The sequence below is a fragment of the Diadema setosum genome, chromosome 18 (genome assembly GCF_964275005.1).
Source record: "Diadema setosum chromosome 18, eeDiaSeto1, whole genome shotgun sequence".
Classification (NCBI taxonomy): Eukaryota; Metazoa; Echinodermata; class Echinoidea; order Diadematoida; family Diadematidae; genus Diadema; species Diadema setosum.
In genome coordinates this window covers 36,928,257-37,032,896 of record NC_092702.1, presented here as the reverse complement: position 1 = coordinate 37,032,896, position 104,640 = coordinate 36,928,257, and the positions used below count along the sequence as shown (strand labels likewise).

The window sequence follows — 104,640 nt, the reverse complement described above, 5'->3', positions numbered from 1 at the left end:
CATGTAGATAGCTTTTGCATATAGCTGACTATCCTATCCTTCCTTATCTCCGCCGTCTTTCTAATCCTGGTTCTTACAAATTTTACACTCACTTTGATTCGGTGACAGTAATACCTGGTGATGACACTTATCCGTAGCTGTGACGGAGATCTATCAAATCGTGTTTATCGCCATACGACAGACTTAATTCTTCCGTGAACAACTCACTCACGCACACACTTCAATGACCTCCATAACGATATTCTTTGTATATTGAAGACAAAAGCTATAAATCCCACGTAAGCTCTCCGAATACGTGTATCGTTATTTTGTATTTGAACTTCCAAAAAGGAAAGAGAGTTGTTCTTGTTCCCCTGCCATCACATTCTTATTTTAATGTAAGCCATATATAATCAAATAGTGCATCTGGCCTTCCTTGTCTATGTTCACAGATTTAGTTTCTCTTCGTTTACCTGTCAGTAAAATATCGGATATTGTTTGAGTGAAACGATTATTCGAGACAACTCAATTTGTCATGTCACCAATAATCACTTTATTATTTTTTGTCACCTGTTTCTTCTTCTCAACTTATTAATGTTGAAGGCTTCACTGTGCAACCCTGTATTTACTGTGACGTGTTCAACACAGACGTCTAACACACCTACGTCACAATGTTTTTATGTTGTCGGTGTTATTGTTTTTTCATCCATCAACGTATTAAAACTCCATCCTTACTAAGTACGACGAGGAAGTTTACCATCAGCTTCATTGCATTATTAGTGTTAAAGCACTCACAATCTATGACTCGATAGCGATTGAGTCTCATTTCAGTGGGATGAAAGAACTCCCACGTTTGTAGATTTATTTTGATCTCCTGTTAGCGCGCAAACCAATCAAGTTTTGATTTCATTTCCTATCGCATAAAGATTCATTTTGTGTGTTTTCTAGGAAAAATAATTATTAGACTTATTCATAAACATAGTGCATAAAGACACATATCAACGTATTATACAGTATTGATACTTAATCGGTCTGAATTCAACATTTGCGACATGTGCGATGGCGATATAAATCGCTTTTGCTCCCCGTGTTTGTTCTGTTAAGTTAATATGTCAGTATTGTTTATGTTTCTGTATTTGTATATATATATATATATATATATATATATATATATATATATATATATATATATATATATACATATATATATATAGGCCTATGTGTGTGTGTGTGTGTGTGAGTTTGGAAGTAAAATTAAACTGCAGATTTGCGTGCAAACCAAAGGGAGACGTTTGTGAGTTGATACCACCGTCACCTCGTCGAAGTTGAAGATTTATTGATATAGCACTGTTCTATTTCGAACACGAACATCTGGGTCTGACGGAAAATCGAACAGTCACAATATGCTGTTTGTTAAATGGTTATAATATGCTTCTTCAATATACAGAAATAATTATATTGGTCTACTTGTTTGTGATTATTTTGCCCATCACATGATGTATCACGTTCTTATACGATTTGTGAAAGGAGCTGAGGGGTTATTGATGTAATTGCTTATGATATAAAACAGTACTGTTGAAAATGTCCTCTTTCAGCTGTAACTTCAACTACATGTATAAGGAAAACTTCAGTAGTCACAAGAATGGAGTGCAAACATATCGTGTTAGACCAAAGGAAGGATATTGATGGTAGAGAATATCATACTGCATGAGCTTCAGATTCAATGGTGACAATAGGTGTTACGTCTTGATGTTGAAAGACGGAGAGATGTCTCGAGTCAGCGAGAGATATCTTACTCACTTTTCCTGCATCGCTCTAAGATTAGAGTAATACCGAAAGGAGGCATCATGGTCTCCGTCAACGTCATAGAGTCAGATAACGATGCTAACCATAGTGTGTGTCTGAAAGCAGGCGAAAGACATTCACTTACTGTAGCCTTTGACGACACTATATTTATCCCGTGAACTTCAGGTTAAATGAAGTGAGATGAAAGAAATCATTATTATACCTGATCTTTGGTTCAAACCCACAACAATTAGAGCGAGATGTCGCTGGCCAAACCTGTAAAGAAGTACGAATCTCGCTATCTTTGATCCTATTGTTTGATCACGACCAGCCTTTGTTATCAGAAAGCACAGTGTAAAACTTGATGGCAGAAGGTCTTAAGAGAGAGAGAGAAAAAAAAAGCACTACAGATCTCTTCCAGTATCAATTCACTCTGTTCACTCTTACACACTTAACTTCCAGATCGCTTGTTGTGCCATACGTTTGTATATGACATGATGTCGGCATGAGGTGCGGATACGTTATTGTGGATTGTTACTACATTTACTTGGATATGTTATGAATAATCTAGTTATGGTACATTAAAATTTCATACACCAATATGTCATGTCTAATTTTCTATTTGCGCTTTCCGCTGACGCCGGTTGCGTTTTGATTAAAAAAGTATTGAAGGGTCACATGTTTAGTTTGATACAGCATGATAATACCGAGACTATTTTCATCTGATTAAAAAAAAGGTTAGTCTCTAACACCAGGACCGGATTGTGTATGATACAGTTCAACTAATAATTCATTTTCATCGTTGTGGTTCATAGATGTATTGGTGAAATGAGACATATCAAAAAAGAAGAAATATGAATCTTCGTCGATTATAAACAATTAATCGGTAATGAATTAGAACACAAGATCCTAAGAACAGTAAAATAAAATGGAACAAGGTCATCATGGGTAGCGGTTTGATCCGACATGCAGCAACACATGTATATCTCTTAGTATTTGTATTTATTTGTTTGTTTTTCACTGTCAGTATCTCTGAAAAATCGTGACACGTAACCGCGTAGGCCTATGTATATAACTGCCATCACCAATGATATAAAGGGCCACATTCTACATGTATTGTCTTTTTAGTGGGTCTCTCCATTTTTCGATGTTTTGCGTATCATTATATCGTCTTTATCATTTCAGTCAGTCAATTTTCATTACAACATATTTGTTACCCCAAGGTTCCACAATTATATTTGTCTCAATTTACTTTGTTTTGATTATGCGACCTAGCTTATTCTCTGTTTTCAAAGAAAGTGAAATGTTTATGTTCTTTTCAAAAAATGAAATAAAGTTTGAATTGAATTGAATTGAAAATAGAGTCGCGTAATACCGGGAGATTGTTTGTCTCTAGGCGTTGCCATTAAAAAACAATAACAAAGCACTACCCCCTGTGAATAAACCATAATGCTTGATACTGAAGGCTTTTTGCTATCAGCTTGAAACCCTTGAGTGGCCTTCCGAAGAGGTATATACACAACGTTGTATAGTGAAGGTAGCCGACATCGCATCGGCAGTTCTGACAATTTAAATGGTAATCTCATTAAGAGATGACCTTGATTCCACGTGAATTAGTGAATGGATCACGTTCTATCCAAGTTTAAAAGGATCATGTACATGACTCATCTGAAAATGATTGTATCGGCTCAAATTTTTGGCGAAGGAGAATTGTATCTTTTTTTTTTTAGATAAATTCATTTTCATCTAAAGATGTTCCGACGTTTGACTATGAAACGCATTTTGAGAATACATTTTTGCATTGTGAATGATTGTCAATTATTCTATACAGAAGGCCAGGATTTTCTCTGCGATATATTGATCAATGAGGCAAGCTGCTTCATCCAATCAGAAAGGAAGTGCCCATTCCAGCTGTCATGACTGTGGGCAAATCAGGTGATCCGTACAAGGGAACGACCTTTGAAATTGATCAAAATTACCATTGTCAACAGTCTTGTTTGTTTGTTTGTTTGTTTGTTGTATTTTTAGCCTACAGGCGTGCGATGAGACAGCCAAACGTCTGATCTCGATTTAAGATCTACCCATTTCATTTGAGTTGAGCACGCATGTGTACAAAAACCATTGGAGTATGTGTTGGAGAAGTATTTTTCTATCTGATTACACTGGCTGTATCTGAATTCACTTATCAATTTGCCGAAGCGAACGAATTGCTCCGTTTACACTTTCATTCCACATGTTTACGCAGCAAAGTTGCCATCGAAATCTCAATGAAGGATCTGAGGACTATGCAATCCATCTTGTTGAGATAAGCTCCTGTATGTGCACTTCAGTTGTTTGATAATAGTTGGAAGTACTCTTGTGTTGTTGTTTTTTTGTACGTGGATGTGTATGGGTTAAGCTATGAACATTTCACATGTTCAGGACATTAACACAGATCTGAGATGAATCAAGAAATTGTATTGATACGATGAGCTAATGTCTGAAGAACATTAGGTCTTTGCTAGTACAAACAACTACTCGACAGTTTGGGATTGCATTAACTCCACGCTTCATATCTTTTGTGATACCAAGATTCTAAGTGAAATTGCTACTCATCGAGATGCAATAATCCGTATTAAAAAAAGAAAAAGAGTATCTTAATGTCAGAAAATGCTCTCTAAAATTTTGATTGTCTCAAGAAATCTATGAAAGACGAACACCCTAAAATATGGCTGCAAATGATATATTGATTATGTTTTGTTCTTTTTTTTTTTGCAAACATGTTATGAAAATAGGTTAACGCATGCAGTCCCCGACGGTAGAACGAACTTGAACTCACTGTCTTTTGTTTGAATCCGTAATCAAATCTAATATCAATATAAAACTGGCGGATTTTCGGTGTTTATCTATTTTTCTCTTGCACTATATTTCGAAATTCATCTCAAATACCTACTACTAACTACAATTGAGGATAGTAGGAATATCAAATTATTTCATTGTGAATATTATCACATATAGCTGTTTTCTCCAACATGTTATCTATTGTTAATAAGTTAACATGCACATCCCTGGAGCGATGGCGCAACGTGGTTTTCAGCTACTACTATGCCCACAATGCACTGGTGGTGCATCGTAAGGTAAGTCACTGACCGACACGTTCAGTTGCAGTGCCCCACTCCTCTCCGCACGCACCAACACCCTGTTTAAATGGGAAAAAAAAAAACCTGAGCTGTGCAGTTATTCCCTACGTCGGACAAATCGCACGCACGACGAGAATCTGAACGGAGCTCCAGACAGCCTGCTCACTTGGTAGCCCCAGGGCAGACATAGATGTATCCTAGCCTGGCTAACTTTGTCATCAGCAAGAAGTAATGACAGCCGAATGATGGAGTGATTGTTTTCTGTAAAAGAGCAAATCGAACCTTCCAGTAACTAGCGCTGGGTTCGTTCTTTTACTTAGTGATCCAAGTCGTAGCAGACGATTTAGTCGCGATGTCGAAAACATGGACAACGTCTCACGAGCAACAACAGGCTAGTCCGGTGGGAAAATGCCATTTTTCCGGTCTTTCGTCACGGTGAACTTGTCGGCTTCTCATGCCAGAGATTCACATAACGCAGTGAGCTGCATGATATAAACCTTACAGGACGCTCCAAAGAATGGTCGATGGGGAACATCGCATGAAAACAGGGTACGAGATGAGAATGTTTGCGGAAATGGAATGGATTTGTATCTCAATGTCGCGCCAACTTTACAAGACGGCAGTAACGATAAACGGAATATCATTGGAAGAGACTTTACATCCCGATGGTTGAAATCATGACTGCCGTACGATATTTTGAATTATTTCTCACCACTCATCTTTCAATATGCATCATTGTCAATCACATCGGAGTGTAGTTGGAAGTTTTTGTCAACTCTTCAACTGGTTGTGTTCTGGAGGGACGTATGTCGTGTTTATCTATTTGATATTTCTTGTGCAATTTTCATCTGGTTATAATTTTACTCTAGGCCTTATGTTACCATGGAATTCATCAGATTCGGAAGCTTATCCCTTTTTAGGTGTACGTTCCATTGGAGCTGCGGTACTTGCCAAACAAGACATAGATCTGTCGGGACTTGTCGGTGAAAACACGATCGACTTCATGATGGAAAACACAGACTGTCGGTCCATCGATGCCAGTGGTCAGGCGGTCGAATTAAAACTGACTCAGAAAGTCGATGCCTTTATCGGACCTCCATGTCCTATCCCCTGTCTTAATGTGGCTCATCTCACGAGCTACTGGCAGGCACCCATGACATCATGGTTCTGTGCGACTATTACCGACGGCGAGAACGAGAACCTCGACGACATCCACGGCACTCTTTCGCGAACCTACCCTACAATCTTCCAGATGGCAAGAGCGATGCTGGCTACCATGGATGGATTCAAGTGGGACGTTTTCTCTCTTATTGCCCCTGCTGATGGTATATACCATGAACTGTCTCGCAAAGTCGAGTTACTGATGGACAAGCGTGGAAAGTCCGTGACGAGTGTGGAAGTTTACCATCGGCCTCTGACTCTAGACAATGCCACAAGCATCCTGCGACGGATCAAAGAAGTCTCGAGAAGTGAGTAGAACGATAAGTAGACCTCTGAAATACACAGAATGTAAAATGTCGCTGAATTATTGCCTACTCTTACTCTTAGTGCTAGCGTGTTCACATGTAAACATACATAAAATAACATACTTGTTCCACTCTTGCCTGTAATGGACGCATGGCAAGCTTTAATTGAATCTCCAAAAAGGATAAACATATCTAAATTATGTTTGCGTTTATTTTTGCCATTTTTTTGTGGTGTCAATTTGATAAACATACAAATGTAAGTTATACGTTAGAAAGAAAACAAATTCATTACCATAATCTTACAATAATGGTAATCATGTCAACATCATGTGGTAATCCAGAAGAAAAAAAAAAACAAAACAAAAACAAAAACAAAAAACAGATTGCAAGAGAAACATAATGGAATCTACATAAAAATAAAGATCTGTATAATCCAAGATATCCAAAATTCTTAAACTTAAATATCGTTTAAAGTTTAAATATCGGTTGAAAGAGTGAACATTATGTATGTATGTATTATGTATGAATGTATATATATTTTTTTCTGTCTATCTATATGTCTGCCTGCTGTCTGTCAGCATGCATGTATGTACGCATTTGTATGGACCCATCCTTGTGTGTTGTGTTTGAATTCTCAAAGAAATTGACTTATCAAACTTGCGATTTATGTCATCGTAAGTTTCTCTTTTCGAAAAGAAATATCTATATAATGATTACCACAGGCAAAATATTTGTTTTTTGTTGTTGTAATTGCTCTTGAAAAAGTAGAGAAAGGACCATCTCAAAGCTGTTGTGATGTTCAAATTGTCATTTGTTTCCTTGTTTTGTGTTTGTCCAAAGTGAGCACTTGTTAGTTCTACGCATTTACGCCTTGCTTACACCAGCTTGGCAAATGTATCTAGCGGGATTTTGAGTTCACATGTAAACACTGACATGGCTGTTGGTGTTTCCACTTGAGGCATCGGAATTTACTTGATTAGTTTTATTACGAATGTGCTTTACCCTAATTCCAGTGGTCTGTTAATGCATACTAAAGCCCATGAAGTTTACGTCACCCGAGTTTTTGATAGCTAGCCTTATACCACAAAGTCACCAACTGCAACTAGTATGTCAGTACTTCGGTAATCTGGTCCTATATGGGGTGACCTAATAGCCAAGTCATTGTGTTGTATCTACCCTTACGTCAAACTCGTTATAGAAATATTTCTTGATCACAGTGAAAAAAAAAATGTCTCTTTTCATGCCATTAGCTTTCGTAGGCAACATCTTATCTCGTGTCATAGGACTTTTTACAAGTTCAAAAGCTAACTTACTTTAGTTGTGTTTTTGCTGTACATGTAATATCTAAACATGGTTATCAGTTTTGTCATCTTCAATGTAACCAAAGTTTGAATTTTCCTTTTAAACCTCACATCTTTTTTAAAGATGTAAGAAATTAGAATGACGTCATTGCTTCTGTCGACTCTCGGGAATTAAGCTGGGGCACATTTTGAATCAGAATTGGATCTTGAAGTATTTTTTGTAATTTCCATTTGGAATTATATTTCTAGATTTTGGCAAGTAATGCCAAAAGTTTTATCGATATCGATTGTATGTATTTGTGTGTGTAGTCATGTACTTCATATTTAGACAATATGACACAGAGAAATTACGCCAATTCATGTTTCCTTGAGATCACTTCATATTTTGGCTTGACTGCGGAGATTGCCGTTCTCATACCCGTTAACGGTGTAGCCTACCGGTACTGTCCCATCGTCATGTTTTTGAGCATTCGCTTTAAAAACTGTCACGGAAGAAGCTTGTTGCCAAGAGTGAACATTTTGTTTAGATGTATCAACTCTCACGACTACCTTAAAATAGCAAATGGCTTGAACTTTAGCGGAAATGCCTAAAATTTGACAATCAGTTGACAGCATGCAAAAAACATGTTATGAGGAGCATGCACGATTGCTAATATTATGGAAAGATGTCTGTTTTTGTTGCTTTCTGTCTTCTTGGACCCGAAAAGATTCTCCTTTGAGAATACTCGAGCTAAAAACGCATGTGCCTGAGATTGCCTTGTAGTGCATGGACCATGGGTTGGTTGTGAGGAAACACTGCCGGAAAAATCAAAGCAAAAGACTTCAAGAAAAAGAAGTCGTCCAGTGGTTTTTCTCAATGCTCCACATTTTTCTTCTCTCCCTTTCTCTCCTTTCTTTTAAACCATTTAACCATTGTCTTTCTCTTTATTTGTATCTCTGTAGGTCTATAACTTCGATTCAGCTGTCTATTGACCTCAGTGTTCCTCATTGCCAACTATCTATCCATCTATTTATCTATATGTCTGTACTTCTATTTCTCTCTCTCCCTCTCTCTACGTATATATATATATATATATATACATATATATATATTATATATATACATATGTGTGTGTGTGTGTGTGTGTGTTTGTGCGTGTGTATGTCTAGAAGTCTTAGAGTGTATTTGCAGGTGGGTTTATGTTTGAACCTGTAAGTGAACGCGAGTAAGGAGTGAAAACGAAGTAGCGCTCGCTGTTTCTATCAATGTTGTTACACAGGGGATTGGATAATTTTATCACCGTTTTTGACTGCCGAGCATGTGTGGATAATCGTGCCTTTCATGCACACTTTTGCTTTCATATCACAGACTCAGGGAAGTAGAAATAAGAGGTCTCCCTGGCAACCTAGGAGATAAAAAGAAAGAGTATGCAGTCTGGGAATCATGGATTTCTTTCCGAACGATTTATCAGATAAGGAAGAAAAAAGGAAACAAACGAATTTTGTCTCCTTGTGTGTCTCGTTACAAACCATAAAAGATCGTTGGAATACACTCTTAGATGTCTCACCACGGAGGCTTTTATGTGTCGGTAAATTGTTGCGTTAGTCATGATTTAATATAGCATGACACAAGGAGTCGATGGCGTTATCTATTTTCATTATTTTGCTGAAGGTAGTGAGTTTTGATTTGAGAGGATGGGAAAATACAATATCAACCTTTTTTCGATCAAAATAGCCACAGTGGCATACAGCATCTCTCACAGAAGGGAACATACTATCTTCTCTCTTTGACATTTTATATTTCAGAACGGTAATTCATCGCCATCCAGTTGATGTCGACTTTTACTCAAAGTTTGTTATTTGTATATTAAGTGTATACAAAGGCGCAGTTGATGGCGACAAAAACATTATTTATTACGTCATATCGTACAGCCATCGTTTCCACGTGTCTCGGAAGCCATAGAGGAAACAACCATGATAATATTGAATCAACATGTTAAAAGAGGTGCGACAAAACGTGCGTTTCATAACAAATAAAATGATATTCAATAGAATGATTATGCAGTCTGTTTAGCATGAAACTGACCAAAGATGACATAATGTTATATAATAATTATAGAACTTTATTGTGCTTTTACTCAATGCAACAATAGACAATTTTATATAGGCATTAATTTTCACAAGATGTATTATATAAAAGATATAACCCCTCGCCATCGTTTCCACGTGTTCCCGAAGCCATATAAACGGTGATAAATGACGATAGTAAGAACGTTACTACTACAACAAACATTAACTATCACCACTATTATACATTTTAATGTACTATCCTGCTGCTGTCGCCCCTTTTATAAACAACAGTAACACCACAACCATTTCTCTTACCTTCCAACATTCCTCGCTCTGCTATAGTACTACTACTACCATTACTATTACTACTACTATAACTACAGATATTGCTATAATACTTTTACTGCGACTTCTAATACTATATAACTATTACCACTACTAATACTAATACTAATACTAATAATACTAATACTACTGGTATTGAATTTCATTCGTTGTTCAATTCAATTCATTCATTTTACACCAAGTAAGTAAAGAACATACTGCTAAACATTAAGATATTTATAACTTACACCATACAAAACACAATAAATATACCAAAAGTGGAGGAATCAACAATAGACTTAAAGGCCTTTCAAAGTTGATCCCTAATCAGATTACTTACTAGTAAGTAACAATTATTAAGAAAGATTACATAATAAAACATTACAGAATACGTTTTGACAATATAGATGACAGAACATACGATAAACAAGTGATTGGGCAAAACAATATCCTTAACTCATTCACCATGTTCATGCCTGTATTACTGATTCAATAGAAACGGTTTATACCACATTTTAAAGGACGAAAGACTAACTGTATGATATTATCCTGTAAGTCATTCCATAAAAGAGGGCCAAATTCAATTGAATTCTGAATTATTTTCGAAAGATCTACGTTAAACACGACAGGGTAATGAATGCGAACATTTAAAAAACAAGCAAAAATTTCTCGTCTTGTTTTCTCTGACCAATAAATTCCACTAGAACACTATAACTGGGTAAAGTGGTTATGGTTCATGAATTATATCCGAGTTGTTTTTCGTGGGGGTAAACACTTCTTTTCTCAGATAGAAATCTTATGATTGAGTTTGTTTAGTCGGAACAAAACAGAGTTTTTGTGAGAAACCAAAAGACGGTTTCAGATGGGTTCAATTTGGCTTCATGGTTACCATGCATAGTGACAGACATTCTTCATATCACAGGATTTCGACATATAGCACAGCAATACACTTCTCCTCAGAAACAGACGCAAGTCGACTTATGCGTGAACTTGGGGTGTTTCATAAAGCTGTTCGTAAAGTTACAAACGACTTAAGAACGACTGGTGATCAGTTCTTGTGCTGAATTTTTGAAATTCTGGTAAGTATAGCGCATCAGAACTGATCACCAGTCGTTCTTAAGTCGTTCGTAACTTTACAAACAGCTTTATGAAACAGGGCCCTGATATGTAAAGTGGAAATGACTGCATTGTTACTTCGGCAAAAGCCTTCACTTCTTTTTCTTCTTTTTTTTTTGTGGGGTGGGGGTCAGGAATGAACCCCTTGGTTTTGATAAGTCTTGTCTCGTACAACATACATCGGAGACATGCAGTGCGATGAGTTACGATGCAATGCAGTATTCATCCGCGTCAATCAATCCGTGAAACAAAGAACTGCACAAAATAAAGACCAAAATTGTTAATCCCTGTGTTTAGGCATCATAATCATTTTCGGCTTTTCGGAATTACAAACGTCTGCTTCTGGTAGGATAATGGTTTCTATACTTTCCATTTCCTTGCATTTAACTCGCCTTGTAATGATTGATAGACTGATTGAATGTGGACACATTGGGGAAATTAGGAGAATTAGGACAGAAGGTGAAGGATGAGTATAGCATCAGGAACAGAAAAAGCGAAGATGTCAAAACGAAATAAAGAACAAAAAGACAAAAAGATAGAGATGACTGAAAAACAGGACAAATTAGAAGCGGACAAGAAAGAAATTGAGAGAAGGAATAGGAGGAGGAATACAAGGAGGAAAACGGAAAAGAGAGACGGGATGGAACGAAATGAGAAGGTGGAGGAGGAAGGGACAGAAAGTAAGTTGGAAGGGAGGCTTGTTTTTCTTGTCGGAAGAGCTCAGCGAGAGCAGCGCAATCCCCAGTCTTTCGACGGTGCCGTCATTTAGCCAGCATCGCGGACAGAAAATCATAACGCATCCCGAATGTCCAAACAATTAACACCCTTTACCAGACATGCTAGTTCCCTGATGCCCAATTAGACGAAAACACACTAAGTCATGACAGCTCGTTTGTCTTCGTGGCACCCTGCCTGTCACAAACTGAGGAAACGACACCCTTGGTGTAAAGGGAGAGCATGAACATTAGCCATTTCCAGCCTTCAACTATGCGCGTTAATTGCCTTCATACACTCATGTATTTTTTTTTTATAAACATACATACATACATGCATACATACGCCTACATTATGCATAAAGATACGTATATACTTAAAGACACAAACAGGTATACTTTACAAACGTCCACATATGATTATATAAGACATAGCATAATTAGTGATGTATACTCTATTTTGCCTGTCTCAGTTTTTTTTTTTTAAAGATAAAAGAAGGCATACATAGGACTAAATGATATTCATAGGGAGTGTAGTGTGAATCTAACCACTGATGATGAAAATGGCATAGTGGATGTAGAATAATGATGTCTCTCTATACTGATTTTTTTTTTTTATTGAAATCTTCGACCCGTTGCGATTAGTAGTTATATTGACCAGAATGAAATACTAGCACAACCGGCAAAAATCCGCCACCCAACCTGCAAGTCGAACAACTAACACTAGGCACTGGGCGACGTCACCAAGGCTAGACAGGAACCGAACGATGGAATTATGTACCGTCTTTCAACTCATTTGCAAAATAGATAATCTTGAAAAACTCATGGTTTAAGATTTTAACATATTTCTGTTATTAAGAAGGAACTTTCGTCATGAAATAGAGAGACAAGAGATTCACCAAGAAAGGAGAACGTCACTCCTCTAGGTCCTTCTCCTCAATGGCATCTTAACGAGTTTAGGGAGAGGATATTACAAATCTTTGAAAGAAATAGAAGAAATATTTCCGGCACTTTAAAGGATCTTTCCTCAACTACTTCCTAGCACAATTCGTGCTCATTCCACAAACAAGACAGTTTCCAAAAGTCCAGGGATTAGCACTATTGTCAATGACGGCTTTCCAAATATTTCAAGAAGAACACAAATGAGCTGCTAAGGTCAAGCAAAAATGATGTAACTCAAAGCAAATGTAGAATCCAATGTCAGCCTATGTTTTTAAAACTGCCGACAAGGCACTCATATATTTGCAATGCTGAAACCTTGCTATAGAACTATTTTGCCCTTAAATGTATGTCAAAGTAATGAAAATTACATTGGAAAGAGATATATTACACAAAATTTTTACTGTGCATCCCATATGACATTCAAACATGCGTGTTTTATCTTGTACGTACGTGTGATTTTCATGTGTCGATTGTACACACCTTTTGATTTACTCACTGCGTTTTGTTTACGCATGCACAAACAGCTTCTAAGCTAACAAAGCTTTGAACTCGCCTGGACTAACCGTGATGTTTGAACGCTGCAAGTTTTCACAAATACCCAAAGGTACATGTGCAGCTCCGTTCAATACCAAGACATTACTTCTCTCACTACCAAAGGCGCGTGGCCTTGACAACACTGGCAAAGACTTTTACTTCTGGTCATTTGAATAGCATCTCTAGAAGAAAGGCAAACAGATATTTTTACATTTTGATATTGGTACGACTGAATTCATCCCGTAATACATTGAGGTTAAACGTCAATGCCAGTTAGAAATCAGACCGCCTTCACGAGCAGAGGTAAAGTGCATATGGCTATTGTTCTCTTCACCAACGCCTTCCAGGTGTGAATATGCCTTGAATGTTAGTGAGACTCAATAGTATCTTGCATTTTCGACTACAAAAGGACGGGGTAGTCTAAAAGGCTCCTCAAATTCAGGAAATAACCCGACGGTATCGTTAATTAATAAAGTACATTTATAATGCGCCGTGTCTATCCTTACCAATGCTCTCGGCGCATGGGAGGTTGTAAGATGCAACACATGCTGTGTACATAGCTAATAGTACAACCATGTACTAGTAAATCCAATCCATATCCAATATTACGTAAAAATTAACCAAAACTACAACTGAACAAATACAATTTGAGGAGAGTCTTCTCAGAGAAGATGAATCAAATCTGGGTGTACTGTGTAGAGCTCTCAAACAAGCTGCCGCATTTTACGTACCTTGATCTTGTTGATAAGTTAACATGGTTAAGATAATGGTTGGAGTTGTGCACGAACTTGTATGACTTCGTGGCAGAGAAAGGTGTAGACTTTCTCATTCAGCATTGGTGCATACAATTCATGTGGTAACAAACTGCAATAGAAACATAAGCACGTCGTCCTTCTTTTGATTAGGTTATAATTATCATAACAATGGGCAAAAATATCAAAATAGTGTCATTTTGAATTACATTTGTTAGAAAATTCACTTATCATTCAAGGGGAGCTTTTGACTTTCATGATCTACTCTTTTTACCTTAATACTCATTTTGTTATCATGATTACTATCGTATATATAAATGGCACTATGTTTACTGCAGATAACATTGTCTATGAGAATATTTGTGTTGTGAGCAGTTACGTGTAGTAGTTCAGGTTGAAATTTTGTTGCTGACGCGCTTTTAAGGAGGAATTTGCAATTCTGCTTTCGTTTCTATCGAAGCACTGACATTTTGCATTGCTGTGGGTTAGTGTGTGACGGCTTCACAGAAAATTCTTTGAGACATTTGAATACATTATGCATGCAATAACATTGGGCAATGTTCGAAAACTGTCATTTTATGACCTTTTGATTCTCGATTCTGTTCTTTTTCAACAGCTTGACCACAGGCTATGATTATTTTCAAACCCCGTGCGCTTTCAAGTGACTTTATTCAACTCAGTGTACATGATGATAGAAATAAAAAATGTCCGCAGTAACCGTTGTACAATGATAGATGATATCCACAATGGGGAGTTTGGAAGCCCGTTTATCCCTGAACAATAAGATGCTTCCGGGGATGTTGGTACGCATTGTACTTCATCTTGTGTTCACATGGGAAAGAAAGGCGAAGAAAAGTTAGCATTGGATATATTGAAAATGTCCTAAAGTGTATACATGGACACACACGTCATGGCTTTTCATGTGGCTCTTTGCACGAATACATGCAGAGCTTTCTTGAAAATGTAACTTTTCCTTTACTTGTACGTCATCGAGCGTATTCATTACATTTGAAATAGTGCCAAAATTGTTGAAAATATAATAATAGTGTCTGTCGCTGTATTAAAAAAAAAAGAATGTCATCGAAAGAATGACAGATTTCGATTTAATATTAAACGACCACTTGACTAAACTTTTCACGTTCAAAGAAGTTGTCATGTAGGGAAAGAAAAAGTTTGTATCTAATCCAAAGAAACGCCACACACAGCGCCCTTACCACATTAATCAGCGAACATGTGAGAAGACTATCAGTTTTTTTGTTTTTTTTTACCTTTTAGAAACCAATAGTTATCACTCGTCCTGTAAGATTCATTTACGCAAGTTCGTTTGTTGTTGTTGTTGGAGAGGTTGCTATACCCCCGATGTGAATGACCGAATGAATACCTTGCACAACAATAGATCTCAAAGGTATTGGAGACAACACTAAAATGGTCAAAAAGAATTTTTTTCCTTCACAGGACAATAATTTCACTACATTTTATGATTTCCTCCTGTGTGCAAAGCAAGTCACAAGGACTGAGCTAAAATTCAACCCGTCCAATCTTATTATTTGCCTTCCCTTTGCACGGGGAACACTTAATTAAATTTTGTCATACATACCCAGGCGCATTAGGGACATCCATGGGAATGCAAAGATTTGATAGGAAGAATTCAATATAAAGGAAGACAAAGGAATGCTTTGAAAGTCTTCAAATTCCAAAGCTTCAGTGGGAAATGTTGTTTGTCAGGCAGTGGTTCGTTTTGTCTTTGATCCAATTTTGTAATATGTTTTGATAGGGAAAAATGATATAAGGGTTTTGCGAATTTCATATTGTATTCTGATAGAAATTACAAATCATTCACATATATTATATATGTATGTGTGTATATATATATATATCTATATATATATATATATATATATATATATATATATATATACACCTCTTTTTAATCTTCCCACCATCAAACCCATGACATATTGCTCAGCAGAATCAAACATATGCTCGCTAACGTCATAGCATAGTACTGTTTTCATTATTTATGGGCGTTTCCGTCAAATTTCAAACATGGTACTATAAAACTCTTACCCATCTTTCTCGTTTCTCGCTGTTTTACCATTGGATGGGCTAATGTGAGATGCTGATTTCATTTAATTGTGCTTCGTCGACTGTGCATGATGTAATCTTTAGGTTGTAAGGTAGTCGCCTACGATGCGTCATGGGAGACGCAACAAAGGGGAAAATTTAATTCAGTCAGTCTGAAGTGAGATTTTTGCGTGGAAAAAGATATGATAAAATTTGTATTTCTTGGTATGTCTTACATGTTTAAGCTCCAGTGAAAAACAGTGATAGAAAGTTCATATTTGATAGGAACTTGTTCAGTCCTTTCTTTCCTGGTGGAATTTGAAATAACTTTCTGGGATTAATGCACCTGAGTGTGCGGGTCAGGTTCAATCGATGTTAACACATTATATATCATCTTTCTGTATTCTTCGTTTCTTCCTCATATGTTTCTCCTTAGTCCCTGGCATAGAACAATGTGTCTGGTTGATATACTACCTCAACACTAATCTACAATGGACGGTATCATTCTATATATATATATATATATATATATATATATATATATATATATATATACAGTATAGTAACTTTTGTTTGATATTGTGTGAATGCATTTGTAAAAGTAAGTTGTTGCTTGTATCTAAATGGATAGACGTTTTGAAATCACTTTGTACTCATACTCTAGATGCAGCATGTATGAGCAGGGCTCACTTTGGATGTTAAAGGAAGAAATAATCAAGCGCATAAACGACCTAGGATTAGTTTCAAGTTCTTCAGAACTGTCAACAATATCATGATGAATGTCTGAGTTTTAGAGAAGTACAGATAAGAGGCAGTGATTCGACAGGTAGGAAAGGTAAACTAACATCCACAGGAAAGTACATGACGCCTTTCTGGGTATCCATGGCCGTTTGGGATAGATTCGGCGAAGATGTGATTCTTGGTAATGGGGAAGATGATCCTAAAGAAACAATTTACAGGCTCAATTCCGAATTCCATGAGTCAGAGTTACCAACTTTGACATGAAATAAAATCTCGATGGGGACATATCGACTGATATCTATGCAGTCACTATTTCAGCAAAGGTTACGCGTATCACTAATTGTCATCCCCGAAGAGTAATTAGCTGAAAGTATTTGAAAGACCTGTACATCACATGTCACGCAGACAGATAAATAGACAATATTCAAGATAAACCATGGGTTGAATAACAGATACATGTTTGAATAGATTTTTTAAGGTAAGAGAGAATAATTATGAAAAAATTCTGAGTGAAAAATGTTTACTCCTCTGTTTCTTCATTCCTCTTTTCCTACTCCTTTATTTTATCACCTGAGTTTGTTTAACGATTGCTTTTGTCGGAATGTTTTAATGTTTGTAAAGAATCATTTCCAAAAAGTTTTGTGATTTCTATGTTCCCATCATTTAAGGCGTTTTGCATCAAGCTGACAAAGGTACTTTGAATTTGTAGATACTATCATGCCTTGACATGGAAATGAATGAATGAATGAATGAATGAATGAATGAATGAATGAATGAATGAATGAATGAATGAATGAATGAATTTAATTAATTAGTCAATCAATCAATGAATGGATGAGTGAATGAATGAATGAATGAATGAATGAATGAATGAATGAATTAATGGATGGATGGACGAATGGATGAATGGATGAATAAATGAATGAATGAAAAATATGAAGATTAATAGATTCATAAAATAAAGAGAATAAAGGGGGAGACAAAGAATGCAGATGGACAGATAATTGACATTTAGGTGAGGAAAATGAAAAACAAAGTAGAAAGAGATTTAAAAAAAATAATGAGTATAAGAGGAGAAGAGACAGACAGAGAGAAAGAGAGAGGGTGGGTAGGGGAGAATGAGTGAGAGAGAGAGAGGGAGGGGAGGAAAACGGAAGGAGAAAGAGAAATGAAATGCCCCTGATAAACTACTCTCATTAATTAGTAGGTCGGAGGCGCACCGACGTGCTGTTGGGTGGAGACGTGGTCCTTCCATGGAAGATTGAATTTGCGCCGACTTGTGTGTGTTATGAATGAGGATTAAATTTGCACTACGAATGGCCTTGTCGATTGCCAGAATACACTGTGCAGTAAGCATACACTCTTAATAAGGACAGACTTATTAAATCTCTTATTTGTCTCTGGTATGAGTGAGGCATCAGAGATATCCACACTCATTACTATTCTTCTTCTTTTATTCGAGATATTTCCATTGCTTTTTAAATGGAAATGATGGGTGAATTAGCTGAATTATAAAAATGTTAATTTTCAGATTTTCTATAGTAGCAGTGATTATATCGTGTTTAATATCAACTACAGTAATGAAGCGTTTGAACTGCTGTCTTCACTGGTGACTATAGTGTTTCGTATTTCAGAAGAAAATCCTTCTATAGAGCGGAAAAAAAAAATTCACTCATTTTCAAATAAGTTCCATTCAACGGCGTAGCCAGGATTTCATCTTAGGGGGGGCGGTTAGTCTGCGAGGGAGCGAAGCGACCGAGCCCGAGCGAGCGGAGCGAGCGAGGGGGGGAGGGTGTGGGAGGGGGGTGTCCCCCCTCCCACGGTAAGAACTTTTTTGCATTTGGATGTTGTAAATGGTGCAATTTGATGCATGTTTTTGCGCGTTTTATCGACGTGAAACAGTCCCACTTGTTTATGGTAGCAGTTTATTTTGATGTAGATTATTATTGAACAATTTGCCTATAAAAGGGTATAATTTAGATACACTTCTTGTATTAATTCTTTTCACTGAATATCATGAACGCGACTGAACCCGAGCGAGCGGAGCGAGCGAGGGGGGAGGGGAGGGTGTGGGAGGGGGGTGTCCCCCCTCCCACGATAAGAACTTTTTGCATTTTGATGTTGCAAATGGTGCAATTTGATGCATGTTTTTGCGCGTTTTATCGACGTGAAACAGTCCCACTTGTTTAAGATAGCAGTATATTTTAGTGTAGATTATTATTGAACAATTTGCCTATAAAATGGCATAATTCAAATATTCTTTTCACTGAATATCATGAACGCGACTGAACCCGAGCGAGCGGAGCGAGCGAGGGGGTAGGGGAGGGTGTGGGAGGGGGGTTTCCCCCCTCCCACGGTGAGAACTTTTTACATTTTGATTTTGCAAATGGTGCAATTTGATGCATGTATTTGCGTGTTTTAACGACGTGAAACAGTCCCACTTGTTTAAGATTGCAGTATATTTTAGAGTAGATTATCATTGAACAATTTGCCTATAAAATGGTATAATTCCAATACACTTCTTGTATTAATTCTTTTCACTGAATATCATGAACGCGACTGAACCCGAGCAAGCGGAGCGAGCGAGGGGGTAGGGGAGGGTGTGGGAGGGGGTTTCCCCCCTCCCACGGTGAGAACTTTTTACATTTTGATTTTGCAAATGGTGCAATTTGATGCATGTTTTAACGACGTGAAACAGTCCCACTTGTTTAAGATTGCAGTATATTTTATATCATGAACACGACTGAACCCGAGCGAGCGGAGCGAGCGAGGGGGAGGGGAGGGTGTGGGAGGGGGGTGTCCCCCCTCCCACGATAAGAACTTTTTGCATTTTGATGTTGCAAATGGTGCAATTTGATGCATGTTTTTGCGCGTTTTATTGACGTGAAACAGTCCCTCTTGTTTAAGGTAGCAGTATATTTTAGTGTAGATTATTATTGAACAATTTGCCTATAAAATGGTATAATTCAAATACACTTCTTGTATTAATTCTTTTCACTGAATATCATGAACGCGACTGAACCCGAGCGAGCGGAGCGAGCGGAGCGAGCGAGGGGGTAGGGGAGGGTGAGAGGGGAACCCCCCTCCCACGGTGAGAACTTTTTACATTTTGATTTTGCAAATGGAGCAATTTGATGCATGTATTTGCGTGTTTTAACGACGTGAAACAGTCCCACTTGTTTAAGATTGCAGTATATTTTAGAGTAGATTATCATTGAACAATTTGCCTATAAAATGGTATAATTCCAATACACTTCTTGTATTAATTCTTTTCACTGAATATCATGAACGCGACTGAACCCGAGCAAGCGGAGCGAGCGAGGGGGTAGGGGAGGGTGTGGGAGGGGGTTTCCCCCCTCCCACGGTGAGAACTTTTTACATTTTGATTTTGCAAATGGTGCAATTTGATGCATGTTTTAACGACGTGAAACAGTCCCACTTGTTTAAGATTGCAGTATATTTTATATCATGAACACGACTGAACCCGAGCGAGCGGAGCGAGCGAGGGGGAGGGGAGGGTGTGGGAGGGGGGTGTCCCCCCTCCCACGATAAGAACTTTTTGCATTTTGATGTTGCAAATGGTGCAATTTGATGCATGTTTTTGCGCGTTTTATTGACGTGAAACAGTCCCTCTTGTTTAAGGTAGCAGTATATTTTAGTGTAGATTATTATTGAACAATTTGCCTATAAAATGGTACAATTCAAATACACTTCTTGTATTAATTCTTTTCACTGAATATCATGAACGCGACTGAACCCGAGCGAGCGGAGCGAGCGGAGCGAGCGAGGGGGTAGGGGAGGGTGAGAGGGGAACCCCCCTCCCACGGTGAGAACTTTTTACAGTTTGATTTTGCAAATGGGGCAATTTGATGCATGTATTTGCGTGTTTTAACGACGTGAAATAGTCCCACTTGTTTAAGATTGCAGTATATTTTAGTGTAGATTATTATTGAACAATTTGCCTATAAAATGGTATAATTCCAATACACTTCTTGTATTAATTCTTTTCACTGAATATCATGAACGCGACTGAACCCGAGCGAGCGGAGCGAGCGAGGGGGTAGGGGAGGGTGTGGGAGGGGGGTTTCCCCCCTCCCACGGTGAGAAGTTTTTACATTTTGATTTTGCAAATGGTGCAATTTGATGCATGTTTTTGCCCGTTTTATCGACGTGAAACAGTCCCACTTGTTTAAGGTAGCAGTATATTTTAGTGTAGATTATTATTGAACAATTTGCCTATAAAATGGTATAATTCCAATACACTTCTTGTATTAATTCTTTTCACTGTATATCACGAACTCGACTGAACCCGAGCGAGCGGAGCGAGCGAGGGGGTAGGGGAGGGTGTGGGAGGGGGTGTCCCCCCTCCTACGGTGAGAACTTTTTGCATTTTGATGTTGCAAATGGTGCAATTTGATGCATGTTTTTGCGTGTTTTAACGAGTTGAAACAGTCCCACTTGTTTAAGGTTGCCGTATACTTTATTGTAGATTATTATTGAACAATTTGCCTATAAAACAGTATAATTCAAACACACTAGTCTTCTTGTATTAATTCTTACACTGAATATCATGAACGCTGTCTGTTCAGCAATCAAACAGAAAAAGCATGCACACGAGGGTGTAGATAGGGGCATATCCCCTCCCACACGAAGGTGATTTTGCGTTTTCAGACCTGAAATTCAGCGATCTGGTGCAAATTTTTGGTGCAACACTTTTTCATCGAAGTGTTAAAATCACGGAATTTAGCTCTTATTCCGAATGTGCACCGTCTGTGCGTATGTATAAAGTCTAGTGAGGTAGAACTTAGGGGAAGGGGGATTCCCCCTCCCGCTCGCGGAGCTTTTGCGTTTTTAGAATTGAAATAAAGCGATCTTGGTATAGCCACAGTCTACTTCTTTGCATGGCGGGGGGGGGGGGGGGACAGGAAGAAGGCGTTGGCGAGTGTTATCTCCACTCTTCCCTTCCGATGGAGCTTGTATCTTTTTAAGGCTGAAATTGAGATATCTCGTATACGCATAATAAGCATATTTGATGGAATCAACATTTGGGTAATCAAAAAAAAAAAAAAATGATGGGGGGGGGGGCTGAGGGAGGAAAGGGTCGATTAAAAGGGGAAATTCCCCTTATACATGAGGGAACCTTCAGTTTTCGGAATATTAGTGAAAAGTCTTGTGCACTCAGAATTATTCAGAATTTTTTTTTAATCTAAAAAGTGTACTTAGCTAGGGAAAGCGGCAAAGAGGGGGAGGGTTTGGGAGGGGGTATCCCCCTCCCAAGCACGAGAGATTTTGCATATTTTGAATTGAAATTCAACGATCTGGTGCACACTTTGAGTGAAATATTCAAAAAAATATATCTTATTTGATGAAAGGTTGCAAAGGAGACCCGCTTCATGTGCATGCATACAGTATACACGCATTTTTTTTTCCGCCTCCCAACTCCTCGGTCCAAATCTTAGGGGGGGCGACCGCCCCCATCGCCCCCCCCTGGCTACGCCAGTGGTTCCATTGCAACATGTTTGAGATCATTCTTTCTTATGTATGAAGGAAATTTTTACTGTGTTTTTTTTTTTCTTTTGTTAGAAACAAGCCAGCCGATGGCACAACAATTTTCAACTCATCTAAGAATATATACAATACAAGCCTCGCTGCAAACAGTGTACATCTTCTCCTGGTTTTAGAACAATGGAATGATCGTGAATGGTGAACCCCCTCCCCCAATACTAGTAATATGATATTTATTGCTGAAAGGAAAAGGAAGAGTTTGGATATGAATTTGAAATTTAATGGACAGTACCCTGAGAGTAATTCTGATAGACAGTTTAGACTGGTCAGTGCACATTCGACGTGTCATTAAAAAAGACAGCCATACATCACCTTGCATTAAACGCATTGGTTCTTGTGTTGCCATGAAAATGGCTGTGCGACTATATTTTTCGTTGGTATTGCCAAACATCGAGTACTGTTGTACTGACTAGAGTACATGAAGTAAGAACCGGGAAGTAAGAAGCGAAACAACTGACATTCTTGCGGCAGTTTTCTCCAATTCATGAAATGTGATATATACTGTACTTTCGTATAGAATAATAGTATGAAACGTTTCCCTGGCAACGTAAGGTCGTTTTTTCGTTTGTTGCTTTTTTTTCTGTTCACTGTAGTTAAAATAACCGTTAAATCTTCCATTGTGCCGCAAGCTGTCTGCTCAAAACATACGTAATGTATGACTATGTGTAACTTTCAGAAAACCTTACGTCACTTTGTCTTCTCTAAAAACGCACACGCACACACCCTCACACACACTTCGTAACACAAATGCTATCTGTTGATCGGATAATGATTGATCGACTAATTACTTTTGGTAAAAGATAAAATCTCTGCACAGACTAGCAGCTTCACTGCCATCACGAACCATATGCATTTATATAAGAGTAGAAAGACGAGCCACGTGTAAGCTGTATGTGAGCGGTGCGAATATCGGGGCATTTTCATTCAATTTCAGTAAAGAACTTGCTGAATATTTCAGTACGTGCCCTCCTTTTTGCATCATACCGTGTTTATCCTCGTGGTTGTCCACTTGTTCATTTAGAGTGGTAAAGACAAAACACTTAGGGAAATGAGGTTACCGAAGCAATTTTTGTAATGAAGACTTGTCACAGTGCAGTGAACCGATGATAATTATGCTCTCTACGACAAAACCCTGACAAAAAAAGAGAGAAAAAAGGACATATCTGTTGCATTGTTGATGTGTATTTCCCAAGTCTCATTCTGCTAAAAGGGTATGACGACGATGTGTCAACAATGTAAGATTATGTTCAATCCTTTTTCCTCCCCATCCTGATATAGCCTGCATGGTTGCAAACACCACTCTGCTGTTTCACAGTGTGTCATTGTATTGAAAGTGTAACGCCCACAAATGATCACGTTTTAACCCATGCAGTGTTTATTACGTGTCACTTTATACACCATTCCATTTCGTCTGATATTTCCACGTCACCATGGCAGCATATTGCTACATGAATACTTCTATGACACTGATAGTATATACACTTTAGAAGCACTTTGTTCTTCTCGTTTCCTTGCCCTTTCTACATGATACGTTTGCCACGACGAGTTTCTTTCTCTCACACATTATACAGGAATATGAAAAAAAAAATCGAATAAATAAATAGATGAAAAATGATAGGGATAGAGTCTCGCAATCAGCCCCTGAGGAAAAGTTGGTGTTTCCGAGATATCCATCGGGTGGCATGAGGTGTCAGGAACGACAAATAAACAGTCTGGGAGACACGTCGTCTGAAGTTGACGGCAACCTGTCGTTTGGTCGCGCCATACCATCGAGGTATTATATCTCCACACGCCATACTCACTGAACGTCAGACCGGGACGTCCAGTGGGCAGTGATGTGGTCTTTACTCGCTTGGGCACGGTAAACGGTACCTCACCCATATTCAAAAACATGAAGACCTTTCTAAGATAGACAGAGATGTTTATACTTGCTATAAATGACAAAAGTTTAGACAAGCCATTATTTCACTCTTCGCGGGAAAGTTTGAACGGAATTTCCAGGCGAAAATTTTATAAGAATTATCACTTTATTGCTGCTAAATCTAATGCTGACAAAAAAAAAAAATGATTTTCGAAGGTTTTGAAGACTAACATAAACGATATTTTCAGTTTCATAGCTCCTCCTCCAGTCAGGAGGAAAAATGAGGAGAAAAATCGTAAAACGATGATTAGTTTTCACCTTCCGGGTACAGCAGCTGACACCTCTCCCTTAATTACGCTTTATTCATGGTTCCAAACAGCCATTAGCGACACTATACGAGTCCTTCTATCAGAAGTAGTATTGACGCTGACCTTGATTGGTCTTGAAGCCTTCGAGGTAAATCATTACGAACGAGAAAATATGGCATTTTCATGTAAAAGGTCCCTTGATGTGCCACAAACATTTAAAGAGTCAGTTATAAGAAAGTAAAAGTGTCCATCGTAGTCGTTAGCGATCATGACCGCGGCTCACTTGTCTAAATTGCGTGATAATGAAGTGTGCTCAGCCTCTACTGGGCTAGAAGAACAAGCACCGCTTAGGCACCAGACAGCAGAAAATGTCACTTATATTAGTTGTAATGTTTACCTAAAAAAAAAAAAAAAAAAATCTCAATTTGAATCTAAGCATTTTCATTTGCAATGGTGAGTCGCGAATACGCATCAGTATGATCCAAGGATTTGATCAGGCTCTTCAAGCAGCAGGCTCACGGTTAGCACAGAAAAAACGAAATGGAGTGTGCAGCTCTACTCGCATGAGTTAATACGACCAATTGATCAGCGAATGTTTGAAAAATCCCATAAAATGATACGTATTGTTTTAAAAAAAAATCACGAAAAATGAGCATGTAACAAGTTGTGCTTTCTTCTGAAGAATCAAATGCAGTCCCAAGCAAAAAACGTCAACAACAAATAATTGTTCAAATTCATGAAATTCTTCCGTCGAGATGTTTTCATTGCAACTGATTGACAAATTGCCCCACATCGACGTAAATAAGCACTGAATTGATCAGTGTTTTAGTAGTAGCCATGATAAAAAATCATGGGCGTACATACTCGAGCAGGATTCGAACCTACGACCTCCTGATCACCGGACAGGCGTCATCTCCACTAGACCACCGAGCTTTCGCCCGACAGCAAGTGTTGGTTCTAATCCTTATAGCATGCAGCGGGTACTGCTTTGTTATTCAAATTCATGAAATTCTTCCGTCGAGATGTTTTCATTGCAACTGATTGACAAATTGCCCCACATCGACGTAAATAAGCACTGAATTGATCAGTGTTTTAGTAGTAGCCATGATAAAAAATCATGGGCGTACATACTCGAGCAGGATTCGAACCTACGACCTCCTGATCACCGGACAGGCGTCATCTCCACTAGACCACCGAGCTTTCGCCCGACAGCAAGTGTTGGTTCTAATCCTTATAGCATGCAGCGGGTACTGCTTTGTTATTCAAATTCATGAAATTCTTCCGTCGAGATGTTTTCATTGCAACTGATTGACAAATTGCCCCACATCGACGTAAATAAGCACTGAATTGATCAGTGTTTTAGTAGTAGCCATGATAAAAAATCATGGGCGTACATACTCGAGCAGGATTCGAACCTACGACCTCCTGATCACCGGACAGGCGTCATCTCCACTAGACCACCGAGCTTTCGCCCGACAGCAAGTGTTGGTTCTAATCCTTATAGCATGCAGCGGGTACTGCTTTGTTATTCAAATTCATGAAATTCTTCCGTCGAGATGTTTTCATTGCAACTGATTGACAAATTGCCCCACATCGACGTAAATAAGCACTGAATTGATCAGTGTTTTAGTAGTAGCCATGATAAAAAATCATGGGCGTACATACTCGAGCAGGATTCGAACCTACGACCTCCTGATCACCGGACAGGCGTCATCTCCACTAGACCACCGAGCTTTCGCCCGACAGCAAGTGTTGGTTCTAATCCTTATAGCATGCAGCGGGTACTGCTTTGTTATTCAAATTCATGAAATTCTTCCGTCGAGATGTTTTCATTGCAACTGATTGACAAATTGCCCCACATCGACGTAAATAAGCACTGAATTGATCAGTGTTTTAGTAGTAGCCATGATAAAAAATCATGGGCGTACATACTCGAGCAGGATTCGAACCTACGACCTCCTGATCACCGGACAGGCGTCATCTCCACTAGACCACCGAGCTTTCGCCCGACAGCAAGTGTTGGTTCTAATCCTTATAGCATGCAGCGGGTACTGCTTTGTTATTCAAATTCATGAAATTCTTCCGTCGAGATGTTTTCATTGCAACTGATTGACAAATTGCCCCACATCGACGTAAATAAGCACTGAATTGATCAGTGTTTTAGTAGTAGCCATGATAAAAAATCATGGGCGTACATACTCGAGCAGGATTCGAACCTACGACCTCCTGATCACCGGACAGGCGTCATCTCCACTAGACCACCGAGCTTTCGCCCGACAGCAAGTGTTGGTTCTAATCCTTATAGCATGCAGCGGGTACTGCTTTGTTATTCAAATTCATGAAATTCTTCCGTCGAGATGTTTTCATTGCAACTGATTGACAAATTGCCCCACATCGACGTAAATAAGCACTGAATTGATCAGTGTTTTAGTAGTAGCCATGATAAAAAATCATGGGCGTACATACTCGAGCAGGATTCGAACCTACGACCTCCTGATCACCGGACAGGCGTCATCTCCACTAGACCACCGAGCTTTCGCCCGACAGCAAGTGTTGGTTCTAATCCTTATAGCATGCAGCGGGTACTGCTTTGTTATTCAAATTCATGAAATTCTTCCGTCGAGATGTTTTCATTGCAACTGATTGACAAATTGCCCCACATCGACGTAAATAAGCACTGAATTGATCAGTGTTTTAGTAGTAGCCATGATAAAAAATCATGGGCGTACATACTCGAGCAGGATTCGAACCTACGACCTCCTGATCACCGGACAGGCGTCATCTCCACTAGACCACCGAGCTTTCGCCCGACAGCAAGTGTTGGTTCTAATCCTTATAGCATGCAGCGGGTACTGCTTTGTTATTCAAATTCATGAAATTCTTCCGTCGAGATGTTTTCATTGCAACTGATTGACAAATTGCCCCACATCGACGTAAATAAGCACTGAATTGATCAGTGTTTTAGTAGTAGCCATGATAAAAAATCATGGGCGTACATACTCGAGCAGGATTCGAACCTACGACCTCCTGATCACCGGACAGGCGTCATCTCCACTAGACCACCGAGCTTTCGCCCGACAGCAAGTGTTGGTTCTAATCCTTATAGCATGCAGCGGGTACTGCTTTGTTATTCAAATTCATGAAATTCTTCCGTCGAGATGTTTTCATTGCAACTGATTGACAAATTGCCCCACATCGACGTAAATAAGCACTGAATTGATCAGTGTTTTAGTAGTAGCCATGATAAAAAATCATGGGCGTACATACTCGAGCAGGATTCGAACCTACGACCTCCTGATCACCGGACAGGCGTCATCTCCACTAGACCACCGAGCTTTCGCCCGACAGCAAGTGTTGGTTCTAATCCTTATAGCATGCAGCGGGTACTGCTTTGTTATTCAAATTCATGAAATTCTTCCGTCGAGATGTTTTCATTGCAACTGATTGACAAATTGCCCCACATCGACGTAAATAAGCACTGAATTGATCAGTGTTTTAGTAGTAGCCATGATAAAAAATCATGGGCGTACATACTCGAGCAGGATTCGAACCTACGACCTCCTGATCACCGGACAGGCGTCATCTCCACTAGACCACCGAGCTTTCGCCCGACAGCAAGTGTTGGTTCTAATCCTTATAGCATGCAGCGGGTACTGCTTTGTTATTCAAATTCATGAAATTCTTCCGTCGAGATGTTTTCATTGCAACTGATTGACAAATTGCCCCACATCGACGTAAATAAGCACTGAATTGATCAGTGTTTTAGTAGTAGCCATGATAAAAAATCATGGGCGTACATACTCGAGCAGGATTCGAACCTACGACCTCCTGATCACCGGACAGGCGTCATCTCCACTAGACCACCGAGCTTTCGCCCGACAGCAAGTGTTGGTTCTAATCCTTATAGCATGCAGCGGGTACTGCTTTGTTATTCAAATTCATGAAATTCTTCCGTCGAGATGTTTTCATTGCAACTGATTGACAAATTGCCCCACATCGACGTAAATAAGCACTGAATTGATCAGTGTTTTAGTAGTAGCCATGATAAAAAATCATGGGCGTACATACTCGAGCAGGATTCGAACCTACGACCTCCTGATCACCGGACAGGCGTCATCTCCACTAGACCACCGAGCTTTCGCCCGACAGCAAGTGTTGGTTCTAATCCTTATAGCATGCAGCGGGTACTGCTTTGTTATTCAAATTCATGAAATTCTTCCGTCGAGATGTTTTCATTGCAACTGATTGACAAATTGCCCCACATCGACGTAAATAAGCACTGAATTGATCAGTGTTTTAGTAGTAGCCATGATAAAAAATCATGGGCGTACATACTCGAGCAGGATTCGAACCTACGACCTCCTGATCACCGGACAGGCGTCATCTCCACTAGACCACCGAGCTTTCGCCCGACAGCAAGTGTTGGTTCTAATCCTTATAGCATGCAGCGGGTACTGCTTTGTTATTCAAATTCATGAAATTCTTCCGTCGAGATGTTTTCATTGCAACTGATTGACAAATTGCCCCACATCGACGTAAATAAGCACTGAATTGATCAGTGTTTTAGTAGTAGCCATGATAAAAAATCATGGGCGTACATACTCGAGCAGGATTCGAACCTACGACCTCCTGATCACCGGACAGGCGTCATCTCCACTAGACCACCGAGCTTTCGCCCGACAGCAAGTGTTGGTTCTAATCCTTATAGCATGCAGCGGGTACTGCTTTGTTATTCAAATTCATGAAATTCTTCCGTCGAGATGTTTTCATTGCAACTGATTGACAAATTGCCCCACATCGACGTAAATAAGCACTGAATTGATCAGTGTTTTAGTAGTAGCCATGATAAAAAATCATGGGCGTACATACTCGAGCAGGATTCGAACCTACGACCTCCTGATCACCGGACAGGCGTCATCTCCACTAGACCACCGAGCTTTCGCCCGACAGCAAGTGTTGGTTCTAATCCTTATAGCATGCAGCGGGTACTGCTTTGTTATTCAAATTCATGAAATTCTTCCGTCGAGATGTTTTCATTGCAACTGATTGACAAATTGCCCCACATCGACGTAAATAAGCACTGAATTGATCAGTGTTTTAGTAGTAGCCATGATAAAAAATCATGGGCGTACATACTCGAGCAGGATTCGAACCTACGACCTCCTGATCACCGGACAGGCGTCATCTCCACTAGACCACCGAGCTTTCGCCCGACAGCAAGTGTTGGTTCTAATCCTTATAGCATGCAGCGGGTACTGCTTTGTTATTCAAATTCATGAAATTCTTCCGTCGAGATGTTTTCATTGCAACTGATTGACAAATTGCCCCACATCGACGTAAATAAGCACTGAATTGATCAGTGTTTTAGTAGTAGCCATGATAAAAAATCATGGGCGTACATACTCGAGCAGGATTCGAACCTACGACCTCCTGATCACCGGACAGGCGTCATCTCCACTAGACCACCGAGCTTTCGCCCGACAGCAAGTGTTGGTTCTAATCCTTATAGCATGCAGCGGGTACTGCTTTGTTATTCAAATTCATGAAATTCTTCCGTCGAGATGTTTTCATTGCAACTGATTGACAAATTGCCCCACATCGACGTAAATAAGCACTGAATTGATCAGTGTTTTAGTAGTAGCCATGATAAAAAATCATGGGCGTACATACTCGAGCAGGATTCGAACCTACGACCTCCTGATCACCGGACAGGCGTCATCTCCACTAGACCACCGAGCTTTCGCCCGACAGCAAGTGTTGGTTCTAATCCTTATAGCATGCAGCGGGTACTGCTTTGTTATTCAAATTCATGAAATTCTTCCGTCGAGATGTTTTCATTGCAACTGATTGACAAATTGCCCCACATCGACGTAAATAAGCACTGAATTGATCAGTGTTTTAGTAGTAGCCATGATAAAAAATCATGGGCGTACATACTCGAGCAGGATTCGAACCTACGACCTCCTGATCACCGGACAGGCGTCATCTCCACTAGACCACCGAGCTTTCGCCCGACAGCAAGTGTTGGTTCTAATCCTTATAGCATGCAGCGGGTACTGCTTTGTTATTCAAATTCATGAAATTCTTCCGTCGAGATGTTTTCATTGCAACTGATTGACAAATTGCCCCACATCGACGTAAATAAGCACTGAATTGATCAGTGTTTTAGTAGTAGCCATGATAAAAAATCATGGGCGTACATACTCGAGCAGGATTCGAACCTACGACCTCCTGATCACCGGACAGGCGTCATCTCCACTAGACCACCGAGCTTTCGCCCGACAGCAAGTGTTGGTTCTAATCCTTATAGCATGCAGCGGGTACTGCTTTGTTATTCAAATTCATGAAATTCTTCCGTCGAGATGTTTTCATTGCAACTGATTGACAAATTGCCCCACATCGACGTAAATAAGCACTGAATTGATCAGTGTTTTAGTAGTAGCCATGATAAAAAATCATGGGCGTACATACTCGAGCAGGATTCGAACCTACGACCTCCTGATCACCGGACAGGCGTCATCTCCACTAGACCACCGAGCTTTCGCCCGACAGCAAGTGTTGGTTCTAATCCTTATAGCATGCAGCGGGTACTGCTTTGTTATTCAAATTCATGAAATTCTTCCGTCGAGATGTTTTCATTGCAACTGATTGACAAATTGCCCCACATCGACGTAAATAAGCACTGAATTGATCAGTGTTTTAGTAGTAGCCATGATAAAAAATCATGGGCGTACATACTCGAGCAGGATTCGAACCTACGACCTCCTGATCACCGGACAGGCGTCATCTCCACTAGACCACCGAGCTTTCGCCCGACAGCAAGTGTTGGTTCTAATCCTTATAGCATGCAGCGGGTACTGCTTTGTTATTCAAATTCATGAAATTCTTCCGTCGAGATGTTTTCATTGCAACTGATTGACAAATTGCCCCACATCGACGTAAATAAGCACTGAATTGATCAGTGTTTTAGTAGTAGCCATGATAAAAAATCATGGGCGTACATACTCGAGCAGGATTCGAACCTACGACCTCCTGATCACCGGACAGGCGTCATCTCCACTAGACCACCGAGCTTTCGCCCGACAGCAAGTGTTGGTTCTAATCCTTATAGCATGCAGCGGGTACTGCTTTGTTATTCAAATTCATGAAATTCTTCCGTCGAGATGTTTTCATTGCAACTGATTGACAAATTGCCCCACATCGACGTAAATAAGCACTGAATTGATCAGTGTTTTAGTAGTAGCCATGATAAAAAATCATGGGCGTACATACTCGAGCAGGATTCGAACCTACGACCTCCTGATCACCGGACAGGCGTCATCTCCACTAGACCACCGAGCTTTCGCCCGACAGCAAGTGTTGGTTCTAATCCTTATAGCATGCAGCGGGTACTGCTTTGTTATTCAAATTCATGAAATTCTTCCGTCGAGATGTTTTCATTGCAACTGATTGACAAATTGCCCCACATCGACGTAAATAAGCACTGAATTGATCAGTGTTTTAGTAGTAGCCATGATAAAAAATCATGGGCGTACATACTCGAGCAGGATTCGAACCTACGACCTCCTGATCACCGGACAGGCGTCATCTCCACTAGACCACCGAGCTTTCGCCCGACAGCAAGTGTTGGTTCTAATCCTTATAGCATGCAGCGGGTACTGCTTTGTTATTCAAATTCATGAAATTCTTCCGTCGAGATGTTTTCATTGCAACTGATTGACAAATTGCCCCACATCGACGTAAATAAGCACTGAATTGATCAGTGTTTTAGTAGTAGCCATGATAAAAAATCATGGGCGTACATACTCGAGCAGGATTCGAACCTACGACCTCCTGATCACCGGACAGGCGTCATCTCCACTAGACCACCGAGCTTTCGCCCGACAGCAAGTGTTGGTTCTAATCCTTATAGCATGCAGCGGGTACTGCTTTGTTATTCAAATTCATGAAATTCTTCCGTCGAGATGTTTTCATTGCAACTGATTGACAAATTGCCCCACATCGACGTAAATAAGCACTGAATTGATCAGTGTTTTAGTAGTAGCCATGATAAAAAATCATGGGCGTACATACTCGAGCAGGATTCGAACCTACGACCTCCTGATCACCGGACAGGCGTCATCTCCACTAGACCACCGAGCTTTCGCCCGACAGCAAGTGTTGGTTCTAATCCTTATAGCATGCAGCGGGTACTGCTTTGTTATTCAAATTCATGAAATTCTTCCGTCGAGATGTTTTCATTGCAACTGATTGACAAATTGCCCCACATCGACGTAAATAAGCACTGAATTGATCACTTGCTGTCGGGCGAAAGCTCGGTGGTCTAGTGGAGATGACGCCTGTCCGGTGATCAGGAGGTCGTAGGTTCGAATCCTGCTCGAGTATGTACGCCCATGATTTTTTATCATGGCTACTACTAAAACACTGATCAATTCAGTGCTTATTTACGTCGATGTGGGGCAATTTGTCAATCAGTTGCAATGAAAACATCTCGACGGAAGAATTTCATGAATTTGAATAACAAAGCAGTACCCGCTGCATGCTATAAGGATTAGAACCAACACTTGCTGTCGGGCGAAAGCTCGGTGGTCTAGTGGAGATGACGCCTGTCCGGTGATCAGGAGGTCGTAGGTTCGAATCCTGCTCGAGTATGTACGCCCATGATTTTTTATCATGGCTACTACTAAAACACTGATCAATTCAGTGCTTATTTACGTCGATGTGGGGCAATTTGTCAATCAGTTGCAATGAAAACATCTCGACGGAAGAATTTCATGAATTTGAATAACAAAGCAGTACCCGCTGCATGCTATAAGGATTAGAACCAACACTTGCTGTCGGGCGAAAGCTCGGTGGTCTAGTGGAGATGACGCCTGTCCGGTGATCAGGAGGTCGTAGGTTCGAATCCTGCTCGAGTATGTACGCCCATGATTTTTTATCATGGCTACTACTAAAACACTGATCAATTCAGTGCTTATTTACGTCGATGTGGGGCAATTTGTCAATCAGTTGCAATGAAAACATCTCGACGGAAGAATTTCATGAATTTGAATAACAAAGCAGTACCCGCTGCATGCTATAAGGATTAGAACCAACACTTGCTGTCGGGCGAAAGCTCGGTGGTCTAGTGGAGATGACGCCTGTCCGGTGATCAGGAGGTCGTAGGTTCGAATCCTGCTCGAGTATGTACGCCCATGATTTTTTATCATGGCTACTACTAAAACACTGATCAATTCAGTGCTTATTTACGTCGATGTGGGGCAATTTGTCAATCAGTTGCAATGAAAACATCTCGACGGAAGAATTTCATGAATTTGAATAACAAAGCAGTACCCGCTGCATGCTATAAGGATTAGAACCAACACTTGCTGTCGGGCGAAAGCTCGGTGGTCTAGTGGAGATGACGCCTGTCCGGTGATCAGGAGGTCGTAGGTTCGAATCCTGCTCGAGTATGTACGCCCATGATTTTTTATCATGGCTACTACTAAAACACTGATCAATTCAGTGCTTATTTACGTCGATGTGGGGCAATTTGTCAATCAGTTGCAATGAAAACATCTCGACGGAAGAATTTCATGAATTTGAATAACAAAGCAGTACCCGCTGCATGCTATAAGGATTAGAACCAACACTTGCTGTCGGGCGAAAGCTCGGTGGTCTAGTGGAGATGACGCCTGTCCGGTGATCAGGAGGTCGTAGGTTCGAATCCTGCTCGAGTATGTACGCCCATGATTTTTTATCATGGCTACTACTAAAACACTGATCAATTCAGTGCTTATTTACGTCGATGTGGGGCAATTTGTCAATCAGTTGCAATGAAAACATCTCGACGGAAGAATTTCATGAATTTGAATAACAAAGCAGTACCCGCTGCATGCTATAAGGATTAGAACCAACACTTGCTGTCGGGCGAAAGCTCGGTGGTCTAGTGGAGATGACGCCTGTCCGGTGATCAGGAGGTCGTAGGTTCGAATCCTGCTCGAGTATGTACGCCCATGATTTTTTATCATGGCTACTACTAAAACACTGATCAATTCAGTGCTTATTTACGTCGATGTGGGGCAATTTGTCAATCAGTTGCAATGAAAACATCTCGACGGAAGAATTTCATGAATTTGAATAACAAAGCAGTACCCGCTGCATGCTATAAGGATTAGAACCAACACTTGCTGTCGGGCGAAAGCTCGGTGGTCTAGTGGAGATGACGCCTGTCCGGTGATCAGGAGGTCGTAGGTTCGAATCCTGCTCGAGTATGTACGCCCATGATTTTTTATCATGGCTACTACTAAAACACTGATCAATTCAGTGCTTATTTACGTCGATGTGGGGCAATTTGTCAATCAGTTGCAATGAAAACATCTCGACGGAAGAATTTCATGAATTTGAATAACAAAGCAGTACCCGCTGCATGCTATAAGGATTAGAACCAACACTTGCTGTCGGGCGAAAGCTCGGTGGTCTAGTGGAGATGACGCCTGTCCGGTGATCAGGAGGTCGTAGGTTCGAATCCTGCTCGAGTATGTACGCCCATGATTTTTTATCATGGCTACTACTAAAACACTGATCAATTCAGTGCTTATTTACGTCGATGTGGGGCAATTTGTCAATCAGTTGCAATGAAAACATCTCGACGGAAGAATTTCATGAATTTGAATAACAAAGCAGTACCCGCTGCATGCTATAAGGATTAGAACCAACACTTGCTGTCGGGCGAAAGCTCGGTGGTCTAGTGGAGATGACGCCTGTCCGGTGATCAGGAGGTCGTAGGTTCGAATCCTGCTCGAGTATGTACGCCCATGATTTTTTATCATGGCTACTACTAAAACACTGATCAATTCAGTGCTTATTTACGTCGATGTGGGGCAATTTGTCAATCAGTTGCAATGAAAACATCTCGACGGAAGAATTTCATGAATTTGAATAACAAAGCAGTACCCGCTGCATGCTATAAGGATTAGAACCAACACTTGCTGTCGGGCGAAAGCTCGGTGGTCTAGTGGAGATGACGCCTGTCCGGTGATCAGGAGGTCGTAGGTTCGAATCCTGCTCGAGTATGTACGCCCATGATTTTTTATCATGGCTACTACTAAAACACTGATCAATTCAGTGCTTATTTACGTCGATGTGGGGCAATTTGTCAATCAGTTGCAATGAAAACATCTCGACGGAAGAATTTCATGAATTTGAATAACAAAGCAGTACCCGCTGCATGCTATAAGGATTAGAACCAACACTTGCTGTCGGGCGAAAGCTCGGTGGTCTAGTGGAGATGACGCCTGTCCGGTGATCAGGAGGTCGTAGGTTCGAATCCTGCTCGAGTATGTACGCCCATGATTTTTTATCATGGCTACTACTAAAACACTGATCAATTCAGTGCTTATTTACGTCGATGTGGGGCAATTTGTCAATCAGTTGCAATGAAAACATCTCGACGGAAGAATTTCATGAATTTGAATAACAAAGCAGTACCCGCTGCATGCTATAAGGATTAGAACCAACACTTGCTGTCGGGCGAAAGCTCGGTGGTCTAGTGGAGATGACGCCTGTCCGGTGATCAGGAGGTCGTAGGTTCGAATCCTGCTCGAGTATGTACGCCCATGATTTTTTATCATGGCTACTACTAAAACACTGATCAATTCAGTGCTTATTTACGTCGATGTGGGGCAATTTGTCAATCAGTTGCAATGAAAACATCTCGACGGAAGAATTTCATGAATTTGAATAACAAAGCAGTACCCGCTGCATGCTATAAGGATTAGAACCAACACTTGCTGTCGGGCGAAAGCTCGGTGGTCTAGTGGAGATGACGCCTGTCCGGTGATCAGGAGGTCGTAGGTTCGAATCCTGCTCGAGTATGTACGCCCATGATTTTTTATCATGGCTACTACTAAAACACTGATCAATTCAGTGCTTATTTACGTCGATGTGGGGCAATTTGTCAATCAGTTGCAATGAAAACATCTCGACGGAAGAATTTCATGAATTTGAATAACAAAGCAGTACCCGCTGCATGCTATAAGGATTAGAACCAACACTTGCTGTCGGGCGAAAGCTCGGTGGTCTAGTGGAGATGACGCCTGTCCGGTGATCAGGAGGTCGTAGGTTCGAATCCTGCTCGAGTATGTACGCCCATGATTTTTTATCATGGCTACTACTAAAACACTGATCAATTCAGTGCTTATTTACGTCGATGTGGGGCAATTTGTCAATCAGTTGCAATGAAAACATCTCGACGGAAGAATTTCATGAATTTGAATAACAAAGCAGTACCCGCTGCATGCTATAAGGATTAGAACCAACACTTGCTGTCGGGCGAAAGCTCGGTGGTCTAGTGGAGATGACGCCTGTCCGGTGATCAGGAGGTCGTAGGTTCGAATCCTGCTCGAGTATGTACGCCCATGATTTTTTATCATGGCTACTACTAAAACACTGATCAATTCAGTGCTTATTTACGTCGATGTGGGGCAATTTGTCAATCAGTTGCAATGAAAACATCTCGACGGAAGAATTTCATGAATTTGAATAACAAAGCAGTACCCGCTGCATGCTATAAGGATTAGAACCAACACTTGCTGTCGGGCGAAAGCTCGGTGGTCTAGTGGAGATGACGCCTGTCCGGTGATCAGGAGGTCGTAGGTTCGAATCCTGCTCGAGTATGTACGCCCATGATTTTTTATCATGGCTACTACTAAAACACTGATCAATTCAGTGCTTATTTACGTCGATGTGGGGCAATTTGTCAATCAGTTGCAATGAAAACATCTCGACGGAAGAATTTCATGAATTTGAATAACAAAGCAGTACCCGCTGCATGCTATAAGGATTAGAACCAACACTTGCTGTCGGGCGAAAGCTCGGTGGTCTAGTGGAGATGACGCCTGTCCGGTGATCAGGAGGTCGTAGGTTCGAATCCTGCTCGAGTATGTACGCCCATGATTTTTTATCATGGCTACTACTAAAACACTGATCAATTCAGTGCTTATTTACGTCGATGTGGGGCAATTTGTCAATCAGTTGCAATGAAAACATCTCGACGGAAGAATTTCATGAATTTGAATAACAAAGCAGTACCCGCTGCATGCTATAAGGATTAGAACCAACACTTGCTGTCGGGCGAAAGCTCGGTGGTCTAGTGGAGATGACGCCTGTCCGGTGATCAGGAGGTCGTAGGTTCGAATCCTGCTCGAGTATGTACGCCCATGATTTTTTATCATGGCTACTACTAAAACACTGATCAATTCAGTGCTTATTTACGTCGATGTGGGGCAATTTGTCAATCAGTTGCAATGAAAACATCTCGACGGAAGAATTTCATGAATTTGAATAACAAAGCAGTACCCGCTGCATGCTATAAGGATTAGAACCAACACTTGCTGTCGGGCGAAAGCTCGGTGGTCTAGTGGAGATGACGCCTGTCCGGTGATCAGGAGGTCGTAGGTTCGAATCCTGCTCGAGTATGTACGCCCATGATTTTTTATCATGGCTACTACTAAAACACTGATCAATTCAGTGCTTATTTACGTCGATGTGGGGCAATTTGTCAATCAGTTGCAATGAAAACATCTCGACGGAAGAATTTCATGAATTTGAATAACAAAGCAGTACCCGCTGCATGCTATAAGGATTAGAACCAACACTTGCTGTCGGGCGAAAGCTCGGTGGTCTAGTGGAGATGACGCCTGTCCGGTGATCAGGAGGTCGTAGGTTCGAATCCTGCTCGAGTATGTACGCCCATGATTTTTTATCATGGCTACTACTAAAACACTGATCAATTCAGTGCTTATTTACGTCGATGTGGGGCAATTTGTCAATCAGTTGCAATGAAAACATCTCGACGGAAGAATTTCATGAATTTGAATAACAAAGCAGTACCCGCTGCATGCTATAAGGATTAGAACCAACACTTGCTGTCGGGCGAAAGCTCGGTGGTCTAGTGGAGATGACGCCTGTCCGGTGATCAGGAGGTCGTAGGTTCGAATCCTGCTCGAGTATGTACGCCCATGATTTTTTATCATGGCTACTACTAAAACACTGATCAATTCAGTGCTTATTTACGTCGATGTGGGGCAATTTGTCAATCAGTTGCAATGAAAACATCTCGACGGAAGAATTTCATGAATTTGAATAACAAAGCAGTACCCGCTGCATGCTATAAGGATTAGAACCAACACTTGCTGTCGGGCGAAAGCTCGGTGGTCTAGTGGAGATGACGCCTGTCCGGTGATCAGGAGGTCGTAGGTTCGAATCCTGCTCGAGTATGTACGCCCATGATTTTTTATCATGGCTACTACTAAAACACTGATCAATTCAGTGCTTATTTACGTCGATGTGGGGCAATTTGTCAATCAGTTGCAATGAAAACATCTCGACGGAAGAATTTCATGAATTTGAATAACAAAGCAGTACCCGCTGCATGCTATAAGGATTAGAACCAACACTTGCTGTCGGGCGAAAGCTCGGTGGTCTAGTGGAGATGACGCCTGTCCGGTGATCAGGAGGTCGTAGGTTCGAATCCTGCTCGAGTATGTACGCCCATGATTTTTTATCATGGCTACTACTAAAACACTGATCAATTCAGTGCTTATTTACGTCGATGTGGGGCAATTTGTCAATCAGTTGCAATGAAAACATCTCGACGGAAGAATTTCATGAATTTGAATAACAAAGCAGTACCCGCTGCATGCTATAAGGATTAGAACCAACACTTGCTGTCGGGCGAAAGCTCGGTGGTCTAGTGGAGATGACGCCTGTCCGGTGATCAGGAGGTCGTAGGTTCGAATCCTGCTCGAGTATGTACGCCCATGATTTTTTATCATGGCTACTACTAAAACACTGATCAATTCAGTGCTTATTTACGTCGATGTGGGGCAATTTGTCAATCAGTTGCAATGAAAACATCTCGACGGAAGAATTTCATGAATTTGAATAACAAAGCAGTACCCGCTGCATGCTATAAGGATTAGAACCAACACTTGCTGTCGGGCGAAAGCTCGGTGGTCTAGTGGAGATGACGCCTGTCCGGTGATCAGGAGGTCGTAGGTTCGAATCCTGCTCGAGTATGTACGCCCATGATTTTTTATCATGGCTACTACTAAAACACTGATCAATTCAGTGCTTATTTACGTCGATGTGGGGCAATTTGTCAATCAGTTGCAATGAAAACATCTCGACGGAAGAATTTCATGAATTTGAATAACAAAGCAGTACCCGCTGCATGCTATAAGGATTAGAACCAACACTTGCTGTCGGGCGAAAGCTCGGTGGTCTAGTGGAGATGACGCCTGTCCGGTGATCAGGAGGTCGTAGGTTCGAATCCTGCTCGAGTATGTACGCCCATGATTTTTTATCATGGCTACTACTAAAACACTGATCAATTCAGTGCTTATTTACGTCGATGTGGGGCAATTTGTCAATCAGTTGCAACAAATAATTGAATAGAAGATTTAGAAGTAGATGAAAATTATTATGTCATAAAAAATGTAGTCAAAGAGTCTAGGTTTTGTTTCTGATCAGCCTGAGGTGGCTGAATTGCAAAATTTTTGGCAAATACTACCTCCTTCGAATCTGATGAAAATTTATTTGATCAAAAGCATATTAATTTCGCAGGAAGCTTTGCCGCAATTAATAGCAGCATGAAATATGATACGATGCGTCGTGGTTCTACGCAGAAGAATAAAAACGAGGCGAAAGCGTGCTTTTTCTGCAAGTAAAGAAGAGCTTCCATGCCGACGATACACATTCAAATTTGCCTTAAAACAACAAGTCGTGTGCAACACGCATAGAAGTGCCTTGACTATACGGACTTCGCCGGCCTAGAAAATATCTGACATGAGAAAAGAGGGTGACCACAAACAATTTTCTGATAAAGCGTAGAGTGTTTAATTATCAAGAGAGTTTGCGGGAAAGGCAACAATTGTGAAAGAAGTGAGAAGATAAAAATAACAAACATGAAAGTAACAGAAGACAGCAGTAAAAAGAATATGTAACCGATATCAATAAATTTAGCAGCATAAAAAGCTATAATTTCAGGAAATATAATTTCAGGAAACATAATGTATCCGAAACCATGATATGACCAACATATGATACTTGTTTATCTTTTAGGTGCTTGCTTTTCCCTATTTCTGCACTTCTGCACAGTAATGAATGACAAAGAATGCAAACATAATGCGTTACAAATATACCTCTACTTAGAAATAAATGAGGGACAGATAACCCAAAAGGGCACCTTGTGCCTGTAGACATAAACACCCTCATTGGGGGAAAGCTATACGAAACAAACAACACAAGCAGGGCTTAATAACTTTAATGGTAACCCCCAAAAGATGACAAAACATGTGCATACTGGTATACACAAAATACTACAAAAATACTACAAAATAATCCACATAATCATCTATGTAGAAATATTTCGAAACTGTGCAAAATAAACATTCTTTTCCATATATTTGTGTTTGCGTGTAATAGGCAGTGTGCTTTTCATATTCTACTGTATTGTTGCGTTCCTGAGTTGGTTATGCATCATGTGAGAGAAAAAAACATGTATGTATGGGTTGAATATCTATGGCGCTGTATCACTCGTTTTGGGCATAGTGGCAGAATCATCGTTTTTATTTGGAAACACAAATCTAAAGAATGAAACCCAAACATGTATGTGGATCGAGGGAATGCAGCGATATTAGTAACACACATTAGCGAAGTTTGACGAAAATCGGACAATCCGTTGAAAAGCTGTAAATCTGTAAAGTTTATCCTCCACCACTGCTCGATAAGAAGACTACTATACACTTCGTGACGTCACTGCAGGACAACAGTATAAATACAATGTAAAGAAAATTCCACAAAATTTCATTTCACATGAAAAATGCACATTCCCTTGTGTCGTTACTGACATATTCTCTCTGACTTCTGAAAGAGGTATATAAGCCAAGTGATCTCCCCTTGTGCTGCTGAAACGTAAAAATATGTTTAATTTTCTTTATAGGTTCTATACCATGTATCCATTGCTGTCCATGCGTGATGTCACACAATGTTATAATCTTCTCATCCAGCGATGACGGCAGCAACTCTTTAAAAATAAATTACTTTTAAACAGATTTTAATGAATTTTCGCTGATCTGTTCTGATATTGATGAATTTCCTCAGTCTTCATGGATATTTGGGTTTCATTCTCCTTTAAGATTGTTAGTGTTTCTTGTTTTAAGGTTAGGTTGCGCTATCTAGACGAATTTTGCCTTTTCCAAGTTTGGTTTCTCTGTTTTCTACACATAAAGTATTGACAGAGTACATAAAAATCCTACAGAAATTTTACAAAGACGTGAAATATAGCTTTGATAATTTGACATAATCAGTTCTTTAGAAAATGTGATTATCCATTCATAAAAGTTGCAAGGAGGTTTTGTACCTCGTTTTTCGTTTCACACACAAGAAGGGTTAATTCGTTCAACCAATTCCCCGATATCTCACAATTGTCATATCTGCATTTTCATTTAACCATCATCTAATTTATATTGCTATTTATAGCCATTTGTTGAGTGTTCTATTAAAACATACAGCTTAAAATTTCACAAGTCTTTAGCTTATTGGTACAGTTACTTAAAGAGGTGGTAAAGGGATATGGATGAAGAGAACCCTCCAAACGCTCGATCTAATTTTAGTCAAGATTGCCACCCGAAAGTGGCAAACGGAAGTATCCAAGTCCAGCGTGCAGACATCTGAATGGGCGAGATCCGGTCAATGGTCAATGGTCAACGTAAGACACATGGCATCGCTTAGCAATCTCGGACGAGTTAGACGAAAGACAGAAGAGGTGGAGGAGGAGGAAGAGGAGAACAGAAAAAGAATGCAAGGAAATGAAAGAGAATGAAAAAGAAAGGGAAGAAGAAAGATAAGAAAGAGAAGAAGAGAAAAACAAAGAAAGTCAAGAAAGTAAACGGAGAAAAAAAAAAAACCCTTATTTTTGTTTGGTGGAGAGGAGGGATGGGCTAACGATCAAGGCGAGGTACGGTTTTAGGGATTTTGAACGGTCGGTCTGATGTTTATTACTATTAAATGTTAATATTTACTGTGATGACGATAATGAGGAAAATGGTAATGATGACCATAAAAAATCAATGTGATGTGCGTAGGTGATAGGTTATTGACAATAAAATACCTTTCGTATATGCAAAGTTATCACTAAACATACAACAACGTGTGCTGTTATTGCATAGTGTCGATGCTTTGGTGAGAACTGCTGGCCAACAGTTGTCATTAATGATGATGATGCTTGTGATTAGAAGGGAGAATTTGTGAATAACATATAGAATGACATACCAAAAGCAATTTATCTGTTGATTAATCGATTAAAGATGAGAGGCAGTAATCGCCTTTCATTCATTAGACCGTTAGAGTTCCAGACCCCCTCCTGTGAATATGGCTCGCGTAGAGTCACTTTGACTTCCTGTCACTATGGCAACCCTGAGGCAGGCATGACGGTAACCTGATATTTGATCTATTTCCTCTCGAGCTCCTGCTATCACTTATTCCAGAGGAAGAAATCCTTCTGCAATAAAACACCATTTAAGTATCACACTTCTCTCTCAACAAAACACTCGAAAGACCAAGTACTTTCAAGTGATGCTGCTTGAGGGGCCATTCAACGTTGCCGCGGAAGCTCAACAAAACTCTTTCTCCGCTCCCGCGTAAACTCTGCCGACTGCGTATTAATTATTTCTCATAATTCGGAGTATTCACTTGCATCTAGCCGACAGCTTTGTATCGTCCAAAGTTCGTAAAGGGCAATTTGTACCAATTGCTAATGAACAATCCTTTGCACTTACCGTTTTGATGGGTGGGTGGACCTAACCTTGGGTGGGAAAAAGTCAAGAATTGTGTTTTTCTCCTATTCTATTTTCATCTTTTTCCCCTTTAGATGTGGGTCAAGAACAACAATCATTCACGCAATTGGTAGAAATCACTCCTTATCTTTCTAGTTTTCTTGATTCATGTCAAATAAATGGCATTAATGTAAGTCGGATTTTCTACACTTAGAATGGATTTACGTGTGAATGTCAGCACGCACATCGAGTTTTAATGATATTTATATTGTCGAGTTTGGGTGGTTTTATTTTGGCAATTGCAACGGCTTTTCTTAATAACTTCTACATGAACACGAAAGAGACTTTTGACAGATGACATGCAACAAGTCTCAATGTCAACATGTGGTCAGCGTCATTTAAAGAACACTTCCTGTTGATCGAGGATATATAAAGTGTAATCATAAGTGCTATACTTGCTGTCGCTGTATCGAATTTCTACTATTCTAAATCTTTGATCATTTAATGATTGCTAATGGTTATGTAAGACTTTCTGGACTCTTACAGAGTAAACAATGAAAACAACAACAATGATAATGACGATTGTGATAAAATAGTAGTAATGATGTTGATAATGACAATCATATTGATGATAATAATTACAATGATAATAATAAGTCATGAGTATTCATATGAGCTGTAAACCTAGAACCATTGTGGTTATATTATCCCTATCTTGACTATTTCGGTTAAAAATACATAACAAATATAGAAATAAAAATAAAGCAAGCAAAGAGAAAAGAAAAGAAAGTTTTAAACTTCCTTAAAGTTGATGGTATGTTGGCAGAGTATAAAACTGCCATGTGGCTATTGAAAGCATGCCTGCGTTACGTATACAAAAATCATACTGCTTTACGGGCGGGATGCTAGAGAAACCCATGTTATTAGTCAAATGAACATTTACGATACGTATAGTCTCTTAAGCGATGTGGAATGGACCAGACAAATCGGGGAACGCTCTTTGCGCTTTTTTTTTTCAGTTGAATATTCCTTATCGATGAACTGTCTAAAAAAGCTTAAAGAGGCTTCATCTCAAGACTACTGATGTCTGGTGAGCTGGAACAATCATTCGTTATAGGAGGAGGAGATAGATTTTATGGATTGTGTCTCTAAGGATGGATCGTCAACCATTGGGGTCGAATTCGTCTGGTATAATTTGCATGCCTTCCATGAGATAGATATCTAATGAAGCTGTCATTGCATGGTTGGAATATCGCATGCCTTCCTATGTACGTACACAGCCATTAATGTAATTGTGATTTACGCGGGTAATATCTCTCCTCCTTATAGCCAGACATTGCCTCACCCTTGAGTTGCTGAAAAAGTCAATCAATATTGATGCATAGAACGTGGACCTGGAACGCACGACCTCCGTTACGGTACTTAGTAGGAAAATTCCCTAAGCAAATATCTTAGGGACCGCGAATAATACGTAATCACTGTTCCTAATTTAAAGTGACCACCAAGTTGAAATCAAAACATGCACGTAGTAGCTGCAATTTTTTGTGGGAAAATTTGAAAGCTTGTCTTCTTATGTGATTGAAAAAAAAAATGTATTCTTCCTTGTCCAATACAGTAACAAGACGACAAAGCGATGAGAAATCTGACGCACGGGTCGCAGCTATTAGAGAATAAGATACAACCTTTAACAAAGCGACCCTTTTGGGGCAGGGACAGGGGCGACATTGTACTAATTACGAACCTTCATAAGACGAAAATGACATTCCACGCGTCATCTCAAATCGCTACACTACTCTAATTTATGAGACAGGCAGACGCACGCCGGATAAAAAGCCCGGATGTACCCATTTGGTCATTAGCCTTGGCCGGCGATTACGAACTCCGCGTGGTGACGGGAGGTTAATGCCATGACGACAACGTGACAAAGATTACACAGAAAGAAGAGCACGAGACAGCTAGCAGGATTTAGCTAGAGAAAAAGAGGAAGAAGATAAAATCAAAAGAATAGATGTGAAAAATCACGACAAAATATCGAAAATATCGAAAAAACGACAATCATGGTAAGTGACGTCACAGCAGTACAAAGGTTTTCGAAACATCGCTCTGGAACTGTCAAGCCTTTAGTTTTAATGTTACCTTTAACTTTATAATCTTCAATGAAATGTACCAAAGGTACTGAGTTTGTTCAACCCTCTGTTTGTGTAGATTGGAAGATTGCTGTCCGAAGATGATACAAACTGTATATAATAGATAGAACCTGTTGGCTTCAGCCAGCCTCAACTCCGCATCTTCTGGTATGTTCACACTGCATTTGAAAATCAGAGCCATAATAACCCATGTGTTTTGTCAAGTAGATCCCGTCAATTGCATAGTTAACTGAGACAGGGGTAGCCACAGAGAGGGCGAGAGAGAGAAAAGAAAGAAAGAAAGAAAGAAAGAAAGAAAGAAAGAAAGAAAGAAAGAAAGAAAAGACGCCGAAGGAAGGAAGAAAGAAAGAAAGGAAGAAAGAAAGAAAAAGGGAAGAAGATCAGAAACCTTGAAATTGTCACTTTAATTCGACAATACGCTTGAACATTGATGAAACACGTTATGTTACTAGTATACAATCATTCTATTTCAGTCCTTGCAAACCTTTGGTGAAAGGTTATTGAGTTGACGATCACAATTCCCAACAAGGAACAGAAGTGCACCCTTGAAAAAAATTGCGTCATATGCACTATGGTGGCATTTAAAAGTAAAGAAGTATTGTTTAGCAAAGCAAGGATCGGCAATTTCAGTGAGCTCTTCTCTTGTCATTCTACCACTGTGATAAAGATCACGGCGAATCATGTAATATATTCAAACCAGTGTTACACTTGCAAGACTCCCTGTCTAATCGCAGCGGCGTTGAAGGCACCATTTTCTTTTCCTTAGCATTGACAATTCCAATGATTTTCCAGTTTGTTTAAAGTTGGTTAGATTGTCATCCTGTTTACTTTTTCTGGGATGGGAGTGGAGATATTTAATCAACTGAACTACACGCGGCTGTCACATGCCAACCAATAGAACAAATCTTTCTTTTCCAATCTAGATTTCAGCAAGACTGTTTTGATCTTCAAGACAACTGCTGCCCTGGGGCACGTTGTTGCATTCATTGACCACATGTTATTGATTGGGGGATACCATACCAACTGTTGGACCAAGGGATTAACCTGCCACTCGGATCGGTTGCTGTGGTTTTCTGTAGTGCACTGAGATGTGAGGCTCCCCGACGATATGTTTACCCCTGTATTTTTTCACAGGGCATCATCAAACAAGCTTTTTAAGTTTAAATTGAACAAAGTGACATATTATTATATTCTCCTCTGTTACAATGTAAGGTAAAAATTGTGTCAATTTTAGCGAATAATGATCGTAATGGTGATAATTATGTAATTATCAACAAAATTACAACCGCGGTAACGATTCGTTGTTGTTGCGATTTGGTTCTTTACAGCGATATTCTCGCCTGTATCATAGCTGTAACCTTTATACATTTGCAGTAAATATAGATGACTTTGAAAAAAAAAAACAACTTTATATTAAAAATAACCGTCATACTGGGTTTTTTTTTATTGTTGTCTGGAATAATGATATGAGAAATATCTATATATGTAAAATGATGTTCGCTATTGCGAAAGTTCGTTATTCCGAAACACACAGATTCCTCATACCTTGATCTTCACGCAGCAATCTTCTGCAAGTGGAGATCATAATACGCTCCACACTCTCTAGATATATTACATCCACGATATCCAGTATTTCGGAAACTTTCTCTAGCCATGCTAACCTTTCCTTGTCAATCAGTTTCTGCCACTGATGCACCGGATGACTTATGCCATGTCAGTTTTTATCTAGCCAGCCTCGAGGACATCTCAGGCTCGTTATAACCAATGCCTATCTGATGTCATACCGCCACAATCATTAAACCCAAGGTATTTCGTGAAATAGTCTCATCAGATGCTGAAATATAATATTCTTTTTTTTCCTGATTGCCATTTTTATTCGGATTATGAATAGGCTACTGTCATAAGATATACTCTAAAGCTTTGTTTACTGTCCCTATGCAACACGTTTATTTAGCTATACGTTAATCATTGCATCTTGAGCAAAATATGGAAAAACTGTTCAAACTAGGAAATCGAGCTATTAGAGTGGACTTATGATAATCACATAGAGCGCCCTCTATGCTAATATTCTCTTCTGTGTTCATTTTAACTGTTTCACTTAAAGTTCATTCCATGCATCTTTACCAGGTTACATATAAAAAAAAATAATTCCCAAAATTATTGCGAATTGTCAATAGTAAATAAACAAAACAATTAGCTTGTTAGTGACACACAACGATTCTGACGATAAGTGGTCGAAATCGAAATAACATGTCGGGTTGTAGAAAGGGAAGTATGACGGGACATACATAAAAGCAAGCTTGTTTGGCTGTAAGCTCCGAATACTAATGATCGGTGTTTGTGAATAAAAACACGGAGAGCGGATAAGAAAGAGAAGGAGACCTTTTAACTAGCATCCAACTATAGTAACCACACTACCATGGATCGCTACACCATTCACACTAAAAAACTCCTACTATATTCTTCCCTTTCTCCCATTTCCGCTCTCTCTTTCTCCCCTCTCTCCCTCTTTCCTTCTGTGTCTGCACACACACATGTCTATGAAATACTTCACCACATTCAGGGGCGGATCCAGGAATTCCGTAAGTAAAGGGGAGGAGCCTTTACAAAATTTAAGGGGTTGGGGCGCATTTCTTTTGTTTTGACAAAAAGTAAAGAGGGGGCACGTGCCCGGTGCGCCCCCCCCCCGATCCGCCATTAACATTATCCTAAAAGGTATTACTACAGCCATATGTAAATTGGGGTTATTTATTATAATAATAATAATAATAAATCATTTATTAAGTGCAGAAACTATGTCTATATATTCTACTGCGCTTCAAGAGCTCTTAAGTTCCTATGTTGCACAATGCTGCATGGGAAGTACAAAAAGAAATAAGCCCATGCTAAAACAAAAAAGTTTTCACTTTTGATTTAATTTTATACATTTTATTCTAAAGCAAGTACAATAAGTGATAGTATTAGACTCATTTATTTGTTTGTTTTTATTTATTCATTTATCAATCCAACATGTTTTGACAGGATAACACGATCAGCAGGTGTGTGTTGTTGTACATCAAGGTCCTTCTACAATCCAAATAATATAAATATCTGTATGGCTGTTGCTACGATGCATAAAATTAATTATAGTCAAATGCGTAATTTTTGAGTGCATCTTCGCTTTAAAGAACATTTTACAAAATTTTGTTTGCCATACATGACCATCTACTCGCTTTATTTGTGGCAGGAATTTTGAAACTGAAGCTTGCCAAAAAATAAAATCAATATTGTTTGTAGTCTGGAGAATCTGAATATGATTAATCTGAAATTCGAGATGTGGCGAGTTATATTAGGTCTCTCTCTCTCTTTCTCTCGCTCTCTCTCTCTCTCTCTTTCTTTCTCTCTAATTCTATGTATATAATGCACATAATTATGCATTATGTTACATGTGACCATATTGTATTATCTTACATTGTGTACCTTATATATTGTATCATATCATTTCATATGAAATAATAAACTAACATTATTGATTATATTCACGACTACCAAAATGACAAACATCATAATTTACGATTTTGTCGTTATTGAACCTCTCCCCGTAGACGTTTTTAAAACTCATATTCCTTTTTCGATTTAAATGTGACAAATAATTATGCACACTCAAAATTATGACATATTCAATTAATAAAATTTCTTTTACTTACTCATATTACATTAACCTGGTCCCTTTGCCTAGCATGTTATCTCGTAATATACATTTCTGTTTCTGTCTCTGTATGTATCTCCATGGAAACAAAATATACAAGCAGCATTATATATATCTTTAATTGGTATACTATAGTGATACTTTCTTATCCTCTATTCCATAGCGACTATTTCATTCTTTCCATGCGATCGATGAAGGAGCGAAACAAACGAGTTTGCTTAAAAAGGAAAATGGAAGGAAAAAAAATATCTACCTGTGCTAACATTTCTGCGAAGGATCAATAATGGAACGAGTTAAAATGTTCATACACACGCTATTGCTGAAAGACTTTGGACTTTCTATACAGAACAGATGGAAAATAGCGATTATTGAAGATGAATTTGAAAGGTTGATTGCAATATTATGTTGACACATTCCGAGATGGACCGTATAGTTTTCGTGTGTATTCGACGTTTATCAACACTTCTAAACGTTACAGTTTGCAAAACAACAACAAAAATGACTTGACATTGGAAAGAAATCTGGTGGTTCCTTTATCCTTTATGCAGATTTTTGCTTGTATGAAAAGCTAACAACCGATTACAAAACAAAACATCTCCTGGTAACTTTTTTCTTGGCATCGAAAAATATGTCATCAAAAGAGAACCAAGTAACTTGCCATTTTGAAAATACGTATGATCTAGCGTGCATGATTCCGTTTAATTGGTTCAAGTAGGTTCATTCAAAACAAACACTTCAGGCATTTCACACAATATCCTCTCTTCTCAATATCTATAGCATATTCAGTGAAAGTATCAGGAACAGCACACAAACAAATAAATCACAGCTACTAAACATATTTTTCCCAACCTGTGGTACCACGGATGGGCATCTTGTCTCAAAGGATATTAGAGGACTGTTTCAATGGATCTTAATCTGATGTGTCACTGTTGTGATGATATTGTTGTATTTTTTTTCCTGATTGTTTTCTGATTTTCATTTTGATTTGTCTTATCATGAGCTGCCATCAGCGCATAAAGAAATGAATCGAACGCTTCCCTTTTCATAGCATGTTAGTGAAGCGTTGCACGTACGCTACTCGCTGTAGGCCTCTATGGCTCTGGTATACAGGTATAATCTATTGGACAATCTCGCCATGAAGTCTCATCCAGGTGGGATGGTCTTCAAGCGTAAATCTTGCTGGAGGCAACGTGGCTCACTGAAGAAACAGGTTATTATCTGATAAACTGATATCAGCATTATCGCTATGGTCGCCTCCGTCTTTTTTTTTTCATGAATTATGGATGATGCTCGAACTCCTCGACAACAGAATTGATACGGATAATCAGTCAAGAACGAAAGAATTGCGAAATGTTGTTAATGCCATTTAAAGGGGGACAAATTCAGTAACTGATGAAAGCTCTGTGGATAAGGAATAAATTCCTGCTTGAATTAAGAATAGAGATAGTGGATAGAGATGGGATAGTGCTGTATAGTATATTATTGTCTGCTTATATAATGTCTTGAAAAAAATTAATACATCAAACATTTATATGCTAAGAATCTTTGGAAGGGATTATGCGTTTTATTATTTGTTTTCTGATTTAGCACGCAAGAGGCCCTATTTGGTGATTATCCACTGGATAAAGATGTGTTTTGCGTCTTCATTTAGGCATTGCCATGATGAAATAACAAACCTTGCATTTTAATCACTTTGAAGGAGGGGAATATTTTAGTCCAATTATGCAAGCTCTTATCATGTTTAATAGCCACGGTGAAGTAAAGAAAAATAGTTTGATATCTTGTGTAGATGTGAACGTGTTTGCTCGTGCCGTATACATGCCTTAACTCGCTGATGTTTAATGCTACAGAAAAAGACCCCTACACATCTCGCTACCGTTCCGTTGAGGTTAAACTTCGTCATAGGAAACAGGTTGACCCCTGACACGTTTGAGAAGAGATATAAGACTAGCATGCTTGTAATAGTCGTTCCTACTAGAGCCATCGTAGTTTTCCTCCAGCTTTGAGTAACATACGTTTTGTTTTAGTCTGCACAAAACCACTTTTTTCCTCAAAGGGAAGGTAAACCCAAAAAGCAATGTGGATTGAGTGAAAGCAGCAACATTAGTAGAACACATCAGTGAAAGTTTGAGGAAAATCGGACAATCGATGCAAAAGTTATGAATTTTTAAAGTTTTGGTGTTGAAACCGCTGGATGAGGAGACTACTAGAGGATATGACGTATGAGTGGACAACAATACAAAGAAAATATAAAGGAAATTCAAAAAAAAATCACTTTTCTAGAATTATGAAAGAGCAATGGACCAACCTCTTTCAGAAAGCAGGGGGAATAATTGCTACCCCTAACATATGTCAATATCAAGTTGATGGAATTTGTAATTTTCATGAAAAATGGATTTTTGTAGAATTTTCTTTATATTTTCTTGGTATTGTTGTCCACTCATACGTCATAACCTCTAGTAGTCTCCTCGTCCAGCGGTCCCAACACCAAAACTTTAAAAATTCATAACTTTTGCATCGATTGTCCGATTTTCTTCAAACTTTCACTGATGTGTTCTACTAATGTTGCTGCTTTCACTCAATCCACATTGCTCTGGGGTTTATCTTCCCTTTAACTCGCAAGAAGTTTTAGATCTCATGTGAGCTTGAAATAATAGAATAATGTAGAGTAAGATAGAGCAACAGAGCTTTTCCTCCTCCTGAGTACTAGTATTCAAATGCACTCTATAATTGTCATTCCTTTTAATTCGAAAACAATAATAATGGAAGTTTGAGAGATAAACGGGTAGATAGATGAATAATATGTCATTGGCATCTCTCTTTAATCGTAGAATGTGTACTGATAGAAAGAAAGTGAATATGAGAGAGAGAGAGAGAGAGACAGAGAGAGAGACTGTGTGTGTGTGTGTGTGTGTGTGTATGTGTGTGTATTGATGCAACAGAAAGAGATAAGCAGATAAGGGGTCTAAATAAAGGGGAAAGACATGCCTCATGTGTTTCGCACGTGCCTGAAAACCTGCGGACAAAATCCATCGGGTCAATTACAGCTCAAAGTTAGGCAGGAAAAATTGTGATATAACACATGACAGTGTTCAGCTGAGATATTATCCGAAATGTTTTTGTGCTTATCTCAAAGACGGATATAATTAGATCAACTCCATGGGATCGTCCGTTGGCTTGTAACACACACTGCCCGTCGAGACTTTAGTGTCTTTGATTTGAGGGATTTACTGGTCAAATATTACGTGCACATTATAACACGCAGCTAAATATGAAGGACAATTTGAAAACTATACTCTCATTAAAAATAAGTTGATTTTAAGAGAAATAGGTGAAGAATCAGACAAAAGGATACTTTTATAGCTTCGATCTTCAGGCGTAAAGCACGATAAAATGGCGCCGAATTCCCAGAGTCCTACGGAGTTAAAGCATTGTTAAGATACATGAGTTTTAAAGAAAACAAAATTTGCGACTTACAAGGTTTGTATTTTATCACTGTGCAATACTAAATTCATAGGCTAGTTGTCATGGGAATTATTTAGATCATGGTCTATGCGATTGTGATGGACGTAGAAGATAGTTTCTGATTATTATTCCATTGCTTGTGAAACAAATCCATGATTTAAATCTAAACTTCGGCTGTGTAGTCATATCACTATCATACCAACAAATAAAACCATCCAAAATCGTTAGGTCGTGATGAAGTGATTGCATATTTTATCATCATTCCAGCAATCACTTTGCCGAAATTTATTAGCATCTTCCTCACAATGGCAGATGAAAAAACAAAAACGACATGAACAACGAGTTTTAGTAAAACCATTTTTGTTGTGTTAGATTGTGCCCGGCGTGACACTGATAAACGTCGTACTGGGGATAAGACGGAATTTCCCGATAATTCAGTGGTATCTTTTACCACTGTAAAAACAAGAGTAATGACACAAACCTAAACACACTGTGGAATAGTTCTACAACGATCTGGTAATGATAGAAGACTCATATTTACGAGCGTTGTGGGGGAACTTTCGGTCGCCTCTTTGTTAGATCATTTGAACAGCCTCAGTACCTCATAAAGACTGATAAACATCGTATACATCGTCTGACTTCAAAGTATAAACATGAAAAGTAATCGCTACTGGTCAGACAGTAGTGTGCCGGTTGTCATCATTAACAGAAAGACATATTTCTCGCCAGAAATTAAGTATGCGTGTTGCTTTGATAGCGGATTGGGAAGCAATTTTTTTTTCTTATTTATTGAAAAAAAAAATGGCCACATGAAGGTAGAACATTCAGAGCGTCTTGTACCCGCGATACCCTTTATGCCTTATCGAAGAGCACCAGCTTCTGCTTGTTCTCTTCACACTATCTCTTAAAATCACCTATCAAATACATCAGCTGAAAATATTGTGTGCCCGAGACAATGCTGGTTGCTAATTTCTATTCACATTATGTCACGATACAATCTTCAGATATGAGACAAACCACAACAACGGCAACGACAACAACAATGTAACACATTTGACATGTTTGGGACCGTCTTTCTTGCAGTTGATAAATGTTTCTATTTTTTGTATCATGTTAAAAAAACATTTTTCCATTAATGCTCATCTCGTCATCGAATGAATATCGTTTATCTTAATAGACACGCACAACTATTACAAAATCGATTTTGTCTCCAGTGGCCCGACAATCTGTAATTCTCTAGATAATATCTTGAAAATGCATCTAGATTTAATCATTTAAAATTCAAATCAAAGAAATATCTTAGAAGTCATTATGAAATCTGATTTGAGGCTCATCATTGCTGATACCAGTTGAGACATACATTTCTTCCCTATATTAATACACAAATTGTCTCTTCCTGGTTGGTCTCACGCTTCTTATGTTTTGTATTTCTTTTGTTCACATTGTCTCTTATGTTTCCGTTCCCCCTTAACTTCCAAAGTTTTTCTGTCTGCCTCAAATCTGTCACAGTGCACACTTTTGTTCATACTTTTTAATGAGAAGCAATTGTTGCTTTTTTTTCCCTGAAGGTACTGCAATAAATAAGCTTTAAGCTTTTTTTTTTCTAGCAGGCTCCTCCATTTAAAACGCCTGCCTATTTACTAATTATATTATTCATGTAACACAACCGCTCATTATTCCAACATAACTTACCTTTCACTTTACTACCTTTATCATAACAATTCACTTAGATGGAATTATTTGAAATATCTAATCAGTTGTATTTATGCTTTCACATAATTCTGTTGGAAATGAAGAGAAAAGATTAAATGTAATGTTACTAAGAGCGATGACAATATACCCTTATGAAAGGATGGTGGGAAATATACTCAAAACATTTCCTTTATTGACAGACTCAAACCTTCATTCACTTAATTTCTACCATGAATTGACATTGCATCATTTTCATGAAATTACCACAACTCCTTCTTGTTCCTGGTTTGCTGTCAGTCCAATATACACACTCTGCAACTGTGCGTTTATAAACGAATTCATTTTCTCATGAAGTGCTGTAATAAACTGGGTCATGGCTCATGCAGTTAGTCCATGATGTAATCTCCGATAAATGGGTTAGTGATTCAGCAATTGAATTGATTGTGAAGGGGAAAGCCTGGTCAACGGAAGCTATTAAAGCTAGGCGCACCTGGGTGTTTTGCACCTGCACAATGTCTTGTGTTGACCTTCATGATGCTACTTGGCTATAGTCGAGTGTTGTGAGTAAAACGGATCAGAAATGACCATGTAAGTACAGGTTGTTTATGCAGTAAGAAGCAAAAAATGCTAGGTTTTGGTAAATTTCATCTCTATTCTTCTATGGTTAGGTTCCTGTGCAGGCAATGTTGGGTTGTTGTTGTTTGTTTGTTTGTTTGTTTGTTTGTTTGTTTGTTTGTTTTTACTGAATATTTCTTGATGTGGAAGTTGGTCAAAATTCGCATGGATCTGAACATATTTCAACGCTGGCATGCAAGCTTTATCGTTCTTTAATCATAATTATGACTATTAGATTGTTGATTAAAAGAAAAATATCAGCCAAATACAAGCAATAATTGTTTAAATTTTTAGAATGTCATTTTGTACAGTAGGCCAATAGCTTTTTCTAAGCCCTACAGATCTTGACCATAAACCCTGTAACGTATATCATAATCAACTAATCATACCATAATTCAACATGTATTGTATACAAATATTATACTATTATGAAATGCATACAACACTTTTAGCTGATTGCCATTATATCAACGAAGTAGTCATATTAAAGAATGCTGAAACACCATGCAGGAGTGTCGCGTGCACAACATGACAAATATGGCGGTAGACAAGAGGAGGCCAATAACTCTAGATAAAGAAATTAAAGCTGAAACCATAAAACTTTTATCAGGTATAAAGGTTCCTGCCAAAATTTGGGTAATGACAGATGTTCAGTATAAACCGCGAGGCTAAAAACTGCAAAATGAAACAACAACATGAAAACAAAGTCTCTCTTGGACAGTAAATGTAACCATACTAACAACTCAATATCTTAATCAGAGTCCGGCGAATTTTATCATTTTAAGCTCTTGGTTATTTGGTCTGATTAGTTTTCTGCTTCATTTATTTATTTTACTGTCTCTTGTCTCGTTTTGTTAGAATAATTAACATCATTAGAGCCAGGTGATCCAAGTATACAAGACAGTTTGAAATAGACTTCCCCGATACTTGCCTGGCCTATATAGCAACAGTTTTATGGGTCGTGTAAAGCAGATAAGACTTTGGAAGAAACGAGGAGCTTTTGCTCAGAGAATAGACAAATCCCCCAACATCGTCAAGAAAATCCAAATTCCATAAACAGATCCGTTCGTATAGGATCATACAGGGGAATAACAGTTTTCATACGAAATTACTTTTAATCGATCGACCCAGATTAACCTTAGTTTAGGCCAATCAACTGATCAAGGATCATTGTGGTGCTTCCATGGTGCCAGCATGTTACAAGCATTGTCTTTTCAGAAGTTCCCTCCATTTTTGTACATAACATGATATTAAATGGGTTAGTCAAATACCGGTTAGTGATTGGCTAAACACAGTCACGTGATGGAGGCACATTGGTTATGTTCGCCCGGCATGGGCAGAACATTTTTATTTCTCCCATGGGAAAACATTTTCATGTAACAAATGACAAACAATACCAAACGATTGAACGATCATATTTTTCACGCAATCGATAGGATAAATTTGCCTATTCCATACAATGTGAAAAAGTAGATTTGACTAACCCATATAATATAACAGATGATGAATTTTGTTGTCGGGAACATGTACCAAACGTTCCACCCTCAGGCCTGAATTCACGAAGGTGGTTCAAATGAAACTATGGCTTAAACCATGGACAAAAACCATGGAGAGCCAAGTGTCGCATGGAATATTTCGTTAGGAAATTGGCCATTTCGTCGACAAAATGACCGTTTCGTTAACGAAATTATCTTTTCGTGGACGAAATGTTCATTTAGTTACAGAATGTTGTCATTTCGTTACAAAATGATCATTTCATCGACGAAATGACTGATTTCGCAACGAAATATTCCGTGCGACACTTGGTGCTCCATGGGTTTTGTCCATGGTTTAAACCATGGTTTCATTTGTACCACCTCCGTGAATTCGGACCTCAGGGTTTGAAATGGTATTTCGGGAGGCTATAAGTTCCGAGACGAAGTCTCGGGACTTATAACCTCCCTCAATAGCATTTCAAACCCTTCGGGTGGAACGTTCGGTATGTTCCCTCCCCCGCCAGTCATCATCTATATAGTATTGTCTTCCTAGGTTATCTATTAGTATTTAATCATTAATTCATAACTAAGATTGGTTTGAATTGATTTGAATTGATACACAGTATATATAACAATCATGTTTGAGTGTGAGGGTGTTTGTGTGTATCTCTGTCCGTGTCTCTGATCGTGGGTACAATATCGAAGTCATGAGATTATTGATTTTTTTTTTACATAATTTTTTTTTCTTGCCTGATATACCTAAGACTCTGAAATCCGAAATTATCCGCAGCACGTGGCTATGATTTTGAATTAAACTTTTGTGAACTAATGCCTGATATCCTCTATGCTTTATTGCATGTAAGCTTTTCAAACATAAATACTAGATCTTTTTTAAATGTTTATTTGTAGCAGTCTAGGAACGGGACTTGTTACGGTGTAGTTGCATTTTGGGGTTTGTGTTTCTGTAATTGAAAAGCTAAGAGCCTGGTGAATACCAAGAGACTGAATCAGACAAATCAGTGACACTCCGTTTTCTCAGGCTTTTGATGATATGATATTGCAGGTTTTATGTTGGACATGGTATGTATGTGCTTACGTGCATGTAAAATGCTTTACTTATGTTGTGCACAGAGACAATCATCTGTATTTTCATTGAAACCTTCTCATACAGTCACATGATCCTCCGGTAAGGACATACTGTCCCTTTACCATTAACAGATGACAACATAAGATAAAACAGCGCTTGTTGCCCAAGGCTTTCGCCATTACATTTGAACAGTGCCATGGTATTGAAAACTTCTATTGTTAGACTATAAAGACAACAACCGGTAACCATGGGCAACCGTCAATCAACAGTCATTAAGTGATGGAATTCATTCGCCCATGTGAAAACCAATGCCACACACGACTTACTGTAATGGATTATTACATGCGATGCACAACTGTTACGTCGATTATAGATCAACTATACCAGTGCTTTTCCTCAGAATTTCTACAGAATTACTATTCTTCAAATCAGTCAAAGTAATGACACAAATCCAAGTCAAGAAAGAGTTCTTTAGTCTTTCTGAAGACTAGGGTCTTGTGTGTGTGTGTGTGTTTTTTTTTTCGTACAAATAGTTATACAAGAAAACACACAGTTTTACGGTTTATTTCTATGGTTTGGGTTTTGTTCATGGTGTATATTGCCATGACGTTGGCCAAAGCTTTACAAATCTTATGAAAGATTATCAAATATATATATATATATATATATATATATATATATATATATATATATATATATATATATATAAGGAGGAACAGTAAGAGGAATAATAATGTCAAAGCTACGCACCGATTTTCTCCTTCCTTTCTCATATCTCACATATATATATATATATATATTTTTATTTTTTTTTTTTAATTAGCGTTCATGGTGTTGGAAAATACAATATTACGATAGTTTAATACCTGGCTCTAGGCCAGTAAACTACACACAAGAAAACACACTTTTTTACGGTTTATTTTAAAGGTTCGTGCTTTGTTCATGGTGTATGTTGTCATGACGTTAGGTAAACTACTACAAAATTATATCTCATAGAATTTTTCATTAGCGTTAATAGAGTCGGGCAATTACAATATTACAATAATGTGATATCTGGCCCTGAGCCAGTCATGTATCACTTTATTTGATTATAATGTGACATAAATAATCACTTTAATGTTGATACAATCAAATCATAATTGAAACCATTCCCAGTCTGTGACATAAAAGTTTATCATAGAAATTATGTACCAGGACTTAAATCAACAATTAAATGTGATAAAGAAGTACATGTATATATAAGCATTCGCGAACCAAATTTGCAATGCGGACAGTCATTAAGTTCATGACAATTCTTTCACTTCAACTCTTTGGTGAAAAAAAAAAGAAGTTACATTGGATTGAATCGAATGTACTTGCGTCACACTGCACTGAGACTCGTGCCATGCCGCCATGTAACTGTAAATCTGACATGCATGTGTTTGCTGGCAACGGAACAATCTAATCAAATCAATTCGGTCCTAGAAATGTATTCCATTGTGGGATTAAATAAGCTACACAGACATAGTTTCGAATTTCAAATTGAAATTCTTCCAACGTTATTTTCTTCAATTCAATGCTATAACATTATTCCGATATAATGAGATATAAACTTGATTAAAAATTTACTTCTGCTGATTTTGTTCGCCACTCATGTAAACTATATCCTGTGTTTTGCTGTTTTTTAATCACAGTTATCTGGTTGTTGGTTGGTGGAGTGACCACTCTGGACCGCGACCAGCAGACCTTCATGCTAGCAGCTCGCAACTTAGACTTGACCGCCACCAGCGATTACGTGTTCATCACCATCGAACTCTTCCCGGATCCTGGCTTTGAGAAACCATGGCAACCCATCCTAAGCCCTTACGCGAACCAGACTGCAGGCGAGCTTATTGGCGTGGGGGAGGCACCGGTGGAAATGATATTAAAGGAAGCATACAGAAATGTCCTCGTTTTAACAATGAGGTGATTTTTTTTTTTCCCAAAGTGATATGTCATGCTCATTGTGTGTAAACACGAATGTTGACACAACCGGTGAATATTTCGTCGCTTCATTGTCCATGTTGGTCATGTCATGAGTGCACGCTCTTCCCAAGGCTCTTTGATTAACTTTGCACCCTCTACAGATTTGACGTCATTTTGTTTATTCTTGAATATAAATATGTTCCGCTCACTGAAAAAAAAAATGCAGCACATTTAGATGTCTTTCATTTGTGAGTTGAATTGCACGTCAGAAATGACTGCATTGTTTTAACGTACTGTTGGTGTTTCGCAAAAAGCCTTAAAGTGAATTTTGTTATGCTAATTATGTACTTCGTATAAGTTTTGCCTGCGCTAACATGGCTAATACGTACAGTGCTCGAGGGGAGACAGTCCAAGGTTAGCTTAGATTATCAAAATTTGGATTTGCTCTTTCTCGAACATTGATAAGTTTATATACATGTTCTCTTTTGCCGCTTCAAATTATGGAAAGTGGTTCCCTCTCTTTTAGTCTACCTCCTTGGTTGTATGATAGGACAAACAGCTCGGAAGAAGGTGGAAGAAGATGAAGCGGTAAAAATAAATCTCGCAAGTTGACAATTCTTCAGGTGCGAGGAGGTCAAATGAAAAAACGCCATAGTAGATGGTCCCGAGACCACATACACCTGGACGTATTCAAATGTTTGGCACTTCCTGTGTCTTGAAATTTTCGTAGCTGAGAAACGAGACGTGGAAATACGAATCTAGAAACAATCTTCATAACATGGAATTCTGGACTTTCCACTATACACAGTGATCTTGATGTGAAGTTTGGGATATGGAATGCGATTATAATGGATATTTGCAGACAACTGCAGATAATCATAAAGCAAAGGAATATTTTTTTTTCATACAAATTGACAGAAAGATTGGCTTTTACCATGGCACCCCCGATGCCATCAATCTTTGATCTACATGCATTATCGATCATCGCATTTTCTATCACAATATCAGCGACGACATAATACTGTGAAGTCAATATTTAGCTCGTTACAAAAGAAGATTCTCTAACATGTGATTCTTTCTTCTTCTTATAAGAGGAAAAGATGGTTTATTCGTGTGAAATTGCTCCGATATCATTACTAGCTCTCCTAAAAGCTAAAACGTCATGTACTACAAACACCATCGAATACCATCGAGTCACCGTAAAGTATCGATAGCCACTTCGACATCTGACGCGTTAAAAACCATTGGTTCATCTGAAATGCTTTGCATTGAAACTCTCATATTATCTTACATGAAAAACAACTCGCTGAGTTCCGCTGCCATTGTTAACCATAGATACACTATTCAAGTTTAACATCTCTTGCGCTTTGTGTGTTCATGGGCGATTGCCATTATGTCGGAGAGCTCTTAGCGTATGATAAAGGACACTATAATATTGAACAGTGCATTTGCCTTTGGTAGCTCACCTATATGACTAAAACTACGTTAACAATACTGAGTGTACTGGAGTTTGAATGGAAAGAAAGGTTTAATGGAGAGTTGAGCGTTGGGGAAGTTTAATTTTAGCTGGAGCACTTCTTTCTTTCGGCGGCATGAATACACGTTGGATAGTTTGTTACGCCTTGTTTGGAGGCCACTTTCTTTTGACTGCTGCCTACGTGCGCTGAGCGTGACCGTATGCCTCAAACTCACACGAGCTGCTGAGGCGAGGTAATGAATTATGAATCGCAAACTGCAAGGTTTATCACATGGAGTCGCAGGATGAGAATCAAAGAAAGTATTTACATTAAAAAACAACAACACCCCATTCAGTATAGTGCTCCTGAGTGGAAACCTCTATAGCACTTACAAATTAATTTTTTTTCTAAATGAAAATCAGCCTTTGCTGTAGTAGGTGCTTCCCAACGTAAAGCAGAAAATGCTGACTTTGTCAATGTTGCTTATCCTTTCAGGTTATATAAAACGTTCTTTTTCATGTGTATTTTTACTGTGACAAAGGTTTTGCCTAGAAATATCTTTAAACAATTAAATTCCGATTTTATGGCTCCATTCACATCAGTGTTGAACATTATGGCAGTCATGTTGCTTTATTTCACATTTTTCATAAATATAATTCAGGAAAAAGTAGGGCTCCACTACGGCAGCAACCTTACCTTTCTTTACAAAAGAAAAGATTATAGCATTGTTAGATGTCTGAACTTGAACATGTCTTTCTTATTTTTCACGAAAAGAGATATAATCTCATGCGATCAGTTTATACTTGCTTTTACCTTAATTACATAACAATGAATAACCAAACCCAACTGATACACACATGACGCAAATAACATTTAAGTTTATATGCAGATTGAAACGACTATACTAGTAATACCCAAACGCTCACAACACATGCTCTTCGTATATTATTACAGTCTACGTGCACGCAACACGCAATCCTGTAATTGCGCCCTCAGTCTTTCGACTTTGGTTTGAAGTAAACAGTTTAGTGCAAGATGACGAATTGGTATGTTCCTGTCATGCCATTGAATCATGTCTCTGTGGTTTCATATATTTTCCTTGTCAATTATGAAGACGTAAATGAGATAACATATAACACACACACACACACACACACACACACACACACACACATATATATATATATATATATATATATATATATATATATATATATATGTATGTGTGTGTGTATGGAATTTGTATATGTTGTCGTCACGGAGTAAGAGAGCCAACTCGATTAGCTCAAAATTGATGTCACAAGGTCAAGTTTCCTCCTGTAGAATTAAGCTACTAGATGTTGACCAACACACATTGCTAATCATATTAGTGGAAGCTGTCGTTGCCGTAATTCGTTCTCGTAGTGCATATCCACTTTAGGAGATAATATAGATCTTCCTTACTCTGTAGACGATTACAATGATGGCAGCATTGTTCCAAAGCACTTTGTATATTTCCCTGGTGACTCGACAGTTACAGCATCCCTCTTGAGTCAAATTCGTACATTTTCCCCAGTACTCCGTGAAGTGACGATGAAAGAATCAATATCACCAGTATCATAAGTGCCATGTGTGCTTGGATCAACGAAATCTATTCTGGGCGAGGACTTCTCAAACCAGAATATTATTTGCATCGACAACTAAAACATAAGCAACACACACACAAAAAAGCAAAACATCAACAACAAAAAAACAAACAAACAAAAAACAAACAAACAGAAACCTCTGTCCACATGTGGTAATGTTTGGTAACGGTATCACAATACCTCGTTTGATACGACTAGATGAATGACATTAAAGAATCTATGCAACGCAAATATATGTTGAATTGTGTCGAAGTATATACTTACAATCACTTTGGTGAAAAGAACAACAACAACAACAACAACAACAAATCTTCCAAACCAAAATTCTGTCGATGACATTATCTATAACTTCCTGTTACATTGCTAGTATGATTAACAAATGTAATTGGAATTCACCTTCCCCTAAATCTTAGCATAACTTCCATGCCAATGTTATTATGATTAGCAAAAGATACTGTAAGGAAACATTGGAAAGTAATCTAGAGGGGAACTTTATTTCAATAGTTACCTAATCTTTATCAAGAAAATACTAGTGTTGACACTTATGACTTGATAGAGATGTGGTGACTTTAAATGAATTAAAATTTGGGTCCAACTCTCTTGATTTAATCTTTTACAGTCTCGTTAAAAAAAAAAATCATTCAGATATCGAAAAAAAAACCCGCACACACATAACATTCATTGAATATGTCGAAATGCGAAACAGTGCTGCTGACTTTTAGTAGGCTATTTTTCTGATTCGTTTTGATTATGTAGAAACATATATTTATTTCAAGTCTGTACATCCGAATAATATTGATTTGCTCTTTAAGTGAATATTTCAAATTTTAATCGGGAAATTATCTATATTTCCAAACAATAAATTTGTCAATCCTGACTATTTGGCTCTATATCAAAATGCTGAAAAGTTTGATTGCAATTCTGAAGCCCATGTAGGTTTAGAAAGGCGCCGTCAAGAGAGTGCATTATCTCATGAAGATAATGCAAAACATAACATATTTTTTATCAAATGTTTTCTTAATGCGCTTCTCTCAAAATGATAAGCACTTGGTAAATTTTCTCGCGCCTGTTCGCACATTGCTGAGAAATCAAGTTGTAAGACCGTATACTTACTGAAGGAGGTTCATGAGATGGAGTCATAACAGTTTTATTCCATTTGAACCAACTTTGATGCTGCCACTCTGAACATTTGAAATACATCGGTGTGCCAAACTGGATCTGCCTCACAGATAGGAAGACAATTTAGTAATTTCTCATTTCGTAATGACCAGTCACTCTCTAAGGAAGACATGTTTATGTATTATGATGGTAATATATTTTTTCGGCACCTCTACATTTACTTGTAAAAGATGAGCGGTATGTCCAACGTTAAGAACATGGGGATGGGCGAATAGAAATTGCTATGAAAAATAAACATTACTGTACTGGCATGACTGGACGGGTCAGGGGCTCAGGGCACTTATCTGACGTAATAATCTATTAAGAACTACCCTTGAAGATTATACCTTGTCGGTTTTATTTGTCAGAATTAAGCGAAAAAGTGATAAAATCAACTTTTCAGGAGGCTACCTAGTGTCAAAAACTAGTCTTTTATGACATACATCTCTGATACACTTTTGCACACATTTCTGGACGGGATTGACTTTTGTTTTTTTTATATTTTATCATTTGGGGATATTTCGTTTCATTTCATTATGCCGGAAATTATGTTAGAGTTCAGTATGTATCTTCACATTGCTCACACAGATGGCGGTATCAAACATCGAGGTCCAATGTACAAATACACATCTGTGGAATTCTTTGTGAATCCCTAGAAAAGTGACATCTGTTTAAATAGTATTACAGACAATTGGAACTCCAGCTCTCAAACCCCCTATAGGTTTACTGCACAATCAATTAGGAAGAAGAGCTTAGGACCATTGTTGTCGATGGAGATTTCATTTGCCAGGACTCAACAGGAACTTGAATGTTTTATAGAAATCCCATGTACAGTCTACGTCACCTGCATTGTCTCGCTTGTCTATCTCTTGCAGTTTACCTGCCGACGGCCGTCTTGAAACTTTCATGAAAGACGTCACGCGTGTAATGGCCGATCCTCCTTACCACCTTGACGTAACACAGGTACGTAGGTTAATGCGATTTGCTTTGTCTTTTGGAAAGATCATTAAAAAGATCACCATACCAACGTCGTGTTTTGTGATGTCATCTGCGTTTACCTCGGTGCATCAATGAAGGGTTTACAAAGTTTACATAATTTGCGTTGTGGAAGTGTTGGGTAGCGATCAAGGTGGCTGTAGGATCAATCTGAAAGGAATTTTGTAATGCAATGCAGCAGTACCTGCGTGTTTATTGATACGAATATCACGGAGAGATTGGTAACTGGCCGTTCATGTGATGGGTCATGGTATTTGTTCGCCACAAAGCGGCAGCTGCGATTGCCCTCCCGAGGGAGTAAAGTGAGTGTTATAGGTTACAGTATACGTACGATTATAGGTTATCCGGTAGGTTATACTGTTTTAAGTTATACGGACTGCTTTGATCCAGTTGCCAGGTAATGTCTCTTTACATAGCATTTCAGGTACCACGACGTGGTGGAAAGATGCTATTTTAAAAGCTACAGTTGTATTATCATTGTTCTCACTATAACTGTTATCTATGAAATACACTATTCACCATGTGCACATTAACAAATGAATCAATTTTGATCTAGCTACAACGCATATGGTTGAAATACATCAGAGTTGTTTGTCTCTACTACGTGAACGGCTGATGGCCAGGCCATCAGTAAGGAGTTCTCTGTTAAGCAATTATTCTTGCATGACCACATACGTAATGTTAATCATGCATGTACTGATGAATTAGTTCATTTTCAAAGGTTTAAATAACAAGATTGTTCAGTCAGAGTTCTCGTACTTCCTGTTAGTCTTCCTGTATCATATTTCCTTAAGATGGCAAATATACTGACAATTGGAGTAGTGTAAACATCCGAATTTAACAATATATTTCAATTTACCTTTAGTATCAAGCAGATGACTTTAAGCAATGCTTCCTCCTTTTTTTTTTTGTATGAATAAACCTCATAATCTCTCGTGTTTCATAACATGGTCATTTGGGAATGAACTCAGAAGAGCTTTTTTTTTTTTTTTTTTTTGTAGACTTAAAATGACGACAAAACAGCTCCGGAAAAAAAAATGTGTTACATCAAACGTAGGAGCAAATGAAATCAATGTTTCTTTGTGTCTCGATAAGCTCGCCCCATTTCGTTGGGATTAATCATCCAAAGAAAATTGCGTTTGCTGCGTAATTCCATAGAGTTTTAGACGCACACATTTCAGCAAGTTTGACTAACTCTGGCGCAACAATCACCATAATGGAAATGTCTCAACCATCACCCTAAACACCTTAGTGGAAGTCAATGCCATTGTGTAATCAGATTACGCTGTCTGATACATCAGTATAAAGGGTCGCTGCATGGCTGTCAGGAATAGCGTGTATATGCAGTTTCGACAAGTCGCTTCCGAGCGGACGTGCTTTTTAAACAGCTCCTTTTGGTAAAAAGTGCAGAGACATGTGCCAGCTTCATGACTGGTTCGATCAATGTTAGTAGGCACAGGTACAGTCATGTGAGCGAATGATTAGAGAGAGATTTGAAACGTGAGCATAACATTCAGATCGCAAATCATTGCAGTGGTTATTAAATTATACTGACATTGAGCACGTCGCATGAAATTTGCGCAAACTGTAATTACGGCATACAAGTTTCTTTTTCCTGAATGTCACGCACTTTCCCCGCCAATGTTCTTCATTATCAGTCACGTAATAACACACAGGTAACTTATCCCCTTCTCATTATCACAATCAACATGATGTAAAGGCCTCTTCTACAAGGACCAATACGACTATGTTGATTAACTGCAGTGTAAAGGACTCCGATGCAGCTTGTTGAGGGAGTGATAAATCTTTACTTCACCATCGCTAGGTCGCTTAATGGAAAACACATCTTTTTTGGCGAACTTCAAAAATGTTGCAAAAACTTCCGAATTTGTCATAATAAGGTTACATGCAACAAAGCAAGAGTTGACTGTTGTAAGCATGGTGGTAGATAAGTAAGAGATATAAAGGTGGGAGATCACTATTAAGTGGGGAAGACTCATTACCGACGTTAGACATTCTAATGCTATAAGCGAAATTACTATATTAAAAATTAGGCGAATTACGAGCGAATTGATTGAATTTTCCCTCACGATTACCTACGTCTGGTCCACTGGGTGCCACAGAAATGATGATAATCGTAAAATTGGAGTACTTGGTAGGTCTCATAAGATTCCCTGCCATTGCTACTTTATTGGATTTGTTCATCCACCGATCTTGGTATATTTCTATTTGGAAAACATAAACAGATTATCTAAGGAGGAATGGCGAGCAAGGCTCATTCACGTGAATGGACTTCTTCCCATTTGACCCAATACATAACAGAAATATTTCACTGGAGACTTTCCCAGCCACAAGACGTATATCTTATTAATCAGTAAGCTTTATTGATATGTATAAATGATGATGGCGGTTCTATATCAGAAATCATAGGTCATTGTAGGTGGTAGGATATGCGCTTGCACGCTGTTGCATATAATATGTATCGTATTTTTTTATGATATCATATTTATCATAATCGTAGTGCTTTTTAATGACAACACTGCTCATGATTCTTTCCCATCAAAACAATGATTGAAAAAGAGGGGCCAAGAACATCTTACTCTTAGACGATGGGGATTGAAGAAGGGTGAGGGGGTGTAATTGCTTCTACTTCCTACATCAGTAAATTTCTCTACTGATTAAAGATTTATTTCACAACAAATACTTTAATTTTGATGAAAAGACGGATATTGTGCTTGTAGTGCTTACCAATGAAACTCCAGAATGACTTTGTTTAATTCGTACACTCCTGTCTTATTATTCATATCCAAAAAACAGTGAAATCCTGCTTTTGTTAACATCTGTTAACATTAAAGCATAGGACAACCGACAAAGATTAAGATTTATTTTAATGTGTAGATTCTATTCCAAAATTTCTGATATTTTTTTGTTGCGGTATTGGGAGGTATGTTATGATGATTAGCATCTAACATTCTAAACTACATTTTTGTAAGTTGTGGTCTCGTGTACACGACATCGGCATATTTGTCGGAAGATGTCTCGATGGAGAGAGTTATTAATTTAAATCTGCAGCTCATTTGGCATCAAATTGAATATGATGCACATTAGTTGCAGATTGGAAGCTAATCATAAATGACTATTATTGATAATGATGATGATGATAAAAATGGCAATAATAATAATAATGATAATACTAATAATAACAATGATGATAACAATAACAATAAGAACATCGTGAGCAATTTGTGTGGCTGAATGCAATCAACCTGTAAAGATATTACTTCGTGTTCATTTAAAAACTAAGTATAGATACGTAAAGGTACGACACTTACTCTGAGCACCTTTTTCATCATGCTGTGTCTGTGCCTCGTTCTTTTTTTTTCTTTTTTTTTGCAGAGAGTAATCAGAGTTTCGCCTCGATAAAAAAACAAGCAAACAAAATCAGTACTTTATTATGTTAAAGAAGAGTTAGCTTGTGGAGAAGGACAATTAATTGTCGTAGATGACAAAGGCGGTACTCCCTCTAACATTAGAGTCAATATTTTCATTGAATGCAATCAGCGTAAAACTAGCTTTCATACGTAGTCAATGCCCGGGGAATCCAGGCATTATTAATCGGTATGTCAAACACTACTGCATGGATCCTGCATAGCATCGGAAGTAATGTGATAACTGAACAAATATAATACAACGTCGGTGTCGGAAAAAAAACCCCTCTGATATCGATAAATCAGCCATAATGAATAAATAAGATCCATTCATGTTAACAGACGAAGGTATGATGAAGGTCATCATACAGACAGAGGTTAAAAAGAAATCCGAACTTGCTTGATTATGTTTAGCAGAGAAATTCATGATATGTAAGGCAGTGTAAGGAGGAAATAGTGTTTAATGATATTGAAAACCTATCGCTGTAATTCTCTTAATTAGTACTATTATCTTTTATTATCATCATTATCGTCACTATTATTATGAAATGACATAAATCATAATTGAAGTAGACGTGTAATCACTCATGCAAGCCCGAGACACATGCTGTGACATTGTGCACTCTTTTCAATTCAAGTGATTTTTTTTTCCACATAAAGTAATACAAAGCAATATACATAACGCTTACATGAGTACATAATGTTTTAAGGAACCCTGAATCACATAAGTTTCAACAAAATGTGGATACAAGTATAATAATATCAACTTTGCTTTTAGATAAATAGACAAGTGAGCAATACAATTTTATATTGTAACTCTTTATGGAAAAGAGCAATTCACGAGAGAAGCATAGCGTGTCAATTGTGTGAATTACTCTAGAAGATGAGGGCATCTCAAGATCCGTCAAGGTTTCCATGAATGAAAATGTTGATATCATGACGTCAGGTGAAAAAAAAAAAACCCCAGAATGATAGAAGAAGATTGTAGAAGACTCTTATAGAGTATAGAGATAATTGTTATTAATGATCTAGTATGTATGATGTCGTTATTACAGCCTGCCATCATGTCTGCCTATCTGTACGATGCCCTGCTTCTCTACGCCCACGCAGTCAACGTCACAATGGAATCGGGCGATTCACCCTTGGACGGTTTCTCTATAGGTTCATTGATGCAGGGCAATGTATCTTTTAATGGTAAACGTCTTTTTCGTCTCTTTATTACTCTTGTGAATATGGGTTTTGGTGGAAAGAGGATATAAGATAATCAACCAATTTTAACAGCTAGTCACACCTTTTTCTCTTTGACTGAGTGTCACTATATAAAGTTGGACCAATTTGTCGCAATATTATGTATTGCTTGTATTGCTACGGGAAGGAAGAGTTAACACACGTAGCATTATCGTGATCATAGTTCACTTTCAATGCTTTACTGCCAGGTTTTCGAACTTTAGACGGGTCTTTGTGCTTATGCCGATTGGAAAGTGTAAAATTGAATTGTGTAGTTTCTGGTGTCTGTGGAGTGATACTATGAAAACCACTCTCCAAATTAAAGAAAGATACGTTTTATTGAAAATGGCTAGCCCTTATAAGCCATATGACACAGTCTTCCTACGATACGATTCGGCTATGGCGATGAATTTGATTCCCGTTCTGCTCTTTAAAACGTTTCGTAATACTTCTGTAGTGGGCGTTTCCCTTTAATGTACGTCATGGACATTCGGCTCTCCTGTACAGTGTTATCACATGATAATCGCAGTATATGCTGCTTCCTATCTCTCGCCTATTTATTTCCAGGAATGACTGGGATTGTAAATATCGACGAGTTTGGGAGCAGATTATCGGATTTTTCTATCCTAGATCTCCAGGTAAGTCAGAGGTCAAAGGTCATGATTCATCGTCAAAAGAAAACGTAACACACACACACACACACACACACACAAACAAACACACACACACACACACAAAGCTATACAGAGAAACGTGTGTAGTATAAAGTTCACAGCTAACATACAACCATGCATGTTTAAGATAAGTGTGAATTAGATTGGAGAATGTCTATTATTGTCGGGGTGATGATCCCTTATTACCACAACATGATACCCATATAGTGTAAAACAACGTCTGTGGTAAAATGAACTGGAATGTAGTTTTGATAATAAATGTACCCAGGAAGAAGAAGAAAAAAAAAGTAGAAGAAGAAGAAAAAGAAGCTGAAAACGCGGTCTAGATGGAGGGAGCACATATTTTATGTAGAGTGCATCTCCACAAAATGCTAAAGTTGACTTTATTGAGTGAAATCAAAACAAAACGTATGAAATTTATATAATTCTATAAATGGTCTGATATACTCTATAAAAGTCAACTCGATGGTTATGGATTTGTATTACATAACATATGTACATGATATATATATATATATATATATATATATATATATATATATATATATATATATATATATCTTGCTTATTAAAACAGAAATATTTCCCAAACAATACAATGCTATCAAGTTCAATCTAACTGAAAATATTCGGACACACTCCCATTCCTTCGTTATTAGTAAACATTGCATGCATCATAGATAATGATCAAGGAGTACACATAATCAAAGAAAACAGAACTGGTTACGAAAGCAGAATATTTGAATAATGACATTTCAATCTTGTCACCAGGACGTATCTTTTTGGTTCATGAATAAGATGCCTTATCATTTGTTAAATTGATTGCCTGCTACACTGTAGCATGGCATTGCATGGATTGTTCTAATTCTGTCATTTATTCTTCGTATCTTTTGCATAAAATTAAACGTAGAAATCCCAATTGAAGAAATAGTCCCATGAACAATGATAGCAATCATTGAATATCGGATAGATGTTTATGCTTCTCGTAATTATGCTCATTGGACAGGGTTTGTTCATATTGCCCAACGCCCATTCGCCAGTTTCGGGGATTTGCTATTTGAATGAATGATGATGATTTAATCCATATAGATTTTCAGTATTGCCTTGTTTGACCAGGGAGGTGTCTCTTTCACCTCCCTGGTTTGACACATTTTTTGACGATAGTGGATGGTATATAAAGACTAAATGGCAAAGATATTAATTCAAACTCAAGTGACTGAATTAATTACGTTTACTTCAAGTCCGAAGTATAGGAAGGACACCACACATCTTATGATTTAGTGAATTATTTTCTTGGCGCTGATTATGATTGTGGTATGGGAAGGGAGGTGACGATTTGAAAGTATCTATTAACATTAAAACTGCTTTAGCTTTCAAAGCGAGAACGTGCTATTCAAGACAAAATCATGACATTTTCATTGACTTTGTTCAATCTTTTCCATAAGAACGATACGGAATTTTCTGAAGTCGGTTACATCTATGGCACATCCTTCGAAGCTCGATTACATACCAACATCGATTGGCCAGGTGATAGTAAACCTCCGGACACACCAAAGTGTGGCTTCGAAGGAGAATTCTGCTTTGGTAAGTAAGCGATACCGTCGTGTTTGCTTTGTCATTACTTATAAAGTTAACATTGAGGAGAAGTCACGTAGGAAATTTGTCAGATCGATCATGAAGATTTTTATGTCGGTATTTTAGCCTCCTGTTACTTATCTCAGCATGGCTTACTCATGTAAGATACATTACTGTCTTGTTTCATACAGCAATCATGTCACTGTATTAGACTGAGTAAAACTTTGATCTATAGCTCACTGTAAATTCTTGTTCACGACTCTAACGGTCATGCTGGAAGCACGAAATGAAATGGCCAATGACTATCGCCTTTGTTGTTTATGTATCTTTAAAAACGTCTTCATCTCAGCACAGAATTCATTGTTCGAATGACGGAATGGATGTTGGCTCTCAATCTAGCCGCAAGTTGACAATTGTCTTCGATCCGAGCCATGTCTGTATTTGTTGTTCAAATGCTAATGGCGGAGATCCACTCTGACCTTCAATAACAAAATCCGAGATCGTGGCAAAAGATTGTGAGCACACACGAGCAAACACGTGAATGGCGCCCTTGATTTTTATTGAGTCGTTTCACGTTGTTTAAGGCTCGTCACGTTAAATAAAACCAGTGTTCTCTTGACATAGCTAGAGAGGGAGGACGTATCTCATACTCGGGTGACATGCACAATACAATAATTACCTGCCGTCTGGCAACGCTACCCACAATCAATACGCGATGGGAAAATGCGAATGGTTTGAAACTGTTATGAAAAGCTTGTTTGTCTTATGTTCTTTTAGTCAACAGGTCATTATCATTTTTGTAAAACCTGATATATATGTATCCCTTTTTTTTAAGGCAATGAATATCACAACACCTCTCGAGGCAGAATGTGGAAATTGTATTGGTATCTTTGAATAGTCACAGATAACAGTAACAAACAGATCTGTTTCTTTATTTTGAACTTACAAAAAAGGAGAATATCTTAAAGCCACAACTCTTTCTTTGCTAATACTTTTTCAGAATCTATTCTTAATTCTTATTTGATCAGAATTTTCACAAGAGGAAATGATACGAAAATGAGAGCATTATTTGCTTCTGGTTATGCTGTCGCAGAAAAATTGAAATCAACTGACAACGCATAAAGTTACAATCCACACTTTGTATTAACTGATAATCTTGCACTACTAAACGTTTATGACTGACGTGTTTCATTAATTCATTTCACAGATCGAGGAATTATCGCTGCAATAGTGCTCGCCGTAGTCTTGACTCTTGGGATATGCATCATAATTCCAGTCGCAAGGTGAGCTCGACGTCATTTAACATTTATCACTCTGATATGTCTGACGGTATGTTTGCATTCTTATTTCTCCAGAAAACAACAAATAACACAAAGTGTTGGTGCCTATAACATGAGTTACACAGATAAATATGTAAGACAAATGAAATTATTATTTTGAAAAGAATTAAAGGCATCAGTAGAAGAACAAATTTAGTAAAATTTAGAATGTTTTCGTAGCACCGTGCGTTCAGTAAGGATTTGATGAAGAACTGATGTATGAGGACAGAGAAGTCTAGTCTCTCATTTACCCTAATACACTTGACATGTATTGTGTTTATGGACGTAATGGTAATGGTAATGGTTTGTCAAAAAATCATTTGCAGCCAAGGAGATGGCTGAATTACAGAATTTAGTACATTATCAGTTTTCATATCCTTGTCTTTTCAGGATTAAATACAAAAAGTTCGTGAAAGGCTCTGATTGGATGATAAATCGTGCCGATATTACCTTTATCCCTATTCGGGAGAGTGGCGGGGTAAGTACAAATTTATATTTCTTTCTTCATCTCACTTCTTTTCGTCTTTTTTTTTTTAACTTTTCTTTTCGATCGTTTGAAGTTTGACCATTTCGCAGAGATTGGATCACTTGTATAATTATGATTATCAGTTGTCATTGCCGCATTTTATGCACAGTACCCGATTACATATTTTGTTACATTTTTATGGCTCATGAATGTAGTACACAAAGAAGTAGTACACAATAGATGAACAATATAAATATAAATCGATTTTACTCAATTCCTTGGACTCTTTCTTTATGGATGATAATGTGTGTGCGGGTATGTGTGTGTTTGTGTGTGTGTGTGTGGGTGTGGGTGTGTGTGTGTGTGTATGGGGGGGGGGGGGTAGTGAGGTGCCACCTCTGAACACGGGTTATTAATTTGCATGTGTATAATACCAGTCGTTATTCCCTTAAGCTCCAGCTCCAGTATTTTTCTTTTCAGGTTGAACAATCATGTTGTTTTATCATTTGTTATTTGTTGAGGATGTCATAAATCAGACAATTTTGTAACAAAAATTCCTGTCTCAACCACCATTTTGTCTGAAATGCTTGTTACTAGTATTGTCCAGTGATAATAGCTTTGCTTCAAGACAATTGAGTTAATTTCAAAAGGAAAGTTTAGGTTGAGAGGTGGCATTGAGCTCTAGTGTTAACTCTCCTTATCACTTACCCAATCGTCACTCTCAGCTGTTTAGTGTCCCTCAAACCTTACACCCTTCCCCAAAGGAGAGGACCTTTCATACCCGAGCCTTAATGAACCTGATGATTAGAATAAGGATTACACTCCGATGTAACACGTCATCGTCCAATCGCCGCAGGTCATACGTCATTGAAAAATGCTCTTTCTAGGATCCAAAAAGTTTCCCAATTTACATCTTTTTTTGTCATCTTACCTCATCAGTCCTATATGGTACGTACATCTTCTTCTCAATAATGCGACATTTTAAATAACTGGCCTATACTACTGCTATCACCCGAGATTTATTCGTTTACAAGTTTGTCGCATTCTAGCGATTACTGAAGAGTGTCGTGTATTGACTGGTCATCCATAGAATTGACTTTGCAAGCAAAGCGTGTTAGCTGACCATATTATGTGATTGCCTATCACCCTCACAGAACACCTTGACTTCGAAACGCACACCCACACATAAACACACACATATACGCCCCCCCCCCACACACACCCACATACACACAAACACACACAAATGCTGTTTTATAAACACTTCGAAACGAATGGGACAATCTATCTCCTTTATGCTCAAAACGCAACCGACATTTCGCTCGATGAATTATTCGATTCATTGAATCGGAAGACACTCTCTCCCCCATTTCTCTTTCTCTCTTTCTGCTCAAACTTGGACCGTAAGCTACAGCTTCGATGAGGCGAAGAACCTGTTCAGTGAGGGAGGGGAATAACGAACATATTATACTCGAGATGACATATATCCAAATAGATTTTGATTCATCCAGGTAGTACGATGGCAACACGTAATCAAATCTGTTCGACTGGACTTACTTGTTACTTTTACGCGGAGAGTACAGTTTCGGTGTACTTTCCGTGAATTTGACAAGTAAATCTCCTAATAAGACATTTTTAGATGAACTTAAATTGAACTTATCTACATATTCTCGTAATTTGAAGAAAATAAAGAACTTAAAGAACAGAGATTAAATCAAAGAAACGAACAGGAAGAGGTGGTGATAATAATGAAAGAAAAGATAGAAGAGGTAGAGAATGAGAACATGAAAAAAGAACAAAGAGAAGAAGAATACGAATATGAAGAAGAAGAAGAAGAAGAAGAAGAAGGAGGAGGAGGAGAAGGAGAATCAAAAGCCATACACCGAATCATCTACCATTTCATTACGAAGAAGGAGGTCCAAGTATGGCTAGGAAGAAGAGTGACTGAGTTAGGTATGAGAGAGCAGACAACCATCTAGGGCACGTGCCGACACACGTTTTGTGAAATCGATCGGCGTGCACGAAATCGTCCAAAAACAACAACAAAGGAGTCAAGAACAAACGGACCATGAAGCATGAGAAGATCGCGACGTTCACATCTTAGGAAGACAAAAACAGAATGCCTCCTCTTGGGAGAAAAACTACCTTATGTAAGATCAACGTCCGTAAAGAAAACAGTGAAAGAGAACGGACTGAAATAGGATTGATGGTAGCTGTGTAGGAGAGATAAAAATGATTTTTTTTTGAAAGGAGAGAAGAGGCAAAAGACACAGTTGGGATAGTGTTAAGGAGTACCTCAAAGAGTGTATTTGTGTTTGTGTTTGTGTGTTTATTGAATGATGTTTGTTGGTGTCGAAGAGCAAAAAGAAAGGAAGAGAGAGAGAGAGAGAGGGAGAGAGAAAAAGGTAAAAGAGAGAGATTGATGTGTTTCACTGGAAATGCACATGCAAATAAACCAGTGCGGATTTTTGAGCGCATCGGCCATTTGGACACACGTGGCTTGTTTTATCCTTCTAAAGCTAGAGATGGATCCTTTCCATCCACTGGACCCACCAGGGAGGGATTTTTACCATCTCTGTAACCACTTCCACTAATTGCGTCATGGGATACACACCATGACGACTTTCAGTCAACCACGGAGACGTTCTAATTTGACGCTTTAGTGCCCGTCGGTACCCTTAACATGTTTTCTGAGAGTTTAGGTCTAACTGATATATCCCATTAGTTTTCAAGTCAGTGAAAGGTGCTTTGCAAAGTCAGTCAAATGCAACTTGAGTAAAGTTGTTTTTTATAGAAAAGTTGAACACTTCTGAAATAAGAGCAAACATGCCTCAAACGTCCTAACGAATATTGTCTTATTCATATTTGTACATAATCTATTTCTTTCGTGCGTCGGAGTATATTTGTTTTATGTCTGTTCGTTCAATACTTTTCTGAAATAACAAAAAGTCATATTTTCGGTGCAACATCCGAAATATGCACATATGTTAGTCTCTTACATTAAAGGAAAACGAAAACAACAACAACAAACCAACAACATCAGTGCGAAGATCACTTAACATGAACTGTTTACTATGTAGTATATAAAGTATAATGCGTCTCGAGTACATGTCTGGTTTAAAAAGATATTTTCATGGAAAGAGAATATTTAACATTTTATATGCTTTTCATGAGTGTTGATACCACACATTTTTCACATAATATGTCCCGATATTTGAATTTGAGTTATGTATACATGCTCATAATAATAATGTATATGACATGTTATGTATCGATTCTAGTAGGCCTTGGTATCGGTGAGGTCAGCGCTGTTTGAAGGGGGATGGGGAAGAGCGCATACTGAGATGGAGAGAAAGAGAGAGAGAGAGAGAGAGAATGAGAAAGATATGGAGAAAAAGGAAGAGGGGATGAAATAAGCAACTAGACCTATTGAATGGGAATGAGATCATTGTTATACCTGCAAAAGTTTTTCTTTGTTTGAACAATAAGCAGACGTTATGATTTTAATACGCAGTACACAAATGTAATATGCTTGGTCTCGTAACCCCGGTATTTTTCCGATATGAAGAATGAATCTGCACTGCTTAGTTCTTTTCAGTTTTCATGAAATTATATTTTTGACACGTTGACGAACACGTACACTCTCAATGCTTATTGTGAGATAAGTAACACTCACGGTAGTACAGTGGCTTTCTTCTGATGCCGGATTCAAAAACACAACTGCCTCCTGATTTATCCTTCTTCGAATTTCAGGTCTTCCCTTCCAATTACCGCCTTCAAAATCTCTCGAACGCCCTCAGCAAGCCTTCGCTGCTCTCCAACATTTCAACCACAAAGAATGCCGACGGCAGCAAGACTGCGCAGAATCACACCTTCGCCACATTCAACTCTCAGACTGTGGTGCTGCGAAAGGTCAAAGTTCAGAACTTCAATCTCAACAAGGCTATGAAGAGAGAACTGAAGGAGGTCCGTTTAAAGTGCGATGCAATATGGTCGAGTTTTTCACTGAATAGAAAAAGGATGCCCCCACCCAGGGTTATATGCTACTGTTTAACCAGATAAGCATTCGGAGAGCGCAGACTTCCGCCGAACACAATCACACATGTTAAAATCACACAAACTGAAATCCTTCAAAGAATTAAAGAAAATCCGAAAGGTGATCCATATAACTTCTAAAATTTGATCATCAGTTCCTAGTGTCACTTTTGACTTTCCTGAAAATTTCTATCCAAATCCGTTTGTGAACTTTTTGAGTTATTTTGCAAAGAAACAAACAAACAGACAAATAGATAGACCAACGCGGTCAAAACATAATCTCGTTTCCGGAGGTTATCATGGTGAAATTTGTTTTTATTGTAGTATCGTGTTAAAGGCTATATATTTCGCCTTCATTTTTAATGAATTTATATATAAAATTATTTTATTATTTTCATGTTTCACTTGACAAAATCAAACTGTCTGTGAAACAAGTTTTCCTATACTTTTTTACTCTTAAGTGACTGAATCTAAAATGGGTCATGCGCTATTAAGTCTTATTGACTTTGGAGTATCTTAGCACATCCTACCCAAGTTTCCTCCTAAAACCCATCAAAAATATGGAGTAGTATTTGGAGGAGTATCAATCATAACTTCAGAGACTTTGGTCATGAAATTTCAAGTTGTTATAATTTTATTTCTTGATTATTGTTTGCTTAATCCAATGTTAAAGGGAATGGCTAGTAACTGATCAGTGGGAATCGGTGGGAATGCTGGAGGATGATTGTTCCAATCCTTGTGGGATTCATTTAAGAGTACATTATATATCTATTGTAGTGTGAAAATTATTTGCTTCAGAACGGTCTCATGTTCAAGTAATGTGCAGTTTAATGTTTCCAGGTTAGCGTGCCTGGTCAGTGACGGGCATTAATCTGCACATTACTTGAATATGAGACCGTTCTGAAGCAAATAATTTTCACACAACAAAGAATAGAATTACATGTGGCCAGTAACAATGTGATACAATGATTCCAGTACCTACAATTGTTTCTTTATTATACAATACACTCCTATCTTGCTATTACATCAGATTTGATGGAGATATATACTGAATGACGTGGAATGTAATCCCTTGTTGTATTGTAAACTTTGACCCTAATCAGATGCGATGGCTGGTCCAGGACAACATCAATCGTTTCCTGGGGCTATGTTTCCCCTCCACCAGTGGTGACATCTTCTACCACGTCACTGAGTACAGTCCTAAAGGCAGCCTTCATAGTATACTCAACAATGATGACTTCAACCTCGACCTTAGCTTCAAGGCCTCCTTCATTCGAGATCTGGCGAGGGTATTTTACCTGTCCTTACATGTTATTCATTATCCTATCATTATCCTGAATGTTGAAGTTAATAGCTTGATTAGTATGCTCATTAAAGCATCTACTTATGTGATTACCTGTTATCAAATAATGAAGCGGATCCCTGTGATGAATGATTGGTTGAGAACGTATACAATCATGACCAGGCATTTATTTTGCCTTTCATGTAATTTCGCTTATGACCGGTCATAAGTTAAGTTTGTTATTTACTCGCGGGTATGCTTACCTCATACATGTGTAATTCAAAACACGTGCATTTGTGTTTCACGTGTTTCTTGCCTTCGCTCTCTGTTCCATTTCATTTGCGGTGACGAAACTATTATTTGGCGGTTTTTAATATTTTTCTTTGATGAGATGCCCATGTTGACATTCTCACTGAATTCTTCAATCATTTTTTTTTTAAATCTCATGGGGTCCGTTTCATGAAGCTATCACATAAAAGCTATCACATAAATCTTAAAATTGCCAAGCCGCTCTTAAGCTAGGAGAGACTTTCACAGAGAAGTAAAAACCATTTCACGAAGTCTCTCCTAAGCTATGAGAGACTTTAATTTTTTCAATCGTCATGTTCGAGGGTAATACTAATTAACATATCATTAGCATATTATTAACGTATTCTCCCTATTGTGTTACATGCGGTGAGCACTCGCTACCTAGACATAGCACGTATACACACAGTGTATACAGCGCAGAGGTAACAGATCTACGACGGAGGCAAGATCCTGAAGGCTAAGTTGCATTCTACACCGCTACCAGTACATATTTCTATTAGTGAGTATATTTAAAGCTGTCTGCAATTAAAAAGTAATGCATGTGGATTCATAATGTGATATTATTTGGATATATTTTTGTTCGAATCTTCTACAATTCTCCAAGGGCTAGCTAGATGTAGATCTAATCTTAACGGTAGTAGCGTTATCACAATAGTCCCACGTAGGCACATCGCCGTTTGTTTGAATGACCAAATGGCCAGCTGAGTTAGGTAGTTTGTTAATGTTAGCATGGTAGGGTCTAGGGCTACTACAACTTCTACAAGTAATAGTGAAATGTTTGTGGGTTGATTTTTAGCGTGCAGATATTTCATGAGAGCAATTGCCCGATTTGTTCATGTATGGGTGAATTGCAGGTAACTTAAGGCGTGAATAGTGAAGGGATCGAAGAAGAAACCGGAAATTTCATAAGTAAAGAATTGATCTGCATTTTATTATTAATATTATATTTTTGAAGACGTGTCTAACATTGAATGATTACACTGTCACTAGCTGTGTGGATAGTATTCAGAAGTGATACAAATTTTCTGTTTTGTGTCAAATCGACAGGAAAGATCTGGGTTTTTTTTTTTTCAGTCTAGAAAATCTCAGGTTATTTTGTCCAACAGAATTATGGGCCTAGCCTAAGCCTAATGTTTTTTAGTTTAGGCCCTAACGTGAACTTATAGCGTTAGCATTTACACTACAGAGAACCAGCTGTACGTTACCTGTGTCATTGTTACGTTTACAAGTCCTAATGTTACTATCTAACGTTACTAATATAGGTCTACAACAAAAACTTGTAAAATACTAGGGGTTAGGGGTTATAACTGCGACCAGCCCGAACGCGAAGCACTGTGTACTGGTACAACTAACAGGGAGTGCCCTGGGGTTAGGGCCGGTAGTACTATCTGGAGAGTCCGACAGTGGTTAGACTAACTAGATCAAGTACGGTAGTAATAGTAGGGCCTAGTAGTAGTACGTAGATCCAGGTCTACACAGAATATGAATTGGAAACCATGGTTCAGATCTTGGTTCAGACTTGAAAGCTATCTTCAACAATTCTAAGTGCATACAGCACTGTAATCGCAATGCATGTGTCACAATAAGATAGAGAATGATGTTTACCTAAATTCATTGGCATGGAACCTCTAGAATTCTACTGCTATACTACCAGATGTCTATAGATCTAGAATCCAGTGGTATAGTGATCCTGAGTAGCACCTACTGACGTAGATACTACTTAACCAGTGTATACCAAAAGTATAACCAGACTAGACCCTTTGCCTTGGTATTCTTAAACATATTATCATTAACATAAGTAGGCCTATCACTCATCAGTAAGGAAGTTAATAGGTCTTCTTAATAGTGCTATCTATCTAGGCAGTTAGTAGATTCTATAGGTCCATACTCCGATGCTAATACCGCTTACACAACTTCTTTTAGCAATTTAACTGATGATGATGACATGACAACAGTTGATGATCAGAGTCAGACTGTGGCTGCATCTCAGGCTGTAACTGTGATCAACCCGAATGTGAAGCCACAGTACAGCTGGTCCTACCAGATCTTAGGTAGATGTAGACCTTGCAACATGGATGCCTAGCGACAAGATCTAGAACCTCAAGAAGTCATAATACCCTAAACTATAGGCTTACACATGTTGAATTGAGACAACTCAAATACTAGTATTATGTCTTTTAATCATCCCCCCAAAAAAATAATAATATAAGATCCTTTATATATTTAAACTGCAAAAACATGTGAACTGATTTCAAATTTCATGCAGATTCTAGATATTGTGTGTAAAATCTTGTATAATCAAACAACAGTTTGAAAACACATTTTCTATTTTGTATTCACATTTTTAATTATAATGTTAGATATGGAACATCAGTCAGACTGCTACAATCAGACTTCTTCATCTAATAAAGCCCAGAGTCAGTTGCTGAACTTCACTGAACACAGAACCAAACTGCTGAACTTCCATCTTCTCCACAGCTAGACTGCTACTGAACTTCGTCGAGACTTACGACAGGGCTGCACACTAACCCATTTTTTCTGCCGGTCCAACCTGTCTCTGTCGGACCGGTAAATGCCCCGGTTTACCATTTTTTACCGGTCCGAACAGAAAATTTACCGGTCAACAACGACAACCTAAAAAAACATTAAATGATTTGCAAACTTATTTTCTTGTTTTTTTATGGACGTACCCCCTTACCCATGTACATTTTACAGATTAATATTTTTTTTTTAAACTTGCATTATTTATTGCACAAGAAATTTGAAAAAAAAAGATAGGAAAAAATAGAATGTTTGTTTGTGAATTACAGTGTAAAATGATAATGAACAAAATCAGATTGTATCAAATGCGTTTGTGACTTTTTCTAAACATCGGCGCACGAACTTGCTGCGTAACCTGCTCTTGGTGGTCAGTTGGATTGCGACGATTTAATGAATTATTTTAGCTGTGATATTTTCTTTATTTTTCTCCCGATAATCTATTCGCATTGTGCATGCGTTCTTGAAAGGTACACGACATGTAGGGCCGAATTCGCAATCCTTTTTGCGCCCCGATTTCCACCTAAAATATTAGCGGGATTGTGACGATTTCATAAATTACTTCGGCTGTAATATTTTCAGATGCAAGCGCCAAAAGAGGCTGAAAATGTGTCCTTTATTTTTCCCGATAAACTCTTCGAATTTCGTAAGAGCGTTCTTAAAAAAAAAAGATGCACCACATGGCCGAATTCATGATACTTTTTGCGCCTATTTCTACCTCAAATATCAGCGGGATTGTGACGATTTCATAAATTACTTCGGCTGTAATCTTTTATGATGCAAGCGCCAAAAGAAGGTGAAAATGTGTTCTTTATTTTTCCCGATAAACTCTTCGAATTTCGTAAGTGCGTTCTTAAAAAGATGCACCACATGGCCAAATTCATGATACTTTTTGCGCCTATTTCTACCTCAAATATCAGCGGAATTGTGGCAATTTCATGAATTACTTCGGATGTAACTTTTTGTGATGCACGCACCGGCGAGAATGGTTGAAAATGCGTTCTTTATTTTTCTCCCCATAATCTCTTCCCATTCCGTACATGCGTTCTTGAAAGGTATACGACACGGCAGAATTCACGATCCTTTTTGCGCCTATTTCTACCTAAAATATCAGCGGGATTGCGATGATTTTATGAATAACTTCGGCTGTAATCTTTTATGATAACGCGCCAAAATGGGTTGAAAATGTGTCCTTTATTTTTCCCGGATAAACTCTTCCCATTTCGTAAATGCGTGATTAAAAGATATACGACACGGCCAAAAATCATGATTCTTTTTGCGCCTATTGTTTCCTCAAACTTCAACGGGATTGCGATGATTTCATGAATTATTATTCGGCTGTAATCTTTATGATGCACTGGCCAAAAGGGGTTGAAAATGTGTCCTGTATTTTTCTCCCAATAATCTCTTCGCATTTCGTACATGCGTATACGACACGGCTGAATTCACGATCCTTTTATCGCCTATTTCTACATTAAATATCAGCCGAATTGTGGCAATTTCATGAATTACTTCAGATGTAATCTTTTGTGATGCACGCACCAGCTAGAATGGTTGAAAATGCGTTCTTTATTTTTCTCCCCATAATTTCTTCGCAATCCGTACATGCGTTCTTGAAGGTATACGACACGGCCGAATTCACGATCCTTTTTGCGTCTATTTCTACCTGAAATATCAGCGGGATTGCGATGATTTCATGTATGACTTCGGATGCAATCTTTTATGATACACGCGCCAAAAGGGGTTGAAAATGTGTCCTTTATTTTTCCCCGATAAACTCTTCGCATTTCGTAAATGCGTTCCTAAAAGATACACGACACGGCCAAAAATCATGATTCTTTTGCGCCTATCGTTTCCTCAAACTTCAACGGGATTGCGATGATTTTATGAATTATTATTCGGCTCTAATCTTTATGATGCACGGGCCAAAAGGGTTTGAAAATGTGTCCTGTATTTTTCACCCAATAATCACTTCGCATTGCGTACATGCCTATACGTCACGGCCGAATTCACGATCCTTTTAGCGCCTATTTCTACATCAAATATCAGCGGGATTGCGATATGTCATTAATTATTTCGGCTGAAATCTTTTGTGATACATTCACCAGAAGGGTTGAAAATGCGTTCTTTATTTGTCACCCGATAATTTCTTCGCATTTGTGCATGCGTTTTCAAAATTATACATTGCATGCAGGGTCGAATTCGATATTCTTTTTGCGCCTATTATTGTTTACTCAAATTCCAACGGGATTGCGAAATTTTCATGAATTACTATTCGGCTGTAATCTATATGATGCAAGCGTCAAAAGGGGTGAAAATGTGTCCTTTATTTTTCTCCCTCTAATCTTTTCCCATTTCGTACATGCGTTCTTAAAAGGTATACGACACGGCCGAATTCACGATCCTTTTTGCGCCTATTTCTACCTCAAATATCAGCGGGATTGTGGCGATTTCATGAACTGCTTCAGATGTAATTTTTTATGATGCACGCACCAGAAGGGTAAAATGTGTTTTGTATTTTTCTCCCGATAATCTCGTCGCATTTGTGCATGCGTTTTTGATAACCAACACGGCATGCAGGACTGAATTCAAGATCCTTTTTGCGCCTATTATTTCCTCAAATTTCAACGGGATTGCGTTGATTTCATGAATTGTTATTCGGCTGTAATCTTTTATGATGCACTCACCAAAATGTGTCCTTTATTTATTATTTTTTTTGTCCTCTATAATCTCTTCGCATTTCGTACATAAGCTTTTGAAAGATACGACGCGGCCGGTCGAATAGATGATCCTTTTTGGGACGATTTCTACCGCAAATATGTAAGCGGGACTGCCATGATTTCATGATTTTTTTCCCTCCCTAGTATTAGCTATTCACATTTTGTGCATGCGTTCTTAAAAAGTACACGGAAGAGCCGATTTCGTGATCCTTTTTGCGCCTATCTTCATTATGAGACCATTCTGAGCGAATGAAAATATTCATTTGTGAAATGACTGTGTAAAATGAAAATGAACGCAATCAGATCCATTTACTGTATCGCTGAATATCGAATGTGTTTTTACTTTTTCTAAAAATCGACACAAGTAAATTAGTTATAACATAACTGCCACGCTGCTGCGAAGCCGCGATCGGATCGATCTTGCGTTAAAAAAATCATGAGTAAAATGACCCGGCAGAAATGCGTGCGCTTCTATCAATGCTTCTTGTCTGGCATGACCGCCGATCGCAAGCAAACGAAAAGCAGTTACACTGTACATGCTCTGCATGTATTGCATTGCATGGCAGTGCGTGCTCAGCGCCAAATGCGCAAGCGAGGGCGAATAACTGGTCGACTGCTAGTGCTCAAAACTAATGTATGTTTACTGTACAAAGTGCACCGGTAGACATAAACGAAAACTTGCGTAAAACTTGCTGAACAGTGCGATATCTTGCATTCTGTTTCTCCCTGATCGGGGCTGCTCTTTTTCTTTCTACTGACCCCACCAATGCTTTTTTTTTTTTTTTTTTTTTTTTTTTTTTTACTGGTCATGTCGGACCGGTAACTTGTGGATTTCCTGAAAAGTTACCGGTCCGACAGTGACTTTTACCGGTCTTTGACCGTCGGACCGGCGCTAGTGTGCAGCCCTGCTTACGATGTATCTACCAGCATGGTCACCTTCAACAGAATGCAAGTATTTTAGCTTATAATACTATTTTAGCAGACATCATATCTGTATATTTTCAAATACTACAATTGCAACATTATTTACATTTGGACATCAAATTGTCTCTGGATTTTTAGTTGAATAGTGTTAGACAGGAAATATTGAAAACAATGTTTGCTGTAATGTCCATCTTGGTAATTGAAAACAAACATTGTTATCCAGTGAATAGTGACCCTTCTAGAAACAACTGTTTTTTGCATTTTTTATTTCACTATCTGTAGAATATTACATACTGATCCAATTGAAAAGAGATAATTCATGGAAGGGGGGGGGGGGTACCTGCATGTCTACATGTATCAAGCTCCTGAAACAAACTTTAGCAGTCACGTTATCTTAATAATGTAGGCCCTACTATGATTGTTTATTTACCCTCTCCCTTTTCTAGTATCAAAACCGCCTTATGCTCTTACAATGTTTGAAACAAGAATATTCGACATAGCTAATCATTTTAAACTGTGAAAAGTCCTATTTATAGCTTATGGATCAGTAGATACTAGTGAATTCATTCTTTCAAAATCAATGGTAGGGCTTTTCAATTTGATTGCTATAGCTTGTTATAGCAAAGGCAAAGCAACCATCTCTAACATACTTTCTAATGTCCCATGTCCTGCACTATTGTTTTGTTTGTAAGATATTAACTGTTCTTGTATATTGAATAAACTCCAAACAGCCAAGGACCAGACAACATGTGAACTTCATCCACTTCAGAGTTAAGGACTGGGGGCAAGATGCAAATGGAAAAGTCAAGTGACAGTGTCATGGATATTCCACCATCTTCATTTGGTGTGTTAAATGATTATTTTTAGCTATTGAAGCAAGTTGAGAAATCATGTTATCTTGATCATCTACAGTTGGCAGCAAAATTATTCAGCCCCTCTCTTGCATGTTGGACACTCTGGCATAATGAATTACATTATAACTGAGATCATTTCTAAATCATACAAGTGGTGATCAGATAGTTTGCTACAAGTAAATAACAGATCAGTAGCCTTTGATTTGCATATAGTTACAAACTTTGATCATTCATGTATAAAGAGATATGGTCCAATGAGCACATTTATGGTCATTTTCAGTCCTTTCAGTGATCACTGAAATGCTTCGTTGAATATGGTTTGTTCACTCAATGTTTTGATAGGTGACACAATATGATGGAATTTGATGCAGGATTCTTAATATTTCAATTGGCATTTTTCGTTGTACAAAAATATCTAAATGAACTCATTTCTAGTGAAAGTTGCCACCATAGAGTTTGTACAGAGGTTTAGCCGTGATATTAATAATTCAAAGTTTAAGTCATGTCAAAATGAATATAACCCAATGAAATGCTAAGAGTTGTGCATAGAATGGCAAGATACTATTTAAAATTCCATAAAAACAAAAGAAATTAATCGTTATCATCAGACCATAACACGTCATGCTTCAGTGATCACAGAAAGGTCTGAAATGACCATGATGTGCTCACTGGACCTTATCTCTTCATGCATGAATGATCAAAGTTTCTAACTATATGCAAATCAAAGACTATTGATCAGGTAGGCATTTGTCATAAACTATCTGTTCACCACTTGTATATGATTTAGTAATTGTAATGTTATTTATTTTGCTATAGTGTCCATAATGCAAGGGGGGTGAATAATTCTGCTGCCAACTGAATAAAGTGAATGCTTGTTATTAATTTCCCCTCTCATTCATTACTAAAATTACCTCATACTCTTACAATTTGCTAACAGGGGCTCATTACATAGTGATTCAAACTTTGAAAACTGGCAATTACAACTTGTTGTTCACATAATATATCTTACAAAATTGATAATCATTAATGAACATTTTGTTATTATTGCTTGTTTTAATAAAGATGTACACTCATCTCAAATATTTTCCAACTATCCCATTTGTGCATCCGATGTTTCTGTTTGTATGGTATTTAACTGTTCTTAAATTTGCACACCCAAAGGCCTGAAGAGAGCTGAACCTCACGAAGCCTTGGGACAGACAACTGCAGCTGAACTTCACCCAGGTCAGAGTCAGACTACAATTGGACTACAAACTGTATAGCAGCATCTTATCTACGACAGAACACAGGTATGCTTTTCTCTTTAAACTTGAAAACTATAAAGATTTTACAAAATAAACAACTTGAATAACAGTTGAAAAAGGGCAACCTCTGTTGATGACATATCAGTTACAGGTAATTCGGTCTTTCTTATTTTAGCAATTATTGTAGACTTGGTGGACAAACAATGTCACCTCTATATGTGAACTGTTCCATACGAGAAATGAAGAAATTAGTGCATTTATACACCCCAGTTGGGAGTTGATTTAATGTTTATGTCTATATCAGCCACAATTGGGAATTCAGTACGGCTTACATTAGTTGATTAACGCACTGACATAGCAATGCAGCTGATTTATTGCATAACCCATTGAATCATCTTTCTGTTTATTTTGGAACCCCCAGCTTGCCTGACATAAGTTACAATCCTTTTTAAAAAGTCATGAATGTATAACGTTCTGTCAGACGAGTGTTTAAAGTCACAATCACATTCTCATTTTGAGTCTGTGTCACACCTTTTTTGTTATCAGCAAGAATCTGCTACACTAATTCTTGTGTATGACATCCCAGACGATTTTCTTAGTTTTTTTTTCGTAGATGCTGTTAAACTGTTTCTAATATACTGTATAAGAAATTGCTGAAAAGTAGTTCTGTGTAATGATATGTGTGCCAGTCGTGTGTGTATTCATTCAACTGTAAGCCCACATATTTAACACTCTGTATAATGTCAGGCAGAGGGGATGAATGGCGTGTCATAAAATTTCAGTATGTAACCAATATTTGTTTTTCCATATTTGTATTTCTTTTTTCTTTCATATAGATTCTCAAGGCATGGAGCTTGCCGAGGGTGATGAAGACAGGTTGAATGCAACATATGATAGTTTTTACGGCTGTAAATATATATATATATATATATGAATTTAATCTTTCAAAATCAATGTATATACAGTGAAACCCCGTTATAACGAGGTCCGTGGGACCGCCAATATTGCCTCGTTATAACCGGTTCCTCGTTATAACCGTACGCACTAAAAACAAAGAAAACATAAGCATGGAGTCACATATACCAAGCAATCAAACTTATGAGCAGTCTTTGTGTTGTTATTACACAAGTAAATGGATCATTATTATTGAGAAAGGATAAAAAGGAATCATTTGTGAGTTGATACCAAAAGAATAAAAAAAAAAGAAGGGGTTGAAAACGCGTTCTTTGTTTTTCTTCTGAAAAATCTCTTCGCGTGTGTTGTGCATGCCTTCTCGAAAAGTGCACGGCAGGGTTGAATACGTAATCCTTTCTACACGTATCTCTTCCTCGTGTATTGAACCATTCTGAAAGAATGAAAATATCATTTGTGAAACACAGTATAAAATTTTAATAAACAAAATCACATTGTATTAAAAACATGTGTTACTTTTTTCTGAACATGGGTGCAAGCAGAGTAACATGCATTATTAAACTTATTTTACGCTGTGTGCGCCCAGCGGGATCGCGATGATTACATTATTAATTATTTAGGCTGTATTCCATGATGTTTGCACCAGCAGGGGTTGAAAATGCATTTTGTATTTTTCTCCCCAAAATCTCTTCGCATATTGTACATGTGTCCTTGAAAGGTACACGACATGGTTGAATTCGTGATCCTTTTTACGACTATCTCTTCCTCATTATAACGGACCATTCTGAAAGAATGAAATTATTCATTTGTAAAATACAGTGTGAAATAATATGAACATCACGATGATTTCATTAATTATTTCGGCTGTAATCTTTTACGTAGTATACACATCAATGTTTCACAACCATCAAAACAACTGGAAGTCGGAACTAACATGGAAAGGATTATGATTTTGCAGAGGTTGTGCTTTTCTAATATACAAATAGGTTAGAAGAGTCCATCTGAATTGAGTTGTACATCATTTTAAATCTTAGAGTCTGCTCTTTCAGAAAGAGGATTGAGCTTTTAACTTTTTGGAAGATACTAAGAAACCACTAATGAAGTGCTACAGAGCATACCATTCTCAGAGGAATTCAAAGTTCATTTGATGAAAATCGATTTTTAAATGGCTGAGACATCCGAAAACAAAGTAAAACAAAGTAAAAGCGATTCTAATGAAAGGTTGGTTCCACCTTTTATTAGGAATCGCTTTATTTTGCATATTTCAGCCATTTCAAAACCAATTTCATCAAGTAAACATTGAATTCTTCGTGGAATTATGTGCCCTTTCATATTTCAGAAGAGGTTTCTCATTATATCACACACACACAAAAAAATCTGAAACCAGGTCTCAACCAAAACTACACCATCCCTTTAACCAGAAATCCATGTTTGGTGACTTTTTGTGACTTTTTGGGGGTTTTGTGATGCAGAGTCACAATTGCAGTGTTAGATATGAAGCTACAATCAGACTATTGCAGTTTGACTGCTGAACTTCACTCAGAGTTTTGTCATAGATGAGTCCATTGGTGATGGCATAAGTGCTTTGCCAGGCATTAACCAAAACCAGAAATGAGACAAATCCCCCTTAGAAGAAAAGAGAAACAAATGCATTGCAAAACAAAACAGAACAGCTAAGCATGCAAAAAAGTCGGTGAAAAGCAAACGGGTGAATCGAAGCACACTAAAAAAAATAAATAAATAAATAAAAAAAAGATTAAAAAAAAACCGAAAAGAAGATTTATAGTAAAGTGGAAGAAACCATTTTAAAATGGACAAATGCAAATCTCTGTCAGCACATAACAGTCTGATTTCTGATTGCTTTGATGAATAAAAGCTATTGTGTAGCAGACAAGGTCATTATTATTAGTACTATTATCATAATTAGTATTCTGATGTAGGGAACCTCAGAGTGCAAAAACAGTGGATTGCAACACATATCATTGTATGCTTACCAAATATTTGCAATGATAGAATTGCTTGAAGTTCAGCTGCTTTCACAATTTGATTGATAAACCATGAAAATATTTCAAATGATTATGAAAGATGTGTTGAGGTATAAGTGATCCAAACATAAATACATTGTACATCAGTGAACGTTGCAGTGCATTATTTTTGTTATTGTTTCCAGGCGTGTGACGGCAAACTTTATGTAACCAAGTTAGAAAATTATATCTATGCGGGCAATTATAATTTGATCAGAAAGATATAATTAAGAATAACTTATTATGTAGAAATGAAGTAGAGTGTAATACCAGAAAATACTGTGAGTGATAATAATTTCACAAAGACTCTTACCAGTATCATCATTGTGGTTATGATAATTGTGCTGTGATTATGACGATATTGAATAATGAAATACATGTTTTCAAGATCAGATTTTCCAATGAATCAGGCAACCAGAATATGAAAATTTGACAGCAACAACTGTTTCAATAGTTTCTGCAGTTACATAATCTGTCACATGACATGTAGTTAAATTGTGTAGAACTAATATTAACCGTATAAAGCCCAAGGGGGGGGGGGGGCACATTGTGCCCCCCCTACCAGATTTTCATTCGCCACTTCTTCGCCCTTTATCCAATTTTAACCAAATTTGGTGACTTTTCCTAAAATCTTATTCCGAACGTTTTGATATATAATTTAGCTATATTTGATATTGCTGGTTGCCATGGCAACCATAAACTGACAACCATCTCAGTCAGATTTTTGCGTATTTTTCTATTCCAATTCAAATTTACAATATTATAATGTATGAAATGGGCGTTTCTTGGCTGAAATTTGCTGAAGAAGCAGAATGTGAAGTAATTATGGCCTTGAAATGTTTTTCCTATTATTTCCTTTGTTTTTCTGTGCCAACAGCATAAAACAATAGATATAATAGAGATGCTTGAAAATAACAGTATTTTCCAAAGATTGACGTTCTATTTTGTGTCATTTTGATTCCTTCACCCAAGTTATACCTCTAATATCATTTGTTTATCACATTATCAATCTGCAAACTTAAAATTCCAATATTATGGGAATATGAAATATGATTACTATGCATGTACCTATCCCAAACAATACATCATAGGTCTCATAATGTATTTCTTTATTTTGTTATGAATAGCGCCCCCATGTGGTGACCTTGAGAAATTTCAACCATAACAAATAATCAGCTTTGACTTGCACATCATTTGTGGCAAATATGAAAAATATTGGTCTATGATAAGACATATATACTGGGGATAAAGAAATTATACAAAAAAAAATCATGTTTTTAGCATATTTCCTATGTATTTCTTTATATTTTGATAAATAGCGCCCTCTATGGGTGACCTTGAAACAACTCAAGTATGCGGTCATGTAGAGTATGAGTTGCTCTACCCATGTGCTAGATATGACGATGAGACATCAAACAATAACTGGGCCTGGGAAGGGTCAAAATAGCTTGGGCTTAATAGGGTTAATGAGTATGAAATTGATAGTGGTGAATGAATTAAATAATTGAATCATTATCGGCGCTTATCATTATGCATCTTTAAATGAAATGTGTTTCAATTGTGGCAATTGATGAGTAAAATCAAATCCAAGTATGAAACCATGAATACCTGCAGAAACTTGAACTATCACTCATTGTGATTTTTACCCCCACCTCCAACTGAGGGAGTTCGTTCAACCAGCACTAACTTTATACGGTTTTATTTTTTATAAAAAGTTGTTACCATGGGAACGCATTGTTCAACATAAAATAAAGTCATGTTTTGTTTATTAAAAAAATCTGTTCGTCATTAAATTATGTGTCATAATTACGTATCGCAAATCAAGTGCTCAAAAACTGAGGGAGTTGGATGAATAAACTGGTAAGTCCTATGATTTTCATTAAAAAATGATGTTACCATGGCAACACACTGTCCAATATTAATGGAAGAAAATTTGAAAGAAAGGTTTGCACAAATACATATTATGACTGTCACATGTGTCAAATATCAAGTCAAATGCTCAAAAGCTGAGGAAGTTAGCTGAATCCACAGTATTTTTATATGATTTTCATTCAAAATACTCTGTTACCATGGCAACACATTGACAACGATCAAAGAAGAAATTCGCACATCAGTCAATGTACTTTAGCAGTCTCATGTGCCAAATTTCAAGTAAAATGCTCAAATACTGAAGGAGTAAACTGAATCCACAAATTTTTGTATTATATTCATTGAAAATGCTGTTACCATGGCAACACAATGTTCCATATCTATATATGAAAGATTGAAGTTTGCACAACTGCATATCATAGTGGTCACATGTGCCAAATTTCAAGCCAAATGCTCAAAAGCTGAGGGAGATGGCTGAATCCACAATAGTTTTGTATGCTTTTTATTCAAAGTCTGTTGTTACCATGGCAACGCATTGTTCAACAATGACGAAAAATGAAGTTTGCACATCTACGTACTATACCGGTCACATGTGCCAAATTTCAAGCCATTGCTCAAAGACTGACAAATTTATCTGAATTCACAATATTTTAGATGCTTTTAAGTGAAAAAAAAATGCTGTTACCATGGCAACGCATTGTTCAACATCAACAAAAGATTAGTTTTGCACATCTACATACTGTAGCGGTCACATGTGCCAAAATTTAGGTCAAATGCTAAAAAGCTATACGAAGTTAGATCAATCCACATATTTCTTTGTATGATTGGTATAGAAAAAACTGTTGTTGCCATGGCAACAGATTTCTTCACATCCACACAGGGAAAAAAGCGTCTTGCACAACTACACATTACATTGATCTGATTCTATGCTGAATTTCAACTGCATTGCTTTAAAACTGAGTGTAGTAGTGTAATCCACAATAATTTGTATGATTTTTATGAAAATATGTTGTTGCCATGGCAAAGCATTACGCGATATTAACGAAAAAGATGTCTTGCACATCTACCTTTGACAGTGGTCACACATGCCAAATTTGGGGTCAATTACTCCAAAAATGAGAAAAAAGTTTGATACAATGACTCTCAAAAAGCTATCACATAAACTTAGGAGTGCTCCTGACCACTCCTAGATTTATGTGATAGCTTTGCCAAGTTAGGAGAGACTTTATGTGCTAGCTTCGTTCATGAAATGGTTTGTAGAAAAAGTCTCTCCTAAGTCTGAGTTTATGTGATAGCTTTATGCGATAGCTTTTTCATGAAACGGTTTTTAGCAAAGTCTCTCCTAAGTGTGACTTAGGAGAGAGAAAGTCTCTCTTAAGACTTTCATGAAACGGACCCATGGAGAGGTAAAAGGTTTTTTCAGTTTAGATTTCGCTTATTCTGCCACAGTTCAACACAATTGTTTTATCATGTCATTTTTAGAATGAAGCTTCAGAAATGAAATAAACTATTTCGGAACTTACAGACACCAGCGGGCCTTCTGCTTTTTGACGAAAAATTGATATGTAGCCAATAATGATTATTTGTTGCCGATTTGTTGATGCGCTGAAAATATTTGAGACGATATCTTCCCCTGCTTCTTTTACCTTGATTTTTCATCATATCACTGTCTCCGTTGTATTTCATAGTTCTCCTCCTTATTGTGTCAAAGAGAGAAGTGTCAAACGCTCTACTTAATACTCCATCTTTGACTAACGTTTTCGAGTCCATGTTATTACACAGTATCCATTACATATGAAACAATAACTCTGCTGCTTCTAGTTTTCTCCACCTTACGAGCATTTGCAATATTGTCTAACATTGACAACCGTTACCATGGGCAATGTATGGACATGATGTTAAACCTTACTCATCATCATCGGTTTTCGATAATACAGATCTATGCATTTATGATGAGGATAAACCATCACTCACAAGCTACTCGACTGCCCCGAGAAAAGTTAAAGGCAATAGTTACCATTTGCAAAAACATAAAACAAAACCCAGCTTTAGTGCTTCAAAATAGTTCTTTAATATGAGTTAGGGATAGAAACAATCAATGTAAAAATTTTAATCAATATAATCAGTGTCAAGTATTGTTAAATCTTAAATATACAAAATTATGTAAACAGTGGTTATGATAAGATTCTTTCTTGAATAAACCATGTATACTTATGGTTTATTGAGAAAATAGTGATATCTCCTTATATCTTAGGCTTTATTGTGATTTTTTTTTATATAGTAGGCACATATATAGGATGTCTTGTGATATAGCTGACCTAAACATACATGTATGCATGAAATGTGATAACTCGAACATTCTTTTTTCTGAATCACTGCTCCTAATGGTAAAAAATATCTTTAAAAAATGTCTTCGCCATCTCATTTCTGCCATCAGATTACATATCTTATTTTAGCTAGGTGCCAAGCTACTGAGGGAAAATAAAAATGATATGAAAATCACATCCCCGAGAGGGTATTGGCAACACCAATCCATGTATGCAAGAATGACTCGTTACATCGACTGATAATGGTGTCGTTTATTTGCCATGTATTAGGGGATGCAATTTCTCCATGCTTCGGAGATCAAGTCGCACGGCCTCCTCAGCTCGGCAACATGCTTTGTAGACGGCCGCTGGGTACTCAAAGTCTCGGGATTCGGGCTTCTCTCCTTTAATATTCTCAAGGAAGACGTCATGAAACAGAAAGACGCCGAGGTTAAGTTTTCCAGTGAGTATATTCTAAATCTTCCATTTGTGTTTTGGGACGTCCTTTTTCTTCTTAAATCTCCTTTTACTCCTACTCTTTTTCTTCACATTTTCCTCACATGTACGTCTATTCCTTCTTTTCTTTTTTTCTTCATTTTTCTTTTCCTGCTACAACTTCCTCTCAGAATTCTTTTTCCTCGTTACTTCTGCTTTTTCAGGTCCATGTTGTCGGGTAGTGCTGCAATGCATGCATTATGCAATATTCTAACAATTATACGCAGTACCCTGCAGATTATTGCGGTTGATCAAGTGCATGAATGTGATATTATATTCAGTACGTCATTTACACAGCGAGTGTCTCTCTCACCCTCTGATACCCAGAGAAATCAACAAGAAAGCAAGAAAACAAACAAACAAACAAACAAATCTTCAATCTGTCATCGCCTTTCACATCAGGTCAAAATACACTGATTGGGTAGTTGATCATGAAGCAATCGTAACAGTCACTGCATCGAGATTTAACGTTTTGGAAAGTAGGTGGCGCCATATCTATAAGGTAATGATCACTGTCTTGTACTCAAATTCACTGGGATGCTGGCTCTTCGGCAGATTGCGGCATAACTGCATATGTGCGAATATACATGAACACACACGCACACACGATGTACTTATAAATGTATATAGGGCCTATTTATACAGCATTTCCTAATATCAAAGAAATTAAACATTCCCGTGTTATCAAGTTATAGGTAATCACGAATTACACCTGTATGGTTGGAGCAATAGAGCTTAACGAAGCAAAACAAAGAGAGGGAGGCCTACAGGAAATTTGCATCGTATTTTTTAATGACTCATGGAAACTTATCAAAGTATCGGGCTCTTGAATGACTGAGCGCAATACAGAATGATGTATAAAACACGTCAGCAGTCTAGACCATTTTGTCTTACTTTGGCCGAAGTCCTCACATTGTCGTCACAACACTTGATTTGAGCGACGTTTTTGCATTAATCCCGAGTTCAGCGACAGTTGTTTGTTTGCCCTTTATGGTTACATGCGTTCAACATCCAGTGACTTCCAACAAGCTTGCTTACCCTAGAACATACAGGCCGATCAACTCATTTTTTTCTCACTTAAAGTTCCAATTTTTTCTTGTGAACCGAGACGTTTAGCTTCATATCATGCTCGTTCTGTAACATATTCCAGGGTGAAAATTCTGAGAGACAAATATTGTGTAACCTGTGGTGGTATGTTCTCCTGTTACAGAAATGCTGTGGACGGCTCCCGAGCTGCTTCGCCAGGAATTGCTGCCCAGTAAAGGGTCTCAGAAGGGGGACGTCTACTCCTTTGGGATTATCCTGCAAGAAATCGTCACCAGAAGTGCACCTTACTATCTATCCGGCTACTCATCAAGGGGTAGGCGAATTGAGACAAATACCTGACCATATGAATCTAAACTACATAATGTGTGAGACGTTTTGCTCTAACCAGCTGTGTGGTGGTCTTTCAATTTGTATCATCTTTATTGCATCTACCTTTTTTTAAGGTAACGAATATCACATATCTCAATGATGTTATATTGCATCCTTTATCAAGCATGGTTCAATGGGTATGGATGACTGCTGCTATAATGCTATGGGTTCCCCCATCGTAGGTGGCAGTATTATCAGAAAGTCTCGGTATATCCACAAGCTTCCTTGTTTCATCCTTTACCAGTGCATGATAATATGACTTCCTCGAAACACTTCCCCGTTCCCGTTTCAAGCACTGTGTCATAAATCATTGCATTTATTAGTGTGCGTGTCGTCTCATTAGATTGCCTACCAAAGCTGCTTTTCCTCGCTCTTGCATGCAATGCTGTACATGACAATATGTGTGTAGTCATTATGGTACTGCTCTATAGAATATCAGTACTGCCACACACACACACACACACAAAAAAAAAACTGCCCTTGATAAAAAAAAAAAAATAGAATCGACAAATCAATTTAGCACAGCAACTATACAGTCATTCCAGTTTGCTTGTTTAATAAGAACGTTTTGCGACCTAAAGTATGAACAAGCACTGTCTCAAAACTTGGCCAAGTCGGATACCACTCCAAAGTGAAACAAAACACATTGATAAATGTACGGCTATTTATAAACTGCGACAGCTTTCACTTTTCACGTACAATAGACTCTCCTCAGCGAGAAAATCTCTAAGCGGTTGTACTTGTGTTGGTATGAGTCACTGGAAGAGCTAATATCCCCCAATCCTACTACCGCTATTACTGTTCTATCGATACCTATGTATAATCACTACTTTTTTTTTTCTTCAGAAATCATCCGTCGAGTGATTCGAAGGGACGAGCCACCATGCCGGCCGAAGATTAACGAGGAGGAGTTCATGAACAGTTCGGAGATGTCTACGATATTCACTGAGATCAACGAACTAATGAAGTCTTGTTGGGAGGAGCTACCCGAAGACCGACCCGACTTCACTACGATCAGAAATAAACTGAGAGTCATACAGCGGGGCAGGTGTGAATTTTCTCCACAGATTTGTTTCTCAGTGTGTATGCTTTGTTAATCACTGGTCTCATTTCTCTCTCCGGATAATTTTCGGTCTTCGGAAATCTGTTCATCATGAACGTATTCAGGTCTTTGCACACAAAGTCGGTGTGATATAATCATCATTTGGCAGAAATTTTAATAAATGAGATATGCGTGTGTTAAAGCAAAACTTTTGTGAATACTTAGAAACGAACAATACCAGCATTGTGATGCTTGCGACTGCAGGCTATCATTTCTCGTAATGTTGGGAAATTGTCATTGATTGTGTTCTTCATTAACAGAAAGGAGCTGGACATTCTTGACAATATGCTGTCCAAGATGGAGAAGTATACAGAGAACTTGGAGAAAGTGGTTGCAGACCGAACGGGCCAACTTCTGGAGGAGAAGAAAAAGACAGACGCCCTCCTCTATAGGATGCTACCCCAGTAAGTCAAAGTCTGGAGACATTGTGCAAAATGGTTCCAATGCATGGTTGAATTCAGGATATGTCCCCACCAACCCCAACCCACGTAATGGATCTGACAGTTCTCTTTAAAGACTAGGGTTGTGAGAGTTGTGTGATTGACTAGCTCAGTCGCTGTTATATTCGCCCAATTAAGGATGATTTCACCCACTGAAACGTACGAGTGATTGAAATGACGAAATACCAACATAACAATGCAGGAAAGTTTTTTTTTTTTTTTTAAAGGCTGGAAATGTAAATATCGTATAAAATGGAATTTACGATAAAACTTCAATGAGTTGTGCATAGCTAGTGAGAGATGTGATACAAATTAATGAAAGCTAGGAATGCAAAGCAAACACAGATGAGAGCACATGTCACTATTGCACATTAAAGGAAAGGGGGAATTTACGAAAGCTGAAATTTGAATAGCCGGGAATAATTGATTAGATAAGACTTGAATTGATCAAGAGGAGAGCATTGCTTCATACTGCTAGACAGTTGATTCCAAAGATAATGGATTACTGTACCGTAGGTTTACTGAGCACAAGATGAACTTATTTCACCGAGAGAGATTAATAGATGTTTAAAAGTATAGAATGGAGAAGTGAAAGTGGATGACAATTTCTCGATGATACTGTAGAGTTTCAAGATCCAGTTCCCATACGCTAACATTGGCTGATGGCGTGTCTGCTATAATTATCTGCGTCATGTAGCATTCAAAACACAAATTGAATGGCAGAAGATTGAGTGTTTTCGTGTCTTGCTGTAATTGAGGTAAAGGGGGTTGTGCTGTAGAGCCAAGGACTCAATGAATCTTATTTCATTCTCCTGCAGAGTTGTCGCAGAGGAGCTGAAAAAGGGACACTCGTTCCCTGGCGAATTCTATGATCACGTGACCATCTACTTTAGCGATATCGTCGGGTTCACTGACCTTTCGTCACAAAGCACGCCAATGCAGGTTGTTGACCTCTTAAATGACCTGTACACGTGCTTCGACGCCATTTTGGAAAAATTCGACGTGTATAAGGTTCGTGTTACGTGTTGCGTTCAAAGTGTTCATTGTACAAAACGTTATTCCTCTTTCCTTGGCGTACAGGGTCGTGTAAGCATTGAAATTTTCTCCATCTTGCTAACTTTACTATGGTCCAAAACGATCAATCAGTACATGCCTTTTATCATATTCTACCTAATCAGTCGTTGAAATTTTTTTCAAACATTTCTCTTTCAAATGAAGTTTTGAACCCCAAGTCCACCAAGTCCTCTTGCTTAAAACTTTGGAATCGACAACCAATCGGAAGCATCAAGTCACTGCTGTGCATTTACTTATCAATGCCAATCAAATTTCAATATGATTGTATAATGATTGACTGTCATAACTTATGACTCAAAAGTAACAATAATTGATGTAATGCACAATTATTGTATAATACATGTTTCCAATACAGGTCTGTCCAGAGCCTTTTAAGTTCTATAGTTGTCAAAGATACTCGAGCCTTACAACCATTACTTGCCTTCTTGATACTACTTTTGTAGGTGGAGACTATAGGTGACGCATACATGGTGGTGAGCGGGCTCCCCCAGCGAAACGGTAATCGACACGCCGGCGAGATCGCCTGCGTCGCCCTTGAGCTCCTTGTTGGTGTCAAGAAATTCCGGATTCGACACAGACCGGACCACCAGCTGCAGATCAGGATTGGTATCAACACCGGTAAGTGAAAGGAGGCTCAGGGTGTAGTCACTTTCCTGAGAACTTGGTATTAACTAGGGTACCAGATAAAGATGTAAAAAGAGCATTAACACATACAGCGACAGAATACCACTGTAGAGTGACAAAGTTGTGGTGGTAGACGAGACGAAACTTACTTGAGCCTAGAAATGTGGCGTTGTAAATGAGTTTTTAAAGGAGAAAATTGATATATTTCATTCACGATTAATAAAGCAACATCATAGGGAAAGTAAATATTTCTTTATCAGTCACGGCTATAAGACGCTGCAAGGACACCGATAATAAAAGTACAAACAAACAAACAAATCAATTAACTGTTTCTATCCTAGCTACCAAGGAGGACGATGTTTGATTAGTGCGGCGGATGTGATGTAGGATGATGATCCCATTCACAGAAATCATATTATATTTCTAGCTATATCTATCCATAATGTGTGTATGTGTGTGTAGGGGTGAGTATGTCCGATTTTGTTGTATATCTACTTTAGATGATGTGATGTATAATGTATTCTTACCCTTATTGTAAGTCAACGCGATGATCTTGTTTTCACCTTCGGAAATGCTTGCTGCTCTTGTTCTCACGACATCTCCAGGTCCCGTAGCAGCGGGAGTCGTGGGGCTCACCATGCCAAGGTTCTGTCTCTTCGGAGACACGGTCAACACGGCATCTCGGATGGAATCCAATAGTCTGCCGCAGAAGATTCACATCAGCCTAACTACAGCCTCCCTGCTCCGGGAGCTCGGTGGCTACGTGATGGAGAAGAGAGGACAGATTGAAATCAAGGTGATTAATGAGAGAATTCAGCTCTGAAAGAAACAATAAAAGGGAGTAATGATCGCGTAAATGTCTGTCAGTTCTCTAATACTTCAGTTTTCGTTTATTTTCACAAATATTCGCATAAATTCGTCAATTACACTTGTAGAAAGAGCATGTATAGAGTTATTGCTCGTTTTCGGCCAATGAAATTGGCAATTTTGAGAGGTTGATCTGAAGACATAAGTAATCGACAAATTCTAACACAACATGCACTTCGTTTCTAAGTGAATTCACAATATTCATATTCAAATTAAGAATTTGAACTGAAACTGCTTTGGAGGTTTCCTAGATGATTCGTAATCCCGATAATTCTGTGTCACATTGAAAAATTATGTATTATAGCATAAAATTGACTGTAAAGAATGAAGGATCCGTGATGTAATTTTGTCTCAGAGTAACATTATCATTACATTGATTCTGAATTAACAAAGAAAACAAGATATGTTTCCTTGTTTTAGAAATGGTGAATGATTTATAAATAACATGGTTTCCGGAAATGTATCTACCCACTATGTCCCTCTCGACCCAGGTGTATAAATGGGTACCTGGCAACGCTGGAGTAATGATAATGGCAGGGCCCTCTGGTAGAGCAGTGGCAACACTGAAGAGGCTACCCTGGATAAATGAGACCTTGTTATTATTTTTCTTTGTATTATTATCATTCTTCTTCTTCTTCTTCTTCTTCTTCTTCTTATTATTATTATTATTATTATTATTATAGTTATCATTACTACTATTATTATCATTATCATTATCGCTATTATTATTATCATCATCATTATTATCTCATTCTGCCGTCGACTGTTGTTGGTTTGTCAGCTTTAACACAGATTATCCGTCACAAAGTGAGATAAAAGACCTTTTTCTTCTAGGTGCGTGTCAAGGATTTCTAGAGATAATTGTATGACGATTCACATGTAGACAACGCGGATTCTTGATTGAAGCTTTCGAACTCTCTCTTTGTACGATGCAGGGAAAAGGGGAAATGACAACATTCTGGCTGATTGGCAAGGACAACCAAGTCTCAATCCAGCGGGAGTCTTCTTCTGAACGCACCTTGGGCAAAAAGATGTGAGTATCGTAAAGACTTGTATCTCCTTGAACATGAAGAAAAATATTATTAAAACAAGAGGATGGATATTAAAGTGACACAAGGCTTCAGCAAATTCATTATAGATCAATCTTTTGATGAATCTATTCATATAATCCATATCAACTTATCTGTTGTTTTCCAGCACTGCAAAAGATCAAAACTGACATGATCTATTCGTATCATTCAAATGAAGACACAATCTTCACTGAGCAATAATGTGGCATTATATTTATCATATAACCATGGATTCATATTAAGGGAGACACTATAAGCCTATTATTACAACATTAAGGAGACACTTGACGTTATGGAGACAATTATGTTTCCGTAACGTTTAGACTATAACATTATACCCCATTCAATCCATGCTTTACTGCTGACAATGTTCAATACACATTTTCCATACAGTGTCTCCGTGCAGTTGGATCCAAAATGTACTGATGACAACATCTAATATGACTCATCATTAGAACGTGAAGCCAGTCAATATTTTCTGCTCATTTCCTTTTTTCCACAGTTCTACAGACACTGTGATTAGCCAAGACAGTCTCTTGTCACCGTCACATCGAATGTCTGAGACTGCGTTTGACATTCCTGAAAATAGACTTATGGAAGAATCTTTGGAGAACAACGATCTTCCAATTCGGCCTTTTACCGTTCCGGAAACAGGTAGCATGCCAAGGAATCATTCGTCTCAATCATCCGAAATCAACCAACCACATCCAGAAGAGGATCACGTGACTAACTCCAAACCTGCTACAGGTGGTAAGAGCAGGTCGAAGACGCCCCAGGGCGGTTCTGGAACGCACTTAAATGTTAAAGACTACGCGTCTCCAAGGCAGAGCGCTCGCCTTGGTGGAGAGGACGTTGAAATTAGCTCCACGCAGGGACCACTAGCAATAACGGATGACACGCGGGTACGTTCACCATTCGTGCAAGATGAAGAGTCGACACCTCCCGATGATGGTAGGGAGGTATATGACAACCCTCTAATGGATCCAAGAGGGGCCGTCATGGAGGAGGAATTGTCTGGTTACAGCGAGCCCATCACTTCGCCTTCATCACCGACAGCTTCGTCTGTGATGGAAATGGAGAACAGGTGGCTGCCCAGTCGACGGACAAGTGCAATTAAGGAGAACAATAACTACCAGTCTCCCAGCCGCAATACCAAAGTGCATTCGAACATCACTGTAAACACATCAAATTTTTCTAAGACATAATTGCTGCCCTGAACAACGATTTTCCTCATCTTTTATTTCAAATCTAACTAGTGGTGCATTTCACGCGGAAAAAAACAACAACCTTAAAAGCTTTTCCTTATAATACGCACTTCTCAAGCTTTTTTCCACCCAAGATTCCCCATCAGAGAATAATAATTGAAATTATAATGAATAGCTGATTTTTACGAGATTCCTATTTTTAGCTTCTAACATTTTTATTTGAATACCAGGAGGTTCATGATTAGATTTGTATTTATGATATTAATTTTGTCTTTGAAATCATTGGCTATTCATATGTCGTTATGATTTATGTTACATGAATAGATGTAACTACTCATTTTATCAGCGAGTGCAATCTATAATCAATATGTTATACATTATTGTATACGTCTATCAAATTGTGAACATTTAATGTACTTCTATAAACACTAGTGTATTCTGCCAGAATTCTTTCCAGATCACAGTACCATTCATTTATAAGTTTCAATCTTACTTCACAATTTACATGTTGTATATAACATAGTACTTTATATAGAAATGAGAAAAGAAAATCGTTTAATATTTTGTGTGTTTTGCGCAGGTATGCTGAAGAGAAATAGACATCTCTTTTGTTTATATAAGAGCAGGAGATTCGGAGTTTGTAAATGACTGCAAATGATATGCCGAGAGTCTATAATGTTTGAATACAATAGATATAGTATTTTTATATACAGAGTTGACGTCATTTCGTTTCGTGTTTCCTATATGCATAATTCAAGGGATGATCTTGCCATCAAAACGTTGGACTTTGCAGTCCAGTGCTTCATTATTGGATATTTGTAGTCACTGAACATGTGTTCAATAAAGTTAAATGATAAATGAAAGAAGGATGTTATTCAGAGGGGTGAAGGTTCAGGTGCGAGTTTCTTCAGTTTGTCTCCCTCTACAAATTAAATTTGTTAAGATCGCAAACGCTGATCTGTAAATTAATCTACAAATCAGCAGTTGCGATCTTAACAAATTTAATTTGTAGAGGGAGACAAACTGAAGAAACTCACACCTGAAAGTTAAATGAGCAGTGTTTATGCTGGAAAGTGAACATATGTAACTAGTACTTAAGTTATTCCCATGATGGACTGAAAGTGTGTGTTTATCTGTGTGTGAATCAGATAACAGTGTAAACATCCGCGAATTATTGTGAGTATAATCAATTTTAATCTTTCTCGCAAATACGAGTAGATTTCAAATTTAATTGATATCCTAAAATGATTAAGAATGAAAGATGCAAAATGAAATGAAATTCTTCTGTGGATTGTGACGGTTGTCACTGCACAAAGTTACAATATTATCATCAGTTGATATCTGTTAACTTTTTTCTGTGCGCAGTATTCTTGCCACAACATAATATTTCCGTCAAGCATTATGGAGGTAAATGAATAACGTTATTGTGATAAGGACTAAGCGAAAACGGCCAATATAATTCTTTTCTCGGACATCATAATCGTCAAAATACATCTTAATGCATCATAACCATAATAATCATAATGCATCACAATCATAATCACAATCATAATCAATTACAACAAAGGAAATATGTTACCTAGATTGCCATTTCCTATCAAACATTCATCTTACCTCCGTCATTACCTTTATCATGTTGATGGCTTACAGTACTCAAAATCCAGATTGACATTGTATGAGTGTACATCTTTTTTTTTTTCAAAGTGCCATTGGAGTGCTGACACCAAACTATCTTTCCGTCTCGTTATTTCATCTTTTAATGATGTACTAGTTGAACTTATGCCATGAACAGATTGAAAGTTAATGTGTTGTATGTGTGTGCCTTAATATCCACTGCCGATATTGAGATGAACAG

At 38.1% G+C, this 104,640-nt stretch overlaps 1 protein-coding gene and 1 long non-coding RNA gene across 2 annotated transcripts; both read left to right on the top strand.

The window, feature by feature from the left end:
* Positions 1-4,775: 4,775 nt before the first annotated feature.
* Positions 4,776-102,785, top strand: LOC140241490 (atrial natriuretic peptide receptor 1-like). Its single transcript, XM_072321219.1, has 19 exons — positions 4,776-4,875; positions 5,684-6,352; positions 59,280-59,497; positions 69,270-69,408; positions 70,009-70,079; positions 71,561-71,699; positions 72,898-72,973; positions 73,400-73,487; positions 77,229-77,441; positions 78,614-78,799; positions 94,784-94,955; positions 96,198-96,347; positions 97,250-97,451; positions 97,766-97,909; positions 98,764-98,956; positions 99,463-99,637; positions 100,249-100,439; positions 101,446-101,543; positions 102,083-102,785. The coding sequence occupies exons 1-19, from the start codon at positions 4,776-4,778 to the stop codon at positions 102,783-102,785; spliced, it is 3,927 nt and encodes a 1,308-aa protein (XP_072177320.1).
* Positions 86,025-88,668, top strand: LOC140241564 (uncharacterized). The gene is made up of 3 exons (XR_011902087.1): positions 86,025-86,127; positions 87,299-87,426; positions 88,218-88,668. It is a non-coding gene; the product is annotated as an uncharacterized lncRNA (long non-coding RNA).
* Positions 102,786-104,640: the final 1,855 nt, after the last annotated feature.

Coding starts and splice junctions, on each gene's coding strand:
- LOC140241490 (XM_072321219.1), top strand. CDS start 4,776: ATGTTATCTATTGTTAATAAGTTAACATGCACATCCCTGGAGCGATGG. Junction 73,488..77,228: donor CTATTCGGGAGAGTGGCGGG/GTAAGTACAAAT, acceptor TTCGAATTTCAG/GTCTTCCCTTCCAATTACCG. Junction 96,348..97,249: donor ATCCGGCTACTCATCAAGGG/GTAGGCGAATTG, acceptor TTTTTTCTTCAG/AAATCATCCGTCGAGTGATT.